Source organism: Oncorhynchus mykiss, chromosome 6 (genome assembly GCF_057628025.1).
Source record: "Oncorhynchus mykiss isolate SJ-2025 chromosome 6, ASM5762802v1, whole genome shotgun sequence".
Lineage (NCBI taxonomy): Eukaryota > Metazoa > Chordata > Actinopteri > Salmoniformes > Salmonidae > Oncorhynchus > Oncorhynchus mykiss.
Genome location: NC_143027.1, coordinates 44,386,419 through 44,523,552, shown reverse-complemented (window position 1 = coordinate 44,523,552; position 137,134 = coordinate 44,386,419). Strand labels below are relative to the sequence as shown.

At 42.7% G+C, this 137,134-nt stretch overlaps 1 protein-coding gene across 2 annotated transcripts; it reads left to right on the top strand.

Moving 5' to 3' along the window:
- Positions 1 to 15,502: 15,502 nt before the first annotated feature.
- Positions 15,503 to 94,626, top strand: nf2a (NF2, moesin-ezrin-radixin like (MERLIN) tumor suppressor a). Of its 2 annotated transcripts, XM_021606584.3 has the most exons (17): positions 15,577 to 16,540; positions 18,287 to 18,412; positions 18,615 to 18,737; positions 21,743 to 21,863; positions 25,031 to 25,114; positions 32,586 to 32,654; positions 33,363 to 33,445; positions 34,047 to 34,122; positions 45,296 to 45,430; positions 45,668 to 45,742; positions 46,779 to 46,892; positions 47,105 to 47,227; positions 49,340 to 49,557; positions 67,622 to 67,727; positions 86,486 to 86,604; positions 87,779 to 87,938; positions 91,565 to 94,626. In XM_021606584.3, the coding sequence occupies exons 3-17, from the start codon at positions 18,628 to 18,630 to the stop codon at positions 91,613 to 91,615; spliced, it is 1,644 nt and encodes a 547-aa protein (XP_021462259.2). In that variant the 5' UTR covers positions 15,577 to 16,540; positions 18,287 to 18,412; positions 18,615 to 18,627; the 3' UTR covers positions 91,616 to 94,626. The 2 variants fall into 2 exon arrangements, with proteins under 2 accessions (XP_021462258.3, XP_021462259.2); XM_021606583.3 differs by lacking the exon at positions 21,743 to 21,863 and having other exon boundaries at positions 15,503 to 16,540.
- The last annotated feature ends 42,508 nt before the right edge of the window (positions 94,627 to 137,134 follow it).

Sequence of the window (137,134 nt, the reverse complement as noted above, 5' to 3'; positions counted from 1 at the left end):
ACATACACAATCCATGTCTCAATTGTCTCAAGGCTTAAAAATCGTTCTTCAACCTGTCTCCTCCCCTTCGTCTACACTGATTGCTTCCTCCTGAATTCATCTGATCAGTGTATATCATGGAAAGAGCAGGTGTTCTGAATGTTTTGTGTATACAGTGCAGTCCTAAATTATTGATAAAGATTAGCAATAATGACTGTATAAAATAAATAATTCACATACTGTATGCTTAAAAAAAGTGGAAATAATAAAATTTTATACTAATACAAATATATTAGAAATAGATAGGCAAATAGATTTTTTTTTTTTTTTAACAAGTAATACTTTTTTTCTCTCGAGAAGGCATGGGTGTGCTTGTCCAATGAGATCTATTTTCATGTCATCCAACAAATCTAAACACCTGGAGTTTGCTAAATGGCATTGTCATTTGAATTGGAACTGGTACTTTGGTCAAATGACATGAAAATAGAGCTCTTTGGCCTCAAAAAAACAGTGGTGGGTTTGGTATCGAAATGAGAATAAAACCTTTTGGGGCGGGGCGCCACCTGGCGTCCTATCTGGGCGCATACCTGGTTGACCAGGGTGCCGGTGTTGGAACTCAGTGACGAGGCCTGGGTCCAGGATATCCCTAGTGGGGACCCAGCACCTCTTCTCTGGGCCATAACCCTCCCAGTCAACCAGGTACTGGAATCCCCGGTGGACAAACATCTGGGCAGAGGGTTTGCCGACCTCCTCCTCTTGCTCCGGGAAGAGTGGGGGCTGATAACCCAGGGAACACTCGAAAGGCGAGAGCCTAGTGGCAGAGTAGGGGAGGGTGTATTCAACCCACACGAGTTGCTGGCTCCAGGTGGTGGGGTTGGCGGAGATGAGGCAGCAAAGAGTCGTCTCCAGATCTTGATTGGCTCACTCCGAATGGCCGTTGTACTGATGGTCCAACCCATAGGACAGGCTGGCCAACAACCCGCCTTCCAGAACCTGGGCGAGAACTGAGGACCCCGAGCGGAGACCATGTCCACCGGGAGTCCATGGATCCGGAAGACGTACTGCACCATGCTCTGGGCCGTCTTTTTGGCAGAGGGTAGCTTGGGGAGAGGAATGTAGTGGGCGGCTTTGGAAAACCGGTCCACTACTGTCAGGATGGTGGTGTTGCCATCAGATGGGAGAAGACCCGTTACGAAGTCCAGGGACCAGGGACCGTGTGGGACAGGCAGTGGTTGAAAGAGAACACCCGGAGCTTGCCGAGGAGTCTTGTTCTGCACACAGACCATGCAGGCGGCGACGAACGCCGTGACGTATAGCCCATGATGGCACCAGCAGTCCAGTCTATGAGGGGATTGTATCGCTGGAGCCAAAATAATCCCAATACCACGGGAACCTTAGGAGACTGAATTAGCATAAATTGGATTGCCTCACTTTGGTTCCCTGACACTCGTAGGTTGATGGGAGTGGTATTGTGGGTAACCTGGCCTATAGAGCGCACGTCCAGCGCTCTAACGTCCATGGGAATGGAGAGGGGCTGAGCGGGGATGAACAGATTCCGACTGGTTCCCACACAGCAGGATGGCATGGAAAGGGATGCGAGTAAGGGGAGAGGAAAAGTTAACCGTATGGCCCACCAGAGTACTCGCCCCTACTGGTGAGCCTGGTCTTTTAGTGGACAGGAGGACACGAATTGACCAGTAGTGCCGCAATACAGACAACTCTTCGTGTGAAGCTGGTGTAGACGTTCGGCTGGGGACAGTCTAGCTCTGCCTAGTTGCATCGGCTCCGGAGGAGATGACTCATCAGACTTCGGAGACATGCGGTGGAACTCGGGTAACCTCGGGTCCTCTCGGTAACTGAGACGTCGGGGACTTCTGGGATGCCTCGGAGGCGAGATGGAATCCTTTGGCAGGCGAGTGGAATCGGACCTACTCTTCTTCCTATGTTCTCGTAGAGCCGCCCATCGATCCAGATGGTCAAGGTAATGAGTGAGTCAAGATCCGTTGGTAGTTCCCGGACTGCTAATTCATCCTTAACTTCCTCAGATAATCCGTGCAGGAATGTGTCAAACAGCGATTCCGGGTTTCAGTCACTCTCAGCTGCCAACGCGTTTAAATTCACCGCATAGTCTGCTACACTGCGCAGCTGTCATGCACTTTGCCGTTATAGGGCGCAGACTGTGAGAGCCGCTAATAAGCGTAGAACTAAGAGTCCTAGATATTGTCGCGGTCAGAGAGTTTGGCTCTCCACTCAGAACCTTCCCCTTAAGACAGCTTCTCGCAAGTTGACCCCGCGGTTCATTGGTCCGTTCCGTATTTCTCAGATCATTAATCCTGTCGCAGTGCGACTTCTTCTTCCGCGATATCTTCGTCGCGTCCACCCGGTCTTCCATGTCTCCTGTGTTAAGCCCGTTCTTCGCGCCCCCGCTCGTCTTCCCCCCCCCCCCCCATCCTTGTCGAGGGCGCACCTATCTACAGGGTCCGTAAGATTTTGGACATGCGTCCTCGGGGCCGTGGTCATCAGTACCTAGTGGATTGGGAGGGGTACGGTCCTGAGGAAAGGAGTTGGGTTCCCTCTCGGGACGTGCTGGACCGTTCGCTGATCGATGATTTCCTCCGTTGCCGCCAGGTTTCCTCCTCGAGTGCGCCAGGAGGCGCTCGGTGAGTGGGGGGGTACTGTCATGTATTGTCATGTTGTGTCTTGTTCCTGTTCTTTCTCTTCACCCTGTCTCCCTCTGCTGGTCGTATTGGGTTGCCTTCTCTTCCCCTCCTTCCCCCAGCTGTTCCTTGTCTTCTCTAACTACCTCGTTCACCCTTTTCCCACCTGTTCCCTTTTTCCCTCTGATTGGGTCTCTATTTCTCTCTCTGTTCCTGCTTCTGTCTTTGTCAGATTCTCGTTTGAGTTTCTCATGCCAGAACCAAACTATCGTCTTGTTTGCTTCAACCTTGTCCTGTCCTGTCGGAATCTGCCTGTTCATCTGAGGCTACGTGTGATCAGGTACCTCTGTCCTCTACAACCCAGCTAATCCCCTCTGCTGCTAGAAGGGGAACTCTTCTGTGATATTCAGAAGGACTTTATGTTTCATTTGTCGCCCTCTCTGCGGGTTGTTTATTTTGCCATCATATCCATTTGAAGAGGATCTATGTCTTACCTGTGTTTCGACATTAAAGAACTCTGTTTTTGTTAAACCGCTTTTGGGTCCTCAATCACGTGCATGACAGAAGAATCTGACCAAGAATGGACCCAGCGACTTTGGATCCTCTCCACTCAGCCGACGAGATCCAGGGAGCGATGCTAGGCAGACACGAGCAGGAATTGTCTGCTGCTCGACATACCGTTGAGACCCTGGCCGCCCAAGTCTCCAACCTCACAGAACAGATTCACCATCTCTGCCTCGATCCACCGGCCACTTCCAGGGCTTTCGAATCTACGGAGCCCAGAATCAATAACCCGCCGTGTTACTCTGGGGAGCCCACTGAATGCCGCTCGTTCCTCACCCAGTGTGATATTGTGTTTTCTCTCCAGCCCAACACTTACTCCAGGAGCACAGCTCGTATCGCCTACGTCATATCTCTCCTTACTGGACGGGCTCGTGAGTGGGGCACGGCAATCTGGGAGGCAAGGGCTGAGTGTACTAACCAGTATCAGGACTTTAAGGAGGAGATGATACGGGTTTTTGATCGTTCTGTTTTTGGGGAGGAAGCTTCCAGGGCCCTGTCTTCCCTATGTCAAGGTAATCGATCCATAACAGACTACTCTATTGAGTTTCGCACTCTTGCTGCCTCCAGTGACTGGAACGAGCCGGCTTTGCTCGCTCGTTTTCTGGAGGGTCTCCGCGCTGAGGTAAAGGATGAGATTCTCTCCCGGGAGGTTCCTTCCAGCGTGGATTCCTTGATTGAACTCGCTATTCGCATAGAGCGACGGGTTGATCTTCGTCACCGAGCTCGTGGAAAGGAGCTCGCGTTCTCCGTTGCCCCCCTCTCCGCATCACTACCATCTTCCTCTGCCGGCTCGGGTGCTGAGCCTATGCAGCTGGGAGGTATCCGCATCTCGACTAAGGAGAGGGAACGGAGAATCACCAACCGCCTCTGTCTCTATTGCGGTTCTGCTGGTCATTTTGTCACTTCATGTCCAGTAAAAGCCAGAGCTCATCAGTAAGCGGAGGGCTACTGGTGAGCGCTACTACTCCTGTCTCTCCTTCAAGATCCTGCACTACCTTGTCGGTCCATCTACGCTGGACCGGTTCGTCAGCTTCCTGCAGTGCCTTGATAGACTCTGGGGCGGAGGGCTGTTTTATGGACGAGACCTGGGCTCGGGAACATGACATTCCTCTCAGACAGTTAAGGGAGCCCACGGCCTTGTTCGCTTTGGATGGTAGTCCTCTCCCCAGGATTCAGCGTGAGACGCTACCTTTAACCCTCACTGTCTCTGGTAATCATAGTGAAACCCTTTCTTTTTTAATTTTTCGTTCACCTTTTACACCTGTTGTTTTGGGCCATCCCTGGCTAGTTTGTCATAATCCTTCTATTAATTGGTCTAGTAATTCTATCCTCTCCTGGAACGTCTCTTGTCATGTGAAATGTTTAATGTCTGCTATCCCTCCTGTTTCCTCTGTCTCTTCTTCACAGGAGGAGCCTGGTGATTTGACAGGGGTGCCGGAGGAATATCACGATCTGCGCACGGTGTTCAGTCGGTCCAGGGCCACCTCTCTTCCTCCACACCGGTCGTATGATTGTAGTATTGATCTCCTTCCGGGAACCACTCCCCCCCGGGGTAGACTATACTCTCTGTCGGCTCCCGAACGTAAGGCTCTCGAAGATTATTTGTCTGTAGCTCTTGACGCCGGTACCATAGTCCCCTCCTCCTCTCCCGCCGGAGCGGGGGTTTTTTTTGTCAAAAAGAAGGACGGGTCTCTGCGCCCCTGCATAGATTATCGAGGGCTGAATGACATAACAGTGAAGAATCGTTATCCGCTTCCTCTTATGTCTTCAGCCTTCGAGATCCTGCAGGGAGCCAGATTTTTCACTAAGTTGGACCTTCGTAACGCTTACCATCTCGTGCGCATCAGGGAAGGGGACGAGTGGAAGACGGCGTTTAACACTCCGTTAGGGCACTTTGAATACCGGGTTCTTCCTTTCGGCCTCGCTAACGCTCCAGCTGTCTTTCAGGCATTAGTCAATGACGTCCTGAGAGACATGCTGAACATCTTTGTTTTCGTTTACCTTGACGATATCCTGATTTTTTCACCGTCACTCCAGATTCATGTTCAGCACGTTCGACGTGTCCTCCAGCGCCTTTTAGAGAATTGTCTTTTTGTGAAGGCTGAGAAGTGCACTTTTCATGCCTCCTCCGTCACATTTCTCGGTTCTGTTATTTCCGCTGAAGGCATTAAGATGGATCCCGCTAAGGTCCAAGCTGTCATTGATTGGCCCGTCCCTAAGTCACGCGTCGAGCTGCAGCGCTTTCTCGGCTTCGCGAACTTCTATCGTCGTTTCATCCGTAATTTCGGTCAGGTGGCAGCTCCTCTCACAGCCCTTACTTCTGTCAAGACGTGCTTTAAGTGGTCCGTTTCCGCCCAGGGAGCTTTTGATCTCCTCAAGAATCGTTTTACATCCGCACCTATCCTTGTTACACCTGACGTCTCTAGACAGTTCGTTGTCGAGGTTGACGCGTCAGAGGTGGGCGTGGGAGCCATTCTTTCTCAGCGCTCCCTCTCTGACGACAAGGTCCACCCTTGCGCGTATTTTTCTCATCGCCTGTCGCCGTCGGAACGTAACTATGATGTGGGAAACTGCTCGCCATCCGCTTAGCCCTAGGCAAATGGCGACAGTGGTTGGAGGGGGCGACCGTTCCTTTTGTCGTTTGGACTGACCATAGGAACCTTGAGTACATCCGTTCTGCCAAACGACTTAATGCGCGTCAGGCTCGTTGGGCGCTGTTTTTCGCTCGTTTCGAGTTCGTGATTTCTTATCGTCCGGGCTCTAAGAACACCAAGCCTGATGCTTTATCTCGTCTCTTCAGTTCTTCAGTAGCCTCCACTGACCCCGAGGGGATTCTCCCTGAGGGGCGTGTTGTCGGGTTGACTGTCTGGGGAATTGAGAGGCAGGTAAAGCAAGCACTCACTCACACTCCGTCGCCGCGCGCTTGTCCTAGGAACCTTTTTTTCGTTCCCGTTCCTACTCGTCTGGCCGTTCTTCAGTGGGCTCACTCTGCCAAGTTAGCCGGCCACCCCGGCGTTCGGGGAACGCTTGCTTCCATTCGCCAGCGTTTTTGGTGGCCCACCCGGGAGCATGACACGCGTCGTTTCGTGGCTGCTTGTTCGGTCTGCGCGCAGACTAAGTCCGGTAACTCCCCTCCTGCCGGCCGTCTCAGGCCGCTTCCCATTCCCTCTCGACCGTGGTCTCACATCGCCTTAGATTTTATCACCGGACTGCCATCGTCAGCGGGGAAGACTGTTATTCTTACGGTTGTCGATAGGTTCTCTAAGGCGGCTCATTTTATTCCCCTTGCTAAGCTCCCTTCTGCTAAAGAAACGGCACAAATCATCATCGAGAATGTTTTCAGAATTCATGGCCTTCCGTCAGACGTCGTTTCGGACAGGGGTCCGCAATTCACGTCTCAATTTTGGAGGGAGTTTTGCCGTTTGATTGGGGCTTCCGTCAGTCTCTCTTCCGGCTTTCACCCCCAGTCTAACGGTCAAGCAGAACGGGCCAATCAGACTATTGGTCGCATCTTACGCAGTCTTTCTTTTCGTAACCCTGCGTCTTGGTCAGAACAGCTCCCCTGGGCAGAATACGCCCACAACTCGCTTCCTTCGTCTGCGACCGGGCTATCTCCTTTTCAGAGTAGCCTCGGGTACCAGCCTCCGCTGTTCTCGTCTCAGTTCGCCGAGTCCAGCGTCCCCTCCGCTCATGCTTTTGTCCAACGTTGCGATCGCACCTGGAAGAGGGTCAGGTCTGCACTTTGCCGTTATAGGGCGCAGACTGTGAGAGCCGCTAATAAGCGTAGAACTAAGAGTCCTAGATATTGTCGCGGTCAGAGAGTTTGGCTCTCCACTCAGAACCTTCCCCTTAAGACAGCTTCTCGCAAGTTGACCCCGCGGTTCATTGGTCCGTTCCGTATTTCTCAGATCATTAATCCTGTCGCAGTGCGACTTCTTCTTCCGCGATATCTTCGTCGCGTCCACCCGGTCTTCCATGTCTCCTGTGTTAAGCCCGTTCTTCGCGCCCCCGCTCGTCTTCCCCCCCCCCCCATCCTTGTCGAGGGCGCACCTATCTACAGGGTCCGTAAGATTTTGGACATGCGTCCTCGGGGCCGTGGTCATCAGTACCTAGTGGATTGGGAGGGGTATGGTCCTGAGGAAAGGAGTTGGGTTCCCTCTCGGGACGTGCTGGACCGTTCGCTGATCGATGATTTCCTCCGTTGCCGCCAGGTTTCCTCCTCGAGTGCGCCAGGAGGCGCTCGGTGAGTGGGGGGGTACTGTCATGTATTGTCATGTTGTGTCTTGTTCCTGTTCTTTCTCTTCACCCTGTCTCCCTCTGCTGGTCGTATTGGGTTGCCTTCTCTTCCCCTCCTTCCCCCAGCTGTTCCTTGTCTTCTCTAACTACCTCGTTCACCCTTTTCCCACCTGTTCCCTTTTTCCCTCTGATTGGGTCTCTATTTCTCTCTCTGTTCCTGCTTCTGTCTTTGTCAGATTCTCGTTTGAGTTTCTCATGCCAGAACCAAACTATCGTCTTGTTTGCTTCAACCTTGTCCTGTCCTGTCGGAATCTGCCTGTTCATCTGAGGCTACGTGTGATCAGGTACCTCTGTCCTCTACAACCCAGCTAATCCCCTCTGCTGCTAGAAGAGGACTCTAACCCAGCTATTCTCCTCTGCTGCTAGAAGGGGAACTCTTCTGTGATATTCAGAAGGACTTTATGTTTCATTTGTCGCCCTCTCTGCGGGTTGTTTATTTTGCCATCATATCCATTTGAAGAGGATCTATGTCTTACCTGTGTTTCGACATTAAAGAACTCTGTTTTTGTTAAACCGCTTTTGGGTCCTCAATCACGTGCATGACAGCAGCTGGATTTCCCGTTGTAGTCCGTAATAGTTTTCAATCCCTGTTACATCCGAAGAGCATCAGAGCCGCTGTAGTAGGATTCAATCTTAGTCCTGTATTGACGCTTTGCCTGTTTAATGGTTTGTCTGACGGCAACTATACAAGGGGTCAAGGTATGATGGTATGGTATCATTGTAAGAAATAATACACAAAAAAAACTAAATACTGCATAGTTTCCGAAGAACGCAAAGCTAGGCGACCATCTCTGTCGGCGCCATGTTGCATTTGGCCCAAAATAATAGAATATGTTTCCAGTTTGCATAAAGTCCAGTGAAGCTCCTTGATGGCCGTCTTGGTATCCGCTTGTGGGACGGCTGTGACGATAACCAAGGAGAGTTCTCTTGGGAGATAATACGGTCTATTTGATTGTGAGGAATTTTAGGTCAGGTGAACACAAGGACTTGAGTTCCAGTATGTTGTTACAATTACACCATGAGTTGTTAATCATGAAACATACACCCCCGCCCTTCTTTTTACCGGAGAGATGTTTATTCCTGTCGGCGCAATTCACTGAAAATCCCGTTGGCTGTACTGACTCTGACAGCATGTCCCAAGCTAGCCATGTTTCCGTGAAACAGAGTATCTTATAATCCCGGATATCACTTCGGAAAGCAACTCTTGCCCTGATTTTGTCAACTTTGTTAATAACTAGGGACTGGACATTTGCGTGTAATATACTCAGAAGCAGTGGGGGAGTGTGTGCGCATCCGATGCCTCACTAGAAGAAGTCTCCGGCACCCTCTCCTCCGGCAGCGTTGTTTTGGGACATCCTCTGGAATCAGTTCAAATGCCTTGGGAGGTGCAGGCAAATGATCTGCTTTGGGAAAGTCGTATTCCTGGTCGTAATGCTGGTTGTGCTGGTAAGTTAACGTCTCTCTGATTTCCAATAGTTCTTCCCGGCTGTATGTAATAACACATAACCTCTTACAGGTGCGGCAGGGTAGCCTAGTGGTTAGAGCGTTGGACTTGCAACCGGAACGTTGCAAGGTCAAACCCCTGAGCTGACAAGGTACAAATCTGACATTCTTCTCCTGAACAGGCAGTTGACCCACTGTTCCTAGGCCGTCATTGAAAATAAGAATTTGTTCTTAACTGACTTGCCTAGTTAAATAAAGGTAAAATAAATTACAACTACCCCCCTACTTTTTTCAATTTCCGCCTGAAGACACACCCAAATCTAACTGCCTGTAGCTCAGGCCCAGGACCAAGGATATTCATATTCTTGGATTCATTTGAAAGAAAACACTCGGAAGTTTTTGTAAATGTGAATTGAATGTAGGAGAATATAACACAATAGATCTGGTTTACAATGAAAAAAACATAATTTTTTTCATTTTATTGTTGTATCATCATCTTTAAAATGAGCAAGACAAAACAAACATTCAGATAGGATGATGGGGACAATTTCAGTGAAAAACATAAGAGGGCAACAGTACTTGTGCAAATTTTCAGAATGATAACTTCCAAAATGAGTGTGCTACATGACATTTATCATGAAGTCACCCAGGTGTCCCACACAAGTAGCCCAAATGTACCCAAGTGGCCAAATTGGTGAAGTTATACATTTTGAATGGAATAACTATATACAAAATACCAAAATGGTATTCTAACACAACCCCCCCCAAAACATTTAGAAGAAACATGAAAAAAATATATATACATTTACAAAATAACACTTTCAATATTTGGAAGAACCTCAGTCCTCTACACAATATTGTACTGCTGATGCCAGGTGCCATAGCAGTCTCTTTCTGCTGTAAAGCAGAGGGTCACCAAGCATGTGGTGCAGGTGATGGGGGACTTCATTTTGCAAAGAACACAGCAACGCCTCCATGCTGTGCCCTTTTGGCCCTGAGGCACATCCATGCCTGCAGAAATACATTTGTGCAGATGAACACCACTTGTGGCAGGAGCTAGATGAACCAGCTTCAGTGGGGGATGGACACCTTGGCACTGGGGGCTCCCATTCGGAGTCAGTGTCACTGTGAAAGAAAATGTTCAGTTAGAATAGTTTCACATATGAGCCCTGTATCAACAGGTATAATAAACATATATATATAGAGTACAGGGAACATAAGGTTGAATATATTATTTTAGACCTGCTAGATCTACTGTCTCTATTATATTTTGACAGACCAGCTAGATCTACTGTCTTTATTATATTACAACAGACCAGCTGTATCTATTGTCTCCATTTCACTTTGGCCATTGTTGTGGGCTTGCCCTCCCCTCAACAGCCTCAAATAGGCTATTTCATGTGGGGGTGGGGTGGAGCGGCAGACACACGCCATACACGGCCATACACCCTCTAATCTACAATATGTATATATACACACACAAACATAGGCTATGGGTCATAAACATATATGCAAACATACCCCCACCCACAATGTATAACCAACGTGTACTTTACACATTTCATTACATTTTTATATATTGCTACTAAATTTTTTTTTTAAATCACAAATAATATTTGACATTATTAATTTCAAACAACGGCATTAGCACGAGAAGAACTTACCAGTCCAAAACGGTGTCCTCTCCGTTCAAAAAATATTCCTCCATTTGGGAATCGCTAAATGAGTCGTCCTCCAACAATCTCTGTCTCACTTTCCTGATCAATTTCTTCTAAAATTGTGTGTACATCTGTATATCTAGACTTAGATTTAGCTTTCCCTGACTTAGTTGGCATACTGATTGATATATAAACAGCTGAAGATGCACTTTACCAAAACAATGCTGTGCGTAACATCCGTGACTCCTTCCGGAATGACCCTCTTTACGCCGGAGTTTACTACATGGGTTGGTCTTCCAACACATAAACATTACATATTGCCGTTTACCTCAGCTCATTGGCTATCTAACCAGCTAGATTTCAAGACGATCAGTGGTCATTGGGTGAAAATACAGTCAATTAACGAAACAGCGGTCATATCATTGGTGCACAATGATGTCAATACTTGTTGTCTTCAAATCGATTTCTTTCAGTCAATACATTCCGCAAAATGACCCATCAGGTTTGGTTGTGTTACAAACAACCCAGTTGATTGCAATGAAACCAAACAAGACTGGAAAAGTCACGTTTAGTGTGTGTATTTACATCGAATGTGTCGACTAAAATGGAATGAGACGGAATTCACGACACAAGCTGTTCACAAAATGTTTCGTGTTAGGCTATAAAAATTGATTTTATCAAACAAAAGACCATTCATTGTGTAACAATGAGCATTGGGATTGCAAACAGAGGAAGATCGTCAAAGGTAGACCATTTATTTTATTGCAATTTGTGATGTTGTTACTCCTGTGCTGTTTGAAATAGGTGTTTTTTATGGGACTTTGTTCTCAGATAATTGTATCGTGTTCTTTCGCTGTAAATCCTTTTTTAAATCTGACAACGCAGTTGGATTAGCAAGATTCTAGGCTTTCGTCCCATGTGAGACAATTGTATTTTCATGAATGTTTAATATGACTATTTATGTAGCGATCACCGTATGTTGTCGAATTTAATCCCGCTAACGGGTTTGGTGCGCAGAGAGGTTAAGGTTTTCTGGGCTAACAATGTAAGAAATAATACAGTTTTATGTTACAGTTTCCTAAGGACTAGAAGCGAAGCTGCCATCTCTATCGGCGCCATCTTTTCCAAATAGCCTACAGTTCTTTGAAATACATTTTATTTCATATTCTGTTACCTAAGACCTTCATAAACACAACCAAATTATTATTTTTGTGATAGAATATATTATAGGTATTTATGGTAAGAATGTTGACATTCAAAAGACCATCATTGGCCTGAAGGTGACTGCCCTCCCGAAGCATCTTAAAAGTCGGCGCCAACTGTAAGTTAACAATTCGGCGGTGCATGTAGCAACACTTCAGGCTGAGGAGTAAGTTTCACACACCCCATGAGCTCATGTGCTACATTAACAAGACAGAAAAATGGTCCAATTCACGCACTTACAGTGTTTTCATAAAGCATTCATACCACTTGACATATTCCGTATTTTGTTGTGATACTGCCTGAAATTCAAAATGGATTAAATCTATTTTTTTCTCATCCATCGACACACTATACCCAATTATGACAAAGTAAAAACATGTTTTTAGAAATGTTTACACATTTCTTGAAAATTAAATACAGAAATATCTAATTTACATAAGTATTCACACCCCTGAGAATCACCTTTGGCAGCGATTACAGTTTTGAGTCTTTCTGGATAAGGCTCTAAGATTGCACACCTGGATTGTACAATATTTGCCCATTATTCTTTTCAAAATTATTCTAGCTCTGTCAAATTGGTTGTTGATCATTGCTAGACAACCATTTTCAAGGATTGCCATAGATTTTCAAGCAGATTTAAGTTAAAACTGTAACTTGGCCACTCAGGAACATTCACTGTCTTCTTGGTAATCAACTCCAGTGTAGATTTGGCCTGCTGAAAGGTGAATTAATCTCCTAGTGTCTGTTGGAAAGCAGATTTAACCAAGTTTTCCTCTATGAGTTTGCCTGTGCTCCATTCTGTTTATTTCTTATTTTGAAAAACTCCCCAGCCACTACTATGCTTGAAAATATGAAGAGTGGTATGTGTTGTATTGGATTTGCCCCAAACGTAACACTTTGTTTTCAGGACAGTGAATTGCTTTGATTAAAATGTTTTGCAGTATTACTTTAGTGCCTTGTTACAAACAGGATACATTTTTTTGAATATTTTATTCTGTACAAACTTCCTTCTTTTCACTCTGTCAATTCGGTTAGTATTGTGGAGAAACTGCAATGTTGTTGATCTATCCTCAGATTTCTCCTATCACAGCCTTTAAACTCTGTAACTGTTTCAAAGTCACAATTGGCCTCATGGTGAAATCCCTGAGTGGTTTCCTTCCTCTCCGGCAACTGAGTTAGGAAGGATGCCTGTATCTTTGTATTGATAGACCATCCAAAGTGTCTTTATCAATCTACCAATAGGTGTGCCCTGGTCTTTGTGGTTGAATATGTGTTTGAAATGTAATGCTCAATTGAGGGACTTTATAGATAATTGTATGCTAAACGACTACCGCCCTGTAGCACTCACTTCCGTCATCATGAAGTGCTTTGAGAGACTAGTCAAGGACCATATCACCTCCACCCTACCTGACACCCTAGACCCACTCCAATTTGCTTACCGCCCAAATAGGTCCACAGACGATGCAATCTCAACCACACTGCCCTAACCCATCTGGACAAGAGGAATACCTATGTGAGAATGCTGTTCATCGACTACAGCTCGGCATTTAACACCATAGTGCCCTCCAAGCTCGTCATCAAGCTCGAGACCCTGGGTCTCGACCCCGCCCTGTGCAACTGGGTACTGGACTTCCTGACGGGCCGCCCCCAGGTGGTGAGGGTAGGCAACAACATCTCCACCCCGCTGATCCTCAACACTGGGGCCCCACAAGGGTGGGTTCTGAGCCCTCTCCTGTACTCCCTGTTCACTCACGACTGCGTGGCCACGCACGCCTCCAACTCAATCATCAAGTTTGCGGACGACACAACAGTGGTAGGCTTGATTACCAACAACGATGAGACGGCCTACAGGGAGGAGGTGAGGGCTCTCGGAGTGTGGTGTTGGGAAAATAACCTCACACTCAACGTCAACAAAACTAAGGAGATGATTGTGGACTTCAGAAAACAGCAGAGGGAACACCCCCCTATCCACATCGATGGAACAGTAGTGGAGAGGGTAGTACGTTTTAAGTTCCTCGGCGCACACATCACAGACAAACTGAATTGGTCCACCCACACAGACAGCATCGTGAAGAAGGCGCAGCAGCGCCTCTTCAACCTCAGGAGGCTGAAGAAATTCGGCTTGTCACCAAAAGCACTCACAAACTTCTACAGATGCACAATCGAGAGCATCCTGTCGGGCTGTATCACCGCCTGGTACGGCAACTGCTCCGCCCACAACCGTAAGGCTCTCCAGAGGGTAGTGAGGTCTGCACAACGCATCACCGGGGGCAAACTACCTGCCCTCCAGGACACCTACACCACCCGATGTCACAGGAAGGCCATAAAGATCATCAAGGACAACAACCACCCGAGCCACTGCCTGTTCACCCCGCTATCATCCAGAAGGCGAGGTCAGTACAGGTGCATCAAAGCTGGGACCGAGAGACTGAAAAACAGCTTCTATCTCAAGGCCATCAGACTGTTAAACAGCCACCACTAACATTGAGTGGCTGCTGCCAACACACTGACTCAACTCCAGCCACTTTAATAATGGGAATTGATGGGAAATGATGTAAAATATATCACTAGCCACTTTAAACAATGCTACCTAATATAATGTTTACATACCCTACATTATTCATCTCATATGTATATGTATATACTGTACTCTATATCATCTACTGCATCATTATGTAATACATGTATCACTAGCCACTTTAACTATGCCACTTTGTTTACATACTCATCTCATATGTATATACTGCACTCAATACCATCTACTGTATCTTGCCTATGCCGCTCTGTACCATCACTCATTCATATATCTTTATGTACATATTCTTTATCCCCTTAAGGTAGTAGTTTTGGAATTGTTAGCTAGATTACTTGTTGGTTATTACTGCATTGTCGGAACTAGAAGCACAAGCATTTCGCTACACTCGCATTAACATCTGCTAACCATGTGTATGTGACAAATAAAATTTGATTTGATTTGTATGTGTGGGGTATAGAGATGAGGTAGTCATTCAAACATCACGTTACACTATTATTGCACACAGTGAGTCCATGTAACTTATTATGTGAGTTCTTGAGCACATTATTACTTGAGAAGAGTCTGAAGCTTTCAGCATCGGTAATCCTCATCACTCTCCAGATACAATTACCAAGTAACGCACACACACACACACACACACACACACACACAGAGGAAGACAGGAAGTGTAAGCAGAGGAAAGACAGGAAGAGTAAGCAGAGGCTTGAAAATGAACGATCATTCCCCGTGACAGCAGACAGGCTGATTGGGAGAAACATTGTCATGTACATAAACATTTATGTTTTCGCTTTTATTAACTCATTTATTCAGCATATTCATTGGCATAACATAACGTTGCATATAGAAATTCGATTTTTAAGACAGATACATCTCCACTTCATGTAGAATTGGGTCCAGTGTACTGTACATTCAACATTTTGGGTTAAGTGCTTTTGTCTTTACCGTTGTACTTACACTTAAGTTACTACTAACACTTAAGTTACTACTAATAAAAATGTTTTGCAAACTGACTGAAGTGAACCCATGACTCTGTTACTGCCCATATATTGCCCACTGTTGGCCACAAAATATCAGTGTGATCAATGTCATTCTCATCTGTTGGCATTTTTTAACCAAAGGATGGCGCTGGATGCACAAGTTACAACCCAAAGAAGAATATTCACATTACAGTAAAGATGGTGAGTAAATGAAGATTGGTCACTCAGGCTCACCATTGAAAAAAAAATGTAAGTTCCGGTCTACTTAATTGGGTGTATCTCCAGTAGACACCAACGCAATAGCAGCTGGGTCTGGTCTACTTAGTTAATTGGCTTACATTGACCCCCTCCCCCCCCAAAAAAAACTATTGCGAGTGGGGTGTCTCACTTCCTCTTCTATCTCTGATTACAGCTAGCTAGATATGTTAGGACCGCCCTCAATGAATGAGGAAGTTAGTTAGCTGCTAGCATAGTATGCTAATGGGGTTCCGATTTTTTGTTATTGTAATTAAAAGGTTTCAGAAGACATACATCACCTTCCATTAGTGCGAGGATACTTTACTTTAGGACGAAATTACTGTTTCAACGGGGAACCCGGTTTCCGAGTATGAAACAACCGAATTTACGAGTTAGCGCGTGGGTATGTTTACAAAACAGGTGAAGCTCCCCATCCGAAAGTTCGCTAGGCGATCTAGCTCGCTATATCAAGCCAATTAGTTATCCAAATAGCACAACTGGAAGTAAAATGTGTTGGATAATGCCATAGTGAATATATTTTACCAATCTAGATTTACAAATCTGGCTACAGTAAATTGCTGAAGTTATAGCTAAAAAGCTAAATTAGCTAAGTTAGCTTGCGAATGTTTTGGCGCAACCCTAAGGTTCCCCACTCGCAGAACTGTGATTACACTGAATATAAAGTATGTAAATTAGTCTATTATTATTAGACTATTATAAATAGCCTCTAAAAAAGACTACGAATAGAATGGGAAAGCACATGATATTCTTGTTATGACGCCATTGTGTGCACCTGTTGTCGTCACATTATACCTGTACACTAGCTATAACTAACGTTATAGTCAGTCTAGCTAAACAAATTGAGGGTTTGTCAACATGGCAAGTGCCTTAGCAGCTAAAATGGGACTCAACTCATTGAGAAGAAAACAAGCCAAGAACTTCAATGTCAGGATCACCACAATGGATGCAGACATGGAATTCAGTTGTGAGGTGTGTGCTCCCTTTCTGTATGTGTCAATGTGTAGCCTAGTTGCTACGAACATGAATAATGTCGTTGCTTGCGGGCTCCCAAGTGGAGCAGCGGTCTAAGGCACCGTGTCTCAGTGTTTGAGGCATCACTACAGACACCCTGGATCGAATCAAGGCTGTATCACAACCGGCTGTGATTGGGAGTCCTATTGGGCAGTGCACAATTGGCCCAGTGTCGTCTGGGTTTGGCCGGTGTAGGCCGTCATTGTAAATAAGAATTTGTTCCTAACTGACTTTCCTAGTTAAATAAAATGGTTTTCTTCTATTCACTCAACAGCATGACATCACCCTGAACTTCTTGGCTATCCCTCAGACTATGTCCCAATGGCACTACTATTCCTTATGCAGTGCATTCTTTTTGATCAGATGGTCCTGATCAAAAGTAGCACACTACATAAGAAAAAGGGTGCCATTTGGGACACACTAGAATTTACAGGTGTCAGTCAGTTTAATCTGTTTCAAACACAGCTGACACTCCTGTTTTACTTTGACCCTATAGGCTACAGCATTGTTTCTCAATTCTGGACAAGCACACCTGATTCAACTTGTAAACTAATAATCAAGCCCTCATTGAGTTGAATCAGGTGAGTTGGGCTACAACAAAAATGTGTGCTGTTGTGGTTACTCAAGGACTGGAGTTGGGAAACACTGGGCTACAGTAACTACATCATTTGAAACTACCTGTGTAATAGCAATAACTTAGTAGGCTATGTAATTGAAAAACAATAACCATGTAATGCAATAATCATTCACAGTGTAACATCTGCAAGATATTTTCTTCATATTAGGCTCAAGAGGAAACAACAGTATGCAGATAGATAACCTCTGTGTTACTCTTTTTAAGATCACTTCAATACAATTCATTAACCAAAAGAGGGTAATGAAATGTAGATGTTGTTCTCGAATCCAACTAAAGAAGAAATTATAGGCTTTAGGATAATACCTATGCAGATGTACAGTATAGAATAGGCCTAGATTACTTTTAGTCCTTTGCCTTTCAGCCACTGTAGTGCAATTGACTAACATAACAGTCAACTTAACATTGCCTTAGTCTATGTTAAGAATGCACTTATGTTTATAATAACTTGGAAAGGCCATCAGTACTTAACAAGTGAGGGAGCCTGAACTGGAAATTGCTAATAACACAGACCTGCAGAACATCAATTGCAGGTTCGCTCAGATTACTGTCTGTGCCTGGATGATAATTTTATAAATGATGTGCTTGATAAATAGTAATTATTGAGTGTTTGCATTTTTGAAGTACATTATTAAATTGACCTTGACTGTATTTCAGTTGTCCTTAATTTCTTTCTCATATTGAGCTGATATCCTAGGCACTTTTCTCTCTTGCTCAGCCTGAATTGGCGTACTGTTAAAGTTCTATTGGTGCATTTTAAAGTTAAACAATCTGAGATGAAAGCATTTTTAATTGAGAATGAATGTGCATCTGATATGCCTCTTTGATCTGAATAGTTATAGAAATACTTTTAGCGGCTCCCTGCTTATGAAAGATGGACTGTCTATGTCCAGCCTGAGCAAAGGCATTTGTCGCCTCTCATGACTCTCATCATGACTATTATGACTTATCTTACCCTCTGCTTTATTTCATACTGCCCTCGGCAGATGCTATTTGCTCTGTCAATCATTCACTCCACCCACATCATGAGACTATTCCCATATTTATCACGCTGCTATCCTGTTTTTCAGGTCAAATGGAAGGGAAAAGATCTTTTTGATCTGGTGTGCCGGGCTCTGGGACTGAGAGAGACGTGGTTCTTCGGGTTCCAGTATGATGTCGAAGACACTGTAGCCTGGATCAAGATGGACAAGAAGGTAAATCTCAGCAACAGATGGACTTGCTGAAGTAGATTGATGTGCTGGTTGGTACTCACTGTCCCTTACATTGTTTGTGAACACTGTGAGTTGAATCGAGATGTAGTCTTCTTCACCAGCCATACATCTAGGGATGTCAGGAGCCTGGCAAGAAACTGTCTGACTAATTGAGTTGTCCATGTTGTTTTGGTCTCTGTTGCAGGTTTTGGACCACGATGTGTCCAAGGAGGAACCAATCACCCTTAATTTCCTGGCCAAGTTTTACCCTGAGAACGCAGAGGAGGAGTTGGTTCAGGACATCACTCAGCATCTCTTCTTCCTACAGGTGACTATGCATGGCACACTCATTCTTTCTCATCAACTCAATCCATATGTTTCACTGTAAAAACTCTAGGCTATTTTTTTAAATGGGAGTAGGCCACCAAGAGAGTAGCTCTTGTCAGTGTAATTTCCACTGATATTATCATTAATCGTTTTGGAGATACATTATGAAAGCCTCTCATTTTCAAAACTTTTCATCTAGGATCTTTGAACAAGCATGCATTTTTCCCTTTTGGACCGCCTCTTAAGAAAATCTGGTTTGGATTCTCAATTGACACCTATCAAGACACTGCTATAAAGTAGTGCACTAATTAAGGAATAGGGTGCCATTTGGGACAGACACTTCTTCTTCCAAGTCCTGCATGTACACTTCAAATCCAACTGACATGCCTCTCAGAACATGCTGAACATGCTGATGGATTACAGATGGATTTATGTGTTGGCAATCTTTCCAGTGGCTTGCCTCACCTCGCTAGCAGGTTTTAAAGAATGTTTTAAATTGTTTTTCATCATCTCAGAAATACCTAGGGGAATTTTGGTCAGTTAACTTATAGAAATCTCTCAAATGTTTCTGTGAGAATCATACAGGTATATTACAGATCTTGAAACACTATGCACATACATTTATCTCTTTAGGCACTTAGTACATCAATGTAATAATACTCCACGTGTGCGCTCATGTACTTACTTGACCAGTGATCCCATTGAAATGAGCAATATAATACACCTGCAGCTACATTACTGTTCTCTGAAGTTATATCACGGGTCTCTTCAGGCAGACTCCCAATAGAGGGCAAACTTTCACATCTAGTTCCTTTGACTGCTATGGTTGGTGAGCACCAGAGCCAAAGCCCTCTCAGTCCAGAGCACTCTCAGTAATACACTTTCCCATTGTCCCTCTCTGATTGTATTCAGCCATGTGGAATCAATGTACTGCATTTTAACAGTGCCCTTTCTCCCCTGCCCTAATACTTTGAAGGGAATTCCTTCCCAGTACTGACACACTGGCACCCTATTCCCTATGTAGTGCACTACTTTTGACCAGAGTACTATGGGCCCTGTCAAAAGTAGTGCACTACATAGGGAATCGGATGCCATTTGGGACATATCCCCAATTCCCTTATCCCTTCACGCGAGATGAGATTTGTTACAATGGTCTCCCTGCTATCCAATTCAACTAATCGCATTTATCAATTAGGTTTTAAAGGCCCAGTGCAGTCAAAAACATTGGTTTTCCTGTGTTTTATATATATTTCCACACTATGTGTTTGGAATAATAATGGTGAAAATGAGGATAATGCCCTGTTTGAAACATTCTGCCTGTTTTGGTGGAGTTGATGGAGTTTTGGTCGCCCCACTGAACCTTGGTGGAGTACATGGGAGAAATGAGAGATCGGATGGCAACCCTGTGGCCCCTGGTACTGGAACACATGCTGGAGGCCGAGGAGGCCCAAGAGAGGGTGTACAACAGATGGGCACAGTGAAGGGACTTTCAGCCAGGGGACAAAGTGTTGGTGTTGGTCCCCACCTCAGAATATATGTTTTTGGCCCGATGAAGTCAACTATAGGGTCAGGACAGCCGGGACGTAGGCATCTGACCCAGATTTACCATGTGAACCTGCTAAAGAAATGGAATGCACGTGATGTACTCTACTCTATTTCCCCGAAGAAGGCTACCACAGAGACCGAGCCGGCAGAGGTGACAATGGAGGAGCAGCTGAGCCAAGTCCAGAAGCAGGAGCTGAGGGAGTTGGTCGGCCGAAACCAGGATGTGTTCTCCAGTGAACCAGGACACACCGATCTGGCACAGCATCATCACCGAACCCAGGAAAAAATGTGAAGTTGAGACCCATACCGCATACCAAAAGCAAGGAGAGAGGCTGTCAGGACCAAGATAAAAACAATGTTGGAAGCTGATATAATCGAAGAGTCGAATAGTGTTGGTGCCAAAACCAGACGGCACCATTCGATTCTGTAATGATTTTAGAAAAGTAAATAAAATCTCAAAGTTTGACGCCTACCCCATGCCCCGAATTGATGAATTGATCGAACAGCTAGGGACAGCCCTATTTATCAGCACGCTCGACCTGACAAAGGATTATTGGCAAATGCCCTTAGCTCCCGAGGCATGGAAGAAAACTCCTTTCGCCACCCCGGATGGACTGTTCCATTATAAGAAGCAGCCCTTTGGGCTGCATGGGGCCCCGGCCACCTTCCAGAGGTTGATGGACCGGGTTCTCCTATCCCATTGGAAGTACGTGGCGGCATACATCGATGATATTGTGATCCATGGGAGTGAGTGGGAGACGCATCTAAACCAGGTGAGCGCGGTAGTGCAGGCCTTACGGAAGGCGGGGCTAACAACAAATCCAAAGAAATGTTGGCTCGGCCTGCAGGAGGCTGAGTATCTGGGGTACACAATCGGGAGGGGATGTGTCAAACCCCAGGTGAAGAAAGTGGAGGCGATTCAGGACTGGCCCCGCCCCCTCACCAAGAAGCAGGTACGCACGTTTTGTGGGGTTGACTAGTTACTACCGGAGATTTATTCCCCACTTTGCCTCCCTAGCCAGCCTGATCGATCTGACTAGGAGCCCGTCTGCCCGCCCAAGTGAAGTGGACCGAGGAGACAGAAAGCCTTTCAGGACCTAAAGGGAGCACTATGTTCTGAACCCGTGCTGGTGACACCGGACTTTTCCAAACCACTGGTGGTTCAGACCGATGCATCCAAAACGGGTGGGTGCCATCCTATCACAGCTCCAAGAAGGTGAGGAACACCCAGTCATGTACATTAGCCAGAAGCTGTTGCCACGGGAACAAAGATATTCCACAGTGGAGAAAGAATGTCTAGCGATCAAGTAGGCGCTAGAAACGCTGAAGTATTACTTATTGGGACGGCACTTCACCCTCATAATGAACCATGCACCACTGGTTTGGATGTCACAGAATAAGTAAATGGGTCACCCGCTGGTTCCTATCCTTACAGCCCTTTGCTTTCTCTGTCGTTCACAGATCAGGCGCAGCCCATGGAAATGCCGATGCCCTCTCCAGGAGGGATGCTCTAGGGAGCTGGACCGCCCCTCCCTCCCGGTCGGAGCTGAGGGGGGGGATGTGTGGCAGACGGCAGGGAGAGGTGAGGGGAGTGGTAATTGAGGGGAGATATCTTGCAGGTCGCTGGCTCCACCCCCGAACCTTATATGGACTTTTTGCCCCAACAAGGTGAGGCTGTAGGTCGTTAAGCCAGGGAGTGCTTGGGGATAAAGGAGGAAGCAGCCTGCACAAAGGGGCAGAGTAGGAGAGAGCCAAGCGCGTTATGAAGAGTGAGAGAACTATGTGTTGTGACCTGGACTGTCGGACCAACCCCCTTGTATACCGGACCGGATTGGCTTGAGGACCTGAGTGTGAGGATTACCCCTGGAAAACGGAACGGACACCGAGAACGGCTTGTGGACTGTGAGGTGATTGGTGAATTCCCCAGTGTACCAATATCTCTAATAAACTCCCCATTGTGCTGCTGATGCATGTTTTGTTATTGAACTTGGTGGCGTGGAACCCCACACCCTTGAGCGTGCTACAATATTTATAAAAGTCACCTTGTCCGAAACAGAACTTCACGCCAGGGTAAGCTAGACCTTATGTGTGTTTGTAAAATCCCCTATGGGAAAAATAAAAGGTGGAAAACGATTGGAACCATTTTCCTGTTTGACCGCTAGGTTTTATGACACCTCCACTGTGGGGCTGTATAAGGTCAATATTACCAGAATGCTAATAAAATATATTTTTGTCGATATTGAAAAACTATCCCATTGCTTTTTCCAAATACCCCGGTATATATGGTATGAAGTGGTGTTGGAGGGCCAGTAGGGGGCACTCTTTCCTCTGGTCTAAAAAAATATCCCAATGCCCCAGGGCAGTGATTGGGGACACTGCCCTGTGTAGGGTGCCGTCTTTCGGATGGGACGTTAAAAGGGTGTCCTGACTCTCTGAGGTCATTAAAGATCCCATGGCACTAATCGTAAGAGTAGGGGTGTTAACCCCGGTGTCCTGGCTAAATTCCCAATCTGGCCCTCAAACCATCACGGTCACCTAATAATCCCCAGTTTACAATTGGCTCATTCATCCCCCTCCTCTCCCCTGTAACTATTCCCCAGGTCATTGCTGCAAATGAGAACGTGTTCTCAGTCAACTTACCTGGTAAAATAACGAATAAATAAAATACCCCCCATGCCGATTTGAAAACAAATTCGACAGATCAATGTGATATTTGGAATTGAATGACAGCTTCTAAATTGCTTTCAACACCTCATGCGCATTGAATAGCGGTGGGGCAATGTAGCGATAGCAGCTTATATGGAGAGTTGGGGGCGTGGCTTTCAGTTTGTTTGTTTTGGCCACCCGGTGAGAGTGAGTGTCATTCCAGTTAATGTGGTCTATTGTATTCCTTAATGTACGGGATAAACGCAGACCTTCTACATTATCTTGGAAATAATTATACCACAGTTGCCAAAGAAAACAATATGAAAGCACACATTTACAGGTAGAAATACTTCCCCCCCGTTGATATTACATTTTTTTATAAGCAAATAAATACTTTCTCATCTTTTGGTTGCTGGAGATGCGACCCAGTCCTTCATTCGAATAGATTGATATTTACAGACCCACTCCTTCGTTATCTGCTTTTAATGTCCATTCTAGAATGGCCTTCTAGCCAATTAGAAATGAGTATTCAATAAGGCTGTGGTATAGTCAAACTTAAACTTGTTCACTGCCAGCATCTGTAGTGTTAAAAAAGAGCCTGATAAGCTTACTATGTTAAAGTAGCCAATCCTTGGTTATATATTGTGGCTTCTACATGCGAAAGTCTTGTATAAAGAAAATATTTTGAAACATTATCTCAAGTTATTGAACAAATTAAATGTCTTGGATAACAGTGAAGTTATTCAATTGCTTGTAACACGATTGAATACTGTATATTTACATAAGTATTTCTAAATTAAAAAGTGAGTTGGGTTGTACAGTGCATTCGGAAAGTATTCAGACCCCTTGACTTTTTCCACATTTTGTTATGTTACAGCCTTATTCTAAAATTGATTTAATGAAACATTTTCCTCATCAATCTACACACAATACCCTATAACGACAAAGTGAAAACAGGTTTTTAGAAATGTTTGCAAATGTATGAAAAATACTTCTGGATACTTATTTACATAAGTATCCAGAACCTTTGCGATGAGACTCGAAATTAAGCTCAGGTGCATCCTTTTTCCATTGATCATCCTTGATTGGAGTCCCACCTGTGGTAAATTCAATTGATTGAACATGATTTGGAAAGGCACACACTCGTCTATATAAGGTCCCACAGTTGACAGTGGATGTCAGAGCAAAAACCAAGCCATGAGGTTAAAGAAATTGTCCCTAGAGCTCCTTAGACAGGATTGTCAATTGTCAAAACAATTCTGCATAATTGAAGGTCCCCAAGAACACATTGGCCTCCATCATTCTTAAATGGAAGAAGTTTAGAACCATGGAAGAACCTTCCAGAAGGACAACCAACTCTGCAGCACTCCACCAATCAGGCCTTTATGGTAGAAACCTGGTACAATCCCTACGGTGAAGCATGGTGGTGGCAGCATCATGCTGTGGGGAGATTTTTCAGCGGCATGGAATGGGAGACTATTCAGGATTAAGGAAAAGAGGAACAAAGCAAATTACAGAGAGATCCAGGATGAAAACCTGCTCCAGAGCATTCAGGACCTCAGACTGGGGCGAAGGTTCACCTTCCAACAGGACAACAAACCTAAGCACACAGCCAGGACAACGCAGGAGTGGCTTCGGGACAAGTCTCGGAATATCCTTGAGTGGCCCATACAGAGCACGGACTTGAACCCGATCAAACATCTCTGGAGAGACTTGACAATAGCTGTGCAGCAACGCTCCCCCCCAGAAACTCCCCAAATACAGGTGTGTCAAGCTTGTAGTGTCATACCCAAGAAGACACGAGGCTGTAATTGCTGCCAAAAGTGCATCAAAGTACTGAATTAAAGGGTCTGACTACTTATATAAATGTGATATTTCATAAAAGTCATTTATTTTTATACATTTGCAAAAATGTCTAAAAAAAACTGTTTTTGCTTTATCGTTATGAGGTATTGTGTGTAGTAGATTGAGGAAATGTAATGTTTTTCAAATTCAACTAATTTACTGGTAATTAGTTGAAGTAGTTTTTTGGGTTGATCCGAAGAGTAAGAGAAGAGTTCTACACTCTAGGTCAGATTTTGTCACTCTTCTGTTTCCATTCAGGTGAAGAATAAGATCCTGGAAGAGGAGATCTACTGCCCTCCTGAAGCCTCGGTGCTGCTGGCCTCCTATGCCGTCCAGGCCAAGGTCTGTATCACTAACTCTGTTTTCTCCTCTTGCAATCAATAAACCTGTCTGTCCACACATCCATCTGTCAATTCCATGCACTTGTCTGTTTGTCAGTCTATCCATCCATTTATCCGTCTATAATTAATTGAAAGCCCTGCTGAACAATACAGTGCCAAGCTCAAAGACCCTCCTGACAGCAAGCCTTGGGAGTCATTTGCAAAGAAAGACTCTCCAAATGAACTTCCCCACACCATTCTGCTGAAGGATTGCATCCCCCCAAACCTGTCTGTCTCCAGATTCCCCCAAAAGGGATTCTCTTAAACAACAAGTTGCAGTTTTTGACAGAGGTCCTCCAGAGAAACTACTGATTCATCTCAAAGGGCTTGTTGGCTGAGTACCCACGCGTCACCACCTAATGCCAATTTAGAATCCTGGGGGTGAAAGAGGACGACTGTTGACCAAGCCTGTGTCCAAAATTTCACCAGATTTCCTTTATAGTGCAGTACTTTTGACCATGGCCATATGTTTGTGGTCAAAAGTAGTACACTATATATGGAATAGGGTGCCATTTGGGACACATCCCATCTCTAATCCACAAATCACATCAGGCCAGCTCTCTCCTGTCAGATCATTTGAACTGGACATGGCAGAAACGGTAACATGCTCTCAGTGTATCAGAAGTCCAAGTTGATGGTCTTTTAGTTTATCTGCTTAACTTTCTTGACTTCACATACATGTGTTGTGACACAAATTCAAATTTTAGAGTGTATTGTCCCAGGCACAAGGTGCAATGTGTAATGATCATGCTGTTTAATCAGTTTCTAGATCTGCCATGTAGTACAAGCTACCACTGAATGAAAAATACCTGGCTTTTGGCACAGGTATAGCTGACCAACGCTACCTAGCAAAAAACAAACATTGTTCAGGGATGCAAACTAGTCACTTTTTTTATATTGAATCTAAAATAGTTGACCTACGTGATTTGTTTAGTTCCGATGAGAAGTTTTTTTGTGGGGAGTTAAATCTCTACTGGCTGTAAGCAAACGAGTGACGCGCGTTTGGCGCAATACTGGCTGTATCCAGGGCTCAGCCAATCGTTTACTTAACATAATTCTGAGAAGCAGGCGACTGAGAATGAAGAGCCAACAAATGTACTAGTTGCAGCATCAGCGTGTGCTCTGTAAAGTCAGCTTGCCAGTTACAGTATCGATAACGAAGAGGCAACGTTAGGTGAGAAGCCTGACCACGGAGACGGGGGGGTGAGAAGATGATGAAGCGTACTTCATGAGCTGTAACCGAAAAACTACTGCCATTTGGAAATGTTGAGGTGGTGGAGAAAGTGTGGTGGAACAAGTATTAGCACAGTTTAAGTATCTTGCTAGCTGACTCGAATTCCCCGTTAGCTAGCCAGAGATCTGAAACTTATCTGATCAAATAATTGAGTTTATGGTGTGAAAATGAGCTTGCTAATAAAGTCAGACAGCTAACATTAACCTAACAAATTCGCTGTAGTATTAACTGGTATACGACAACGAGGTAAAGGCACTTTCAAGTTTGATATTCGCGATTTCAAACCACTTGAGCCACAGATTCCAAATAAGTGTCATGATGTTGGAAAAATTGCCCACAACATTGCACAGATCTTATTTTCACGGTTTGGACATGAATTCGCTTTCCAAAGCTAATAAACATGTGGGAAATGCATTTTCTATTCCTAGTTGAATTAGTTAGGGAGCGTAAACAAAGCAAACTTTTTTATACATTCGAATTTCAATAGCTCCTTGGTCATGTGACCTACTTAACTCAAACAATGTTCAGAATGTCCACTGACTACGCTCCTTGGTCATGTGACCTGACTTCAAACAAGGTTCAGAATGTACACTCAGCGGGCCTACACATTGCTCATCCTTTAGTTTGTCCAATTTCATCTCATGTTTTTACATTTTGCAATAGCTCCTTGGTCATGAGACCAAATTACTTCAAGGTTCAGAATGTACACTGACTACCCTTATATATTGCACACCCTTTAGTTTGTCCATTTTTGTCTCACTTGATTTTACACCAATTTTTTTTAAATTCAATAGCTCCTTGGTCATGTTTATTTTTTACTATTTATTTAACTAGGCAAGTCAGTTAAGAACAAATTCTTATTTTCAATGACGGCCTAGGAACAGTGGGTTAACTGCCTGTTCAGGGGCAGAACGACAGATTTGTACCTTGTCAGCTCGGGGACTTGAACATGCAACCTTTCGGTTACTAGCTTTAACCACCACGCTACCATGCCACCCCATGTGACTTGGACTCAAACAAACTTCAGAATGCCCACTGACTAGCCTTATATATTGTACTCCTGTTTGTGTACTGTAAAATCACACAGTGTAATGTACATTTTTCATAAGTTTTAAATTTCAATAGCTCCTTGGTCATGTCAATTACACACCTAAGAAGCATGCAGTGGATATACACCCATATTGCATAACCTCTAGTCATGTATCTTCTATATTGTTGTACAACTGTTAATATTAGTGTTATTGTTCATATTAGTTTGACAATTAGGGGGTTTAGTCCAGTGTTAACACTTTAATATTTATCTATAATAATCAGTTCTAATTACCTATTTTCCCAGTTTTTTTTTTTTGCCACAGTATTTAACAGCGGTACACAATAGGAGAGAGACATATCTCCTTTCATCGTTAAAATCAACCATAAAGGAAAAGGGCAAAGTACGAGAGTCATGTTAGAGTGAGCTAGTGAGGTAGGCTGCAGTGGGTTTGCTGGTCATTACATATACTGAACATGTAACCACAGTAATGGTGGCCAGAAAATCAATTAATAAAAATGGAATATTGACAAATTTAAACAGAAATTGTAGACCTTTTAATCTTTTCCAACATGTCAACAGACACATTACTTCAAATAAGTACAAAACATTTCAGTGTTAACTTTCTCTTTATCCCTGGTTGATGTACATTTCAGAGCCTCTTCAGTGTGGATAGGGTATAGCATACATTTTCACAGCACTTCCAGTTTGTGTTCTTCACTCTGAACTCTTTTGTCTCCATTCCTAGGCACAGCACATGGAACCACCGTTGGCATGCAAAATATTCTATCTAAAACAAAACAAAGCGTAAAACGTTATAAATAATATCAAATATCAATTCAGTATGACGAATTAGCCATCCACTGTGTTATATCATAAAATGCCTTACATGCCGTCACTGTTGTCAAAAGATTATAAACATGTTAAATTAAGTTACTAACCCAGTCAGTCCTTGGGCCACATCCAGATTCTTTCAGTGGCACACAAGAAGCAGTTGTTGGCTTTGTTGAACTCTGAAATCATAGGCATGAACTGAACATTTGGTTGTCCCACACAACTACATAAAAATAAAGAATTTACATTTACTTTGAATTAAATGTCATTACATACCAGACATTTTTAGTATATCCTCAGCCATTTCTTTTCGCAGTTGCTCCATGTGTTTTTGTGAAGGTTCTATACCAATTTGGGAGGGGATGTTGGGAAATCCTGTGCAACTTCCTTGGCCATCTACACCAAAAAATAAAATAAGAGTTTTGTCACGTAACCGCTAACCATTCATTATTGAAAATATAACTAATCAAACCTGCATTAAAGACCCCGTAGCTGATGGTGTGTGTTATTTCCCTTCCTTTCCACTTTATGTCCACCCAGTCGTCTTTTCCATGGCAGGATCTTCTCATTTTGAAAGTATTCTCTTTTTTTTATGGAAACATAATGGAGTTCTGATTAGTTATAGGCAAATGAATACACAGGCCAAAACACTATTCTGATTTCCTTATCACTATAATCTAGTAGAGGTAATTTCCTTTATGCCCCATTCTACACACAGCCTAAATTATAGGTACTGAACCATTTACAGGAGAATAATAAAAGTAGCATATAGGATCCAACCCTATTCAGCTATGATTTTACCACTCAGAATCCAGAATGGATATGACAATGGGGCCAGCACAGAACGTAATACACCCTTACTACAATCTACTTTCTGATCTTCTTGACTTTTTCTCCCCAATTTGGTGGTGTCCAATTGTTGTAGTAGCTACTATCTTGTCTCATCGCTACAACTCCCGTACGGGCTCGGGAGAGACGAAGGTTGAAAGTCATGCGTCTTCCGATACACAACCCAACCTAGCCGCACTGCTTCTTCTTGACTTCTTATCTGGTAAACTGCTACTGTGTGTCAAGAAAAGAGCCCCAATTAAGGGTTAGTGTACTCCAGTAAAATAAGGTCTGGTTTAGATTAAAAACTATTGCCCGTCAGTGGTAAAATTGGCACTTTATTGAGTTGGCACTTTATTGGCCCAAACACCCACAGATCCACAAGGTTAAGCTTACTCGTGGACAATAATTAGTAATTATTTTGTTTGTTGCATTGACGCATTGTGTCTTCTAACTGTCCAAGAATAGGATCCAAAGTGGTGACATGACCATGGATGTTTACAAATTTAATGTAAAAACGTGTGAGATGAAAATGGACAAACTTAAGGGTGTGCAATGTGTAGGCCTACTGAGTGTACATTCTGAACCTTGTTTGAAGTCACTAGTCACATGACCAAGGAGCTATTGAAATTAGAAAATGTAAATAAATAATTTAAAATAGTGCGAGATGTAATTAGACAAAAAAAAGTGTGTGCAATATGTGTCTATGCCATCGGGTTAGCTACAACCAGTTTTGAACGTTTTAGGAGTAATGGTTAAAGAGCTATTGAAATTTGAAAAATGTGATTTGTCACTATGTTGACGGTCCCTAACTGCTGTTGGTGGACGTAAGGAAAACTACAGGCGAATATTCGTTGAATATCCAACCTGAAACTGTCGTTACCTCGGTGTATACCTCGGTGTAGACTCCTTGCCGTTCCTCAAATTATAACGTGTTAGTTGCTTACTGGACCCTGGCAATCGGTGAAATGTTAATTAGCTAATGATCCAACCACTTTCTGTTAACTAATGTTTTCCCTCTACAGTATGTGGTTCATTTTGAGGATGAGATAATTAGGTGAAAATGAGGCATTGCATGTTAAACAAGTTGATTCAGGGATCAAGTGTAGCTGCCAGGAGCTGGGCCTGGCTTAAGCTATATGCCACTATTGAGATGAAAGTAACATCACACACTTTCCCTCTTTCTCACTTTTGTTGGCACATTGTAGAACCACAGGCAGAAAGTGTACAGTGTAATAATGTGCAGTGTAGCACAAATATATTGTTTTTGTTGTGTTGATCTTGACAGTAATGTGTGTGAGGAGGATTATACTTTTTTTTACTCAGTGAACGTTATGTTTGCACACATGTAGACTTGGGCACTTGATCAATGTCAACTATAGTGGCCACTATAATAGAGCAAAAATAGAATGCTTGTTTGTTTCATTTTATTTCTACTTTAAGATGTATTTTTTTTTTCTCAAGTGCAATATTTATGTGTGGTCACAAGCGTTCTATTATAAAGGCTGTCATGGCTAATTGCAAATTAGTGTATTGTTTTTTTTCTCAAGACCTAAGTGTCATTTGCAGTAGGTCTAGGCAACAAAGAACATTTGGATTGCTTTCTTTACATTTTTTTTTAGCTGTGAGTTAGGTTCACATTAACCACTTTTTATTTTACACACCGAGACTGATCATGTAGATCATATTCTTTGTTGTCTAATTAGTTTAAACATGCATTTCCCCCTAGCAGGGATTTATTTTTGCATGTTTCAGTGCAAAAAACAAAGTGTCACCTTTTTGGGCCCTCAGCATTTTGTGTCCCTGAAATTGTTTAATATTATAATTATTTACAAATCGATACTTGGGAGTCAAAATAATATTGCGATATGTAACTACATCGATTCCCCCACCCCCCACGTGTGTGTGTGTGGAATGAGATGTTCTCTATGAAGAAAATGAGGGCGAAGTGAGTGGGGGAAAGACAAGTGATTCTAACTGGCATGGTTTAACCTATAGGCAGGTTGCGTTAAGGGCAATCGTACAGACTTAGATGTAAGATCTGTAGTCTGATTTCAATGACAGCAGATACCACTGAACATCATAAGCAGTGGAAAGCGTAATTGACATGCAAGAGATGGAGAGCGATTGAAGGAGGGTAGACTGAAAAAGGGTTTATAGGAAGCAGAAAGGTTTATGTATTTGTTGGTGTGTATGTGCATGCGCGTATTTGTGTAGGCTAAAGTATCATCCTGCTAGGCAGTGCAGGATAGACTCGTGTTTGGTATTCAGCGGGGCACCTCGCTCCAGAGACATGTTGACAGGGAGTTTCAAGCAACTGCTGCTTAAAAACAAAACGCAGGAAGTTGCTTGGCCAGGCATCCACTCACTGGCTGTAGGTAGAGCAGGGGTAGCAGAAAAAGAATGGTAGCGAGTGGTGTGAGAGTGTGACACACCAGGCAGCCTGCAATGTAACCCCACTGTGTGAGTAGAATACAATACACAGAATTGGTCTGAGATACGATCGACCAGTTATTACTAGTCTGCTCTGGCAGCTGACATCGATGATTTGATAAATTGGCATATAAAAGGGATTCTTGTCAATTGAATGTCTTGATTAGATTAATGTAATTCAAGGTTTAGAATTGAAATACAGTAACAACACAACCTCCTATACAACTACAACAACCAACAGTATCCAACACACTTCCAAAACTACTACTGTGTCCTTTTTCTGAATGTTGATGAATTTGCCATTAACCATGATTCCCTAGTTACTAGGTAGAAACTCACATTCAGTTCCAACTGATGAAAGCTAAATGGTCAGTAGCTGTTATTTAAATTGAACCTTTATTTAACTAGGCAAGTCGGTTAAGAACAAATTCTTATTTACAATGATGGCCTACCGGGGAACTGTTCAGGGGCAGAACGACAGATTTTTACCTTGTCAGCTCGGGGATTCTATCCAGAAACCTTTCGGTTACTGGCCCAACGCTCTAACCACTAGGCTACCTGCCGTTATCATCAGGTCCCATCAGTTTCTGGTCCATACACACATTTTATACCTATTTCCTTTGGCCTTTTTGTACCAGTCCTGAAACTGTGTTCCTGACACACGCGCGCACACACATAAACAAACACTGCATTATAAAGGAACTACCACAGTTTTCTCTAGCCCGGGGGTGGTAATTTTTGTGTCACCACTGAAGGTATTTGACATTCCCTTCTCTAGTCCATTGTTATTCCTCTCTCATTTGTGAACCATATCTTAATGACATTATGTAATGTCACCATTTCCTGACGACCAGGAAGGGGTGTGTGTGTGTGCTGCAAGTAAATTAGTCTGTGTGTTGATGGAAGCCCTGACCCTGTTAATTTTGACCGATTCATCTCTCATCTTACGACTGTGACTTTATCACATCATAAACTTCATAAAAGGATAGAGATATACTATCATATTATCTCTATTGGCTGTTATCCTGGCCTGACCATTACCTTTTAACTGTTTTTGCTCTCTTGACTTTGCAGTATGGAGACTATGACCCCAATGTCCACAGACTAGGCTTTCTGGCTCAAGAGGAACTCTTACCAAAGAGGGTGAGTGACTGCCAATAGTCTTTTAGCTGCAATACATAAGCACCATCGTAGTAACCTTGTAGTTTTAATTTCTGTCAGAAATGGTAAGGACATTATCAATGACGGTAATAACGTTACCGTCATTGGCGCAGTGGCTTAACCACTGGCGCAGTGGTTAAGGGCGCTGTACTGCAGCGCCAGCTGTGCCATCAGAGACTTTGGGTTCGCGCCCAGGCTCTGTCGTAACCGGCCGCGACTGGGAGGTCCGTGGGGCGACGCACAATTGGCCTAGCGTCGTCCGGGTTAGGGAGGGCTTGGCCAGTAGGGATGTCCTTGTCTCATCGCGCACCAGCGACTCCTGTGGTGGGCCGGGCGCACTGTGTTTCCTCCGACACATTGGTGCGGCTGGCTTCCGGGTTGGATGTGCGCTGTGTTAAGAAGCAGTGCGGCTTGGGTGGGTTGTGTATCGGAGGACGCATGACTTTCAACCTTCGTCTCTCCCGAGCCCGTACGGGAGTTGTAGCGATGAGACAAGATAGTAGCTACTAAAACAATTGGATACCATGAAATTGGGGAGAAAAAGGGGTAAATTTATTTTTATTTTTTTAAATAACGTTTTCCTTGGATTTCCTGGAACACATGTACAAAACACGTTTCTGTTATTGTACTGCATATATTTTGCATAAACGTTTGAGTGATTGTTGTGACTACCTATCCTCTGTTTTTTAGGTGATCAACCTTTACCAAATGACAGCAGAGATGTGGGAGGAGAGAATCACTTCTTGTTATGCTGAGCATAGAGGGAGGACAAGGTAAGACTGCAATGTCATATACCTGTCTAGGAATAAAGGGTCTGTCTTCACTGATTCCCTATGACAGTTTCCAGTGCTTATGAGTTTTTTCCTCCCTTGCTTAGAAAGGCAGACATAAAAATGCACTTATGGATCTACCCTCTTGCCAGCCACATCAAAAGAACATCAGATAAAAGTGAAACGAGTGTCAACGTTGTGTTTTTTGTCAAAGTATGCAAATGTTGTTTCTTGCTGGAGATGACCCAGAAGAAGAGTCAGGTCTGACAACCTAGAAGGAGAAAAAAGCTAATTAATTAACTTTCATCACAACATTACAACGTAACTGGCTGTTTGAAGTTGCAGCAGAATATGTTAATCTGCCTAAACCACATAGTGTGACTTCAAGTGCATTCAGGGAATTACTCTCTACGTTAGTGTGAAACCCCCTGCTGATGTTGAATCAGGTGTGCTTGTGCGGGGCTACAGTAAAAATGTGTACTGTTAGGGGTACTGGAGTTGGGAACCACTGCTCTATTACACGTGATGATGCATGAGTTAGAAAGAGGTCTCTCTCTCATTGACACATGATGTTCTGATCTCGTCTTCTCTTCTCCTGACACAGGGAAGATGCTGAGATGGAGTACTTAAAAATAGCTCAGGACCTGGAGATGTACGGCATCAATTACTTTCCCATCAGGGTGAGCCTGAACCTTTTCTGCTTGTTTCCAATCAAAGAGAGGTGTTAAGCCCATACAATAAGCCCATAGAAACGTTAGAAGCGTTAAGCTCATGGAAAGTTATGATCAACATCATCCTGGATGATTCATCCATCAGTAAGCCAATAAAAAGCTATTATCCTCAAATGAAGAAATAAGATGAAAGTTGAATCCTATATAAATTTGTACTTCAGGAGGTTGTAGTATAAAATATCTGGATCCTAATATAGTGGGATTGATTTAAGCTTTATAAAAGTAATCTCAGCACCGAGAACCAAATCTAACAGTCTGTCATGAGTGACTAATATGAAAAGTAACCATGGTTTACTGCAGTATTACTACTTCATCATGATGTTCTTTAAAGGGATAATCCACCCCAAACAGTGTTAAATTACACTTTGGGGGAAAAAATGTGGGGATGTTTAATTTTGTCATTATAACAAGGTTGGTAGCAACATGTGGAAATCTGTTGTAGCTCAAGTCTACTACAAAACCCACAATGCAATGCTCTATTTGGGCTTGCTAGCTAGCTAGCAAATGTAGTTACACACAATAATACCAGTCAATATCAGTATATGAAGTACACTGAACAAAAATATAAATATAAATGTCATGAGTAAAAATAAGAGCCAGAAATTTTAAAATGTGTCTTACATTTTTGTTGTACAAATTTGTTTACATCCCAGTTAGTGAGCATTTCTCCTTTGCCAAGATAATCCATCCACCTGACAGGTGTGGCATATCAAGAAGCTGATTAAACATGATCTTTACACAGGTGCACCTTGTGCTGGGGACAATAAAACACCACTCTGAAATGTGCATTTTGTCACACACATGTTGCCACAGATGTCTCAAGTTCTGAGGGAACGTGCAATTGGCATGCTGACTGCTGGAATGTCCACCAGAGCCGTTGCCAGCGAATAATGTGAATTTCTCTACCGTAAGCCACCTCCAATGTCGTTTTTAGAGAATTACATCCAACCTGTCTTACAATCGCAGACCACATGTAACCATACCAGCCCAGGACCTCCATATCCGGTTTCTTCACCTGCCGGAATGTCTGAAAGCAGCCACTTGATTAAACTGTGGGTTTGCACAACTGAAGAATGTCTGCACAAACTGTCAGAAACCGTCTCAGGGAAGCTCATCTACGTGCTTGTAGTCACCAAGGTCTTGACCTGACAATAGAGATACCGTGATGAAATACTGAGGCCTATTGTCGTGCCATTCATCCACCGCCATCACCTCATGTTTAAGCATGATAACGCACGGATACCATGTTGTGAAGATCTGTACTCAATTCCTGGGAGCTGAAAATGTCTGTTCTTCCATGGCCTGCATACTCACCAGACATGTCACTCATTGAGCATGTTTGGATCGATGCGTACGACAGTGTGTTCCAGTTCCTGCCAATATCCAGCAACTTCGCAGCCATTGAAGAGGAATGGGACAACAATCCACAGGCCACAATCAACAGCCTGATCAACTCTGTGAAGGAGATGCATGAGGCAAATGGTAGTCACACCAGATTCTGATTAGTTTTCTGATCCATGCCCCTACTTATTTTTTTTAAGGTATGTGACCAACAGATAAATCAATCAAATGTATTTATAAAGTCCTTTTTACATCAGCCAATGTCAGAAAGTGCTATACAGAAACCCAGCCTGAAACCCCAAACAGTGAGCAATGCAGATGTTGAAGCACGCATATCTGTGTTCCCATTCATGTGAAATCCATAGATTAGGGCCTCATTAATTTATTTAAATTGACTGATTTCCTTATATGAACTGTAACTCAGTAAAATCTTTGAAATTGTTGTATTTTCAATTTTTTTGCAGTGTAGAAACGTAACATGCAAACAATTTCAAAGATTTTACTGAAACACGGGACCAGCAGTTTACATGTTGCATTTATATTTTTGTTCAGTGTTGCAAGCTAGCTATAAAATCGCTTAAACAAACTGCACTATCAATTTAGGAGTCTATCAGAGTTCTACTTGCAGTTTGCTCTGACCAGAGCGATTGCAGTATGTTGCTATGGCGAGAGGGGCCCTTTCCCATGTTTCCCACAGACACACAGGGTGCATTGCTAGATGGTGCATTGCTAGATGGTACTTGAAGGAGAAACTAAGTTGAATAAATGCATACACTGTTTAGATTGAGCACATCTAAGAAAAATATATACTTTGTCATGACGATAAACTGATGGATGTGTTCCAGACACCATTTAGTGGTTGATTTGGCGATCTTTTGTATTTTACCCACTAATAGTACATAGGCTTTCATCAAATTGACAGGAGTATCATCATTTTTATTTCTGGGGGTCGATTATCCCATTTAATATGGAATCAATTTCTCTCTTGAAGTGAGATAATATAGCCTACTGCAGTGATCAATGTCTACTCTAAAAGACCGAGGCATTCTAAGTACCACATCAAACTTTCTCAACATGAGTAATTCATGTAGGTTAAGATGAACGGTACCTTGTATTTATCAGAGTACTGAATTAGAGAGCTGGGAAGATAAACTGAAAATTATCGACACTTATCGCAGGCATTTTGCTGATATTGTTCATTATGATGAGTAGCCTTTGAAATTAAATAAGTTTGCTAATATGGGTGATTGTTAATGAGACAATTTGATGTCTACAACCGTCAAACTAGAAGTAGTAGTTTATAATTTAAAAAAATGATTATCCTTTAAACTTATTAGGGTTTTCCCCGACAAAAAAAAAATCTTGGTCGACTAAAAGTCGTCAGCTTAAAGTTTACAGTTTGATGAAATAAGATAAATGCCTTGAGGTTGCCAGAGATCTAGATAACCAGAAGGAAAAAACCTTAACTTGACTTAACTATTCTCCTGAAGTTGCCGGTAATAGGCTACTCATGTGGAATGCCAATTTATGTGGAATGCCAATTTATCTTACCATTTCTACCGATCTGCGTGCCAATTGTGGTTTTCATATACACATTTTCATGAAACAGTTTAATTTAAAGTAACGTCTTTATATCTATCATTGTCATGTGGTTAATTAAAATTATATCTAAATAAACGATACAAACGATACAAACGATACAAACCTACAAAGTAAATTCTATTGCCTTTGCCAACTATGTAAAAATAGCCTACATAAAGCCAACAAATAATAACTATTCAACATTGACAGGAGTGCTCCAAACAAAAAACAATGACTAAATTGAGAACTCATCAATCAAATGTATTTAAAGCCCTCCTTACATGAGCTGATGTCACAAAGTGCTGTACAGAAACCCAGCCTAAAACCCCAAACAATGCATGTTGAAGCACGGTGGCTAGGAAAAACTCCCTAGTAAGGCAGGAACCAGGCTCTGAGGGGAGTCCTCTTCTGGCTGTGCTGGGTGGAGATCAAATCATATTATTTAACTAGGCAAGTCCGTTAAGAACAAATTCTTATTTTCAATGACAGCCTAGGAACAGTGCCTGCCTTGTTCAGGGGTAGAACGACAGATTTGTCAGCTCGGGGATTCGATCTTGCAACCTTTTGGTTACAAGTCCTATATACGATGAGTAATATATGTATGTATGTATATATATATATATATATATGTGTATGTATGTATGTATGTATGTATGTATGTATGTATGTATGTATGTATGTATGTATGTATGTATGTATGTATGTATGTATGTATGTATGTATGTATGTGTAAACATTATATAAAGTGGCATTGTTTAAAGTGGCTAGTGATACATTTATTACATAAATTTTTCCATTATCAAAGTGGCTAGAGTTGAGTCAGTATGTTGGCAGCAGCCACTGAATGTTAGTGATGGCTGTTTAACAGTCTGATGGCCTTGAGATAGAAGCTGTTTTTCAGTCCCTCGGTCCCCGCTTTGATGCACCTGTACTGACCTCGCTTTCTGGATGATAGCAGGGTGAACAGGCAGTGGCTCGGGTGGTTGTTGTCCTTGATGATCTTTTTGGCCTTCCTGTGACATTGGGTGCTGTAGGTGTCCTGGAGGGCAGGTAGTTCGTTCCCAGGTGATGCGTTGCGCAGACCTCACTACCCTCTGGAGAGCCTTATGGTTGTGGGCAGAGAAGTTGCCGTACCAGTCGGTGATACAGCCCAACAGGATGCTCTCAATTGTGCATCTGTAAAAGTTTGTGAGTGTTTTTGGTGACTGAATTTCTTCAGCCTTGAAGAGGCGATGCTGCGCCTTCTTCACCACGCTGTCTGTGTGCGTGGACCATTTCAGTTTGTCTGTGATGTGTACGCCGAGGAACTTAAAGCTTTCCACCTTCTCCACTACTGTCCCGTCGATGTGGATAGGGGGCTGCTCTCTCTGCTGTTTCCTGAAGTCCACGATCATCTCCTTCGTTTTGTTGACATTGAGTGTGAGGTTATTTTCCTGACACCACACTCCGAGGGCCCTCACCTCCTCCTTGTAGGCCGTCTCTTCGTTGTTGGTAATCAAGCCTACCACTGTAGTGTCGTCTGCAAACTTGATGATTGAGTTGGAGGCGTGCATGGCCACGCAGTCGTGGGTGAACAGGGAGTACAGTAGAGGGCTGAGAACACACCCTTGTGGGGCCTGTGTTGAGGATCAACAGGGTGGAGATGTTGTTACCTACGCTCACCACCTGGGGGCGGCCCGTCCGGAAGTCCAGGATCGAGTTGCACAGGGCGGGGTTGAGACCCAGGGTCTCGAGCTTAATGACGAGTTTGGAGGGTACTATGGTGTTAAATGCTGAGCTGTAATCGATGAACAGCATTCTTATATAGGTATTCCTCTTGTCCAGATGGGTTAGGGCAGTGTGATTGTGATTGCGTCGTCTGTGGACCTATTGGGGCGGTAAGCAAATTGGAGTGGGTCTAGGGTGTCAGGTAGGGTGGAGGTGATATGGTCCTTGACTTGTCTCTCAAAGCACTTCATGATGATGGAAGTGAGTGCCACAGGGTGGTAGTCATTTAGCTCAGTTACCTTAGCTTTCTTGGGAACAGGAACAATGGTGGCCCTTTTGAAGCATGTGGGAACAGCAGACTGGGATAAGGATTGATTGAATATGTCCATAAACACACCAGCCAGCTGGTCTGCGCATGCTCTGAGGACGCGGCTGGGAATGCCGTCTGGGCCTGCATCCTTGCGAGGGTTAACACGTTTAAATGTTTCACTCACGTTGGCTGCAGTGAAGCAGAGCCCGCAACTTTTGGTAGCGGGCGGTGTCAGTGGCACTGTATTGTCCTCAAAGCGAGCAAAGATATTCTTTAGTCTGTCTGGGAGCAAGACATCGTGGTCCGCGACAGGGCTGGTTTTTCTTTTGTAGTCCGTGATTGACTGTAGACACTGCCACATACCTCTCGTGTCTGAGCCGTTGAATTGCGACTCTACTTTGTCTCTATACTGAAGCTATAGCTTGTTTGATTGCCTTGTGGAGGGATTAGCTACACTGTTTATATTCGGTCATGTTTCCGGTCACCTTGCCCTGATTAAAAGCAGTGGTTGGCCCTTTCAGTTTTACGTGAATGCTGCCATCAATCCACGGTTTCTGATTGGGGAAGGTTTTAATAGATGCTGTGGGTACAACATCACCGATGCACTTGCTAATATACTCGCTCACCGAATCAGCGTATTCAGCCATGTTGTTGTTCGACGCTATCCGGAAAATATCCCAGTTCACGTGATCGAAGTAATCTTGAAGCGTGGAATCCGATTGGTCAGACCAGCTTTGAACAGACCTGAGCGCGGGTGCTTCCTGTTTTAGTTTTTGTCTAAAGGCTGGGAGCAACAAAATGGAGTCGTGGTCAGCTTTTCCGAAAGGAGTGATCCATGATCCAGTGATCCATGGTTTTGTCAGCACGGGTAGAGCAATCGATATGCTGATAGAATTTAGGGAGCCTTGTTTTCAGATTGTCCTTGTTAAAATCCCCAGCTACAATACATGCAGCCTCAGGATATGTGGTTTCCAGTTTACATTGAGTCGAATTAAGTTCTTTCGGGGCCGTCTGTGTCTGCTTGGGGAGGAATATACACTACTGTGATTATGATCGAAGATAATTCCCTTGGCAGATAATGAGGTCGGCATTTGATTGTGAGGAATAACAGTACATGGCCAAGATGTTCAAACGTTCATATATGACCAGCATGGTTGGATAATAATAATCAGTGGTTGTAGAGGGTGCAACCTCAGGAGTGAATGTCAGTTGGCTTTTCATAGCCGATCATTCAGAGTTAGAGACAGCAGGTGCGGTAGAGAGAGAGACTGTCGAAAACAGCAGGTCCGGGACAAGGTAGCATGTCCGGTGAACAGGTCAGGGTTTCATAGCCGCAGGCAGAACAGTTGAAACACAACCAAGTGAACTGGGGACAACAAGGAGTCATCAGGCCAGGTAGTCCTGACGCATGGTCCTAGGGCTCAGGTCCTCTGAGAAAAAGAGAGAGGGAGCATACTTAAATTCACACAGGCCACCGGATAAGACAGGATAAATACTCCAGATATAACAGACTGACCCTAGCCCCCGACACAAATTATTGCAGCATAAATACTGGGGGCTGACCGGAGGGGTCAAGAAACTGTGGCCCCATCTGACAATACCCCCGGACAGGGCCAAACAGGCAGGATATAACCCCACCCACTTTGCCAAAGCACAACCCCACACCACTAAAGGGATATCTTCAACCACCACACTACAAATCGGAAGGATAGGTAGGAGAACTTCCATGTAATGCTTCTTAGGTTAGCAGTAAAACCTTAATCAGCCCTAGCCTTAACAGGAAGTCAGTGTAGAGGCTAGCACTGGAGTAATATGATCACATTTTTTGGTGCTAGTCAAGATTCTAGCAGCAGTGTTTAGCACCAACTGAAGTTTATTTAGTGCTTTATCTGGGTAGCCAGAAAGTAGAACATTGCAGTAGTCTAACCTAGAAGTGACAAAAGCATGGATAATTTTTTCTGCATAATTTTTGGACAATTTTTGGACAAAGTTCCTGATTTTTGCAATGTTACGTAGATGCGGAAAAGCTGTCCTTGAAACAGTCTTGATATGTTCATCAAAAGAGAGATTAGGGTCCAGAGTAACGCAGAGGTCCTTCAGTTTTATTTGAGACGAATGTACAACCATCAAGATTGTCAGATCCAACAGAAGATCTCTTTGTTTCTTAGCATCTCTGTTTTGTCCAAGTTTAAAAGTAAAACATTTACCGCCATCCACTTATGTATGAAACACAGGCTTCCAGGGAGGGGCAATTTTGGGGCTTCACCTTGTTTCATTGAAATGTACTGCTGTGTATCGTCCGCATGGCAGTGAAAGTTAACATTATGTTTCCGAATGACATCACCAAGAGGTAAAATATATAGTGAAAACACTAGTGGTCCTTAAACGGAACCTTGAGGAACACTTGACATTTACAGTTGATTTGTCAGAGGACAAACATATCTTTCCAATCGATAAGATCTAAACCAGGCCAGAATTTGTCCGTGTAGACCAGTTTGGGTTTCCAATCTCTACATAAGAATGTGGTGATCGATGGTATCAAAAGCAGCACTAAGGTCTAGGAGCATGAGGACAAATGCAGAGCCTTGGTCTGACGCCATTTAAAGGTAATTTACCACCTTCACGTGTGCAGTCTCACTGCTATGATGGGGTCTAAAACCAGACCGAAGCATTTCATATACATTGTTTGTCTTCAGGAAGGCAGTGAGTTGCCGTGCAACAGCTTTTTCAAAACTTTCAGAGGAATGGGAGATAGTTTTTTATATTTTCTGGGTTAAGGTTTGGCTTTTTCAAGAGACGCTTTATTACTGCCACTTTTAGTGAGTTTGGTACACATCCGGTGTATATGGAGCCATTTATTATGTTTGACATAGGAGGGCCAAGCACAGGAAGCAGCTCGTTCAGTAGTTTCGTTGGAATAGGGTCCAGTATGCAGCTTGAAGGTTTAGAGGCCATGATTATTTTCATCAATGTGTCAAGGGATATAGTACTAAAAAACTTGAGTGTCTCCCTTGATTCTAGGTCCTGGCAATGTTGTGCAGGCTCAGGACAACTGAGCTTTGGAGAAATACGAGGATTTAAGAGGAGTCTGTAATTTGCTTTCTAATGATCATGATCTTTTCGTCAAAGTTCACAAATTTATCACAGCTAAAGTGAAAGCCATCCTCTCTCCGGGAATGCTGCTTTTTTGCTAGCTTTGCGACAGTATCAAAAATACATTTAGGTTCTTATTCTCCTCAATTAAGTTGGAAAAATAGGATGATCGAGCAGCATAAATGGGATGAAATAAGCTTGTTTCTCAGAAGTTTAGCATAGGTTGTGCACTCTGCAAACAATGTGTCCACTCTGACAATGATAACGGGAAGTCTGGAATAATATTGAATGCATTAACAGAAATGACTGTAACCATAGTAACAAACATTGTAGATTAGGAATTAACGGTAAATGTACTACTGGGAATTGATATACACTAACAATCAAACACAATTAACACAATGAAGTTATGAAACAATTTATGTGCACAAATTGGCGGGAGAGAGAGCATTCTGGAGTAAGAAGGGCATTGTGCATCTGAGTGCATGGTCAATCCGACGTCTGCATTGGCCATGGAGCTTTTATGGTGATATGGCCTTAGCAGAAGTCAGGGCATTCGTACTTCTTGCGCTTCGTTGAGCAGTGCAGAGCTGTGGTCAAGGAAGTGAGTTTGTGTTTCTACCGTCAACCAATCATGTCAATGTGGAGCTATACAGAGTTGTTACAAAATTTGGGAGTCTCGTGGCGATGCGGTACGGAGTTCGATTTGGCTTCTCGAGACTCTGCAATTGAGCCGAATTTTCGGATCAAGCATAAATCGGCTTTTAGTCTAGGCCTCCACAATGGATTAGTTCACTGAGATGAGCACAAATAAATACACACATATAGTGTGTTGAGCAGTAATACAATCTCGGTCGACTAACAGACTAACGATCAAACAATCGACCAGTCGACTAATTGGGGTCAGCCCTAAACACATCATTCTATTTATCGTTATTGCATCAATTTATTGCAATCTGGATTTTTTTCCATATTGCCCAGCTCTATAATTAATTGAGTTGCCAGCAGTGGAGTCTCCTGAGGGGAGGACAGCTCATAATAATAGCTGGAACGGAGCGATTGGAATGGCATCAAACACATGGTAGAGCAGGCAACAAAGAGCACTACTTTGTAACGCCGCTGGTATTTATTAGCGTAAAGGAGAGTAATGAATTGTCTGTCAGAAAGACAAACACAATAGAGAAGTCTGGTAATCTCACAGCTACAGTGCCTTGCGAAAGTATTCGGCCCCCTTGAACTTTGCGACCTTTTGCCACATTTCAGGCTTCAAACACAAAGATATAAAACTGTATTTTTTTGTGAAGAATCAACAACAAGTGGGACACAATCATGAAGTGGAACGACATTTATTGGATATTTCAAACTTTTTTAACAAATCAAAAACTGAAAAATTGGGCGTGCAAAATTATTCAGCCCCTTTACTTTCAGTGCAGCAAACTCTCTCCAGAAGTTTAGTGGGGATCTCTGAATGATCCAATGTTGACCTAAATGACTAATGATGATAAATACAATCCACCTGTGTGTAATCAAGTCTCCGTATAAATGCACCTGCACTGTGATAGTCTCAGAGGTCCGTTAAAAGCGCAGAGAGCATCATGAAGAACAAGGAACACACCAGGCAAGTCCGAGATACTGTTGTGAAGAAGTTTAAAGCCGGATTTGGATACAAAAAGATTTCCCAAGCTTTAAACATCCCAAGGAGCACTGTGCAAGCAATAATATTGAAATGGAAGGAGTATCAGACCACTGCAAATCTACCAAGACCTGGCCGTCCCTCTAAACTTTCAGCTCATACAAGGAGAAGACTGATCAGAGATGCAGCCAAGAGGCCCATGATCACTCTGGATGAACTGCAGAGATCTACAGCTGAGGTGGGAGACTCTGTCCATAGGACAACAATCAGTCGTATATTGCACAAATCTGGCCTTTATGGAAGAGTGGCAAGAAGAAAGCCATTTCTTAAAGATATCCATAAAAAGTGTTGTTTAAAGTTTGCCACAAGCCACCTGGGAGACACACCAAACATGTGGAAGAAGGTGCTCTGGTCAGATGAAACCAAAATTGAACTTTTTGGCAACAATGCAAAACGTTATGTTTGGCGTAAAAGCAACACAGCTGAACACACCATCCCCACTGTCAAACATGGTGGTGGCAGCATCATGGTTTGGGCCTGCTTTTCTTCAGCAGGGACAGGGAAGATGGTTCAAATTGATGGGAAGATGGATGGAGCCAAATACAGGACCATTCTGGAAGAAAACCTGATGGAGTCTGCAAAAGACCTGAGACTGGGACGGAGATTTGTCTTCCAACAAGACAATGATCCAAACCATAAAGCAAAATCTACAATGGAATGGTTCAAAAATAAACATATCAAGGTGTTAGAATGGCCAAGTCAAAGTCCAGACCTGAATCCAATCGAGAATCTGTGGAAAGAACTGAAAACTGCTGTTCACAAATGCTCTCCATCCAACCTCACTGAGCTCGAGCTGTTTTGCAAGGAGGAATGGGAAAAAAAGTATCTCGTTGTGCAAAACTGATAGAGACATACCCCAAGCGACTTACAGCTGTAATCGCAGCAAAAGGTGGCGCTACAAAGTATTAACTTAAGGGGGCTGAATAATTTTGCATGCCCAATTTTTCAGTTTTTGATTTGTTAAAAAAGTTTGAAATATCCAATAAATGTCGTTCCACTTCATGATTGTGTCCCACTTGTTGTTGATTCTTCACAAAAAAATACAGTTTTATATCTTTATGTTTGAAGCCTGAAATGTGGCAAAAGGTCGCAAAGTTCAAGGGGGCCGAATACTTTCGCAAGTCACTGTACTGAGGGCTTTGTTTCCTCTTCTCATTCACCACCCAAAACTTCCAGGAAAATACTGGAAAGTGTTACTAAGTCACTGATTTGGACTATCCTGGTTAAATAAATTACATGGAATTAAATGTTCTTTATTAGGGTCATTGTAAGTCATTTGTTCTTAACTGACTTGCCTAGTTAAATAAAAGGATACATAAAAATAGGGTGTGTGGGTAACTTTCTTTGCTTCATCCTCGCTTTCTTCATTCGTCCCTCTGTTCTTTTATTTCCCCCAGAACAAGAAGGGAACAGATCTCCTGCTCGGAGTGGATGCCTTGGGTCTACATATCTACGATCCAGACAACAAGTTAACCCCCAAATGTTCCTTCCCCTGGAATGAGATTCGCAACATCTCCTACAGCGACAGAGAGGTACTGGATCGTTACTCCTACAGCCTCTGAAATTGGAGCAGGATTGGGATCAGTTCCATTTCAATCCAGTCAACTCAGGAATTAAACAGAAATTCAAATTTTAATGTAGTTTACTTTCTGAGTTGACTGAATTCAAACGGAATTGACCCCAACCCTGAATCGAACAAGTCTGTTTTTAAAGTTTGTGTAACTTCTTACTTTGAGGTTTTAATGTGTCTTGACGTCTTTCTGATTAAGTTTGCCATAAAGCCTCTGGACAAGAAAACAGACGTGTTCAAGTTCAACTCCTCCAAGTTGAAGGTTAACAAGTTGGTGAGTACAGTGATGACAACGAAACATGCTTTTTTGTTGTTGTTGACTGTATTATGTGAGAGCTAGATTCTTGCTTTTAAAGGCCCAGTGCTTGATTTTGAAACTTGATTTCCTGTCTTTTCTACACTGAATGTACAAAACTCTTTCCATGACATAGCTTTCACCTGTATTCACCTGGTCAGTCTATCCCTTATTGATGTCACATGTTAAATACACTTCAATCAGTGTAGATGAAGGGTAGTATTTTTAAGCCTTGAGACATGGATTGTGTATTTGTGCCATTGAGGGTGATTTGGCAAGCCAAAATATTTAAGTGCCTTTTAACAGGGTATGGTAGTAGGTGTGAGGTGCACTAGTTCGTGTCAAGAACTGCAACGCTGCTGAGTTTCACGCTCAACAGTTTCTTGTGTGTATCAAGAATGATCCACCACCCAAAGGATATCCAGCCAACTTGATATCCAGCCAACTTGTGGGAGGCGTTGGAGTCAATATGGGCCAGCATCCCTGTTAAACGCTTATGACACCTTGTAGAGTCCATGCCCTGATGAATTGAGGCTGTTCTGAGGGCAAAAGGCAGGGTGCAACTCAATATTAGGAAGGTGTTCATAATGCTTTGTACACTCAGTTTATATTTCCACACTATAAGGGTTGGAATAATACTATGACATTCTGAAAATTTTGATACTGCCCTTTTAGTGTAAGAGCTGACGGCCTGAAATATCAGCCTGTTTTGTTGGGATTTAGCTTTGGCCTGCCTGGTGACCTCAAATTAGTTAATAGACCAATACGAAAGAGTTCCCAACCTCTCTGCCAATAACAGACAGTTTTCAGTTTCCCCATCCCCACCCATGCCACTCTCTTGCTTGAGAAATGTATTTTTGCTAAGAAGCATTTAAAACATTTATTTTTATTTTTTTATTCAAAACGATCACAGTAAGGTACTTTGTTGTTACCCAGAAATTATTTGATATTGAGATGAAAATGGCTGCATTGGACCTTGAAGTGTACTTAAACTCACCTAATTGTTCCTCTCTAGATCCTGCAGCTGTGCATGGGGAACCATAACCTGTTCTTGCGGAGGAGGAGGGTGGACTCTCTAGAGGTGCAACAGATGAAGGCCCAGGCTCGAGAGGAGAGGGCCAGGAAACGGGTATGAGCAATGGAGGCTGAGTCGTTGGAAGAGACATGGTGGTTTACCACCCCTAGAGTCTCTGTGCTCCTCTTTCTGCCCTTACAGCTGCAGCTTTTGTCCCCATTGTTCCTCATTACCTTTGTCCTCTGTTTCTTTGTGATCCTGACTATGTCCCTCTCGGTCAAACCTGTAACCTGCTCACGCCCCCGCCTCTCTCTGTCTGTGTCTAGGTGGAGAGGCAGCGGTTAGAGAGGGAGAAGCACCTGAGAGAGGTGGCAGAGAGAGCCAGGGACGATCTGGAAAGGAGACTGATACAGCTACAGGATGAAGCCCACATGGCCAATGACGCTCTGGTAAGAACAGTGGGGTGTTTCTTTTTTTAAACCTAGTGGGGTGTTCCTAGACCCAGACACATCTCATATATAAATAGATGTTTTACTTGGAAAGGGGATGGTTTACCCAGGAATTTTGGGTCCTGATGCTTAAAGATTGTTAATCAAAATAATGTAGTTTTTGTAATCGTTCTGCTATGGCACAACATCAAATCAAATCAAATTTATTTATATAGCCCTTCGTACATCAGCTGATATCTCAAAGTGCTGTACAGAAACCCAGCCTAAATCCCCAAACAGCAAGCAATGCAGGTGTAGATGCACGGTGGCTAGGAAAAACTCCCTAGAAAGGCCAAAACCTAGGAAGAAACCTAGAGAGGAACCAGGCTATGTGGGGTGGCCAGTCCTCTTCTGGCTGTGCCGGGTGGAGATTATAACAGAACATGGCCAAGATGTTCAAATGTTCATAAATGACCAGCATGGTCGAATAATAATAAGGCAGAACAGTTGAAACTGGAGCAGCAGCACGGTCAGGTGGACTGGGGACAGCAAGGAGTCATCATGTCAGGTAGTCCTGGGGCATGGTCCTAGGGCTCCGGTCCTCCGAGAGAGAGAAAGAAAGAGAGAAGGAGAGAATTAGAGAACGCACACTTAGATTCACACAGGACACCGAATAGGACAGGAGAAGTACTCCAGATATAACAAACTGACCCTAGCCCCCCTGACACATAAACTACTGCAGCATAAATACTGGAGGCTGAGATAGGAGGGGTCAGGAGACACTGTGGCCCCATCCGAGGACACCCCCGGACAGGGCCAAACAGGAAGGATATAACCCCACCCACTTTCCCAAAGCACAGCCCCCACACCACTAGAGGGATGTCTTCAACCACCAACTTACCATTCTGAGACAAGGCTGAGTATAGCCCACAAAGACCTCCGCCACGGCACAATCCAAGGGGGGGGGGGGGGGGGCGCCAACCCAGACAGGATGACCACATCAGTGAATCAACCCACTCAGGTGACGCACCCCTTCCAGGGACGGCATGAGAGAGCCCCAGTAAGCCAGTGACTCAGCCCCTGTAATAGGGTTAGAGGCAGAGAATCCCAGTGGAAAGAGGGGAACCGGCCAGGCAGAGACAGCAAGGGCGGTTCGTTGCTCCAGAGCCTTTCCGTTCACCTTCCCACTCCTGGGCCAGAGTACACTCAATCATATGACCCACTGAAGAGATGAGTCTTCAGTAAACACTTAAAGGTTGAGACCGAGTTTGCGTCTCTGACATGGGTAGGCAGACCGTTCCATAAAAATGGAGCTCTATAGGAGAAAGCCCTGCCTCCAGCTGTTTGCTTAGAAATTCTAGGGACAATTAGGAGGCCTGCGTCTTGTGATCGTAGCGTACGTGTAGGTATGTACGGCAGGACCAAATCAGAGAGATAGGTAGGAGCAAGCCCATGTAATGCTTTGTAGGTTAGCAGTAAAACCTTGAAATCAGCCCTTGCTTTGACAGGAAGCCAGTGTAGAGAGGCTAGCACTGGAGTAATTTGATACATTTTTTGGGTTCTAGTCAGATTCTAGCAGCCGTATTTAGCACTAACTGAAGTTTATTTTGTGCTTTATCCGGGTAGCCGGAAAGTCGAGCATTGCAGTAGTCTAACCTAGAAGTGACAAAAGCATGGATTAATTTTTCTGCATCATTTTTGGACAGAAAGTTTCTGATTTTTGCAATGTTACGTAGATGGAAAAAAGCTGTTCTTGATATGTTCTTGAAAAGAGAGATCAGGGTCCAGAGTAACGCCGAGGTCCTTCACAGTTTTATTTGAGACGACTGTACAACCATTAAGATTAATTGTCAGATTCAACAGAAGGTTAATGATTTGTGTGTCTTACTCTCTTACCCTCCCTCCCTCCCTCCCTCTTACTGCTTTCAGATGAGACAGCAGGCCAACGTAGCTGCTTTATGAATGTTTGTGAACTGTATATGAAATGCTTATGAAGGCCTTGTCTCTTTCCATCCCTCTATGTAGCTGCATAGTGGGGAGACAGCAGACCAGCTGAGGAGGAGGCTAAACTGCTTTACAAATGTTTATTAACTTCTATGAACATGTTATGTCTGTTTCTGTCCCCCTCTCTAGCTTCGTTCTGAGGAGACAGCAGATCTCCTGGCTGAGAAGGCCCAGATAGCTGAGGAGGAAGCGACGCTGCTGTCCCAGAAGGCTAGTGAGGCCGAGGCCGAAATGCAGCGTATCAAGATGACAGCCATCCGCTCAGAGGAGGAGAGGAGAATGATGGAGCAGAAGATGCTGGAGGCGGAGATGATGGCCCTCAAGATGGCTGATGAGTCAGAGAGGAGGTGAGTCAAATGGATGTGTGTGCCTCAGTTGGTAGAGAATGGCCCTTGCAATGCCGGAGTTGTGGGTTCAATTCCCATGGGGAACCAGTATGAAAATGTATGCACTCACTACTCTGGATAAGAGCGTCTGCTATAAATTACAAAATTGTAAAGTAAAATAAAATGTTTCTCAACTTGAATTTATTTTCTTTGGGTGAAAAATAGCACAAGATGTGCATTGGATGTAGAGAACAACCAATATGGGTTTTTAACCTCTAGTGACACCCCATCCCGGATCTGGGAGCGTAATCATCGACTGACACTAATTAGCATAACGCAACGGACATAAATATTACTAGAAAATATTCCTATTCATGAAAATCACAAGTGAAATATATTGAGAGACACAGCTTAGCCTTTTGTTAAATCACCCTGTCATCTCAGATTTTCAAAATATGCTTTACAGCCAAAGCAAGACAAGCATTTGTGTAAGTTTATCGATAGCCTAGCATAGCATTATGTCCAGCTAGCAGCAGGTAACTTGGTCACGAAAATCAGAAAAGCAATCAAATTAAATCGTTTACCTTTGATGAGCTTCGGATGTTTTCACTCACGAGACTCCCAGTTAGATAGCCAATGTTCCTTTTTTCCAAAAATATTATTTTTGTAGGCGAAATAGGTCCGTTTGTTCTTCAAATTTGGCTGAGAAATCGTCCGGAAATTGCGGTCACGAAAACGCCGAAAAATATTCCAAATTAGCTGCATAATATCGACAGAAACATGGCAAACGTTGTTTAATATCAATCCTCAAGGTGTTTTTCAAATATCTATTCGATAATATATCCACCGGGACAATTGTTTTTTCAGTAGGACCGATTGAAAAAATGGCTACCTCTGTATTTTACGCGAGAATCACTCTGAGAGCCATCAGGTGACCACTTACACAATGTAGCCGCTTACGGGTATTCTTCAACACAAATGCGTAAACTACGTCACAATGCTGTAGACACCTTGGGGAATACGTAGAAAAAGTAATCTGGTTAATAGCCCATTCACTGCTCAATAGGGACGCATTGGAATGCAGAGCTTTCAAAACAGGAGGCACTTCCGGATTGGATTTTTCTCAGGCTTTCGCCTGCAATATCAGTTCTGTTATTCTCACAGACAATATTTTTACAGTTTTGGAAACTTTAGAGTGTTTTCTATCCTAAGCTGTCAATTATATGCATATTCTAGCATCTTGTCCTGACAAAATATCCTGTTTACTTTGGGTACGTTATTTTTCCAAAAATGAAAATACTGCCCCCTAGTCACAACAGGTTTTAATGACAGGTACTGATTTTTGGGGACAAGGGGGCCAATGGCAGATATTTTATGATGATAATAAATATAATTATATTGAAACATTTTGATGGTACATTTTTCCAGAGACAGACATGTATGCATTAACAAATCAATAATACAACCAATTTTGGTTGCAATAATAAATCAATAATACAACCCATTTTGACTTTTTTTTAAACAATGTAACAACATATTGGTAAATCTCATGATAAACTGGGTAAATCAAGGTGGCATAGGCCTACTCACAATACAGGTGAATTCATATTCAATGCAGTGAGTTATTGAGGTCGTTTTGGCTTATTTCAGTCTATGGGGCTACAGATAACAAATAATCGGTGTTCCTTTTAATTTGGGACCATGTTAGGCCTACTGATCAACACTTTAGAGGAAAACTAAGTCACTTCTGTGAAAGAGAAAAGACACCACTTGTTAATCTTGTAGCCAGGCATTTTGGCTCAGCAAGGGAAAGTTGTGGATAATCAGCTTTGAAATTAGTATATTTAGCATTATTAGCTATCAGTTTTAGGGTAGTGAACTGATGTTAGCGTCATAACAATCAAAGTTAGCTTTATGAATGCTGAATTTTGTTAACCTAGCAAGCAAGCTACCAGTATGTTGCTTTGTGAAGTGCTGCAGCCTGTATGGACATTGTTTTGCCTAACAGCAGTGTTGTGTTCGAGATCACCTAAATCGAGTCTGAGTGAAGACCGGAGGGGGACAAGGGGTCCGTGACCAGAAAAATGCGTCCAATTCAAGACTGCGCTTGCAATTTAGTCAAATCACCATAAGAGTTCAAAATGTATAGTATTTCTGTGTTAGTATTTCAGAAATGTTTTTTGGAATGGTTGTTTTTGCATTACAATTGGGAGCTACTGGCTTATTATGTCAGAGTTTATGGACTGCTTGTCCTTTATCATCATGTTGTGTGTGACTGCTATCTTTCCATCGCCCATATGTAGTGGTGCCTGGAGAAGTGGGTATACTCAAATTAACAAAAAGTTCCCAAGCGGCCCGCCCAGCGAAGGATTTCAGTGTTTTCCTTTTTTTTGAAAACCCCTATAGATTTTCCAGATTTTCATTCAAAACAAAACCAATGAAAAAAAAAAAGTGGGTATATACGGTTTATACAGTGCCTTGCGAAAGTATTCGGCCCCCTTGAACTTTGCGACCTTTTGCCACATTTCAGGCTTCAAACAGAAAGATATAAAACTGTATTTTTTTGTGAAGAATCAACAACAAGTGGGACACAATCATGAAGTGGAACGACATTTATTGGATATTTCAAACTTTTTTAACAAATCAAAAACTGAAATATTGGCCGTGCAAAATTATTCAGCCCCTTTACTTTCAGTGCAGCAAACTCTCTCCAGAAGTTCAGTGAGGATCTCTGAATGATCCAATGTTGACATAAATGACTAATGATGATAAATACAATCCACCTGTGTGTAATCAAGTCTCCGTATCAATGCACCTGCACTGTGATAGTCTCAGAGGTCCGTTAAAAGCGCAGAGAGCATCATGAAGAACAAGGAACACACCAGGCAGGTCCGAGATACTGTTGTGAAGAAGTTTAAAGCCGGATTTGGATACAAAAAGATTTCCCAAGCTTTAAACATCCCAAGGAGCACTGTGCAAGCGATAATATTGAAATGGAAGGAGTATCAGACCACTGCAAATCTACCAAGACCTGGCCGTCCCTCTAAACTTTCAGCTCATACAAGGAGAAGACTGATCAGAGATGCAACCAAGAGGCCCATGATCACTCTGGATGAACTGCAGAGATCTACAGCTGAGGTGGGAGACTCTGTCCATAGGACAACAATCAGTCGTATATTGCACAAATCTGGCCTTTATGGAAGAGTGGCAAGAAGAAAGCCATTTCTTAAAGATATCCATAAAAAGTGTCGTTTAAAGTTTGCCACAAGCCTCCTGGGAGACACACCAAACATGTGGAAGAAGGTGCTCTGGTCAGATGAAACCAAAATTGAACTTTTTGGCAACAATGCAAAACGTTATGTTTGGCGTAAAAGCAACACAGCTGAACACACCATCCCCACTGTCAAACATGGTGGTGGCAGCATCATGGTTTGGGCCTGCTTTTCTTCAGCAGGGACAGGGAAGATGGTTCAAATTGATGGGAAGATGGATGGAGACAAATACAGGACCATTCTGGAAGAAAACCTGATGGAGTCTGCAAAAGACCTGAGACTGGGACGGAGATTTGTCTTCCAACAAGACAATGATCCAAAACATAAAGCAAAATCTACAATGGAATGGTTCAAAAATAAACATATCCAGGTGTTAGAATGGGCAAGTCAAAGTCCAGACCTGAATCCAATCGAGAATCTGTGGAAAGAACTGAAAACTGCTGTTCACAAATGCTCTCCATCCAACCTCACTGAGCTCGAGCTGTTTTGCAAGGAGGAATGGGAAAAAATTTCAGTCTCTCGATGTGCAAAACTGATAGAGACATACCCCAAGCGACTTACAGCTGTAATCGCAGCAAAAGGTGGCGCTACAAAGTATTAACTTAAGGGGGCTGAATAATTTTGCACGCCCAATTTTTCAGTTTTTGATTTGTTAAAAAAGTTTGAAATATCCAATAAATGTCGTTCCACTTCATGATTGTGTCCCACTTGTTGTTGATTCTTCACAAAAAAATACAGTTTTATATCTTTCTGTTTGAAGCCTGAAATGTGGCAAAAGGTCGCAAAGTTCAAGGGGGCCGAATACTTTCGCAAGGCACTGTACCTGCGTATAGCCTCAACTACACCACTGGCCCTTTGCGTTTTATAAAAAGCACTCCTACATGAGTTCGCTGGTATTAGTTGCTGTCTTCAGAATCAAGAACATGAAGGCCTGTAGGTTCGCCACTGCGCTAACGTGTATAATAGATATAAAGGCTGTTAAGATAATGTTTCAAGAAAGGAGAGTATATATTTGGCCTGGTAAGTGGTTTTATGCGCTGATTAAATGGAAGCTGATTGAGATTTTTACTCACTGTCCGAGACAGAGTCAAGATTGAGTACAAATGTATCCGACACAGACAAGACCGAGACACTCAATATGTTGTCTCGAGACTGGACTCGAGTACAACACTGCCAAACAGTAAATTAATTAATACTTTCTACATTCTATGGGGCATTATTAAAGTGTGCTACATTTATATTCATCATGAGTGGGTAGCTGGGCAAGCAGCCCAGAGGTTCCTCGAGGACAGGCTAACTAGCAATGAGTTGCTCCGGAGGAGTTCTGCAGGAGTTTCACACGAGGCAAGTGCGCTGGCACTATAAAGGGGAGATCAGCTGCGCCAATACTCAAGGGCCGATAGGCTAATACGGCCATAAATATCGTCCCGACCGATTATTGGTCATCTAATTGGATCCCCAAAAAATGAAAAGAAAAACTAAGTTGAACACATGCTTTCAATGTGGTGCTCAATGGTAAAACAGTTTAAAGTTTAGCCAGACTTTTGTTGTGAAGTTAGATTAAGTTTAAATTTGATTGTTTTGTTGTGATACGAGCAGGGCTTTCACACTCATGGGTGCAAGGCATAGCCAGGCCCCCCCCCCCCCCCCTGTGTAAAATCTTATTCAGTATGGGCAATCGCTACCTGATTTACAGAGTATTGCTTTTTTTGTTGTAATACCGCACCCTCTATTCTTGTGACCATTTTTTAAAAGTGATATGACATGTTTTTTGGGGGCCCTTTGCATTGGCTGCCATAGGTGCGGCGCACCCATTTAAGTTCCGCCCCTGGACACATGCACGATATTGGTGCGTGGGCCAGATGTTTGTTCACCCACACCCTCCCACAATTGCTAATAACCCATCCGTAACCTCCTGACTGCTGTATGCAATGAAGTTGTTTAATTTTTTTTTTTAAATGTGTTGCCTAATTTAGATATGTTCCTGCTTATCATTTTGGTAGACTGTTAGTTGTAACTTGTCTATAATTCGATAAATGCAGCTTCTCTTCTGTCATTGTACACCTAGTCTACAAAACATTAAGAACACCTGCTCTTTCCATGAGACTGACCAGGTGAAAGCTATGGTCTCTTATTGATTTCACTTGTTAAATCCACTTCAAACAGTGTAGATGGATTTTTAAGCTTTGAGACAATTGAGAAATGGATTGTGTGCCATTCAGAGTGTGAGTGGGCAAGACAAAAGATTTAAGTGACTTTGAACGTGTAGGTGCCAGGCGCAGCGGTTTGTGTGAAGAACCGCAACGCTGACGGGTATTCACACAACAGCTTCCCATGTGTATTTATTTATTTTTATTTATTTTATTTTACCTTTATTTAACCAGGTAGGCAAGTTGAGAACAAGTTCTCATTTACAATTGCGACCTGGCCAAGATAAAGCAAAGCAGTTCGACAGATACAACAACACAGAGTTACACATGGAGTAAAACAAACATACAGTCAATAATAAAGTATAAACAAGTCTATATACAATGTGAGCAAATGAGGTGAGAAGGGAGGTAAAGGCAAAAAAAGGCCTTGGTGGCAAGGTAAATACAATATAGCAAGTAAAACACTGGAATGGTAGTTTTGCAATGGAAGAATGTGCAAAGTAGAAATAAAAATAATGGGGTGCAAAGGAGCAAAATAAATAAATAAATTAAATACAGTTGGGAAAGAGGTAGTTGATAGGGCTAAATTATATGTGGGCTATGTACAGGTGCAGTAATCTGTGAGCTGCTCTGACAGTTGGTGCTTAAAGCTAGTGAGGGAGATAAGTGTTTCCAGTTTCAGAGATTTTTGTAGTTCGTTCCAGTCATTGGCAGCAGAGAACTGGAAAGAGAGGCGGCCAAAGAAAGAATTGGTTTTGGGGGTGACTAGAGAGATATACCTGCTGGAGCGTGTGCTACAGGTGGGAGATGCTATGGTGACCAGCGAGCTGAGATAAGGGGGGACTTTACCTAGCAGGGTCTTGTAGATGACATGGAGCCAGTGGGTTTGGCGACGAGTATGAAGCGAGGGCCAGCCAACGAGAGCGTACAGGTCGCAATGGTGGGTAGTGTATGGGGCTTTGGTGACAAAACGGATTGCACTGTGATAGACTGCATCCAGTTTGTTGAGTAGGGTATTGGAGGCTATTTTGTAAATTACATCGCCAAAGTCGAGGATTGGTAGGATGGTCAGTTTTACAAGGGTATGTTTGGCAGCATGAGTGAAGGATGCTTTGTTGCGAAATAGGAAGCCAATTCTAGATTTAACTTTGGATTGGAGATGTTTGATATGGGTCTGGAAGGAGAGTTTACAGTCTAACCAGACACCTAAGTATTTGTAGTTGTCCACGTATTCTAAGTCAGAGCCGTCCAGAGTAGTGATGTTGGACAGGCGGGTAGGTGCAGGTAGTGATCGGTTGAAGAGCATGCATTTAGTTTTACTTGTATTTAAGAGCAGTTGGAGGCCACGGAAGGAGAGTTGTATGGCATTGAAGCTTGCCTGGAGGGTTGTTAACAGTGTCCAAAGAAGGGCCAGAAGTATACAGAATGGTGTCGTCTGCGTAGAGGTGGATCAGAGACTCACCAGCAGCAAGAGCGACATCATTGATGTATACAGAGAAGAGAGTCGGTCCAAGAATTGAACCCTGTGGCACCCCCATAGAGACTGCCAGAGGTCCGGACAACAGACCCTCCGATTTGACATACAGAACTCTATCAGAGAAGTAGTTGGTGAACAAGGCGAGGCAATCATTTTGAGAAACCAAGGCTGTCGAGTCTGCCGATGAGGATGTGGTGATTGACAGAGTCGAAAGCCTCGGCCAGATCAATGAATATGGCTGCACAGTAATGTTTCTTATCGATGGCGGTTAAGATATCATTTAGGACCTTGAGCGTGGCTGAGGTGCACCCATGACCAGCTCTGAAACCAGATTGCATAGCAGAGAGGGTATGGTGAGATTCGAAATGGTCGGTAATCTGTTTGTTGACTTGGCTTTTGTTAGTGTTCAAATACTGGAGAGTTGAGACCAAATCACGGACGCTGGACAGAGTGGATTTCAGTTGTAACGAAAGACAGTTTTAATGAGTCAGAGATATCTTGTCCCGCAGTTTTACGTGCACGGACCTAGTTCACATAACTCGGCAAGGAGCCAGGTGAAAAAGAGGCCTATACAATGGTTACATACATTTTTATACATAGAATAAAGTAGGTGGAGTCTTGTCGTTTCGGTCTTCTTGACTGGTCGGAGGGTTGGAGGCGGGCCTTGCTCTAGCCAGAGCGGGCCCCATTGGTGCACAGCAAAAGTTCTTTGCTCTTGGGACAGGCCAGTTAGAGGGAGATGAGATGTGTGTTTATATAAGGAAGAGGGGGTCAGTCTTATGGCTGGGTGTATGTGTTCTTACTACGGAATGTCTTTGTTTATATGAGCTATGTGTATGAATATTTATATAACAAATCCCCCTCTTCACGTCTATTAGACGTGAAAACTATAGCAGAAAGGTGGCGGTTGCAATCGTGGGTATACATAAGGTGGTGCTCCTAACCTTGTCTGATTTGCATGGTGGGTCTGTAGGTGTAGTGCTACGTTTGGGACGGGAGTGATTGGAGGGAGTGATATCAGGAAAGGAGTTAGGGACATGTGTAGGGGTTGGTGTATGTGATGTGGCAGGGTGAAATAGTTGTTCAATTAACCATGTGAAAGTCCTAGGGTTACTCCAAATATCAGTATGAATATCACAAATAAGGGACCAGATATCCCCAGCCTCACCCAGAGAGGGAGAAATTTCCCTCTAACTGGGCGAGGTTCCCTTCTCAGGGGAGGCGGAGTTTGATGCCGCATCACCTGAGGAAGGAGTGTCTTCATTTGGAATCGAATTTAGGCCGCTCAAATCAGCTCTGACTTCAGTCAGTGTTCTAGAAGGAATTGGAGCTGGGGTGCAATGTGTAAGGCGGTGTCAAGGTGTGCCTGATTTACCTTTGACCTGGACTGAGTGTGAAGTAACCTCCTTCACTTCGTACGGTCCAGTCCACCTGGGTTCCAGCCACTTTCTCTTGTGGACTGTAACCCTCACCCCGTCACCAACCTTTACCTTCAGTAGTGTCGTGTCCCCCGGCAGCTCCCCCTCCTGGACCTTGTGAACCTGGGTAGAGAGTGCTGCAGAGAGAACCGTCAGTTTTTTCACATAATTAGACATTACAATTTGTTGTACATCAAGGGCGGGCATATGACCTCCCTCCCTTGGTGGACCATGCATGACTCTACCAGTCATTATCCCATGAGGCACATACTTTAGCTATCTTAGCTTTTGCTTTTGGTTTGACGTTCCACCAGATTTTGGGATTGGGGCCTGTACACAGATCCAAAACTGTGGGTTATGCCAAATCTTTCTTCCACCTGTCTCAGGTGTTTGTTAAATGTAAGCCATTTGTCAAATTTGATTTGTCTTGGGATGCCATACCTGGGTATTAGTTTGGTTTGGTTTGTAGCCACTCAAAGACTGACCTAGCATCCTCCCCTTTTGTTAGTATTGCCTCTACCCATTTGGAGAACCTATCTACTATGACTAGGAGATAGAGTTTGCCTTTAGATACATTTTCGGGGCCCATGTCGGTGTAGTCTATACTAATATCCTGAAAACATGCATTAGGTATTACGTATGAGCCCATTGGTGTTTGATATGGTTTCTTTGGGTTGTGTCTGTCACAACCATTGCATTCGTCACAAAATAAATCATCGTCATAAAATAAGACAGTCATATTTTTGATGAGGACCTGCGTCAATCCGATGATTTCAGCTAATTTGGCCGATGCTGGTTGAGGGTTGATGGCTGATTGAAGGGTGACATGTGAACCGTCTGGGAGTTGCTGTTTCCTTCTTCTGCCGTGGGTGGTGGGCATTTTTATGACCAGGGGATGGTGCTCCCAGTCATTCCCTGGAACTGCGGTTGGTTGTATGCGGGTTGCTGATGCATGGGTGTGGGTCCTGGTAGCTGATGTTGCAGAGGTGGGTTTCCCCCACTTCCTCTTGCTCTCCATTGCTGTTGCTGCGGGGAGAGTGGTTTCATGCAATCTCTGGCAAAATGACCGGTAATTCCGCAGTTAAAACACTGGTAGTTTCCCCCTCTGTGTTGTCCAGTGTAGGGACCCCGTCGAGCCCATACTGGGTGTTGTTGTTGCAGGATATACTGCTGTGGGGGAGGGTATTGGGGTGGTGGGGCTGCCTGCTGTTGGATCATCTGAGAGACAGTCTGTGCCACGATTTGGGAGATGTCTGTTTTGGTTCCCGGCTCCTTCGTTTCTTCCGCCACCATCTGTTTCTTAGGTTTTTCTCCTTGTTGTGCTTCCTTCAATTGGAGTTTCAGGAGTTGTACCTGGAGGGACTGCACCTGGCTCTCAGCACCCCCTCTTTCCTTGTTGTGCTGGGTCACATGGTGGTGCACATGAGTGTTGAATTGGGTCAGAGGAAGTGCAAACAACCCTACCGTTCCTCTGAGTTTGGTTTTAACATCTCCGGGACACCCGTTGACCACCATTTCCTTCCACATGCTGAGTGTGGTATCAGTGTGATCGAATGGTTCTTCGTGGACCGATCTCCATGTGGTCTTAGCCCTGTCCAGGTATGCTGCAGGTTGCTCACCTGGGTTGATTGTAAAGGAGGATAAGGTGGCATGGTTTCTTTCTGTAGGGTATGCTCTCCGTAGAACTTCCCATAATCTGGTACGGAAGTGGTCTATGGGCAGTGTTGGGGCCCGCCATCCAAGGTCAGCTGCTGTCATGAGGACCTCCATGGTTCCGTGGTCGGTGGCTCTTGCTAGAAGTGCTTTCATGTCTCCTAGGCAGAGTTGCAAGCCTGACGTAAGTGTCTGCAGTTGAAGTAGCCACGCTGAAGCTCCTCCATGTAGGCTAGGCATCTGTCCCATCAGTGTTGTTAAATCAGTCATTTTCCAGGGCTGGTACTCCACAGTGTGTGCATCACCTGGTGTCGGTCGCAGGGGGTACTGTCCTGCCATCTCCTGCTCTCGCTCTCTTCTATCAGCAATTCTGGAGGACCGACGGAGTGTTTCGGACCCCATTGATTCGGTAACTTTGGTTACTGTTCCTCTCATTATGCTTTCCACACGGTAGGCTCCCTCTCTGTTGTTATCTTGGTTAGCTATTAGCTCCCTGAGTTCCTTAGCTCGAGCTATTGATGATTTCAGCAGCTCCTGCATCTTAGTCACGTTTGGAGCTCCCATCGGAGCTGGGGTGAGCACCATGTCAATTTCTTCTTCGTTTTCGATATCCATGTTCTGATGACAGTCCTCCCTATCCGTCTGATAGCAGTGGTTTGAATCTAATCTTGTTTGTAAGTGTCCTCTGGTTTCAGAGGTGAGAGAGTTCACTGAGGAGCATTGCGGCCTCCGTTCCTGGGGGAGGTCTCCTGCTCCTGGAATCCCAGTTTCGAACTGTTCACATACCATATGGCCAGCCGTTATCCCCAGGGTAATTTCCCCTTTTAACTCCCCTTGGTCTATTCTCAGAACTGGAGCCTGTATTGTGGGAGGTGCCCTGGGCAGGAATGGGTTGTGTGACGGCTCCGGTGATTTTGTCCCTTTGAGTATGGCGGGGGCTGAACTGCCTCCATTGTCAATTGTGGATATAGTGAGGGAGAAACGGCCACAGGGGGAGCCGTGGGCAAGTTCTCAGGCGGAGCTTTAACATCCCCCGACGCCACAATAGCCACGCCCATCATGTCTGGTGTGTTTTTGGGCAGCACCCTCCTACTCTCCTGTATGGCCCATGTACCTATCTTGAGCTCCCCCTCTGCTCTCTCTCTCTCTCTTGTACCTACTTTTTTGAACCTGTGTATGTTGTTTCTCTCCGCCTCACTCGCTTTTGCATGCTCTACTGCGTCCTCTAATTCTGTCTGCATATCTTGGAGTTTCCCCCCTGTAGGTGGTCCTCCGCTAAAATAACCTGCTTGTGTCCATCTTATCCGTAATCCTTTCCACACTTTCTCCACTTTCCCATACTGTTTTTTACCTCCCGCTCTATCAATCATACTCTGATCTAAATAATCATTGAATTTTAGTTTGGGCGTGGTAGCTGCAGACATTTTATCTAGTTCGTCTGATAATGTGTATAATGCGTTATTTAGGTATATTCAATCCTTACTATGTGGTGTTTATTTCTATCGTTGTATGCTTAGCCTGTCCCTGGTCGAGACAAAGGGGGTTATCAATATGTGACGCCCGCCACGTGTGTATTTCACCGGTATTTTATTTGAATTTGTTCAGCGATTCGTTTAGGTATGTTCTATAAATGATTCTGCGATTTCCTTTTGGAACAATATATCAGTGAATATATGCGGTTCTATAACAATTTTCAGAGTAATTCTAGCTCTTTAGGAAATATCGATAGAATTTCTAGACAACTAAGAGTTGTTCAGTGAATTATTTAAATACTTTCTGTAAACAATTCAGTAAATTCCTTTATGAACTTATATCAGTAAATTCGAGCGATTCTATAGCAATTGTCAGAATAATTCTATATATTTAGGAAATATGGATAGAATAGAAAAACCCCAAAATCAGTGTGTAGCTTTTAGCGTCTGTAAAACAAAGTCTGTATTAAGCTCGGCGGCTTATTTAAATACTTTCTAGAAACAATTCAGTAAGTTCCTTTATGAACTTATATCAGTAAATTCCAGCGATTCTATAGCAATTGTCAGAATAATTTTAAACTTTAGGCAATATCAACAGGAATGAAAAAAAAAAAAGAAAATCAGTATTTCGGCCCGGCTGCTGTCAATCAAAATTGCACGGCCATTCGATACTAAGGTGGCTTTGTCTACCAGCACGTGTGCATAATAGCCCAGTTACGTATCCCAACCTACTCCGCGACAAACGTTTCTTTCAATTTAATTTCCCCCATCTCCAAATCATGGAATGTCAACTCTGGTTCATCTTATGTTTATTGTTTGATGTGCAATAGCCACATCATTCCCGATCTCTGTCTAGTGGAAGGCCAAACTTACATATCCTGTATCTACTCGACTACACCTCTTACAAAACCTATTAAATAATACACAGCTTTTTTAATAGGGCATTTTTCATGCAGATTCATTCAATCCAACCACACCTCCACAAGACCTATTCGATGTTATATGTATCAACAGGAGATTTTACTTGCAGATCCGGTTCATCTATCATTCAACTATAACCACACCTCCACAAGACCTTATTCGATAGTACAGAACGTATCAAAATAGGAAATTTTTACTTGCAGATTCGGTTCATCTATCATTAAACTATAACCACACCTCCACAAGACCTTACTTGCAGATTCGGTTCATCTATAACCACACCTCCACAAGACCTTACTTGCAGATTCGGTTCATCTATAACCACACCTCCACAAGACCTTACTTGCAGATTCGGTTCATCTATAACCACACCTCCACAAGACCTTACTTGCAGATTCGGTTCATCTATAATTCATTCATTCGTATGAAATTCTCATTGAATTTCCAACATCCATAATTGTGTCCATTACGTGTTAAAACACAGCCACTATTTAAAGTCACCTCTATACACAACCCAATACATATATAATTAGGACAGTTTTCTATGCAGATTTCAGAACAAATAGGGTCCCTGGAGGAATTGAACACATTGGTCAATCACAATTCACACATTCCTATTAAAATAACTGAGTATAGGCCCATTAATAAGAATATGTATATATATTTTTTTTTTTACAAAACAAGATATCTTTAATCAATGTCTTAGGTTCTTATGTAAAAAATTTGGGCACCGATTCATACTCACGCCCAGTACTTTCTGATCAAAATTTGGTTTAGACTATAATACAATATGCAGATTTCGATATAACGGGCTCTGCTCACCTTTATATAGAGCGCTCCGATCAGATTTCCTGAGGCAAGATGAATGGCTGGGGAAGTCACTCTTCCGTCTGATTTTTTTAGCCGTGATCAGTCTCGTCCTCTCACACTAACTTATAATAGATCGAATTCAAGAACAACCAAACTCTGCTACCAATTTTGTTAGTGTTCAAATACTGGAGAGTTGAGACCAAATCACGGACGCTGGACAGAGTGGATTTCAGTTGTAACGAAAGACAGTTTTAATGAGTCAGAGATATCTTGTCCCGCAGTTTTACGTGCACGGACCTAGTTCACATAACTCGGCAAGGAGCCAGGTGAAAAAGAGGCCTATACAATGGTTACATACATTTTTATACATAGAATAAAGTAGGTGGAGTCTTGTCGTTTCGGTCTTCTTGACTGGTCGGAGGGTTGGAGGCGGGCCTTGCTCTAGCCAGAGCGGGCCCCATTGGTGCACAGCAAAAGTTCTTTGCTCTTGGGACAGGCCAGTTAGAGGGAGATGAGATGTGTGTTTATATAAGGAAGAGGGGGTCAGTCTTATGGCTGGGTGTATGTGTTCTTACTACGGAATGTCTTTGTTTATATGAGCTATGTGTATGAATATTTATATAACACTTTCGAACACCTTAGAAAGGGTGGCGCAGTGGTTAAGGGCGCTGTACTGCAGCGCCAGCTGTGCCATCAGAGTCCCTGTGTTCGCGCCCAGGCTCTGTCGTAACCGGCCGCGACCGGGAGGTCCGTGGGGCGACGCACAATTGGCCTAGCGTCGTCCGGGTTAGGGAGGGCTTGGTCGGTAGGGATGTCCTTGTCTCATCGCGCACCAGCGACTCCTGTGGCAGGCCGGGCGCAGTGCGCGCTAACCAAGGTTGCCAGGTGCACGGTGTATCCTCCGACACATTGGTGCGGCTGGCTTCTGGGTTGGAGGCGCGCTGTGTAAAGAAGCAGTGCGGCTGGTTGGGTTGTGTATCGGAGGACGCATGACTTTCAACCTTCGTCTCTCCCGAGCCCGTACGGGAGTTGTAGCGATGAGACAAGATAGTAGCTACTACAACAATTGGATACCACGAAATTGGGGAGAAAAAGGGGTAAAAATTCAAAAAAGAAAAAGTGTCCCCCTTTGAAGAGGGGGGATGACCGCAGCTGCTTTCCATTCTTTGGGAATCTCAGACGACACGAAAGAGAGGTTGAACAGTAATAGGGGTGGCAACAATTTCGGCAGATAATTTTAGAAAGAAAGGGTCCAGATTGTCTAGCCCGGCTGATTTGTAGGGGTCCAGATTTTGCAGCTCTTTCAGAACATCAGCTGACGGGATTTGGGAGAAGGAGAAATGGGGAAGGCTTGGGCCAGTTTCTGTGGGGGGTGCAGTGCTGTTGACCGGGGTAGGGGTAGCCAGGTGGAAAGCATGGCCAGCCGTAGAAAAATGCTTGTTGAAATTCTCAATTACAGTGGATTTATCAGTGGTGACAGTGTTTCCTATCTTCAGTGCAGTGGGCAGCTGGGAGGAGGTGTTCTTATTCTCCATGGACTTTACAGTGTCCCAGAACCTTTTTGAGTTAGTGTTGCAGGAAGCTAGCCTTTGCTTGAAAAAGCTAGCCTTGGCTTTTCAAACTGCCTGTGTATATTGGTTTCTAGCTTCCCTGAAAAGCTGCATATCATGGGGGCTGTTCGATGCTAATGTAGAATGCCATAGGATGTTTTTGTGTTGGTTAAGGGCAGTCAGGTCTGGGGTGAACCAAGGGCTATATCTCTTCCTGGTTCTACATTTCTTGAATGGGGCATGCTTATTTAAGATGGTTAGGAAGGCATTTAACAAATAAAAATAACCAGGCATCCTCTACTGACGGGATGAGATCAATATCCTTCCAGGATACCCCGGCCATGTCGATTAGAAGGGACTGCTCGCTGAAGTGTTTCAGAGAGTGTTTGACAGTGATGAGTGGAGGTCGTTTGACCGCTGACCCATTACGGATGCAGGCAATGAGGCAGTGATCGCTGAGATCTTGGTTGAAGCAGAGGTGTATTTAGAGGGCAAGTTGGTTAGGATGATATATATGAGGGTGCCCGTGTTTACGGCTTTGGGGAGGTACCTGGTAGGTTCATTGATAATTTGTGTGAGATTGAGGGCATCAAGCTTAGATTGTAGGATGGCTGGGGTGTTAAGCATGTTCCAGTTTAGGTCGCCTAGCAGCACGAGCTCTGAAGATAGATGGGGGGCAATCAGTTCACATATGGTGTCCAGAGCACAGCTGGGGGCAGAGGGTGCTCTATAGTAGGCGGCAACAGTGAGAGACTTGTTTTTAGAGAGGTGGGTTTTTTAAAAGTAGAAGTTCAAATTGTTTGGGTACAGACCTGGATAGTAGGACAGAACTCTGCAGGCTATCTTTGCAGTAGTTTGCAACACCGCCCTCTTTGGCAGTTCTATCTTGTCTGAAAATGTTGTAGTTAGGGATGAACATTTCAGAATTTTTGGTGATCTTCCTATGCCAGGATTCAGACACAGCTAGAACATCCGGGTTGGCAGAGTGTGCAGTGAATAAAACACACTTAGGGAGGAGGCTTCTAATGTTAACATGCATGAAACCAAGGCTATTACGGTTACAGAAGTCATCAAAAGAGAGCGCCTGGGGAATAGGAGTGGAGCTAGGCACTGCAAGGCCTGTATTCACCTCTACATCACCAGAAGAAAAGAGGAGGAGTAGTAAAAGGGTACGGCTAAAAGCAATGAGAATTGGTCGTCTAGAACGTCTGGAACAGAGCGTAAAAGGAGGTTTCTGTTTCAATTGGCCCAGCGTCGTCCGGGTTAGGGTTTGGCCGGGGTAGGCCGTCATTGTAAATAATAATTTGTTCTTAACTGACTTGCCTGTTTAAATAAAGGTAAAAAAAAACAGTTATTTTGTGCTTTAACGATGGCACCTCTTCAGACGGTACTTAACTCCACATTCTCGCAAGATGCCGAAATAATAAATCATATTTCTCCGCTCCTGTTCCTGAGTCAATTCACATTGTGTATAATTTTACTGCAAGAAATGCTTAATTCTGCAGGAGTTAATATTAAGAGTGTGACAGAAAAGTCCGTCACTGGCCGCAGCCAGCGTTTGGTACACTAACACACACACACACACACTCATCGCCCCCTCCCTGCTCAGTTATCAGCTACGTTATAGCAATGTGGGTCGACACAGCGAAGTTAACTTCTATCTTAGTACATACATTACACACTTTATTCTTACCGCCAGTAACAGTTTGTTATAGTATAAACAATATACAGACAAGCGTTCATGTTTTATTTAAGCAATGTTTATTGTACTTATCAATGTTATGATGAGCACGCTGTTTGTTTCTGTTCCTCTCTCTCCGTCTCTGTAGCTTCCGGGTATGCTGAGATAAGGACCAGAGCTATGGCAATCGGGTTGGCTTTGTAGTGCCTGTCCCGAATGGCTCGTTTATGGGAATGGGCGTATTGGAAGACACCGTGTCAGTAGTGATGGGATTTTGTAAATGTGTTATATTGGATCATGATAAACAGATTTCAAAGGTGCAATGTATATAGTTCATGATATGTTTAGCTGAGTGAAAAAAATGTAGGCTTTGATGTTGGTAATTGCTTAATTAATTAAAGTGTTTGGTATGTTCTGATGGGAGGAGTTTCCCCTACAAAAGTAGCCTCAGTTCAAAGGGAGGGCCATTTTGATTGAGCTGTTGTTGGGTCAGTATTGTTTTTAAGCAGTCCCATAATGTATATCTTCGGTGGCAGTACTGTTTTTCTCTTATGGAATCACTATGTAAATAAACACCCTTGCGGCTCTGCAGTCGTTTTAATTTGATAGCGGTTCTATTTTTCAGTTTAGCCTTCTGGCCTACTCTACACGACAAAGACGGAGTTTATCGACCTACAGTTTGGTTTCCAGATTTCAGTTTCCATTTAACCCGTCTGAACAGTATGCTACTGTTCCCTTGACGTATAATAGGTGTCACGCCTACTCCTGCTCCCTCCTGGGCTTGATGTTGCCAGTCTACTACTAGTCCTGGCAACTAGTCCTGGCAACCCACATTGCATACCTGGCAATCATTGCTCACACCTGCTCCCCATCGTTAAGCACACCTGGGCTTCATCACCACCCTGATTACTCTCCATTCATATAGCCCTCACCAACCTCAGTCATCAGGCAGTATTAGTTCTGTTTTCATGTAACTCTCTATGTTCGTTATTATTAAACTCACCATCTGCTTCCTTACTCCCTGCGTCGTCATTACAAATAGGCCTATTTTGAAGTCCCCGTCTTGTGACTGTCAAATGTGTATAGCGTCTCACAAATTACACAACTCTGCTATCATCCTCCTTTTCCACTTCACCAAATTTTCCTGAACTTTTCTCTCTCCATTCTCTTTATTTTTAACTCTCCATTTCGCAGCTTTTCTCTCATTAAATTAAACTCTGACGTTGTCCTTTTTGTCTCAGTGGATCGACTTAAACTTTCTGCCTGTTCTCAAAAGTGATTGTGTAGGCTATTTGGTGCAGGTAAAGTTAGGCTCTGAAGCATAGACTTAAGCACTAATGCCAGATAGCCTTAAAATAATGAAAGAACCTCAATGTAGCCTATAGATATAAATTGCACAAGAATGATTTATGGATTTAAAAAAATAGATTATCTTTATTCAACCCACCCGCCCTTCACCCACACAGTATTTCATGACCCTAAACCCATCCGCCCCACGGGTACTGCGGGTTATGATTCAACCCGTGCATTACTATCATAAATACAGAGTAAATAGAATGTGTGTAATGAAGAAATGGTAATTGCATGGTAAAAAAAAGTGTACATGCAATGCCTCTATATAAATCGTCTATTTATTTCAGCCTCTTGCTGACCCCCTCTCTCCCTCCCTGCCTCCTTTCAGGGCAATGGAGGCTGACCAGCTGAAGCAGGACTTGCAGGAAGCCAGGGACTCTGAAAGGAGGGCCAAACACAAGCTGCTAGAGATCACCAGCAAGTCTACCTACTCGGTAACAGCCTGGATACACACAGGCACACATGTTTGTGCGCTCGCGCGCACACACACACACATTCACAAAAATGTGATTGCATAAGGGCAGGCAACACACATATCCTCCTACACAAGAACAGCTCTTACACTCAGAAATCCATCCACGGAAGGATGCAACCCACACACACCCGCTTACACAACAGCCAACATACACTTACAAACCCGCCTACACATCAACCCAGCTACACAAGTCTACTCTCTCCCACACACACACACACACATATATATATATATATATATATATATATATATATATATACATATATACAGTGCCTTGCAAAAGTATTCGGCCCCCTTGAACTTTGCGACCTTTTGCCACATTTCAGGCTTCAAACAAAGATATAAAACTGTATTTTTTTGTGAAGAATCAACAACAAGTGGGACACAATCATGAAGTGGAACGACATTTATTGGATATTTCAAACTTTTTTAACAAAGCAAAAACTGAAAAATTGGGCGTGCAAAATTATTCAGCCCCCTTAAGTTAATACTTTGTAGGGCCACCTTTTGCTGCGATTACAGCTGTAAGTCGCTTGGGGTATGTCTCTATCAGTTTTGCACATTGAGAGACTGACATTTTTTCCCATTCCTCCTTGCAAAACAGCTCGAGCTCAGTGAGGTTGGATGGAGAGCATTTGTGAACAGCAGTTTTCAGTTCTTTCCACAGATTCTCGATTGGATTCAGGTCTGGACTTTGACTTGGCCATTCTAACACCTGGATATGTTTATTTTTGAACCATTCCATTGTAGATTTTGCTTTATGTTTTGGATCATTGTCTTGTTGGAAGACAAATCTCCGTCCCAGTCTCAGGTCTTTTGCAGACTCCATCAGGTTTTCTTCCAGAATGGTCCTGTATTTGGCTCCATCCATCTTCCCATCAATTTGAACCATCTTCCCTGTCCCTGCTGACGAAAAGCAGGCCCAAACCATGATGCTGCCACCACCATGTTTGACAGTGGGGATGGTGTGTTCAGCTGTGTTGCTTTTACGCCAAACATAACGTTTTGCATTGTTGCCAAAAAGTTCAATTTTGGTTTCATCTGACCAGAGCACCTTCTTCCACATGTTTGGTGTGTCTCCCAGGTGGCTTGTGGCAAACTTTAAACGACACTTTTTATGGATATCTTTAAGAAATGGCTTTCTTCTTGCCACTCTTCCATAAAGGCCAGATTTGTGCAATATACGACTGATTGATGTCCTATGGACAGAGTCTCCCACCTCAGCTGTAGATCTCTGCAGTTCATCCCGAGTGATCATGGGCCTCTTGGCTGCATCTCTGATCAGTCTTCTCCTTGTATGAGCTGAAAGTTTAGAGGGACGGACAGGTCTTGGTAGATTTGCAGTGGTCTGATACTCCTTCCATTTCAATATTATCGCTTGCACAGTGCTCCTTGGGATGTTTAAAGCTTGGGAAATCTTTTTGTATCCAAATCCGGCTTTAAACTTCTTCACAACAGTATCTCGGACCTGCCTGGTGTGTTCCTTGTTCTTCATGATGCTCTCTGCGCTTTTGACGGACCTCTGAGACTATCACAGTGCAGGTGCATTTATACGGAGACTTGATTACACACAGGTGGATTGTATTTATCATCATTAGTCATTTAGGTCAACATTGGATCATTCAGAGATCCTCACTGAACTTCTGGAGAGTTTGCTGCACTGAAAGTAAAGGGGCTGAATAATTTTGCACGCCCAATTTTTCAGTTTTTGATTTGTTAAAAAAGTTTGAAATATCCAATAAATGTCGTTCCACTTCATGATTGTGTCCCACTTGTTGTTGATTCTTCACAAAAAAATACAGTTTTATATCTTTATGTTTGAAGCCTGAAATGTGGCAAAAGGTCGCAAAGTTCAAGGGGGCCGAATACTTTCGCAAGGCACTGTATAGATACATGTATATGTATGTATATATATATATATATTATATATATATATATATGTGTATATACAGTGGGGCAAAAAAGTATTTAGTCAGCCACTAATTTTGCAAGTTCTCCCACTTAAAAAGATGATATAGGCCTGTAATTTTCATCATAGGTACACTTCAACTATGACAGACAAAATGAGAAGACAAAAATCCAGAAAATCACATTGTAGGATTTTTAATGAATTTATTTGCAAATTATGGTGGTAAATAAGTATTGATTAAATACTTTTTTGCCCCACTGTATATTATACACACACATGTACGCATTAGAATAAGATGGACATGTACAATATCCTTGACACATGCTCCAGTTTTTATCTTAATGTTAGCCTACATGTAAAAGAATAAAACAATTGTTGTGTATTGATATTCTAGTTTGTCCCTTTAGGGCACCTGTAACGCTCCCCTGCTTACGTACTTAGGAATGTGTGGAATGTTTTGTCCTATGAAATGCATTAAACAATGCCCACTATAGTTTCTACTGTAGTGACCTGTCCTTATGTTCGCTATATAAGTAATACAGTGTGCTATACAACAAAACTGGCGACAAGGAAGAAATGTTTTCACATTTGCATTCATTATTTTTGGCAAAAAGTCAGTTTAATTAGTTTTCTTGCTGTAGAAATATGCAAAGAAAATGTGGAGCTAGCCAGTCGAGTGACGCTACCTAGCTTCCGATGTCACAGCAACGAGAGCCTCGAGAGGGAGAAAGTGGAGTTACTGTGAGTGGAAAAAAAGGGGTCTGGGAGTACGGGAACGTCTAAAAAGTGTGAAAGAAAAATAATAAACTGAAATGTCAGCACTGGTTGGATATATTGGAACATTTAATGAATCTGTGGAACAATGGAGTTCTTACAAAGTTTTGAGTACTTTGTGTTAGCAAATTGAATTAAAGCAGAAGTAATTGTGCCAACATTTGACTATTATGGGAGGAAAAACATTAAGCCTACTTACGCCTAAAAAACCTGGTGATAAATCATATGATGGGCCTCCCGGGTGGCGCAATGGTTAAGGGCGCTGTACTGCAGCGCCAGCTGTGCCATCAGTCCCTGGGTTCGCGCACAGGCTCTGTCGTAACCGGCCGCGACCGGGAGGTCCGTGGGGCGACTCACAATTGGCCTAGCGTCGTCCGGGTTAGGGAGGGCTTGGTCGGTAGGGATGTCCTTGTCTCATCGCGCACCAGCGACTCCTGTGGCGGGCCGGGCGCAGTGCGCGCTAACCAAGGTTGCCAGGTGCACGGTGTAGCCATCCGGGTTGGATGTGCGCTGTGTTAAGAAGCAGTGCGGCTGGTTGGGTTGTGTATCGGAGGACGCATGACATTCAACCTTCGTCTCTCCCGAGCCCGTACGGGAGTTGTAGCGATGAGACAAGATAGTAGCTACTACAACAATTGGATACCACGAAATTGGGGAGAAAAAGGGGTAAAAAATAAAAATAAAAAAATCATATGATGAAATTGTGTCTACCTTATTGCAGAGATATTCAGATTTCATAAGAGAAATCAAGAGGAAGGGGAGTCAATCTCAGTTTGTGGCTATATTGAAACAGTTATCTGAACACTGTGAATTTGGGCACTGAGTGACACTACGTGATAGGTTAGTGTGTTACATGCGCAGCGAAGCAATTCAGAATAAAGCTAATTCCGTGGCTGACGTGAGTAAAATATTTAAACGTGTTAACCCTCGCAAGGCTGCTGGCCCAGACGGCATCCTTAGCCGCGCCCTCAGAGCATGCACAGACCAGCTGGCTGGTGTGTTTACGGACATATTCAATCGCTGCCTATCCCAGTCTGTTGTCCCCACATGCTTCAAGATGGCCACCATTGTTCCTGTATCCAAGAAGGCAAAGATAACTGAACTAAATGACTACACTCACCGTAGCACTCACTTCTATCATCATGAAGTGCCTTGAGAGACTAGTCAAGGGTCATATCAACTCCACCTTACCGGCCACCCTAGACACTTCAGTTTGCATACTGCCCCAATAGGTCCACAGACAATGCAATCGCCATCACAGTGCCCTATCCCATCTAGACAAGAGGAATACCTATGTAAGAATGCTGTTTATTGACTACAGCTCAGCATTCAACACCATAGTACCCTCCAAGCTCATCAAGCTGGAGGCCCTGGGTCTCAACCCTGGCCTGTGAAATTGGGTCCTGGATTTTGACGGGCCGCCCCCAGGTGGGAAAGGTAAGAATTAACACCTTCGCTGACCCTCAACACTGGGGCCCCACAAGGGTGCGTTCTCAGCCCTCTCCTGTACTCCCTGTTCACCCACGTCTGCGTGGCCACGCACACCTCAACTCAATCATCAAATTTTCAGACGACACAACAGTAATGGGCTTGATTACCAACAACAACAAGACAGCCTACAGGGAGATGGTGAGGGAACTCGGGGTGTGGTGTTAGGAAAACAACCTCAACAAAACAAAAATGATCGTGGACTTCAGCAAAGGGAGCGCCCCCTATTCACATCGCAGGGACAGCAGTGAACAAGGTTGAAAGTTCCTCGGCGTACACATCACAGACATACTGAAATGGTCCATCCACACAGTGTGATGAAGAAGGCGCAACAGCACTTCTTCAACCTTAGGAGGCTGAAGAAATTTAGTTTGTCACCCAAAACCCTGACAAACTTTTACAGATGCACTATCGAGAGCATCCTGTCGGGCTGGTACTACAACTGCACCACCATCAACCGCAAGGCTCTCCAGAAGGTGGTGCGGTCTTCACAATGCATCACCGGGGGCAAACTACCTGCCCTCCATGACACCTACAGCACCCGATATCACAGGAAGGCCATAAAGATCAAGGACATCATCCACCCGAGCCACTCCCTGTTCACACCGCTACCATCCAGAAGGCGAGGTCAGTACAGCTTCTATGTCAAGGCCATCAGACTGCTAAACAGCAATCACTAACTCCGATGCTGCTGCTTACATAGAGACACAATCACTGGCCACCAGTCACTGTATACAATGCCACTCTAAATAATGGCACTTTACATATCTTACATTACTCATATGATGTGTATATACTGTATTTTATACCATCTATTGCACCTTGCCTAGGCCATTGCTCGTCCATATACTTACATGTACATATTCTCATTCACCCTCAGATGTGTGTATTATGTAGTTGTTGGGGATTGTTAGATATTACTGCACTGTCGGAACTGGAAGCACAAGCATTTAGCTACACTCGCATTAACATCTGCTAACCATGTGTATGTGACAAATAAGATTTGATTTGAAACACCTTTTGACTGAAAGTAACTTAACATTGCAGAGAGCAATATAATTGAGTACATATGATATAGGATATGTTCAATGGAGAACTTGGCAGTATGAAGGCATTAATTAAACTGACCATGTAACCAGACAGCAAGCCAAAATGCTTCAAAGCGCGTACACCATAAAACCAAAAGTTGAAACTTAGCTAAAAAGACTAGTCGAGAGTGGAGTATTGGATCTAGTGAATGGGCTATACCTGTTGTTCCAGTCATAAAAGATGGATCACTGAGACATTGTGGCGATTTCAAAGTCACCGTTAACCCCGTCTTCAGCAAATTTGACCATGACTCCATTTTGTTGCTCCCACCCTATAGACAGAAACTAAAACAGGAAACGCCCGTGCTCAGGTCTGTTCAATGCTGGTCCGACCAATCTGATTCCACGCTTCAAGATTGCTTCGATCACGTGGACTGGGATATTTTCCGGATAGTGTCGAACAACATTGATGTATACGCTGATCCGGTGAGTGAGTTTATTAGCAAGTGTGTCGGTGATGTTGTACCCACTGCGACTATTAAAACCTTCCCCAACCAGAGACTGTGGATTGATGGCAGCATTCGTGCAGAACTGAAAGCGCGAACCACTGATTTTAATCAGGGCAGGCGACCGGAGATATGACCGAATACAAACAGTGTAGTTATTCCCTCCGCAAGTCAATCAAACAAGCTAAGCGTCAGTATAGAGACAAAGTAGAGTCGCAATTCAACGGCTCAGACACGAGAAGTATGTGGCAGGGTCTACAGTCAATCACGGACTACAAAAGAAAACCAGCCCCGTCGCAGACCCTGAAGTCTTGCTCTCAGACAAACTAAACCGCTTCTTTGCTCGCTTTGAGGACAATACAGTGCCACCGACACAGCCCGCTACCAAAACCTGCGGGCTCTCCTTCACCGCAGCCAACGAGAGTAAAACATTTAAATGTGTTAACCCTTGCAGGGCTGCCGGCCCAGACGGCATCCCTAGCCGCATCCTCAGAGCATGCGCAGACCAGCTGGCTGGTGTGTTTACGGATATATTCAATCCATTCCTATCCCAGTCTACTGTTCCCACATGCTTCAAGCGGGCCACCATTGTTCCTGTTCCCAAGAAGGCGAAGGTAACTGATCTAAACAACTATCGCCCCGTAGCACTCCGTCATCATGAAGTGCTTTGAGTGTCTAGTCAAGGATCATATCACCTCCACCCTACCTAACACCCTAGACCCACTCCAATTTGCTTACCGCCCAAATAGATCCAAACACGACGCAATCACACTGCACACTGCCCTAACCCATCTGGATAAGAGGAATACCTATGTAAGAATGCTGATCGACTACAGCTCAGCATTTAACACCATAGTACCTTCCAAACTCGTCATTAAGCTCGAGACCCTGGGTCTCAACCCCGCCCTGTGCAACTGGGTCCTGGACTTTCTGACTGGACGCCCACCAGGTGGTGAGGGTAGGAAACATCTCCACCCCGCTGATCCTCAACACTGGGGCCCCACAAGGGTGCGTTCTCAGCCCTCTTCTGTACTCCCTGTTCACCCATGACTGCGTGGCCATGCACTCCTCCAACTCAATCATCAAGTTTGCAGACGACACTACAGTGGTAGGCTTAATTACCAACAATGACGAGACGGCCTACAGGGAGGAGGTGAGGGCCCTCGGAGTGTGGTGTCAGGAAAATAACCTCACACTCAGCGTCAACAAAACAAAGGAGATGATTGTGGACATCAGGAAACAGCAGATCCACATCGACAGGACAGTAGTGGAGAAGGTGGAAAGTTTTAAGTTCCTCGGCGTACACATCACGGACAAACTGAAATGGTCCACCCACACAGACAGCGTGGTGAAGAAACCGCAGCAGTGCCTCTTCAACTTCAGGAGGCTGAAGAAATTTGTCTTGTCACCAAAAACACTCAAACTTTCACAGATGCACAATCGAGAGCATCCTGTCGGGCTGTATCACCGCCTGGTACGGCAACTGCTCTGCCCACAACCATAGGGTAGTGAGGTCTGCACAACACGTCACCGGGGGCAAACTACCTGCCCTCGTGGACACCTACACCACCCGATGTCACAGGAAGGCCAAAAATCAGACTGTTAAACAGCCATCACTAACATTGAGTGGCTGCTGCCAACATACTGATTCAAATCTCTAGCCATTTAATAATAAAACATTGGATGTAATAAATGTATGACTAGTCACTTTAAACAATGCCACTTTATATAATGTTTACATTCCCTACATTACTCATCTCAAATGTATATACTGTACTCTATACCATCTACAGAATCTTGCCTATGCCGTTCAGCCATCGCTCATCCATATATTTATATGTACATATTCTTATTCATTCCTTTACACTTGTGTGTATAAGGTAGTTGTTGTGAAATTGTTAGATTACTTTTTAGATATTACTGCATGGTTGGAACTAGAAGCACAAGCATTTCGCTACATTCACATTATCGTCTGCTAACCATGTGCATGTGACCAATATGATTTGATTTGACTGCTGAAAAATAACCACTACCCCTCATTGATTACCTCTTTTCTGGTTTACCTGGAGGACAGAAATTCAGTAAGAATGGTCTGTCTACAGATGCATGTGGATTAAGATTTACAAGAACTGTAGACCATAGTGACTCACAAAGGACTGTACAGGACAGGTACCGGAGGCTTCCTTTTGGAATCACCTCAGCTCTGGCCTTGTTTCAGAGAACTAAGGACCAGATACTGAGCGGGCTCACCGGGGTCCAATGTTACCTTGATCTATTCATCACCAGGCAAAGACGAGCATGAGCACCTGAGAAACCTGGACGCTACACCACAGAGACTGGAGGAGTATGGTCTGAGAGTCCAGAAGGACAAATTCACGTTTTTCCGGCCTTCTGTTGAGTACCTGGGCCACGTCAGACAGTTCAGCGCTCCACAAAGTGACATCAAAGGTGAAGGCCGTTGCAGAAACTCCATCCCCACAGAATGGGAGCCTTCGCATCATGGACCTTAAATAAAGCCAATAGCAATTATGCATAGATGGAGCGTGAAACAAATCAGTTTCTGTTTAGCCGACGGTTCACACTGCTGACGGACCATAGACCCCTCATCTCCATCTTTGGTCCCCACACCGGTATTCCGTTGCTCGCAGCCAGCCGCATGCAGCGATGGGCATTACTGTTATCTGCTCACCAGTACGATATCAGCAGACGGCTCTCAAGGCGTCCCTTACCTGTCACACACACTGAGCAGTCCCAGGCTGATATCTTCTACTTCAAGGAAGTGACGCACACCCCAGTTACATCTGTCCAAGTGAAAAAGTTCACCCACACTGATCCAGTGATGTCTGAGGTTGTGTACATTGTCACTCGTGGGAAAGGAGGAGAGCTGTCGGAAAGCCTAAAGCCTTACCTGGTGAGGAGAAACCAGCTCACAGTTCAGTCTGGATGCTTGCTATGGGGCTTTCGAGTCATCATACCGCTACTCTGAGAAGGCAGGTGCTTGAACATCATTCAGGGCACTGTGGCATGGTGCGAATGAAGGAGATTGCACACAGCTACTTTTGGTGGCCAGGTTTGGACGCTGCTATCAAAGACAAGGCCAAGTGACGTTCTGCATGTCAAAAGATGAGCAACATGCCTCAGCTATGGGACTTCTCAGAGGAGCCTTGGCAGCGAGTCCACATAGACTATGCAGGCCCACTGGGGGATAATATGTTCTTAGTTGTAGTCGACGCACACAGCAAATCGCCTGACGCTGCAGTGATGAAGAGATTAAAGTTTTGTCCAGACAAAAGGAGCAAGCTTTAAAAACATCACAAGAGAACAGGGCCCTCAATAGACGCCTAAACACCTTCCTGTTGACCTACAGAAAACACATGCTACAAAAAATGGGTACCTGTGTCATTTTTCCATATAGACACACCCTATGTGTTTTTTAATAAAATCAACAATATACATTGTGCTTGTCTGATGCTTTAAGCTTACGGTTTTATGAAATAAGACAAATCCCTCGAGTGTGCCAGAGATCTAGATAAACTTAACCTGACCCAACTATTCTCCTCCTGCTCCTGCTGGCTTTCGCAGATTCTGCCATTGCTCTCCTGAAGTTGTGCCGGTAATAGGCTACACGAATGTGGAATGCCCATTTATCTTACCATTTCTACCTATCTGGGTGCCAGTTTTGGTTTTCGTGAATCAGTTTGTTTTACTTTATAATAACTTCATATCTAAATCATTGGCATGTGGTTAATCTAAATTATATCTAAATGAAAATGATACAAACCTAAAAAGTAACTCCCATTGCCAACTATGTAAAAATAGCCTACATAAAGCCAACAAATAAAAACATTGCAGGCTGCAGGTAGAAAATATCCTGAATTTAAAAAGAAATATCCTATAAATCACATAGGCCGTGTGTAGTGTAGCCAATCTGCAAGGAACTTGAAACATTGTAACTATTAACTTGGGTCCTGTTTGAAGCTTGCCTATAAAATATTCTGGGCCCTCAGAGTTTCCCGTGCCAGTGAGCTTGGGACAGACACAGCTGTAGGCTATTTGCGCAAGGGATAAGAAGCATTGCTTGACTTGGCAGGAGCTCACCGGGGCTAAGTACCAGCACCTAAAATGTTCTGCTGCTTGAGTTCCAGTTCCTTTTTATAGAATATTAGATCACATATTGTGGAGCTCCTGCACCTAAATATAAACAGTACCAGCACTCCAAATGAGTACCAGAATTTATTTCAGTCCAAGCACTGATAAGTAATCAGGTAGGCTTATTTTATGACGTTTCTACTTGAACAGAGCATGGCATTTTTCCCTTTCACACTGTGATTATCGAAACAGAGAGAGCTAGAAAGGTTTTTCAAATACATTGAGAAACTATTGTAATTCTCAATGGGTGTAAAAACAGACTTTGTTTGCTTGCTATTTGAGGTGAAGAAAACATTACTTTGAGAAGCTCCACAGGTTTGGTAGTGTGTTAAGCCAATCAGAAATACTATCAGATCCCCAAATGGGCACATTTATATGCCTACATTTGCACGCAGGCCAGGAAGCCTATCGCCCTACTTAAATGCGTGTGTGTCTCAACATTGACTCAACATTGACAGGAGCTTTCCAAACAAAAAGACAATGACTAAATTGACACCTCGTAAATGGAATGAAATTAACCAAAACGTGTTTCTCACAAGTGTTGTGTTCTCTGCAAATAATGTGTCCACTCCGACAATGATAACGGGAATAATAATATTGTATGCATTAACAGAAATGACAGAGATTAGAAATTACTGGTGAAATATGTAAAAAAAAAAAATAATCTAGCACAAACAATTAACAGAATTAAGCTTTGATACAATAAATGTGCACAAATTGGCAGGAGAGTGCGCATTCTGGAGTAAGAAGGGCATTGTGCATCTGGGTGCATGGTCAATCCGACATCTGCATTGCCCATGCAGCATTTACGATGAAATGGCCTCAGCAGAAGTCAGGGCATTCGTACTTCTTGCGCTTCGCGGTGCAGTGCAGAGCTGTTGTCAAGGATGTGAGTTTGTGTTTTTTTTTACAGGATATAGAAAACCGTCAACCAATCATGTCAATATGGAGCTATACAAGAGCCCTACAACATTTGGGAGGAGCATGGTGATGTTGTATGGAGCTCGATTTGGCCTCTGGAGGCTCCGCAATTGCGTTACACCATCCATATGGAGCCTCAGACCACATTTTGGGATCAAGCATAAATTGACTTTTAGTCTAGGCCCCCAATGGACTAGTTCACTGAGATGAGCGCAAATATATATACTACCGTTCAAAAGTTTGGGGTCACTTCGAAATGTCCTTGTTTTCCATGAAAACATACATGAAATGAGTTGCAAAATTGTTATTTTATTTTTTATTTTGACCTTTATTTAACTAGGCAAGTCAGTTAAGAACAAATTCTTATTTTCAATGACGGCCTAGGAACAATGGGTTAACTGCCTGTTCAGGGGCAGAACGACAGATTTGAATAGGAAATATTGTCAAGACGTCTAAGGTTATAAAGGTTTTTTAATTTAAATAATAATTGTATGTCAAAGAATCCTCCATTTGCAGCAATTACAGCCTTGCAGACCTTTGACATTCTAGTTGTCAATTTGATGAGATAATCAAGAGAGATTTCACCCCATGCTTCCTGAAGCACCTACCACAAGTTGGATTGGCTTGATGGACACTTTTTACGTACCATATGGTCAAGCTGCTCCCACAACAGCTCAATAGGGTTGAGATCCAGTGACTGTGCTGGCCACTCCATTATAGACAGAATACCTGCTGACTACTTCTTCCCTAAATAGTTCTTGCATAGTTTGGTGCTGTGGGTCATTGTCCTGTTGTAGGAGGAAATTGGCTCCAATTAAGAGCCGTCCACAGGGCATGGAGTGATAGCCTTCCTCCTTCAGGATCCCTTTTACCCTGTACAAATCTCCCACTTTACCACCACCAAAGCAAACCCATGCCATCACATTGCCTCCACCATGCTTGACAGATGGCATCAAGCACACCTTAAGCATCTTTTCATTTTTATGCGTCTCACAAATGTCCGAACACCTCAAACTTATATTCGTCTGTTCGTAACACCTTTTTTCCAATCTTCCTCTGTCCAGTGTCTGTGTTCTTCTGCCCATCTTAATATTTTATTTTTATTGGCCAGTCTGAGATATTGCTTTTTCTTTGCAACTCTGCCTAGAAGGCCAGCATCCTGGAGTCGCCTCTTCACTTTGACGTTAAGACTGGTGTTTTGCGAGTACTATTTAATGAAGCTGCCAGTTGAGGACATGTGAGGCGTCTGTTTCTCAAACTAGACACACTAATGTACTTGTCCTCTTGCTCAGTTGTGCACCGGGGCCTCCCACTCTATTCTGGTTAGAGACCGTTTGTGCTGTCCTGTGAAGGGAGTAGTACACAGCGTTGTATGAGATCTTACATTTCTTGGCAATGTGTTGTTTCTGGCCATTTTGAGCCTGTAATCAAACCCACAAATACTGATACTCCAGATACTCAACCAGTCTAAAGAAGGCCAGTTTTAGTGCTTCTTTAATCAGAAAAACAGTTTTCAGCTGTGCTAACATAATTGCAAAAGGGTTTTCTAATGATCAATTAGCCTTTTAAAATTCTAAACTTGGATTAGCTAACACAACGTGCCATTGGAACACAGGAGTGATGGTAATAATAATGGGCCAAAAAAACAAGGACATTTCAAAAACAAGGACATTTCGATGTGACCCCAAACTTTTGAACGGTAGTGTATATGTGTTACTGCTTGACTAAAACATTCTCGGGTCGACCAGTCGACTAATAACGAGAGAGAAAGACGACTTCCTTAAAAGATTGAACATTTAGTTCTGACTAACCTCCGACATTGGGGCAGAATACACCCAGGGTTAAGTCTGGGAACTGAGGCCATCTACCTTCTTTGCCTAGTTCAGAAAAGGTTATTATGAAAAGTTCCTTTATTTACATTAAGAGAACTGTTATGTTAAAAAGAAAATAATATGCAAAACAGTGAATATTAACTTTTTTCTTATGAGGCATCAAAAGTAAAGGGAGAGGAATATGTTGTGCATTGATATTCTAGTATGTTCCTTTATTCCACCTGTAACGCCCACCTGATTAAATACATTGGAATGCTTGGGATGTTTTGTCTTGTGAAACGCATTAAACAATGCCCACTTTAGTTTTACTCGTCCTGTACTTACAGTATATTAGTTGTATAAGTAATACAGTGTGCTATACAGCAAATTTTGTCATTGATGCAGCGGCATTCACATCCAAATCTCTTTACATTAAATGACTGACTTGTGTAGATGAACTCATCACCCTTCCACCACTTAGATGTACAGTAGCTAGTCCACCTCCAGCACAGTAGTCTTTACACTCTGCCTGCCTGCCCGCCCACAAGAGAATTGTGTTCATATATTACATCACTTCTCAGTGTTACAGAGTACAGTACATACAGTACAGTGCCTGTATTCAAAGAGTGTATCAGAGTAGGAGTGCTGATCTAGGTTCAGGTTTTCCCTCTTATTAATTATAATCTAAAGGTTAAACTTATCCTAGATCATCACTCTTACTCTGAGACACTTTATACAGTGGCTTTCGAAAGTATTCACCCCCTTTGGCATTTTTCCAATTTTTTTGCCTTACAACCTGGAATTAAAATATATTATTTAGGGGTTTGTTTCATTTGATTTATGTGACATTGCCTATATGTTTTATTGTGAAACAAACAAGAAGACAAAAACAACTGGAGTGTGCATAACTATTCACCCCCCCCCCCCTTTGCAGCAATTACAGCTGCAGGTCTCTTGGTACAGTATATCTCTATGAGCTTGGCACATATAGCCACTGCGATCTTTTCCCATTCTTCAAGGCAAAACTGCTCTAGCTCCTTCAAGTTGGATGGGTTCCTCTGGTGTTCAGCAATCTTTAAGTCATACCACAGATTCTCAATTGGATTGAGGTCTGGGCTTTGACGGGCGACGAGTGTTGCTTTAGCAGCATGCTTAGGGTCATTGTCCTGCTGGAAGGTGAACCTCTGTCCCAGTCTCAAATCTCTGGAAGACTGAAACAGGTTTCCCTCAAGAATTTCCCTGTATTTAGGGCCATCCATCATTCCTTCAATTCTGACCAGTTTCACCATCCCGGGGGGATTAGAGGTGTTGGGTTTGTGCCAGACTTAGCGTTTTCCTTGATGGCCAAAAAGCTCCATATTAGTCTCATCTGACCAGAGTACCTTCCATATGTTTGGGGAGTCTCACGCAATGCCTTTTGGCAAACACCAAATGTGTTTACTTATTTTTTTCTTTAAGCAATGGCTTTTGTCTGGCCTCTCGTCTGTAAAGCCCAGCTCTGTGGAGTGTACGGCTTCAAGTGGTTCTATGGACAGATACTCCAATCTCCGCTGTGGAGCTTTGCAGCTTTTTCAGGGTTATCTTTGGTCTTTTTGTTGCCTCTCTGAATAATGCCCTTGTCTGGTCTGTGAGTTTTGGCAGGTTTGTTGTGGTGCCATATTCTTTCAAATAAAAATCTATTTAAATTACAGTTTGTAATGCAACAAAATAGGAAAAACGCCAAGGGGGATGAATACTTTTGCAAGGCACCGTAAATGGGTCTTTCTATAAATAAAGCGACCAATGTGACATCAGGGTCAAATTTTCAAAATGGATAGATATACATTTAAATATGATTTTGTTGCTGAGAAGCTCTGGCGTTATACATTTTTTCCCGCTGCTGTAGCTTTTTTGCCTTCTCACAGTCACCTTGAAACGTTCCTCTTTTAGTATACTACAAGCAAGGGACATCTCATGTCTGTTTTATTGTAGTTTTGTCCTTTGTTTAATATGTCCTCAATTTTTCTCCCCGTTCTGCTGAGTATTTTTCTCCGCTCATACAGGAGTATAAATATACATTTTTATTTTAATACTGATTTATCAGGAGGTGCTGCATCACCCCTACTTCCTGCGACTATGCTTATGCCATTATGTAACTTTGAACTTGTAACATTTTATTGTAAATACGGCACACAAAATCCAATCAAATGCATTAAAGTGTATTTTAAAACTGTCTAACAATGTATTCTGGAAGGCTATGTACAATTATAATAATATCATATACTGTATATTAATCATAAATAAAGGACAACAAATCGGCCTATGGAATACTAGGAAATGTTCCCCCAAAAATCAGATTTTCCCTCTAAAAATCACATAAAAAAAAAAAATGCTTAAACCATATCAGTAGACCCACTGAGTAAAACAAATGTATATAATTGGTGTAGTTCCCCTTTAATTCAATTATGCGCCTTGCAAAAAATGCTGTTGTTCCCCTTTAATTCAACTGTACACCTTGCAATTGACTGTTTCGCTAGGGTGTTTGTTGGCTACTAGACATGTGATGGGAGAGTTTGCAAAATGAACGCCCACCCAATTGATACCATTCTGCCAGTTCTTTTTTAATTGCAGTCTACGTTCAATTGGGAATGTTTTTTGGGAAAGCCTTTAGAAGTGTATGTTTTGTATGCACATTGCACTCATGTTGTGCATGACGATGGCTCTACCACACAGACTCACTGTCCCATCACAAGTCAGCTAGCGTTCCATCGCCCATCACTTTTTCTCATGAACTTTACACTATCTGCTCAATGTAACAAATCTGCCATAAGTCAAACAGACAACTAGACTACAGCTGTCATTGAAATCTTACCTCAAGAATCCTCAGGAATAGACAGGCTATTTATCTTGACCCCGTAACAACACACACACAAACGTTGTCAATCCTTGAGATCAACATTAATTCCAACACTTTGGCTGTTGTTCAATCGCCTGCCATATCACACAAGCTCTTTATCACTTGATTGTCATTCAGAAAAATCTTTCCTGAATCAGCGGATGTAGTGTGAGAATGTTCTCTCGTAACTTAACAGCTAGACCTCAAATGCGCATCAAACAACTATTATGGATAATTATTGAAGAACCCTGTTAATGACAGAATGTATTTGAGTTTTGTTAATCATCTTTTAAGTTGCTCTTTCGGTTAGAAGCATTAGAATTTGCAATCTCCAGCATTATTTTGGATATGTGTGCCCATGAAAACTGTTTTTACACCGTAACATAGAAAGATATGAAATGTTACGAGGTTACAGTGCACTTCCCAGATCTCCATACAAAAAGTGTCCGACAGCAAAATCCAGTTCTTTTACAGGATCAAGTTCAATGTGTAATTACATTTTTAAATGCTTGGAATATGATATAACGACAAACAGTATCATAAATGCAAGGAAAGATAGGTAGTGTTTTATGTAACACGATTAATTAACATCCAATCACATTAACCGTTAATCTCTCACGGGAAACCTTCACTCTTGCGCAGTCATTTAGAAACCAAACATGACCATTTGAAAAATAAGCCACGGGAGTTGTTTGAGCGAGAAAAAAGACGACTGTTGAGTCGTAAAAGCTAAAATTATAAAAGCAACAGACACCATTAATAAGAAGGGGCTTGAAGCATCTTATATGGTGAGCTATCGACTGGCTAGGACAGGCAATCCCCATACTATTGTGGAGTACTTAATTCTTCCTGCTGCCGCGGATATGGCTTGGACAATTCTGGGGGAAAAGGCCCAAAAAACTATACAGACAATTACTTCATCAAACAACACTGTTTCACGACGCATCAATGACATGGCAGGAGATGTTTTGAAACAATTACTGCTTTGCGTACAAGCCAGTGAATTCTACAGCTGGATGAGTCAACAGACGTGGCTGGCCTGGCACAGCTCCTGGTATATGGCTGGCCTGGCACAGCTCCTGGTATATGTCCGTTACGTTTATGGGGAGTCAGTTAAGGAAGACATGCTCTTCTGCAAACCACTGGAAACCAGAACAACATGAGAGGATATTTTTAAAGTACTGGACAGCTTTGTGACATCAAATGGACTTTGGTGGTCAAGATGTGTTGGTATCTGTGGTGCAAAAGCCATGACAGGGAGACCTAGTGGAGTGGTAACACACGTGCAAGCAGTTGCTCCCGATGACCACTTGGATATGCTGCAGTATTCACCGAGAGGCTCTTGCTCCCAAGGGAATGCCTGACAGCATGAAATACGTTTTGGACACTACAGGGAAAATGTATAACTTTGTTAAAGCAAAGCCCCTGAACTCTTATGTATTTTCTGCACTATGCACTGATATGGGCAGTGACCATGTAAGGCTTTTACAACATACAGAAGTGCGCTGGTTGTCAAGGGGCAAAGTATTGACACGTTTTTTAAAATTGAGAGATGAGCTTAAAGTTTTCTTTACAGACCATCCATTTTCACTTGTCTGACCGCTTGCATGATGACGAGTTTATCACACGACTGGCCAATGAGTGGTGTTTTTTCTCACCCGAATGACCTGAATCTAGGATTACAGGAACTATCCGCAACTATATTCGATGTGCGGGACAAAATTGAGGCTATGATTAAGAAGTTGGAGCTCTTTTCTGTCTGCATTAACAAGGACAACTCACAGGTCTTTTCATCATTGAATGTTTTTTTGTGTGCAAATGAACTCATGCTTACAGACCATGTCAAATGTGATATAGCAAAGCACCTGGGTGAGCTGGGTACGCAATTACGCAGGTCCTTTCCCGAAATGGGCGACACAAACAACTGGATAAACGAATCCTTTCATGCCATGCCTCCAGTCCACTTATCAATATCTAAACAAGAGCGCCTCATCGAAATTGCAACGAGTAGTTCTGTGAAAATGTAATTTAATCAGAAGCCACTGCCAGATTTCTGGATAGGGCTGCGCTCAAAGTTTCTTGCCTTGGCAAATGCAAATGCGCTGTTAAGTCACTGATGCCCTTTGCAACCATGTACCTATGTGAGAGTGGATTTTCGGCCCAGTAGTAGAGTTAGGAGACGAGAAAACAGCCCTTGCTTTAATTGCCTATTGAAAAGTGATTATAAACTTTATTAGATTTATAATCAATAGCATAACTGTTATGTGCCTGGCTTTATAAATCATCCATATATATCTAAAAAAAAAAAAAAAAGACAGATTCTGTTGCCTGTTTGAGTGTATGTTTAATATCTTACTGACTCCGTGAGCACCAAGCCTCACGCAACCACATGTCGGATTAACAAATTCTGCTGTTTTTATTCTTTGCTATGCTGTAATAAAGGCTTTACACTTTTGTTAGATTAGCCTCTCTTTTATTATTTATAATTTAGTTATTGCTATTTACACTTCCAAATTGTCAGAAATTATATTCATTATAATAATAACCCTATTTTTTTCCCTTGATATCCTTCTTATTGTTATTATTATGATCATTATTAGGCTAAGTATAGCAGCCTGGTATCACCACCGTCGGAATGCAGGCCTAAGAGCACATCCTGTTTAGTCTTAATACCGTATTTCAATACTTACAGTAACTTTTCAGAAATGGCTGTAATTATGTTGCAGCTTCAGCAACACGGACAGCGTGATACACACTGTTGATGTTCTGTGGCACTGCAGCAGGGAGTAGAGAGCGACAACGGGTGCTAGTCCCTCACTGTCTTTTTTTTTAACACAGCGCAGCAAGTCTGAGCCAGGCCCGGCACAATCAAATCAATTGCTGTCGGACCCGCTCTCGTAATTTATGTTATTTCATCAAACATTTTGCTTAAAGCATCAGACAAGCTCAGGGCATATAGTTGATTTGACTAATGCATTCTAGGGTATTTTGCCACCGTCACCATTCCGAAGTGTGTTACGTGTGTCTGTGCTCATATCAAAGTATTCATCCGAATCTGTCACTCCATCCCTCTCTCTGTCATCCTGTTCTTCCATCTATCTTCTCCCGTCTACTTCTCTCTCTCTGTCACTCTCTTCTGCTGCTACTCACTATCCCCCTCTCTCATTTTATATTTTCTTTCTCTTCTCCTGTCTCCTCACTCACTAATTTCCCTCCCCAACCCACCCCTCTACCTCTCTTTCTCTCCTCCTCCCAGCCCTCGGCCGTCCCAGGTGATGCGATGCCTCCAGACCTGAGCTTCAGCAGAGAGAACCTGAGCTTCGACTTCAAAGACACAGACATGAAGCGCCTCTCCATGGAGATCGAGAAGGAGAAGTGCGTGACTGACCATTTCGCTCTCTCTGTCTGTCTTCTCATCCTTCTCTTTCTCTCTCTATTGCTCTCTCTCTCTTCTCTCCTCTTTCGAGAAGGATAAGTGAGTGACTGACCACCACGCTCCATCCTGCAGCATTAACAATCAGATGTACACCACTATTACAGACTTGTCCCTCTTTCCGTCTCTGTTCTATTCGTCCCCGTCTCTCTTTCTCTCTTGCTCTCTATCTCGAGGAGCTGGCTCTCTTTCATTGCCTGACTTCATCCAATCAGATGTACTTACTCTACAGTAACCTTCCCTCTCTGTCCTGTATTCACCTGTCACTTTCTTCTCTCTGTCGCTCATCTTTCTCCATAGCTCTCTTTCTCTCACTCTTTCTCCCCCTTCCCCTTCTCGGACTGCCTGTCTTCGTCTTTGTCAACCGCATCTCCTGCTCTTGCTCTGTCGCTCTATCCGACTCCCTGTCTAATTCTCTCCATCTTTTAATCCCTCTTCTCCCATCTCTCAAGACGGAAAAGTGAGTCACTCACTGGCCACTCTCTCTGTCCTGCCACCTGACTTCATCCAATTAGATACTGATTGATTGTACACATGTACAGTACACCACAGAATGAGACATGTCCCGTGTGCTCTATCAGGCGTTGAGCACGGAAATGTCATGGACCGTGACTCATGGGGGTACAATGTTGACGCATTCCAGTCAGAAGCACTCATTTTATAATTAATGGATATTATAGTGTACGAAAATGTCACAATACATTTATATTTGTTTGTAAAGATGTGGCACAGATTGTACTAGTTCATGATGTTTAAGTTCTGAAAATAATGATGTAGACATGTTGTTTTATCACTCGTCTTGTTTGTATATCTATAACTTCATGTTAATCAATGAAATTCAAGCAGCTATTCAAGATTTTACAACCGTTTTTTTGTCATATTCATGAATCAAAATGACAGATTGTCACATGGGAAGACTAATAACTCAACAATTTTTATCTGTGGAGGTCTTGGTCAGGATTCTATTCATTAGGGCAGAACTAATTCAAAACATTGTGGAACAGAGAACGGGAAAGAAAAAAAAAATCGTATTCTTAAGTTTGGATAATACTTTCTTTTTTCGGCCTGTATGACCCAGGTGGAGGATTGTCATTCTTATTTCTGTGGTCCTCTCAGGGTGGAGTATATGGAGAAGAGTAAGCACCTTCAAGAGCAGCTGAATGAGCTGAAGACAGAGATCGAGTCTCTGAAGCTGAAGGAGCGAGAAACGCCCCTGGATATACTCCACAACGAGAACACTGAGAAGGGCACCAGCAAGCACAGCAACTTCAAAAAGGTAAGCCCTATAACTCCTCAGACAGACACACACGCGCACACACATACATAGGATTACGTTCTACACAATCGTCATAAACACCTAACACTAAGAGAGGCACCAGCTAGCACAGCTACAGTGATGTCTGTCGCGAACTTATCCAGTGTCAATGACACATGCATTGGTGTATCTCACACAAACAATTGTCATACAGACTTCTCACATCACTCGTTACAGACTGCTCCCACACACCTCATATAGCCTACCACTCAAACACCACACACTTGCATATCAAACATAACCGTTAGATAACCGTCTAACTACTTTCACATAGAGATTTATTCTGCTATCATCAAGAGGAATTAACAAATTAAGCTCACAACCTGAACCGTTATCTGCAACCCTCAGATTCTTCGCTAAATCTGTAAAACCATTGAGGTGAGATGTGAGCTTTGGCACATCCATACAAAATGCCTCTCCCTCCCCCTGCCACCCCTTCTGTCTCCGTGTGTAAAATAAACTTGTTTGAGTAGCACTAATTGATTTTAGCACTGCGATCAGTCATTGGAATGGATGGGAACACCTTGGGTGTTCTGAGCTTTAGCTGGGCTTAGTCACTGCTTGTTTAATTGAACTGGGGCCAGTGAGCAATACTCTTTGTGTTGGGGACTGAGACTGCACTGCCATTGCAGTGTGGCTCTCTGGTATGTCTATCTGTGTGTTTACCCTGAGAAAAATAAGGGGAGGCTGCGAAGGGGTGAGGAGAAGAGAGGAAAGGGTGCAGACAGGTTGAGAGAAGGTGGGAGGAGATAGGGAAGGAGGCAGAGAAGGTAATGGAGTAAAGGGAGGGAGGCCCGGAGTCGACAGGGACCACTGATTTAGGGGCCCTATAAAATCAATTATTTTTTGCCTGATTAAGTTTTTTCTCAAATTCTGTTTTCTCCGTTTTGTTTTTCCACGTTTCAATTTCCCCCTGTTTTTTTAAATGATTTTTGCTCTCACAATCACACTTATTTAATAGAAAAGCAACTCAATTGGATGTTCTAAGTCCACAATAATGCTTAAACCACATCAAGAGACCACTTTTTAGGTCTGGGAATAATTTTGGACAATGTTATTTTTGGATGTAGTTACCATTTAACTCCAGTGCAGCACCTAGCAAGAGGCTGTTGTTTAGCAGTGTTTTGGTGATGGTAGAAAACAAAAACAAATACCCACTGGATTAATGCAAATAATCCTGATATCATTCTGCCAGGTACGCATCGTCTATTTTGTAGTTAACATTTAACTGAGAGTTTTTTGCGAAAGCCTTTCCATCTACCAGAAGAAATGTCATTAGCATCATCGCTAACGGCTACACAAAGTACTGCACATTCACAGACCAAGGGAATTTTCACTGCCTCTTCAGAAAGTTGCAGGAACTATCACTAACCAAGTAACAGCATACTGTATGAAAAAAATCTTGACAGCTGTGATGGAAACAATTTTATAAATGCCGCCATACAATTTTTTCCATTCGACACGGTGGGATCTTTTTGTGTCGGTAAAATGAATCATGCGAGAAATGGTGGTGGAAACACCTTTATGCGCAAATATTCATATAATAACACATATTGAAGTAAACTTGGAGTCACGCAATGATATTGTGTGTGTTCCTCCCACTACGACTCTGTAAACCATGCAGTTTATTTGGCTACAAATGAAATAAGTTACGATGAACTTCACACGGTGGGTTTGGGAAGAGTAGCTAGGAGGTAAAGATTAGGTGGATTTTCTTAGGCTGGCACACAGCTATGGACTATGTCGTGATTGAATAGATAAAAGGTCTTTATTGAATAACCTTTAGAGAATATTAACTGGCTCGACAAGGCTTACTTACTCTTCAACACTCTTAAAACTAATATTATATTTTTGCGAAATGGCTCATTGTAAGTATCTGTATTAATATCAGCATGATGACTAAACAGAGGAAATGGAAAATACAATATGGTGACACACACACACACACACACACACACACACACACACACACACACACACACACGCGCGTTATGTTCTTCTATCCTTGTGGGGACCTAAAATTAATGTCCATACAAAATTATGGTTTCCCTAACCCCTAACCTTACCATAACCTAAACCCTAACCTAAGCATAAAATAGCATTTGTCCTCATGGGGACGTCTCCACGAGGGATCATTTTCCTTGTTTTGCTATCCTTGAGGGGACATTTGGGGATTTTAGGTCCGCGCAAGGATAGAAGATGATAAACAGAGACTGTGCACATCCATTTTTCTCCCTTATATTGTATATTTTGGTGAGCTTGAACACCCGTGTCTACAGATTTAGCTAACAGTTTAGCACCAATAATGTTTTCCAACCCCCCCGACTCTAGTATTTAAGCTGGCAGTCCCCCTGATAAGCTGGAAACATCCAGTTTTCAGGGGAAAAAGAAGAGTCTGTGATGCGACTTCCACTTTTGGACGTGTGCCTCTCTATTTACAGTCCCCAGAAACTCCCCCGACAATTTCTCTCTCTCGCCATGACCAGAATGCGGGGCATCCTTTCAAGTGTTTATTTTACGCCTGTTACATTAGGTTAATGGGGGACAGGAGGAAAAAACATTTTCTGTTTTACCTGACTGAATTAGGTTTCAGTTTGTAGAGGTTTTAGGGGGGGGGGGGGGTTGTTAAAATTTAGATAAGATAAGGTGATATAACTCATAATCACGCATTGATATCAATGGGATATTTGTTTGGAGAATTGAGTTAAAGTACATGCACAAATCTCAACTTTGCATTCATCCCGTAGTGCTTCAAACCTCCACCACTTGCTGCTCCCTCTGATATTTTTTATTAGCCGACTGCAATGGCGACAGCTCGTCTTACTGGGGTCCGACACACAACGATAAAGACATTACAGACAAAATACTTTACAATTTACAGTACATACACACAAAAAGTAGGTCACATGGGGGAGAGGCGTTGTGCCGTGTGGTACTCTCCCAAATTTCTGAGACAGTTTCAAAGTATATAGCAGAGGTAGACTAGAAAGACATGTCAGTCATCGTGACTCCCTTAGATCACAGTCAGAACTGTGTATTTGACAGGACAAGAAAATCATGCCCATTAAGTGTCCGGCAAGACGACAGCGCTCTCTATTCGATTTGTTCTCCCCATAATGCCTTTAAACGTTGAAACTTGTGTTCAACTAAAGGAACCAGGAGTAAACAAGTGTCTAGATTAAGTCAGGATTCTAAACGTGTCAGCGTTCCATAAGGATATGGTCGGGGTTCAATCAAAATAACAAACAAACAATGACTTCAACATCAACGTGTTCTGTCAGAATGCTGAATGTAAACACAGACTGTCAAGAAGGTGAGGTGGTACATGCAAAAGCATTATCCTAGGTGGATAATGTCACCTCACAAACAGCCACATTGCCAGCTAACAAGTCACTTCTAGTATCGAAAAACCTGTCCAAGTCTGTTTTTGTCAATGGATATGGCACCTTTACAGTCTTTGCCACTTTGAAACTAACTCCAGCTGCTATTTCATGTGTGACATAGCACTGTTGTACAGCAGTAGAACTGATCCTGGTAAGATGTTTATGGTGTTTTGGAGATCTAATGAATGTATTTTTCTCTTACAGCTAACTCTACAGAGCACCAAGACCAGAGTGGCTTACTTTGAAGAACTATAGATGTCACCAGGGATGTGTGTGTGCGTGCTTGACTGTGTGTGTGCTTGCTTAACTGTGTATGCGTGCTTAACTGTGCGTGCGTGCTTGACTGTGTTCGTGCGTGCTTGACTGTGTTCGTGCATGCTTGACTGTGTGCGTGCTTGACTGTGTGCGTGCGTGCTTGACTGCGTGCGTGCGTGCTTGACTGTGTGCGTGCGTGCTTGACTGTGTGCGTGCGTGCTTGACTGTGTGCGTGCGTGCTTGACTGTGTGCGTGCGTGCTTGACTGTGTGCGTGCGAGCTTGACTGTGTGCGTGCGTGCTTGACTGTGTGCGTGCATGACTGTGTGCGTGCATGCTTGACTGTGTGCGTGCGAGCTTGACTGTGTGCGTGCGTGCTTGACTGTGTGCGTGCATGACTGTGTGCGTGCATGCTTGACTGTGTGTGCGCGCGCGTGTGTCTGTTTGCGTGCGAGCGCGTCTTTTTGCGCCCACGTCCGTGTGCGTGCACGCGTGTCTGTGTGGACATGTCTCTGGAGAAACTTTATCACTACAGTACATTCCATACTACGTGGCCTTTGGCTCCATTTGCTGGGAGATACTCACCACAACTGCGGTCAAACGATGGACCACTGCCTAGGTCAAAACTAATTTCAGAACTGGAGTTTAAATACTGTATAGGCCAAGAGAGACAAATCATGAGTTACACTTTAATTTACATTCCACTACTTCTTACCTGATATTTACCTTAAAATAACCAAACAATACTTACAATAACTACAGTTTGTGTTATTTGTGTAACATTGAAACGAACATACTGTTCACCATTCACTAGCAGGTAGGTAAAGTATGTTTAATTATGTATCAGTATCCTTAACACTCAAATAAGTTATAAGGTAAATACCACTGAAAGGTAAATACCACTGAAAAATTACAGTAAAATATTATCAACTCGTATCACGTCACCTCAAGCCTCTGACTGCCGTAAGTGAATTTCTGTATAGGTGTTCTCTACTACGAAGGTACCAAGTGCACTATATTCTGTTCTACCCTTTAAAAGCAGAGTGGAATAGCCTTTGAACTCAGACTGGGTGAAGATGAAGGAATGGTAAGAGTATTACAGTACAATAATCCGGTGTACTTCTAGCACAGTTTTCCTGAATCTTGATACTGGGGACCCACAGCGATGCACATTTTTGTTGTTTTGCCCTAGCATTAACACGCTTCATTCAACTAATCAGCTCCTCATCAGTGCTTAGATTAGTTTATTCAGTTGGGATGGGGCAAAAACGAAAATGTGTGGGGTGAACATTTTGAATCCCCATGACCAGGATTGGGAAACACTGATCTAGGACATCGTTGGTACTTTTGGGAAAAATGTTAGGGTTATGTTTATTGTTTTGCTCTTTGAACAAACTTGAGTTTGCATTCCATTGTATTGATCTAATACAGTGCACTCTGAAACGGTTTGCATATTTTGTTACATTAGACTTATTCTAAAATATATTAAATATTTTTTTTGCCTGATCAGTCTACACACAATACCCAATAATGACAGAGAAAACAGGTTTGTATAAATGTTTGCTAATGTAAATAAGGTATTTCTGTGTTTTTATTTGTAAAAGTATTCAGCCAGTTTGCTATGAGACTTGAAATTGAGCTGAGGTGCATCCTGTTTCCGTTGATCATCCTTGAGATGTTTCTACAACTTGATTGGAGTCCACCTGTAGTAAATTCAATTGACTGGACATGATTTGGAAAGGCACACACCTGTCTATATAAGGTCCCTCAGTTGATAATGCATGTCGGAGCAAAAATCAAGCCATGAGGTTGAAGGAATTGTCCGTAGAGCTCAGACACGATTTTGTCGAGGCACCGATCTGGGGAAGGGTACCAAAAAATGTCTGCAGCATTTAAAGTCCCACAGAACACAGTGCCCTCCATCATTCTTAAATGGAAGAAGTTTGGAACCACCAAGACTTCCTAGAGCTGGCCACCCGGCCAAACTGTGCAATCAGGAGAGAAGGGCCTTGGTCAGGGAGGTGACCAAGAACCTGATGGTCACTCTGACAGGGCTCTAGAGTTCCTCAGTGGAGATGGTAAAACCTTCCAGAAGGACAACCATCTCTGGTGAAACTAAGATTAAACTCTTTGGCCCGAATGCCAAGCGTCACGTCTGCAGGAAACCTGGTAGGTTCCCTACGGTGAAGCATGGTGGTGGCAGCATCATGCTATGGGGATGCTTTTCAGGGACTGGGAGACTAGTCAGGATCGAGGAGAAACATGAACGGAGCAAAGTACAGAGGTCCTTGATGAGAACCTACTCCAGAGCGCTCAGGAACTCAGACTGGGGTGGCGGTTCACCTTCCAACAGGACAATGACCCTAAGAACACAACCCAGACTACGCAGGAGTGGATTCGGGACAAGTCTCTGAATGTCCTTGAGTGGCCCAGCCACAGCCCGGAATTGAACCTGATCTAACATCTCTGGAGAGACCTGAAAATAGCTGTGCAGTGACGTTCCCCATCCAACCTGACCGAGCTTGAGAGAGAATGGGAGAAACTCCCCAAATACAGCTGTGCCAAGCTTGTAGCGTCATACCCAAGAATACTTGAGGCTGTAAACAATGCCAAAGGTGCTTCAACAAAGTAAATGGTCTGAATACGTAGTTCAGTTTTCAAAATGAAATTAATAAAAAATAAACATTTGTCAGCATGGGGTATTGTGAGTCGATAGTTTTTTTTCCCCCATTTTAGAATAAGGCTGTAACATAACAAAATGTGGAAAAGTCAAGGGGTCTGAATACTTTCTGAATGCATTGTTGTGTCTTATCTGTGAAAACAGTTTATTTTCTTGTTGGCATTAAACGAGGACAGTGAAGTGTTTTGATTTTTGAAATACAATTATTTTGCGTGTGTTGTAAGTTGCCTTTTTAAACACTATACTATTTTATAGAAAAACTGTATGTTTGAACTGATCATTTGTGAAAAATAATTAAAATGTAAGCAAACGTTTTTTTCAAGAATGACCAAGGTTGTATGAAGCCTTATTTTGTCAATGACTAACAACCGTAACCTGCTAAAACTGTCTTCTTCCCCTCTGCACACAATGGAGAAAATGTTATCCACGCCACTCTGAAAATAACATTATACTTTTGGAATGAATAAAATGTTATGTAACAACCTCCCACACACCCAGTTAGACATATTTAAAAAAGAAACAGATTCTCCAAATATGTAGTTAGTAGCAGTCAGCTCAGATCACATAATGAGGACATGGTCTGAAGTGTGTGTGTGTTTGCACCAGTGGTGGAAGAACTACTAATTTGTCATACCTTAGTAGAAATGACTCAAGTAAAAGTTACCCAGTAAAATACTACTTGAGTAAAAGTATCAGGTTTTAAGTACAGTGGTGGAAAAAAAGTACTCTGTAAAAGTGAAAAGTTCAAGTAATTGCTATACATCAAATGGCTTGTATTAAGCAAACAAGACAACATCTTTTTGCCAGGGGCACACTCCGGTATAATTAACAAACGCAGTGTTTGTCTTTAGTGACTCCGCCAGATCATTGGCTGATATATTGATAGACCCATGAATCGTACCATACTGCTGTCCTGCCTGAGCATTCAACATTTAACCAGTGCTTTTGGGTCTCATGAAAAATGTATGGGTGTAAAAAAGTATATTTTTTATTTTGAAATGTAGTGGAGTAAAAGTTGTACAAAATAATTATGTTAAAGTAAAGATGTATTTTTACTTAGTTACTTTACACCACTGGTGTGCACGTGCCTGTGGGATGTAGGTTTTTGTGTGTGTACGCATGTGTTTGTGCATCTCCGTGTGTGTGAGTGTCTCCACGCACGTGTGCGAGCTGAATGCACACTGAGGGTGAGTGTGATGTCCTGTAACTGTTCCATAATTCCATCCTACTGTCACAAACTATGTCTTCAGCCAGCCTGTGTTCAAGCCTGCTGACTGCAGGGTGTGCAAAGTTGGGCCACCTGGTTGAGGTGCAGGAGGGTAGGGGCTGCTGTTGTCATACAAGACCCCAGAATTTAAGGAGTTCAAGGCAGTTCAAAAGAAGGCGATGTGCACAACGGGTGTGAAATTGTCAGATGTGCGTTCTCTGGAGGGTGTGAAGTCGTCATGGTGTAGAGTTGTTTTATATCACTCACTTATACAGTTCAAGTCGGAAGTTTACATACACCTAATCCAAATACATTTAAACTCCGTTTTTCACAATTCCTGACATTTAACCCCCCCAAAAAAATTCCTGTCTTAGGTCAGTTAGGATCACCACTTTATTTTAAGAAAGTGAAATGCCAGAATAATAGTAAAGAGAATGATTTATTTCAGCTTTTATTGCTTTCATCACATTTCCAGTGGGTCAGAAGTTTACATACACTCAATTAGTATTTGGTAGCATTGCCTTTAAATTGTTTAACTTGGGTCGAACGTTTCAGGTAGCCTTCCACAAGCTTCCCACAATAAGTTGGGTGAATTTTGGCCCCATTGCTCCTGACAGCTGGTGTAATTGAGTCAGGTTTGTAGGCCTCCTTGCTCGCACACGCTTTTTCAGTTCTGCCCACAAATGTTCTATACGATTGAGGTCAGGGCTTTGTGATGGCCATTCCAATACCTTGACTTTGTTGTCCTAGATGATGCCATCTATTTTGTGAAGGGCACCAGTCCTTCCTGCAGCAAAGCACCCCCACAACATGATGCGGCCAACCCCGTGCTTCATGGTTGGGATGGTGTTCTTCGGCTTGCAAACCCCTTTTTCCTCCAAACATAACGATGGTCAGTATGGCCAAAGAGTTCTATTTTTGTTTCATCAGGCCAGAGGACATTTCTCCAAAAAGTACAATCTTTGTCCCCATGTGCAGTTGCAAACCGTAGTCTGGCTTTTTTATTTAGGTTTTGGAGCAGTGGCTTCAGTGTCGATATAGGACTCGTTTTACTGTGGATATAGATACTTTTGTACCTGTTCCCTCCAGCATCTTCACAAGGTCCTTTGCTGTTGTTCTGGGATTGATTTGCACTTTTCGCACCAAAGTATGTTCATCTCTAGGAGACAAAACGCGTCTCCTTCCTAAGCGGTATGACGGCTGCATGGTCCTATGGTGTTTATACTTGTGTACTATTGTTTGTACATATGAACGTGGTACATTCAGGCGTTTGGAAATTGCTCCCAAAGATGAACAAGACTTGTGGAGGTCTACAGTTGTTTTTCTGGGGTCTTGGCTGATTTATTTTTATTTTCCCATGATGTCAAGCAAAGAGGCACTGAGTTTGAAGGTAGACCTTGAAATACATCCACATGTACACCTCCAATTGACTCAAATGATGTCAGTTAGCCTGTCAGAAGCTTCTAAAACCATGACATAATTTTCTGGAATTTTCCAAGCTGTTTAAAGGCACAGTCAACTCAGTGTATGTAAACTTCTGACCCACTGGAATTGTGATACAGTGAATGATAAGTGAAATAATCGTTGGGAAAATTACTTGTGTCATGCACAAAGTAGATGTCCTAACCGACTAACTTCAAACGTTTGGACACACCAATTAATTCAAGGGTTTTTCTTTCTTTTTTTTTACTATTTTCTACTTTGTAGAATAATTTTGAAGACATCAAAACTATGAAATAACATAAATCGGATCATGTAGTAACCAAAAAGTGTTAAACAATTCAAAATATATTTTATATATATTCAAAGTAGCCACTCTGCCTTGATGACAGCTTTGTGTACTGTTGGCATTCTCTCAACCAGATTCTTGAGATAGTCTCCTGGAATGCATAACAATTTGTGGATTTTCATTCCTTAATGCGTTTGAGCCAATCAGTTGTTTGACAAGGTAGGGGTGGTATACAGAAGATAGCCCTATTTGGTAGAAGACCAAGTCCATATAATGGCAAGAACAGCTCAAATAAGCAAAGTAATGATGAACTGTCGTTTCTCTTTAAGATATGAAGGTCCGTCAATACAGAAAAGTTCAAGAACTTTGAAAGTTTCTTCAAGCGCTATGATGAAACTGGCTCTCATGAGGACTGCCACAGGAAAGGAAAACCTAGAGTTACTTCTGCTGCAGAGAATAAGTTCGTTAGAGTTACCAGCCTCAGAAATTGCAGCCCAAATAAACGCTTCACAGATTTAAAGTAAGAGACACATCAACATCAACTGTTCAGAGGAGACTGCGTTAATCAGGCCTTCATGGTTGAATTGCTGCAAAGAAACCACCACTAAAGGATAGCAATAATAAGAAGAGACTTGCTTGGGCCAAGGAACATGAGCAATGGAAATTAGACCCGTGGAAATCTGGCCTTTGGTCTGATTTTGGGTTCCAGCTGCCGTGTCTTTGTGAGACGCAGAGTAAATGAACGAATGATCTCTGCATGTGTGGTTCCCACTGTGAAGCATGGAGGAGGAGGTGTGATGGTGTGGGGTTGCTTTGCTGGTGACACTATCAATGATTTATTTAGAATTCAAGGCAAACTTAACCAGCATGGCTACCACAGAATTCTGCAGCGATATGGTTATCCTATCCTATCTGGTTTGCGCTTAGTAGCACTATAATATGTTTTTCAACAGGACAATGACCAAACACCTCCAGGCTGTGTAATGGCTATTTGACCAAGAAGGAGAGTGATGGAGTTCTACATCAGATGACCTGGCCTCCAAAATCACCCGACCTCAACCCAATTGAGATGGTTTGGGATAAGTTGGACCGCAGAGTGAGCGAAAAGCAGCCAACAAGTGCTCCGCATATGTGGGAACTCCTTCAAGACTGTTAGAAAAGCTGGTTGAGAAAATTCCAAGAGTGTGCATAGCTGACATCAAGGAAAAGGGTGGCTGCTTTGAAGAATCTGAAATATTTGTTTGACACTTTTTTGGTTACTACATGATTCCATATGTGTTATTTCATAGTTTTGATGGCTTCACTGTTATTCTACAACGTAGAAAATAGTTTTAAAAAATTGTAAAAAATGTGCTTTGTCATTATGGGGTGTGTAGATAGCTGAGGAAAAAAAATTTTGAATACATTTTTGAATAAGCCTGTAATGTAACAACATTTGGAAAAAGTCAAGGGGTCTGAATACTTTCCGAAGGCACTGTATCTATTTAATGCCTCTCTTTCTCTGTCTTACTTTCTGTTCCTCTTTCTCTTCTCTCTCTCTCTGTTTGCAATTACAGACGGCTGTTGCAGCTGTGCTGTGTAGTGAGCAAACTCATCATTATCATTATCTATCAGCCATCATCTCCCTCTCTATCCCTGTCATCTTCTCTCCCCCCAGCCCCATAAAATGTGCAGCTGTTGCCAGAAAGCTGTTTATGGGTTTCCACTGTGTTAGAATGCTAATGAGTGCTCAACGTTGAGAGTCACTAACGAGAAGCCAATAGTAAATTATTAACGATGAGATTATTATTTGGGACAGGGTGGGTGAGGGAGGCTGGACATAATGATGTTCTTACAATTCTTTATCCCATCATAATAAATCATTATCTATACAGATCTTTGGGCTCTGCCCGTGTACTGATGCATTTCTTGTTTGTTACCTGCAAATTAGTTCCTTTTCTTTACACATCCTCCTCTCTCTCTCTGCAGTAATCTCCTCCATCTCAGAGTGTCGTGACAGATTGCTGTTGCCTGAATGTCGTCTATTAGTCAGACTAACGAAAACGTCCAGTGGGCCCCAGGGGGATTTCCGTCTTTTTTTTAAACCCAAATAATAGTAGGATAAAAAAGTACCTCAGAACGAACTGCATGTCCGGAGGGCATTAATTAGATGGCAAGACAAATCTTTTTATTTTCTACTCTTGCCCTGTTTTACTGACCCAGTTTTAGGCTTACTAGTCTGTTGTGTTGAGGCGCAATTGAGAGACTGTGAAGGGACATGGAGGAGGAGGGAGATTTGCATAGTTTATCTGCCAGAAGCCGCCTCCTCTCCTGGGGTGCATCTAAATAGTATCAGGGTCTTCCTCTTCTCGTCTTCTCTCCTCCATCTGATTCTGCACTGACTGGACAGGTAAAATACATGTCCTGGTACACCAATGCCATGGTTACTGTATACAGTGGGGCAAAAAAGTATTTAGTCAGCCACCACTTGTGCAAGTTCTCCCACTTAAAAATATGAGAGAGGCCTGCAATTTTCATCATAGGTACACTTCAACTATGACAGACAAAATGAGGGAAAAACATCCAGAAAATCACATTGTAGGATTTTTAATGAATTTATTGGCAAATTATGGTGGAAAATAAGTATTTGGTCAACAAGCAAGATTTCTGGCTCTCACAGACCTGTAACAACTTCTTTAAGAGGCTCCTGAATCTGCAATAGGTAAGCAGCTTGGTTTGAAGAAATCAACTGTGGGAGCAATTATTAGGAAATGGAAGACATACAAGACCACTGATAATCTCCCTCGATCTGGGGCTCCACGCAAGATCTCACCCCGTGGGGTCAAAATGATCACAAGAACGGTGAGCAAAAATCCCAGAACCACACGGGGGGACTTAGTGAATGACCTGCAGAGAGCTGGGACCGAAGTAACAAAGCTTACCATCAGTAACACACTACGCCGCCAGGGACTCAAATCCTGCAGTGCCAGACGTGTCCCCCTGCTTAAGCCAGTACATGTCCAGGCCCGTCTGAAGTTTGCTAGAGAGCATTTGGATGATTCAGAAGAAGATTGGGAGAATGTCATATGGTCAGATGAAACCAAAATAGAACTTTTGGTAAAAACTCAACTCGTCGTGTTTGGAGGACAAAGAATGCTGAGTTGCATCCAAAGAACACCATACCTACTGTGAAGCATGGGGGTGGAAACATCATGCTCTGGGGCTGTTTTTCTGCAAAGGGACCAGGACGACTGATCCGTGTAAAGGAAAGAATGAATGGGGCCATGTATCGTGAGACATCAGCAGGGGTATTGAAGATGAAATGTGGCTGGGTCTTTCAGCATGACAATGATCCCAAACACACCGCCCGGGCAACGAACGCATTTCAAGGTCCTGGAGTGGCCTAGCCAGTCTCCAGATCTCAACTCCATAGAAAATCTTTGGAAAGAGTTAAAAGTCCGTGTTGCCCAGCAACAACCCCAAAACATCACTGCTCTAGAGGAGATCTGCATGGAGGAATGGGCCAAAATACCAGCAACAGTGTGTGAAAACCTTGTGAAAACTTACAGAAAATGTTTGACCTCTGACATTGACAACAAAGGGAATATAACAAAGTATCGAGATAAGTATTTGGTCAATAACAAAAGTTTATCTTTCACCATAATTTGCAAATAAATTCATTAAAAATCCTACAATGTGATTTTCTGGATTTTTTTTCTCATTTTGTCTGTCATGTGTGTACCTATGATGAAAATTACAGGCCTCTCTCGTCTTTTTAAGTGGGAGAACTTGCACAATTGGTACCTTTTTGCCCAACTGTATATGTGATAACAATTCTATGCTTGCAATGTGCAATGATGGAAAAGTACTGGGTAATGGAGATGTACTGCTTTAGTTCTCAGGCTGAGAACTGCCTGCACCTGCTGATAGTCACGCAGCCTCAAGGCCGAGATAGTAGTGAGAAACCACAGTCTAGACAAATGTTTTTAATTTTTTTTGTATTTGCCCCTTTTACATGGTATCCAATTGGTAGTAGTTACAGTCTTGTTTCATCGTTGCAACTCCCGTATGGACATGGGAGAGGCGAAGGTCGAGAGCCATGCGTCCTCTGAAACACAAGCCGACCAAGCTGCACTGCTTCTTGACACAATGGCCATCCAACCCGGAAGCCAGCCTTAACAATGTGCCGGAGGAAACACCGTACACCTGGCGACCGTGTCATCATGCAGTGCTCCTGGCCTGCCACAGGAGTTGCTAGTGCGCGATGAGACAAGGATATCCCTGCCGGCCAAACCCTCCCCTAACCTGGAATGGCGGTGGGCCAATTGTGTGCCGCCCCATGGGTCTCCCGGTCGTGGCCATCAGCGACAGAGCCTGGACTCAAACCCAGAATCTCTAGTGGCACAGCTAGCACTGCGATGCAGTGCCTTAGACCACTGTTCCACTCCAGAGGCCCACTCTTAGATCATTTGTATCTAATCCAATGCAACAATGTTAAGCTATGATTGACGGTAGGTTGTCTACACTAACTAGTAGAAAGTGTTGTCTCCTGTTTCGCCACACAGATCTTTACTATAGACCACTGAGGTATTCTGTATGTGAATCTCTGTTTGCAATTGTGATTTATTACTAAAGAGTTTTATACCAAAGTTCCTGTGTCTGTGTCATCTATCTAGAAGACTGATTGTTGAAGGAAACTTACATCACCCCATGCAAAGGACCACCCAACAACTTACACAGTAGGATGCCCTCCAGCCTATCCGAGCTCTTGCAGCATGAACTGACATGTCCACACAATCAAAGGATCAGAGAATTAATCTAGTACTGAAAGCATAAGCTACAGCTAGCTAGCACTGCAGGTTATAACATGTGGTGAGTAGTTGACTCAAAGAGAAAGACAATAGTTTAACAGTTTTCAACAAATTAATTTATTCCGAAGTGAAGGAGAAGCAAGAGAGAAATAAAGAGTGTCTTTTTTTCAGTTTCATTTACTTAGTTAACAAATGCAGCTAGCTAGATTAGCCTATTGAAACATCCTGCTCAAACAGAGGTATGCTATGCTATGCTAGCTAGCTGACTATGATTATCCAACACAACACTGGATCTCTTCCAAGTCAAGGTAAGCTTTTGGTATTACAAATGTATTTCCACCGGGGCCCGCCTGTGTAACTGCCTACTGACTGTACACTAACATTACTGCATGATTGTATAGGGTTTACTAACATGTTAGTTATATTAGCTATGCTGACTATGACGTTACTTTAGCTACTATGGTGACAACGATGTAGGCTGTGTGTTGCGGTTTGGCTTAGAACGGTTTTTTGTTGCCTGGACACATACAGCTGATGTGTCGTTCATTGAAGTTCACAAGCGAAGGGACAAGGTGAGATGAGTAGAGTGCATAGAAGGAATACAACGTGGCGGCTAGGAAAGTGAACTGTGTTTACGTGTGATCAGGGGTGTATTCATTCCGCCGATTCTGTTGAAAAACATTTCTTAAACGGAAGCAAACGGAACAAAATTGGGATAAACATACATGAATTTGTCCAATAGAAACTCTTGTTTGCAACTGTTGGACTAATGAATACACCCACTATCAGCTAGATGCAGGCAAGAGTGTGCAAGGCTGTATTGAATGTCCTTGTCTATCCTTGTGTCACTGTCTGTCGCCTCAAATTTGTCTCTTGACCTGTGTGCACCTACGTTGTAAAATTTCATTCATAGGCTAGGTTGTTTTGACTGATTTCATTCAACTCAACAAAATATTTGATATTGTTACATGTTGTGTATATGTTTTTTTATACTCAGTATACAATAAAAAAAAACATGTTGAGATACACCCAAAAGAGGGGAGGCCCATAGTTGAGCCCTCTGGACCATGGCTCTGTTGGCGAGTCAGGACCGGGACCCAGCAGCTGTAAAGTGGTACACAAGGGAGCAGAGGTAGTACCGGAGAGGTAGGAGGAGCAGGACAGGGAAGTAATTGGTACCTCTGTTGTTTGTATTCTGTACACCAGAGCTGTGAGACACGCCAAATGCTCTCTTTGCTCTGCTTTCCTTTCTATTGATTGTATCCCAAAAGACATGGCTTTGTTTGTTTGGATACGGTGACAGACATGGTCAATCCTCAAGAAACAGGGAACCACATCCTCAAGTTCTGTGCGACACACACATCCCGGCAATTTGGCTTCAGTCTCTGATGCAGAGAGTTCATTTAAAGTGCTATGATGGAAATCTTTAGAGATGATTTGTTTGATACATTTTGGAATTATGACAGGAAACATGGAACATCCGAAGAAGTTCTCGTCCAAGTGAACCAGCTTGTTGTATTTGTAGTGTTTGTGATTTGGGTACAGTGTAGTACTATCTACATAACTGCCGGATATAGTGGCAGAATGCACTACAGAAGGCAGTGCTGGTCCGGTAATATAATTTTACTGTTCAGTGTTCATTCACTGGCCCATGCTTCCTTCCATACGGCTCTCCCTATAACAATAAAATGATGGCACGCTTCCTGTTTAACATTAATAACACAAACACACACACACATACATATAGAGAAGGGGTTCTTCCTCACAGGCGCTTTTAACAGCTGAGGAAACAGAACTCAAATTCAGCTAAAAGCTCCATGTTGCTTCTTTTCCATGCAGTTTCCTGTCCAAAAATCCATATTTTCAAGCCTGGACTATTTAACTACTCTTTCTTTCTTTCTTTTTTTTCTCTCTCTCTCTCTCTCTCTCTCACTCACTCTTAACATTTCACTGCCTCTCTCTCATTCCCCCTCTTGAATCTCCTTCCACCTCTCCATTTTTTTGCTCTTGTTCCCTCTCTATTCTTCTCTCTCCCCCAGTCTGTTGTGGATTAGTGACCTATTTATCATTCAACTTTCTCTGCCTCGTCACACTGCTTTCTTCTTCTTTCTTTTCTCTGCTGATGCCATTCGCTGGCTCGTCCCCGCTGCTGAGTCAATGTAGCCACTTCATTATCCACTGTCTCTCTTCCTGTGTGAGTGTCAGTCTTTCTGCCTTGCAGAGTCCCGTCTTTTACTGTGCTTAGGCAGAGTTGAATAGCTAGAGGTAGAGAGTGTTATGCAAGTGTCTGGGACAGTGCTGGGTTTATTTTATTAATCACACACCCTGTCATCATGGAGTATTACATACACACATGAAAGACCAATGAGACTAAATAACCCAGCTAGGTATGGAGGGGTGTAGCATCGTGCAGTGAAACAAACTATGAAAGTAACCATGGACTACATGTTTGGCTGTTTATACAATTCACACTTAGTTGGTAGTGTGGTTGTTTGGTTGGTTTTAGTTTGTTGGTTGAGGACAGTTTGTTAGTCTAGTTTGTGCATGGACTATATATCTGATGTTGTTTGTGTGTTTGCATTGAGTGTGTTTATTTATTGTGTGTGTGTATCTGCAGCCCTGTCAAAGCATCACAAAACACAACAACACACTCTGGAGTAAAATACTGAATTCCAGTACACAGTCATCTCCACTGCTTTGATGTGTGTGTGTATCAGTGTATGATGTGTATATTGAGGACATGACTCTGTTACTATGCATTAGGGTGATTATGGACATTCTGATTTTTGTATCTACCAGACCTGGGTTCAAACAGTATTAGATCAAATCGTATTATTTCATTTAGTTGTGCTATAGTTCAGTTCACTTTTTACTAACAACCGTTTTGCTGTTAGGGAAGATTTATCTGTTTTTGTGCGGCAGCCGATAATCATAATTGTCATTTGACATCAGATGTGTTAGGTGAAAGCAGAACAAATCTCAAGGTTAAAGAATGGTCAGAATGCCATCTCCCTTTTGTGACACCTTTGATTTCCTGTGGGAGCAACCAGCACTTTTTAAAAAGAGACAGGCTTCACCCTATCTGTAAGGGATCAAGGATTGTGTCCAGCAACATCGTGAACTATTTTAGAAACTGACAGATAGGGACTGGTAGTGCTCCAGTTCTCCCTGCCAGAATAAGCAACAGAGGACTTGGGAAGCATATCAACTCCTGTAGAAATGACACTATGGTTATTGTGAGTAACCTAATTTATTTTCCTCTAACTCCGCCTTCAAGTGAGTTTATTCAAACTGTCATACCCTACCATTCTGATGGATTAGAGAATGTGAGAAAATGAGGTTGTAACGTTAATAACTTGGTTGTTATTCCATTGTTTACCTGAAGGCAGATGCCCCAGGGGCAGAGTGGCCCACACTCATTGAATATGGCGCTTTTAAATGACCTCATTACTCAGTGCAAAGTTGATTGCATGTTTCTCATTGAAACATGGCTGTCTTCAGTCTGTAGTGTCGCTCTTATGGAAGCCACCCTCCCTGACTACAGCTTTTCATACTCTATAAGCAAAGGGGAAAAGGGTGTGGGGACAGCCTCTATTTTTACTAATGCTCTCAGCTGTAAGGACATTTCTTTTGACAACTTTGGGTCTTTTGAGCATCATGCTATACTGTTTAAATGTCAGACACCAGTGTTGGCTATAACCATTGTATAGTGGTTTCATGGTGGGTTGTATGGTGGATGGACAGTATGTGCCTGCAAGGTTTCTTTGTTTTCTGGCTGCCAGCACCACAGACAACAATGTGACGTATTCTCCAGAGGCAAGACCATGGACAGCTCAGGGAAAAATGTCTAGACTGCAGCAGAACAGCCACACCTGTCTCCAGTTGTAATCAGAGCCAAACTGCAGAAACCAATCAGGGCCTCTTCTTAACCCAGGAGCAGGTTTTCTTTTTTTGTCTTTTCTTTGACCCCGGCAGGTGAAGAAGTATGAGGTTATTGGGGAGACTGAGCATATGGTGGAGAAGGAGTTTTAACGTAAGAAAGGATTGAAGGATTGAACCTTCAAAGACCAAGATTGGAGGACCTTCCACTGGTGATGAAGTATTTGATTTGAGTTTTGTATATCAGGAACGCTGATGAAACCTGATAGTAATAAACCGGTTTAACCCTTCACATGGACTAGTCATGGGTGTTTTGTATGTGTAAATGCTGCCTTACAAAGATCTTGGGCCCGAAACCACCACATAGGTAGAGAATGTGGGCAAGGCAGTGAGGATACACAATTTTGGGGGGGAGGTTGTTTTATGGACAGACAACCATGGAAGATCTGTTGAAGCAATTAGTGACTTCCAATAACATGCAACAAGAAGCCAATCGTCAGCAAGTGTCACGATCGTCACAAGGAGTGGACCAAAATGCAGCGTGGTATGTTTCCATCCTTTTTATTTGGAAGAGAACTCAAATAACAAAAACAATAAAGCGAACAAACAAACCATGAAGCTCAGAGTAGTGCTCACAGGCAACTATGCCTAGACATAGTCAAGATCCCACAAAGCACAATGGGGAAATGGCTACCTAAATATGATCCCCAATCAGAGACAACGATAAACAGCTGCCTCTGATTGGGAACCATACCAGGCCAACATAGACATATAATTCCCCTAGATAACCCACCCTTAATCACACCCTGACCTAACCAACATAGAAAATAAACAGCTCTCTATGGTCATGGCGTGACAGTAAGCAGAAACCAATTACTTGTTAGTAGAGGAACAAAGGAAGTGTCAACTGCAGGTGAATATGGACGTGCAAAAGTTTACTGCTGAAATCACTGCAGTGAAAATTGCTCAACAGACCGCTGGTCTACCTATCGTGGCCACTCGGTATCTGCAGAAAATGACGCCGAATGATGATGTTGAGGCTTTCCTAAAGACATTTTGGCGCACGGCAGAACGTGAGGGAAAGGCCACAGATAATATGGGCAGAAATACTGGCTCCATTTCTTTGTGGGGATGCACAACAGGTGTGGTCTGATCTGGAGGCAACAGAAGCCAATGACTATGACACACTGAAGAAGGAAATATTAGCATGGTTGGGAGTCATTGTCTCTTTGAGGGTCCAGCGGTTCCATACTTGGATGTATCAACACGAGAAGGCACCCAGGTCACAGATGTTTGACCTGGTTCCCCTAGCAAAAAAAATGGCTAGAGCCCAAGCCTCAGTACTGGGGACATTGTGGAAAGAATATTGATTGACCACTACATCCGGGCCTTACGTTATGAGCTAAAGAAGGTTGTCAGCCAGGGCAGTCCCAAAACAGCGGATGGAGTGGTGGACGTTGTTCAGAGATGTCGAGCAACTGACAAACTGCTCAAATCCAGTCGTCTGGACAGAACCACACAGGAAAAGGGAGGCCTCAAAGAAGGAGGACGCAAGACATCTCAACTGCAGACTCCCCGGGTTTGGAAAGGAAGAATCCAAAGAGTGGATGGGGAACATGGGCGCCAGGATCAGGGTTTCCAACCTGAAGCAAAGACGAGGCATAGAGGGGTTGATACTGACACCCGGGTGTGCTACCGCTGTGGCGAACTAGGACACATCGCATGGCACTGTCACAAGAAGAAGGAACCCATGCAGGTCGACATTTCCAATCTACACCACTGCCATATCATTTCGGTCCAAGCCCCCCGCCACCCACCGCACCTCAGTCTGGTACAGGTGTCGAGGGAAAGAAGTATATACTCTGCTAGACTCCGGGAGCATGGTCTCCCTCATCAGGCCATCACTATTAACCCAGCAGCAGAGGACTGCCGCTGCAACCAGGGACATCGCCTGTGTACACGGGGACATCAAAACTTACCCAACCGCAGATGTAGAGGTTAACACCACCAGAGGGCGGTTCAGAGGTAACCTAGGGTTGATTGAGAACCTACCATATCCCGTGCTACTGGGTTGGGACTGCCCATATTTTTAAGAATTGTGGAAAGAATTACAGTACAAAGGAGATGGCTGTGCCAGTAATAGGGCAAGCCAGGTATCATTTACATTTTCCAGTGAAAAGAATACTAAGATACTACAGTTTCCATCCAATCCAGGCCACTAGAAGTAGTTTTGTGCGATTTCCTTCATGTGAACTATTCCACAACGACAACAAGGAAATCCACCTAAGATCTGGTCCATCGCCGTCTACAACAGCGCTGGCACACTTGTGATTCCAGACAGACAACAATACTTAAAGAGCCCTTTGTGCATCACGACAGATCAGCAGCTCCTTTGACTGTTTATCCACGTGCATGTGCAAGTAGGCTAGGTTGAGGTCGATTTTGCTGAACCCGCAAAAAGGTTGTCGATGACACAGGGTTAATTGTAACTTTAAAGTTTCCACATATCCTGATTCCACCATCCTTCTTAAGGACTTGTACGATGTGTGTTGCCCATTAACTCATGCTGACCAGCTCCATTACTTTGTTCTTGACTAAAGTGTCAGCTTCGATTTGGTCCGATAGCATAAGTGCTTTCAGAAATGTTGGTTTACTGTCTGGCATAATGCTAAGCTTCATTGTAATGTTTTTCATGCTACCCAGCTCTCTATTAACCCCATAAGGTCAATGTCCTTACCCTGCGGAAATCTAATTAGCATAGAATAAAAAAAATCCCCATAAAAATGTATCCGTTTAAGCTAGAGATATCTATTTATTTATATTGGATGCGTCTCAATTCACCCCATCCGCCTATGTAACTCTTCCGCATTTGCGGTGAAAGGTGACAGCACCAGAGCAGAGCTTGTCAGACCATGAGACATCCCAAAAGTTGGTCTTCTCAATAAATCGTCTGTAGCATCCGAATGGTTTGGCCTGCAAAGTATTATGACCCCTTTAATGGAAAGATGAGACTCTCACGAGCATGATGGTGTTCTCCATTTAGACATAAAAGACTGTAAAAACACTAGATCATTTTGGAAATCTGTACACAAGTATTCCCACACATAACAGAGATATACAAAACATTAAGAACACCTGCTCTTTCCATGACATAGACTGACCGGGTGAAACCAGATGAAAGCTTTGATCCCTTATTGATGTCAGCTGTTATTAAATCCACTTCAGTCAGTCTAGATCAGCCAAACTCAACTGGTGGTCCGGGTCTGGACCCAGAGAAGGGTGAATCCGGACCGGACAACATCGCATTGTGTTATATTAAAGTCCAAGCATTATTTTTAGACAGCTTTAAAAAATCTCCCGGGCGTAGCGGCTTCTTTAACTCTGCATCCTCTCTTTCCCGCTCTCGAAGCAACGCCCACTTCTACTAATGCCCTGTCTAATCCAATCGTGTGGTTATTTGCAAATACAAGAGGCCGAGGTCTTACCCAATCACATTAATCCAAATATCCTCCACAGAATTATAAATTATATGAAGAGTGCCTTGATCCTCCTTTCTTTCTGATAACCAGTTTACCACTTTTACCAAAGAGCATCTGTCTACCAAAATCTACTATTGTGTACCTTAGCAGCGCTTCCTTTCCTCCTCCTTTTTTTTTCTTCTTTTTTCTACATGTTAATCATAGCACTTGGGTAATGCTTAGAGGTGCCTTTCTGTGTTTTGGGGCCATTTTACAACTCATACTATGGATATTACCCAATAGGCTACAATATTTTCCTATTCCCATGAAGAGGGTCAAAGGATTATTACCACTACCTCATTGCTAGATAAGATGACAGCCACAGAGAATACTGGAATGGACTTAACCTCTCTGCGCACAGAACCCGTTAGCGGGATGAAATTTGACAACATACGGTGATCGCTACATAAATAGTCATATTAAACATTCATGAATCTTGAATCTTGCTAATCCAACTGCGTTGTCAGATTTTAAAAACGATTTACTGCGAAAGAATACAATGCGATTATCTGAGGATAGAGCCCCATAAAAAACAACTATTTCAACCAGCACAGGCGTAACAAAATCACAAACTGCAATAAAATAAATTGTTTACCTTTGACAATCTTCCTCTGTTTGCAATCCCAATGCTCATTGTTACACAATGAATGGTCTTTTGTTTGATAAAATCCATTTTTATAGCCTAACACGAAACATTTTGTGAACCGCTTGTGTCGTGAATTCCGTCTCATTCCATTTTCACCGACACATTCGATGTTAATAAACACACGAAACGTGACTTTTCCAGTCATGTTTGGTTTCATTGCAATCAACTGGTTTGTTTGTAACACAACCAAACCTGATGGGTCGTTTCGCGGGACATATTGACTGAAAGAAACCGATTTGAAGACAACAAGTAATGACATCATTGTGCACCAATGATATGACCGCTGTCTTGTTGATTGACTGCATTTTAACCAAATGACCACTGATCGTCTTGAAATCTAGCTGGGTAGATAGCCAATGAGCTGAGGTAAACGGCAATATGTAATGTTTATGTGTTGGAAGACCAACCCATGTAGTAAACTCCGGCGTAAAGAGGGTCATTCGCCATTGAAGTTTCATACTGGAAGGAGCAACACTTTACGCACAGCGTTGTTTTGCGAAAGCGTGTCTTCAGCTGTTTATATATCAATCAGTATGGCGACTAAGTCAGGGAAAGCTAAATCTAAGTCTAGATATACAGATGTACACACAATTTTAGGAGAAATTGATCGGGAAAATGAGACAGAGATTGTTGGAGGACGATTCATTTAGCGATTCCCAAATGGAGGAATATTTTTTGAACGGAGAGGACATCGTTTTGGACTGGTAAGTTTTTCTCATGCCAATGCCGTTGTTTGAAATTAATAATATAAAATATTATTTGTGAAATGAAATAGCCTCTTTGAGGCTGTTGATGGGAGGGCAAGCCCACAACAATGGCCAAAGTGAAATGGAGACAGTAGATACAGCTGGTCTGTCATAATAAAATAGAGCCAGTAGATCTAGCTGAAATGTCATAATATAAAATAGACAGTAGATCTAGCTGGTCTGTCATAATATAAATGAGACGGTAGATCTAGCAGGTCTATAATAATATATTCAACCTTATGTTCCCTGTACTCTATATATATCTGTTTATTATACCTGTTGATACAGGGCTCATATGTGAAACTATTCTAACTGAACATTTTCTTCGCACTGACTCCGAATGGGAGCCCTCAGTGCCAAGGTGTCCATCCCCCACTGTAGCTGGTTCATCCAGCAAAATGAAGTCCCCCATCACCTGCACCACATGGTTGGTGACCCTCTGCTTCACAGCAGAAAGAGACTGCTATGGCACCTGGCATCAGCAGCACAATATTGTGTAGAGGACTGAGGGTCTTCCAAATATTGAAAGTGTTATTTTGTAAATGTATATATATATTTTTCATGTTTTTTTCTCCATTTTTCGGGGAGTGTGTTAGAGATCCATTTTGGTATTTTGTATATAGTTATTCCATTCAAAATGTATAACTTCACCAATTTGGTCACTTAGGATATTTGGGCTACTTGTGTGGGACACCTGGGTGACTTCATGATAAATGTCATGTAGCACACTCATTTTGGAAGTTATCATTCTGAAACTTTGCACAAGTACTGTTGCCCTCTTATGTTTTTCACTGGAATTCCCCATCATCCTATCTGAATGTTTGTTTTGTCTTGTTGATTTTAAAGATGATGATACAACAATAAAAATGAAAAAACATGTGTTTTTTCCATTTTATTATCTAAACCAGATCTATTTTGTTATATTCTCCTACATTCAATTCACATTTACACAAACTTCAGAGTGTTTTGTTTCAAATTAAATTAAGAATATGCATATCCTTGGTTCTGAGCCTGAGCTACAGGCAGTTAGATTTGGGTATGTCTTCAGGCTGAAATTGAAAAAAGTAGGGGGGTAGCTGTGAGAGGTTATTAAACAAGGCGTACAGAGACTTGCAACACCTTATGAAGAAAGACACCCAACTTGACCTCAATTAGATCACCTTGTCTGACTATTGGAGGAAAGGCCTAATCCTCCATATTATGAAGTTTCCAGCTAACGGAGCACAAGGTAAAACTGAATTTAGAGATAAATGCGAAGCTATTCTCTTCTCAACTGTTCTTTTGACCTAATGCTACTTCTAATAGAATAATCTAAAAAGGACAGATAAGTAGTCCAAACAGAAATTGAAGAAGTAGAAAGGAAAATCACAGAACACAGTGACAATTCTAACAAAACACAATGTGATGAGATCTTGAAAGAGAAAGTAGACACGTTCACTCTGACATTAAAGCAAGACAAGCTAAGAACATTTAGAAGAGATGAAGTAGACTATAGAGGTGGCAAGGTCTTTGCCTGGAGAAAAACAACCTGCAAGAATTCAGAATCACATCCGCAGAGGAGGAAGCCTAGATCTGTTTCTTTCAACTTAATGAGCAGTGATGATGAGGATAATCGCAGACACTCGGAGGCCAGCTCCTCCCAAGATTTTTTAGACCAGGAAGAGGAGTCACACAGGTTCCTCAACAAGAGAGGGAGAGGACGCGGAAGAGGCCAACACAGAGGGGGAAGAAGAAATCAAGACTATCCAACCACATGGAGCAGGACCAGAACAAAACCCCTTTCTGAATATTGTTTACGGGTCTTATCTAAAGCACTGTCCTTTGCCCCCACATACTCAACTAATGAATTCAATACAAATGTTGACCTATTTCGTTTCTACAGGAATCTACATCTGAAGGCCTGGTACAAGCAAAACATCTCTCCAACTACAGACACCGGTGTCTCGGGTCAGGCAGTTTCTGTACCCTCAAAAAACACCTTTTAAGCCCAAGTCTACCTTTGTCCCATCGTCCAGAATGCCACACTAAATTAATTTACCAAGTAGGTGAATGTTGATGTGGAGAATCTGTTTAAGGGTAAAATTGACTCTAACCAAGACAGAGAGGGATGCTGTTCAATCATTGTCCAAAAATGTACGGGTTGTGGTTAAAAAAGCAGACAAAGAGGGCGCTAAAGTAGTGGAGTAAAGACAAATATGTGACAGAAGCCTACCATCAATTAGACAATGATGAATTCTACATCTTACCTATCTCTTACCTTCAACCCTACAGAGGACCTAAACATTTAATTGAAAGGGATCCTCACAGAAGCTAAGGAGAATGGCTACATTTTAGACAATGAGTAAAATTTTATTTTCAATGGCAGTATGGCTTATTTTTACCGTCTTCCAAAAGTCCACAAGAATCTTGAAAACACCCCAGGCAGACCAGTCATTAGTGGTAATGAAAGCCTGACAGAACCCATCTCTAAGTACATTGATTACTTTATTCAGCCTTTTCTGACGTCACTCCCAGCCTATCGTCAAGATACCACAGATGTGTTGAACAAAATGAAGGAATTTATCCATATAGGTACAGCTTCCTTTTTAGTCACCGTGGATGTGGAGTCTCTATACACCACCATTGAACATGAACAAGGATGGGCAGCTATGTACCATTTCTTGAGTACCCGACCTGAGGCTGAGATGCCTCCTACAGAATTCATTGTCTCACTGACTGAATGGACTCTTAATAATAACAACATCTTTGTCTTTCAGGACCGTAAATTTACATGGGAGCTTGCTACAGCCCTTCCTACGCTGGTTTGTACTTGAGTAAATGGGAAAATGACTTCATTTTGGATCCTTCTAATAACCAGTTCTTTGACCAGATTATGTGGTGGGGACGCTATATTGATGATGTTTGCCTGTTCTGGTCTTGCTCAGAAGGTGAACTTACTTCCTTCCACCAATACCTTAACAGCATTAACCCTAACATCAAACTAACTATGGAGTACAGCAAGGATAACATTCATTTTTTGGACCTTGACGTCAGTAAAAATGATAATGGTTGTTTGCACACATCAATCTTTAGGAAACATACAGATGGGAAAACCATTCTGAGGGCAGACAGCTTTCACCCCAAAAGGCTAAAAGAGAACATTCCATATGGCCAATTCCAAAGAGTCTGCAGAGTTTGCTATCGAGAAACTACAGTGTTAAATCTGCTGAATTGGAGAATCGCATCTTGAACTGGGGCTACAGCGCTCAGGTCCTGAAAGATGCAGGTACAAGGGCCGGATGACTTGACAGAGAGAACTTGTTTGCGAAGGGGAGTGCCTTGTGATACATCAGAGAGAGTTTACTTTGTTACAAAATACAGCACTGTAGCAGAGAACATTAAAAGAATCATAAAAAATAATTGGGGAATCATCAAAGCGATACGCTAGTACGTAAAGTCTCCAGTCATAAGCTTTAAGAGATGTCCTACCCTAAATTACAAATTAGTCCACAGCTATATTCCTGGTGACTCTCAAAGAACTTGGCCAGACCACAAACCCAAGGGCTCTTTCAAATGCAACCAGTGCAACCATTGCAGAGATATTGCACAGAAAAAATATTTTATAGACACAGCTTCTAAAATGGAGTATCAAGTCAAGCATTCAATTAACTGCAAAATCTACAGATTGGAATGTCCACAGTGCAAGGTGTTCTACATTGGACGGACAAAGTGACTCCGTCAAGACCGCTTAGCGGAATACAAGTACGCCTTACGGGTAGGCAATGAAGACTACCCCATGGCAAGGCACTACAAGTCCTTACACCATGGCAACCCTGCCTCCCTACAAGCTATGGGTATTGATCATGTTCCAGCCTCAATTAGAAAAGGGGGCCGTCTTAAACAGCTAAACCAATGAGAAAGTTTTTGGATTTACAAACTACAGGCAACTAAGTACCCTGGTTTAAATTAAGATATGGATTTCTCACCTTTCGTGATAGGTCCATTTGCTGTCATCTAGTGGACATTTTTCTCTATTTCCCTCAGCTATGTTTAGACTGTTGTTGTCCATGTTCGCTGTGTTCTTATGTACTATGGAATAGATTGGTTTCCTACTCTTGGCACTTTGCCCAGTCATATTTAAGGTTAGAACTACCTTTCTAGGCATTCTGATGCTTCTAGCTTGGAGTTGAATTTTTTGATAACATATCTACAGTATTTCACTTTTTAATGTGTATAGTTTTGCTTACTAGGTGTTGTCCAATCAATTTTGCAACCACTCCCTCTTCAAATTAGGGATGATTGGAAAAAACTGTTCAAAAGAGGACATTGTATTATCATTTCTTTGTACTCTCTGACAAAGACCATGCAGCCAAAACGTGTCAGATTTTTAAAACTTTGTTTCCTTTGAACATGCCATACAAATAAAGGCATTTTTATTAATTATGTCCTCCTTTCTTTTTGATAGCCAATGTATCCCTTTACCAAAGAGCACCTTCTGTCTACCAAAATCTACTATTGTGTACCTTAGCAGCTCTTCCCTTCCTTTGTTTCTTCTTCTTCTACAAATCCTCCACGGAAAATTGGGACAAGCAGGCAGAAAGAAACGGTGAGATTTGTCCACGGTTCACTGTAAATACCACAGATATAAGGAGCTTACTTACCAGTATCTTTGTTAATATGGCTTGTTAAAAAAAACAAAAGTTTACTCTGGCACTTTTCACGAGAGCTACGGACTCACTGCATATCAGGCACATTGGTTTTGTGCTAGTTGCAGGGAGAATGAATAAATCCTGTTTTGTCCACTCGTCTTTGAATGTAATGTTTTCAATGTTAAGCGCCATTATGACACCAGGCATAATAAATTAGATCATCCCCTGAACACGGAGGTGAGAACAAATAAGATTAACCAACTCAAATCCCAATATGAGAGGTCCATTAAAGTACATGTCAATTCCCTGGCAGGCCAACAACGTGCAATGGAGTGTTCACTGAGGATAGCTTGGGTTTTGGGAAAACACAAAAATACATTTGCAGATGCTGAAATGGTAAAAGAATGCATGTCTGATGTTTCTGACACCTTGCTTGAAGATGAACTCAGGGTTGAAAATGTGGCTTTGAAGGAGCAGGCTGGTGATTGTGACCCTGTCACTTTCTGGGGAAAGATGCACATGATGCAGGTGATGTCCCTGTTCTCTACTGGCACTAAACATCCTGACCATGTTTGGCTCCACATACTGCTGTGAATCAGCCTTCTCAACAATGAACTTAATTCAACACAAATACTGCACCAGGCTCACCAATGAACACCTGCACCAGTATATCAGAGTTGCTCTCACACCATTTGTGTCAAAGTTCAAAGCATTGGCAGGAGACAGAAAGTGTAATTTCTCTCATTAATGCAGGGCAACACCCAGAGTGACTTATAAATTAATATTACATGGTCAACAGTGACGTTCTGTGGATTCAAATTATTATTTTTGTTCAACTCTCCTATTCTCCAGAAAACATGTACTTTTATTTTATTTAAATATATATTTTTTAATTCAAGGCCCATATACAATGGTTCACAGTGCACTTTTTCCATAGACAATTATGCAACCCCTTTTGTTATTCAGCAATGTTGATGCAATGTTGCACATGTTAACATTTGAAAGAAGTTGTAATTAATTCTAATTTTTAGTCTCGTTTAATGTATTTAGTGTACATTTTATATAAAAAAACATTGTAGACGACTATGTTTGTTACTACGTTGTACCACAGCGCCGATAAAGGACGATTTCCATCCGGACCTTAGACACCTAGGAAATTTGTGTCACTGGACCTTCTCAAATAGTTGAATATCCCTGGTCTAGATGAACGGGAGGAGACAGTTTAAAGAAGGATTTTTAAGCCTTGAGACAATTGAGACGTTTACATTTTAGTCAGCAGATGCTCTTATCCAGAGTGATCATTTTCCACATGGATTGTGCCACGCAGAGGGTGAATGGGCAAGACAAAATATTTAAGTGCCTTTTGAACGATGTATGGTAGTAGGCGCCGGTTTGAGTCTGTCAAGAACTGTAACGCTGCTGGGTTTTTCATCCTCAACAGTTTCCCATGTGTACCAAGAATGGTCCACCACCCAAAGGACATCCAACCAACTTGACACAACTGTGGGAAGCATTGGAGTCAACATGGGCCAGCATCCCTCAGGAATGCTTTTGACACCTTGTAGATTCCATGCTCCGCAAAAGGGGGTGCAACTCAATAGTAGGAAGGTGTTCCTAATGTTTTGTACACTCAATGATTCCACGTGTTACATACAGCCTGAATTTAAAATGGATGAAATATATATTTGTTTTACCCCATAATGACAAAGTAAAAACGTGTTTGTAGAATTTTTTGCACATTTATTGAAAATGTACATAAGTATTTACACCCCTGATTCAATACATAGTACAATCACCTTAGTCAGTGATGCTATTTTAACCCATTTTAAATTCAGGCTGTAACACAACAAAATGTGGTGTGAATACTTTCTGAAGGCACTGTAATCAAGGTTTGAAATTATTTTTAGTCTACAAATGATTTGTAATTATCTTCCGGCACCCTGACGATCTGCTCAAGAAAAAATCTGCCCACGGCTGAATCTAGTTGATGATCCCTGGCCTAGACTGTACCACCCAAAAATAACAGTTTTAAACTTGTAAAAACTGACTTCTTCCGGACAGAATAGTCACTGTAGGTTTAGACTTACTATGTGATGTGGGGTTTCATAACCACATCTGTATAACGAGTCATTGATGAAGAGACGGAAGACAGGAATCAGGTTCAACCATTTATCTGGAATGTGCTCGGTCTCAACACATACAATTCCCATGATGCTCTGCGGCACAACCCCAATACACAACAATAATCTTTACAGTAAAGTTCTGTGTCAGACATCTGACAGAAATTGCTGCTACATGCACAAAGTAATAGTTCCAGAATGATTGACAGCTCAGACTTTCTTGTCTTGTTTAAACAGGAGCAGGCGGTTGCAGCAAGGACTTCAACACTTTTGAGGAGGCACATTTGTTTAGTAAGAAACACGTGTTTCTGAGCATAGGTCGAAGATCCTAAAGGGACTCATCATGTCTGTTTTGACTGTTTTAGCAACCTCAACCATGAAAATATACTGTTATATTTGACTAACATAAATGTTATTTACTGTTTACACAGAAGCAACAAACCCTTTGCCTGTAAGACAGGTTCTGCCCTTCCTCTACTTTGGTAGGCTACTGCAAAGACACAAATTATTATGGATGGCTCTGCCAACTCGTCAGGGGCAAGGCAGAAGCCTCAGAAAAGTCAATTATCCCTACTTGCCTTTTGGGTAGAAATCGAGGAAAAATGGGTGACATTTCCCTTTGCAGCCTCCCCTTGCTGGTGTGGGTGACTAAAGGGAAGGCATTAGTGCACATTTGTTTTTAACACATGAGTGAGTTTAATTGGTCAGCTGTTTCATTGGAGCCTATCAATACCAGGACTAGTCAGCCTGAGAGAGAGCCGGATCCCAGAGTCCAGAAGTGCTTCCCAAATGGCACCCTATTGCCTTTAGAGTGCACTACTTTTGAGTAGAGCCCTATGTTCCCTGGTCAAACGTTATGCACTATTTAGGGGATAGGATTATATTTGGGATGCAAACTAGCTTGTTCTGCTGGGTAAATTGCATTGGGATGGTCTGCTCTGCAATTGCATCCTCTGCCTATTTCAATTAGAATCAATAAGACCTGTGGAGAATAAACCAGAAAAGATTGATAAAAAGAAAAAGGGGGTAAAAAAAAAGACCATTAAAAAAAGAACAGTGAATTGGTGTTAGGGACATTTCCTGGGTTCGAATACGACTAACTATGTTAAGAGACAGTAATAAGTTTGTTGTAGATCAGGATCAAGGCAAATAGAGTTTGTGTGTATGTATGTTGTGTGTAAGTGTGTGCATGCTCTGACCTCAGTGTAAGGAATAAATAAAACTGTGGATTCTCAAATGCTACAAACTTAAAGCGATACAATATAAAATAGACAAATCAAACACTTGAATATAGTGCTGTATATCCACTTCTAAAATCCACAATACATATTTTTCTTTGACATTCAAATGACATTCAAATCAGCATTGTCAAAAAGCACAAGTTTCAGTTTTTTCTGCCTGAGCGAGTCTGACCACAAGTCAGCGATCACAATGATGACACACTAAATACGTTTGATGGATCGCGGGAAAATATCAGGAATATGCCTTTGTAGTCCATCATATGTCATTCAATGGTGTGACTCCTGTCGGCATCCAAATATTATGCAACTTGAATAAAAGCCTGTAAGAACACATGCTCAAACTAGCACACTTTTTATAGACTTCAACAGCTGCAATTTATCGAGATATCAAAGCGTCACCAACATACACGTAAACAATAGGCCTATAGCAAATGCAGCATATGTCATACATTTTTTCACATGAAAATAGCACTTTTTGGTAGAACTCAAAGCATGCCATTCCATGAGAGAAGCATTTCCAAAACCATATGCAATAAAGTAGGCTAACAAGTACTTTGTTTTTGGGTTATGCTGAGTTAAAATATTTTGGCTAATATATATTTCCAAGTCTTATTCTTGAAGATTAAATTAATTGGAATGACTGGAAATCTGACAGACTTTGGTTGTTAATGTAAAGATATAGGCTAATGGTATGTAGTAGAAAGCAATGAGTTAATAGAAGATAACCAACCCATAAAGTAAAATGCAACATCCACTTATGGCCAGCTATATAAACACTAATATTGATTTATCCTGCAATAGATGTCTTTTAATTGGTAATATTCCTTGTTGTCTTCTTCTAGTGCCTATTAAGGGGAAATTAATCTAAAAGTAACTGAAAGTAATCAGATTACGTTACTGAGTATGGGTTACTGTAACAGATTACATTTAGAAGGTAACCTACCCAACCCTGCTCATGACAATGGGAGCCAGCCATTAAAGCCTCAGCGAAATATCCGTCCTATTCCCTATAGTGCACTACTTTTGACTAGGGCCCAATGCACGGAATAGTGTAAAAAAAAAAAAAAAAAACGGGAATCGAATATAGTATATTTTGAGGCTCTGAGAAATTGAGCTTACTCTTTTTAGGTACTGTGTGTGAGTGTAGGTACTTTCACAAAAACGTATTGTATAGGATTAGAATAGTGTAGTGGGAAAGGGAGAGAGAAACTCTACAGCTAGAACACAGGTAATTCATGAATCTATGTGTCTATTACACACTACATCAGTCTGTCCTTGTAGAGAGCTGAATATAATTACTTTAGCACAATTAATGAGGCTTTATTATCGTAATTTTCATGCAACACTCATCAATATTTTCCCTCTGTTGTTGTGTTCAACTTGACAACATGCTGGTTATGTTTTCCTCATAGCAAGGGTATATACTCATACTCCCTATCGTATACAACTCAGATGCTTTGTGGCAAAAAGGAATATATCACGGAAAGTTTTACAAACACAAAATCCAAAGTAACTGAGGTTGACGGTCTAATAGTACTTAGTGGATTTAAATGTCTCAAATGTTTTTATTGTTATTGGTAAAAGGTTCACATGGACAAAGAAACAAGTGACAAGACCGAGCAATGGTGAACATGGTATATTTCTACAAATTATATCAGAGACAGGAAAAAATATACCTCCATTCCCAAACCATATAAAAAATGTGCCAGGAGTCCCCTGAGGGCACAGTAATGTCCGAGATAACATAAATCCCTCTTCAGACCATTGAGGAAAAGAGATGGGACATCCACCCAGGTGGAGAGCATGGTTCTGAAATAAGGGAAGGTGAAGATGGTATTTGAGATTGGTTTTGGTATGTTTTTCAACCTGGCACCACACTGAAATTAAGTTTACAATGTTTGAGTTTACAGTTTTTTACTAGTCCAGGTCCAAAACCTGTGCCATGCTATATTTGAAAATACAAAATGTCACTAGTCAGCGGGCTAGTTGGGCATATGTTCTACTAACCCTGACATAAAAGTACTAGTCGCGGGCTAACTTAATTTCCATCCCTAAAAAATATCAGATGGGAGGGGCACTTTTTATATACAACACAGCATGGATGATCTAATTGGAACGATACAGGGGTAACTTTAAAAAAAAAATGTAATTGATTTATTTAACCTTTATCTAACTAGGCAAGTCAGTTAAGAACAAATTCTTATTTACAATGACAGCCTACCCCAGCCAAACCCGGATGACGCTGGGCCAATTGTGCTCCGCCCTATGGGACACCCAATCACGGCCGGATGTGGTACAGCCTGGTTCTAACCAGGGACTGTGGTGATGCCTCTTGCACTGAGATGCAATAACTTAGACCGCTACACCACTTTAACCAGCTAGATGTGGCCTTGGGGGTGTGTTCGCCTATTAATTCAGAGTCAACAACAGAAGGAATATCTAAGTGGTAGCAGATTGGCCCATTTACTGATGCTGTTGTGATGTATAAATGTGCATCTCGCTAGAAATCTAATCTGCTGTTTCTATCTCTTACTCTCTCTCTGTCTCACGCACGCACGCACGCACGCACGCACACACACACACACACACACACACACACACACACACACACACACACACACACAGACACACACACAGACACACACACAGACACACACACACACACACACACACACACACACACACACACACACACACACACACACACACACAAACAGTTGGTCTCCCCTTAGCCTCAGCCTCATGCTCTTTAGATTGGGAGAAATGAATTGAGAGCCTGTGTTTTCTCTACAAAGGTTAGCCTGAGTGAAACGAACAGCCTTCATAACAATAATGTTATCTCTCTTTAGTGGCTCAGTTTGTAAGGTATCTCTAGTGGATAACTGGCTTATAGAGTCATAGAGACAGTACTAACAGTGCTAAGCAGTTGAGGATACCAAGGGGCAACTTATTAAAGTCTCAAATACTTTTCAGCCCGTAGAGATATTACACTACACACCTCCAAATATTATATAACATATTAATCTGTGTCTGTTAACCAACTAGATCAGTGGTTCCAAAACGTTTTATAATCCTGTACCCTTTCAAACATTCAACCTCCAGCTGTGTACCCCCTCAAGCACCAGGGTCAGCGCACTCTTAAATGTTGTTTTTTGCCATCATTGTATTCCTGCCACACGCACACTATACGATACATTTATTAAACATAAGAATGAGTGTGAGTTTTTGTCACAACCCGGTTTGTGGGAAGTGACAAAGAGCTCTTATAGGATCAGGGCACAAGTAATAATATCATAAAAATCAATACTTTTGCTCTTTATTTAGCCATCTTACATATAAAACCTTATTTGTTCATCGAAAATTGTGAATAACTCACCACAGGTTAATGAGAAGTGTGTGCTTGAAAGGATGCACATGTTGGGTTGTATTGGAGAAAGTCTCAGTCTTAAATCAATTTCCACACAGTCTATGCCTGTATTTAGTTTTCATGCTAGTGAGGGCCAAGAATCCACTCTCACGTAGGTACGTGGTTGCAAAGGTTATCAGTGTCTTAACAGCGCGATTTGCCAAGGCAAGAAACTCTGAGCGCAGGCCTATCCAGAAATCTGGCAGTGGCTTCTGATTAAATTACATCTTCACAGTACCGCTTGTTGCAATTTCGATGAGGCTCTCTTGTTCAGATATTGGTAAGTGGACTGGAGGCAGGGCATGAAAGGGATAACAAATCCAGTAGCTTGTGTTGTCCGTTTCGGGAAAGTACCTGCGTAATTGCGCACTCAGCTGCTTCGCTATATCACATTTGACATTTTCTGTAAGCTTGAGTTAATTTGCACACAAAACAATCATAAAATTATGGAAAGACCTGTGTGTTGTCCTTGTTAATGCAGACAGAAAAGAGCTCCAACTTCTTAATCATAGCTTCAAGTTTGTCCCGCACATTGAATATAGTTGCGGAGAGTCCCTGTAATCCAAGATTCAGATCATTCAGGCAAAAAAAACATCACCCAGATTGGCCAGTTGTGTGAGAAACTCGTCATCATGCAAGCGGTCAGACAAGTGACAATTATGGTCAGTAAAGAAAACTTTAAGCTCGTCTCTCAATTTAAAAAAACTTGTCAATACTTTGCCCCTTGACAACCAGCGCACTTCTGTATGTTGTAAAAGCCTTACATGGTCACTGCCCATATCATTGCATAATGCAGAAAATACACAAGAGTTTAGGGGCCTTGCTTTAATAAAGTTAACCATTTTCATTGTAGTGTCCAAAACGTCTTTCAAGCTATCAGGCATTCCCTTGGCAGCAAGAGCATCTCGGTGGATGCTGCAGCGTACGCAAGTGGCGTCGGGTGCAACTGCTTGCACCTGTGTTACCACTCCACTAGGTCTCCCTGTCATGGTTTTTGCGCCACAGATATCAACACATCTTGACCACCAAAGTCCATTTGATATCACAAAGCTGTCCAGTACTTTAAAATCATATCATCTCATGTTGTCCTGGTTTCCAGTGGTTTGCAGAAGATGATGTCTTCCTTAATTGAGCCCCCCTAAATGTAACAGACATATACCAGGAGCTGTACCAGGCCCGCCACATCTGTTGACTCATCCAGCTTTAACGCATAGAATTCATTGGCTTGTATGCGAAGCAGTAATTGTTTCAAAACATCTCCTGCCATGTCAATGATGCGTCGTGAAACAGTGTTGTTTGATGAAGACATTGTCTGTATAGTTTTTGGGGCCTTTTCCCCCAGCGTTGTCCCAGTCTTATCTGTGGCAGCAGGAAGTCCTACAGAATAGTATGGGGATTGCTTGTCCTAGCCACTTGGTAGCTCACCATATTAGATGCTTCTAAACAGGTCAAGGTAGGCAGGGGTCGATAACCAGAGTCGTGGGGGAAAGGTACAGGATGGCAGGCAGGCTCAGGGTCGGGTCAGGCAGAGGTTGGTAATCAAGAGGTGGGGCAAAGGTACAGGGCAGCAGGCAGGCTTAGGGTCAGGGGCAGGCAGAGTGGTTCGGCAGGCGGGCTCAGAGACAAGACAGGCAAGGCTCAAAAATAGAATACTGAGAAAAGGAGAGACTGGGGAAAAGCAAGAGCTGAGACAAAAACGCCCTTTGACTTGACAAACAAGACAAACTGACAACAGACAAACAGAGAACACAGGTATAAATACACAGGGGATAATGGGGAAGAGGGGTGACACCCGAAGGGGGCTGGAGACAATCATAAAGACAGGTGAAACAGATCAGGGTGCGACAGTACCCCCCCCCCCCCCCCCCCCTCTATAGGTGGCACATACCTAGGGTTTCGGCGTTGAAAATCCACGATGAGGCCTGGGTCCAGGATGTCCCTGGCAGGGACCCAGCACCTCTCCTCAGTTCCTTGTGTCTCCTGATGATGGCTCCTTGGGAGGAGATGGCGTCACACAGATGGCCCGGATCTGCTGGATCAGTCATGGCCAGTTCGTACTATCAGGTTTGAAGGTAAGACCCAGATGGAGACTGTGTCAGAGTAACAATGTTTATTACAGCAACAGGGCAGGCAAACAACAGGTCAAGGCAGGCAGGGGTCGATAACCAGTAGTGGGGTAAAGGTACAGGATGGCAGGCAGGCTCAGGGTCGGGTCAGGCAGAGGTTGGTAATCCAGAGGTGCGGCAAAGGTACAGGACAGCAGGCAGGTTGGTCATCCAGAGGTGGGGAAAAAGTACAGGATGGCAGGCAGGCGGGCTTAGAGACAGGACAGGCAAGGGTCAAAACCAGGAGGGCGAGAAAAAGAAAGACAGGGAAAAAGCAGGAGCTGAGACAAAAACGCTAGTTGACTTGACAAACAAGATGACTGGCAACAGACAAATGGAGAACACAGGTATAAATACACAAGGGATAATGGGGAAGATGGGGAAGATGGGCGACACCTGGACAATCACAAAGACAGGCGAAACAATCAGGGTGTGATAAAAGGAAGACCCAGAATTACCTCTGCTGCAGAGGATAAATTACCATTGTGGCTTCAGAAATTGCAACCCAAATAAATGCTTCACAGAGTTCAAGTAACAGACACATCTCAACATCAACTGTTCAGGGGAGACTGGGTGAATCAGGCATTCATGATCGAATTGCTGCAAAGGAACCACTACTAAAGGACACCAATGAGAAGAAGAGACTTGCTTGGGCCAAGAAACACGAACAACAGACATTAGACATTCTACAACGTAGAAAATAGTAAAAAAAAAAAGAAAAACTCTTGAATGAGTAGGTGTGTCCAAACTTTTGACTGGTACTTTATATATATTACTACAATTACCCCATAATGACAAAGCGAAAACATGTTTTTATACATTTTTGCAAATGTATATCTGATGTTGCCACCACCTTAGGGATGTATTGGCCAGGTGATGAGCGGTGCCTGGTTTCCTCCAGATGTGACGCTGGCATTCAGGCCAAAGAGTTTGCATTTTGGCAAACTCCAAGCTGGCTGCCTAGTACCTTTTTACTGAGGAGTGGCTTCCATCTGGCCACTCTACCTTGGCTTGATTGGTGGAGTGTTGCAAGGATGGTTGTCCTTCTGAAAGTTTCTCCTGTCTCCACCAAGGAACTCTGAAGCTCTGTCAAAGTGAACATCAGGTTCTTGGTCACCTCCCTTACCAAGGCCCTTCTCCCACAATTGCTCAGTTTGGCCAGGTGGCCAGCTGTAGGAAGAGTCTTGGTGGTTACAAACTTCTTCCATATAAGAATGATGGAGGCCACTGTGTTCTTGTGGACCTTCAATGCTCCAGACATTTTTTGGTACCCTTTCCCAGATCTGTGCCTCAACACAATCCTGTCTCGGAGCTCTGCGGACTATTCCTTTGACCTCATGGCTTGGTATTTGCTTTGACATGCAGTGTCAACTGTGGGACCTTATATAGACAGGTGTGTGTCTTTTGAAATCATGTCCAGTCAATTGAATTTACCACAGGTGGACTCCAATCAAGTTGTAGAAACAGCTCAAGGATGATCAATGGAAACAGGATGTACCTGAGCTCTATTTCGAGTCGCATAGCAAACAGTCTGAATACTGTAAATAAGGTATTTCTGTTTTTTTATTTTTAATAAATGTGTCAATCTCTAAAAACCTGTTTTGCTTTGTCGTTATGGTGTATTGTGTGTAGATTGATGAGGAGTTGTTTTATTTAATTCCTTTTATTAAAAGGCTGAAATGTAACAAAATGTGGAAAAAGTGAAGGGGTCTGAATACATTCCGAATGCACTGTACTTGTAAGGGTTTCTCTTGAAATGCCTGTGCTGGTAAAACGCAAGCAAATTATTGATTAGCATTTTTATTTTGATAATCTGCATGTGTCACACATGCAGCAATAAGCAAGATAGAGTGTTTGATATAGTAGTCTTTGAAGAAGTAAAGCACATGGGGCATATTTCTTTTAACGAATTCAGACATTAAAGTAAATATGGACTTTATAAACACTTTGAGAAACTTCACCACATGAAAAGGGCAGATGTTGTGTTTTCACTGTGAACTTATTGCTCACCCTTTACAGGTAGATTACAGTCATGACTTTACTTTAATCTGAAGACTTATTTATCTAATTAACTATGTTTAATTGTTACCCGATTAAATTAATAATGTAACAATTAACTCATTAGGATCTGGGTGTCACGACTCCCACCGAAGGTGGCTCCCCTGCCTGTTCGGGCGGCGCTCTGCGGTCGTCGTCGCAGGTCTTCTAGCCGCCACCGATCCCTTTTCCCTTTTCTGTTGGTTAAGTCTTATTAGTTGCACCTGTTTCTTTTGTGTTTCTTGATTTCTGGTCTATTTAAGCCTGTTAGGCCCGCTTAGGTTTGTGCGGGATTATTTTGTGTTCGCTGTCGGTTGTGGATGTATTTTGTTCTCTGGATTGTTTTGCCCTGTGTGTTTGGGCTGGTCAGTGTTTCTGCGCCCTGTGTTTGGCGTTTTTGTGCCGGAGAAATAAATAATCTATTATTGAACCCTCTGCTCTCTGCGCCTGACTCCTACCTTCCACTCTTAGTAACTTGTGACACCGGGGCACCACTAGAGCAGTTCTTTACCATCTCCTGAATTAAACTCTAACAGTTCTTTACCTATCACATCTATAAAGAGTCAATTTATTAATCACAACCTCGTATCATATCACCATTCTGAACAGTAGTAACTTCCTTGCATCTGCAAAAACCCAAGCCGTACTTACGATTCAGTACTACACAAATTGGTTTAATTATTTATTTACAAGCTAATTAAATGGGAACATAAGATAAACACACACACTCTGCACCTGTTATTGATTGGAGACGTAATATGCTGAATACAACAACATGGATGCTTGTTAAAGAGGAGAGGCAGAGAGAGAGAAGGACAGAAACACTTAACATTGCCACATTCAGAAACTACTCTCATCTACAATAACCATAAAATTTGTACACGAACTGCTGCCCCTCTTTGTGTAAGAAATCATGAATGTATTTACCTGAAATGCCTGGGTTCACCGGGGATCTCTTGGTGAACGTGGAAGCCTTGGAAAAGGGGTTGGGCCTTTTCGCAGCACGCTTGTGCTGATGGCTGATGGTTTGAAATGGTTCCAACAACTCTTGTTCTGTTGTCCTTCTTTGTAGTTGTCTGGTATCTGGTGACTTGTCGTGTAAGTCCTGAACTTACTGAATCAACTACAGTTGATTTTCATTTCATTCGGTCTGGAAAATACTTATTTGAAGATAGGCAAGCCAGCAGTATCGATGGTTCCCCAGTGGGGTGATGAGAGTAGCGTAATATGATGGTTTGAGCAGAGTAACAGGATGGTCCTACTTAAATTCGCTTTTGAAGATACTTTACTTAGGACAGCCAATCAGCAGTACCAGTGATTGTCCGGGAAGTGAGTTTATCGTCTCCACCTCGTGTTGAGATTCAAAGTTCAAACCATTATTTTTTAATGTAATTTGTATTATTTTTTTCACACCTTTTTTCTCCCCAATTGGTAGTATTTACAGTCTTGTCTCATCGCTGCAACTCCCGCACGGACTCGGGAGAGGCAAAAGTCGAGAGCCATGCCTCCCCCCGAAACACAACCCAACCAAGCCGCACTGCTTCTTGACACAATGCCCATCCAACCCGGAAGCCAGCCGCACCAATGTGTCGGAGGAAACACAGTACACCTGGCGACCGTGTCAGCATGCACTGCACCCGGCCCGCCGCATGAGTCGCTAGTGTGCGATGAGACAAGGATATCCCTGCCGGCCAAACCTTCCCATAATCTGGACAATGCTGTGCCAATTGTGCGCTGCCCCATGGGCCTCCTGGTTGTGGCCGGTTGCGACAGAGCCTGGACTTGAACCCAGAATCTCTAGTTGCACAGCTAGCACTGAGATGCAGTGCCTTAGAACACTGCACCACTCGGGAGGCCCTTTAAACCATTTTAAACACGTGGCTGAAGCTTCACACTTTTCTGGTCTAATGTGTTAATTTCTTAATACCTTTTGCTCGAAAGGGGCGGCCTCACTTTGGGGTGGTGACTACTCACTGTGCAAAGTTATGGAAAACAGTTATATCATATAACTTCTCAAATCACATCCCTCTCTTAACAGAAACACTTTCCTACTTTTTCAGATTACATGCACAACCCATAGTATGGAAACTTCACCTATGTAGTGGGTATATTTTCCAAGTTACAGTTTCCTTTCTAACATTTTTAATGACATCACATCGATCTATAGTGTTCTATAGATCACCTCTGACCATTCCCCACGTTCTACGTTATAAATACTGTTCCAGTATTCACTTTTGAACATGTTGGAGGTTTAGCGGGAAAAGGTCTGTTGGTGAATTTGGAGAGAACAGGTCTGAATCTTCTCCCTTGATTTACAACAGGATGTGAGTGTAGTTAGTTCTTTCCTCCTCCCTCTACAGGTAAAAGGGGGTCTGATTGAAGTTATTAATTGAAAACTTGATCTGACCTATTTGGATTCTCATGGTCAGTCATGACATTACTTATCGTGCAGTCTTATAAAAAAGGGTTCCAAAAGGGTTCTTCGACTCTCCCCATAGAACACTTAGGTTTGAGGTAGAACCCTTTTTTGGTTCCAGGTAGAACCCTTTTGGTTAAAACCCTCAGTGGAAAGGGTTCTACATGGAACCCAAAATATTTCTACCGAGAACAGAAAGGGTTCTACTTGTAACCCAAAAGGGTTCTTCATGGGGTTTTTCTTTTGTGACAACCGAAGAACCCTTTTAGTTTCTAGATTACACCTTTTTTAAAGAATGTGCCTCGACATCACAGAGAGACAGGAGCTGATAATACCTAAAGTGTGACTGCTGCTGCTTTACGACTGCAGTAACTCCCACCAGAGCCTCAGTAAAGTGCAGAGAAAGAGAGGGAAAGAAAGAGACAGAAGGAAAGTGAGTGAGAAAGGGAAGTAAGGGGGGGGGGGGGGGCAGAAAAAGTGAGAAAGGGATAGAAAGAATGACCTACAGGCAACAAAGAGACAGAGCGAGAAGGGAGCGAGAGAGTGATTTCTCAGCTGAGGTGGTGTTCAGAATCTTAATGACTCAGCAGTCAGATATGGGGATTTTCCACAGAACTCCCCAGAGAGAGAGAGAGAGAGAGAGAGAGAGAGAGAGAGAGAGAGAGAGAGAGAGAGAGAGAGAGAGAGAGATCTGCACTCCTGTTTACCCGTGATTTGAGTGGATATTCAGAGTCAGCTGAAGGAAGAAAATATGATGACTAGAGCCATTTTATCAATAGATGGCATATTATCTTTTTATCATATTTGTGCCACAACTTCTGTAGACAACAATATCAGTTAGTACCAGAAATATTTTTAATTACAGAGTGTATTATACAGTAGCCCACTCAGTGTACTATTTGTGAATGAGTCACCATGTATGCATATATGGACACCCACGCCTCTTGTAGACACAATCCAAACAGTCGTTTTCAGATGCACAATTCAAATATTTGCTGACAGAAAGTGGTACAAGTGGGTGTACACAGACTTACTGGCTGACAAACACACACACACAAATGCACAAACGCAAAAGATGTATGTGTATGTGTGTGTTTGTGTGCGTGGGTGTGTGTGTCTATGTGACAGGTAGGCTATAGGCAAAACAAACAGGGAGTGAGTGGCGTTTCTGCGCCTTCACTGTTTATGGCAATTAAAGCAAGAGATTGGGGACAAGGCTGAGGTGTTGTATATCTGCAGGCGGAACTCATATGAGAGGGAGGTGCCCTAAAACACCTGTCTCCAAAAGCCACACATTTAGCAGGCAGGGCTGATACATTGGCTTTTTTCCAATGCTACTTACCTTGATTCCTCGCAGCCTCTCTCCTTGCCTCCTTCTCAGAAAACACATTGAAGAATAAGGTAGAAGAAAGTGACTTTCGATCTTCTACTCTGGTTTGAGAAGGACGTGTGGAAAGAGGATGCAGGGAAATAATAATTGAGATGGAGCCAGGGACATCTTATGTGAAAGATGCTTCATTATTTGGGGTCTTTGAGACATTTTGTCAACCTTCCCTTACTGTAGGTTGTAGTGGCTCTAGTTTACCCTCCATGTTGATCTTTTAATTACCCCTTATACATAATCACAATATAAATAATCCTGATTTTGACCAAAATCATTATAATACCTGATGTTATAATGAGGATGAAATGAATAAACTGATGTGCATTTGGTGGTGCATGTTCAAGGTTAATGAAGGTCTTTCATGTTGTCTGTGTTCCATTCAGTTGCAAATTACCCTTGGAGAGGTGATTAACTCTGTTTGAATGATATTATGTCTTTCATGTAATCCATTTATGCCCAGATATAATTTTAATTTGGGTTTTCCCTTATCAAAGGGGCTGAAACTGAAGTTGATCATTGGAGTGTGTGTGGGTGTGTATGCATATATGCATATGCACATGCATTCGTGTGTGTATGCCATACAGCTGAAAAACATTAAAATGAGATCTATCATCTTGGCCTGCTTGGTACAAGGGGTGAAACAAAGAGATAAATCAAGTTTAATCCCTAGGGGGTGAAATACTGTCATACCCTAATCACACCGATGGGAAATGTCAAATGTTGACATTGACAGTTCTGCTGCATCTTGTGAAATAGCTTTAGCATCCTAGCACTTATAAATACATGATAATGAATCTCCTGACATTTTCTCGTTGACAGTGTTGATTTGTGAGCTTGTGACACACAGTGTTGTAGGACAAACACATCCATAAGTAGACATTAGCAAATGACAGGTTAGGTTGTTTACCTGATGGAAAGGGCAATTAGTGACTGACTGGGATGAATGAGATGTGTCAGCCATGGCGATGGATGGGAGGAGGGGGGTGGGGGATGACACCTGTTGAGCTGTAAGACTCTCTAAGTGAGTTTCTGCTCTGAAGGGGATGACACACACACACACAGAGACAGCTGTGCATGCTCTCTCTCTCTCTCTCTCACACACACACACACACACACACACACACACACACACACACACCCACACCTTCTCTTTCCACTTCCACACTTTACTCTCTTCATCATCACCACTTCAGAGACACCAGACATGGCTGTCTGTCTGCCTCAATAGCCAGCCCCCTTTCACCCTTCAATGTCTACTAGCCAGGATGTGACATCTGCACCATAAGTCTAGGCTGGTCTGAGCTGGGCTGTGCTGGTTTGATGCTGGGCTGGTCAAAGCAAGGCCTGGTGAAGTTTGGGCAGGGGCCAGTCAGAGGTAGTGAACAGCTGCTTGGCAGAAACTCCAGCAGCTCTCCCTCTTGTCTTTCTCATCCCTCTGCTGCCTGTTAGTGAGCTCACAGACCAGAAACAGACAAAGCAGACTCTATCAGGATTCCTTAATGAACAGGAAGAAACTAGGGAGTCAGGTAATAGATGAGTCAGTCAGGGCTCAGTATACCAATACTACTATTATAAACAGTTTGCCCACGGGATACCAACACTACTATGCGAAAGTAAAGATGGAAGATAAGGCAAGCTAACCTGAGCCAAAAATTAATTAGCATAGTGGGCCATCCACGCATTGTAATCGGTTAAACAATGTGTTCCAGCGATGCATAATTCACAATAAAACAGTAATAGGCAGAACTTGGCTATAAAATCAAAAACGTATTTAAACTCTAATTAGCTAAATATATACGTAGCTTGAAGTATATTCTGTAATTGCAACTGAAACAGTCTAGTTAACTACATGCAGTGTTGGAATAATACTATTAATCTATGGCAGAAGATGACTCACTCCAAGTTCACTATCCTGCAACATCTGTCAGTGAGTGTCCAAGGCAAGCAGTGATTGTTGATTCTGGGGCGGTTCCATGACAACAGCTGTCAAATCATATGGTGTCTGTTTGTGTGCATGTGTGTGCATGTGTACAGTGCCTTGCGAAAGTATTCGGCCCCCTTGAACTTTGCGACCTTTTGCCACATTTCAGGCTTCAAACATAAAGATATACAACTGTATTTTTTTGTGAAGAATCAACAACAAGTGGGACACAATCATGAAGTGGAACGACATTTATTGGATATTTCAAACTTTTTTAACAAATCAAAAACTGAAAAATTGGGCGTGCAAAATTATTCAGCCCCTTTACTTTCAGTGCAGCAAACTCTCTCCAGAAGTTCAGTGAGGATCTCTGAATGATCCAATGTTGACCTAAATGACTAATGATGATAAATACAATCCACCTGTGTGTAATCAAGTCTCCGTATAAATGCACCTGCACTGTGATAGTCTCAGAGGTCCGTTATAAGCGCAGAGAGCATCATGAAGAACAAGGAACACACCAGGCAGGTCCGAGATACTGTTGTGAAGAAGTTTAAAGCCGGATTTGGATACAAAAAGATTTCCCAAGCTTTAAACATCCCAAGTAGCACTGTGCAAGCGATAATATTGAAATGGAAGGAGTATCAGACCACTGCAAATCTACCAAGACCTGGCCGTCCCTCTAAACTTTCAGCTCATACAAGGAGAAGACTGATCAGAGATGCAGCCAAGAGGCCCATGATCACTCTGGATGAACTGCAGAGATCTACAGCTGAGGTGGGAGACTCTGTCCATAGGACAACAATCTGTTGTATATTGCACAAATCTGGCCTTTATGGAAGAGTGGCAAGAAGAAAGACATTTCTTAAAGATATCCATAAAAAGTGTTGTTTAAAGTTTGCCACAAGCCACCTGGGAGACACACCAAACATGTGGAAGAAGGTGCTCTGGTCAGATTAAACCAAAATTGAACTTTTTGGCAACAATGCAAGACGTTATGTTTGGCGTAAAAGCAACACAGCTCATCACACTGAACACACCATCCCCACTGTCAAACATGGTGGTGGCAGCATCATGGTTTGGGCCTGCTTTTCTTCAGCAGGGACAGGGAAGATGGTTAAAATTGATGGGAAGATGGATGGAGCCAAATACAGGACCATTCTGGAAGAAAACCTGATGGAGTCTGCAAAAGACCTGAGACTGGGACGGAGATTTGTCTTCCAACAAGACAATGATCCAAAACATAAAGCAAAATCCACAATGGAGTGGTTCAAAAATAAACATATCAAGGTGTTAGAATGGCCAAGTCAAAGTCCAGACCTGAATCCAATCGAGAATCTGTGGAAAGAACTGAAAACTGCTGTTCACAAATGCTCTCCATCCAACCTCACTGAGCTCGAGCTGTTTTGCAAGGAGGAATGGGAATGTGCAAAACTGATGTGCAAAACTGATAGAGACATACCCCAAGCGACTTACAGCTGTAATCGCAGCAAAAGGTGGCGCTACAAAGTATTAACTTAAGGGGGCTGAATAATTTTGCACGCCCAATTTTTCAGTTTTTGATTTGTTAAAAAAGTTTGAAATATCCAATAAATGTCGTTCCACTTCATGATTGTGTCCCACTTGTTGTTGATTCTTCACAAAAAAATAAAGTTTTATATCTTTATGTTTGAAGCCTGAAATGTGGCAAAAGGTCGCAAAGTTCAAGGGGGCCGAATACTTTCGCAAGGTACTGTATTTGAGTGTCTCACTCATTCACCTCACTGCATTCTGAAATCTACTAGCGCTCACAGACTCACGTCAGAATTAGACATTCATCCATGTTTCTCAAGCGTCAAATTTGGAAGTTGTTCCAAACATCAAATTTCAAAGTGTTTAAAGGATAAATTTAGGCATTAACTCCGAATTGTTAAGGTTAGGGTTGAGCTCAGACATGAACTCCAAATTCTTAAGGTTAGGCATTAACTGAATGGTTAAGGTAAGGGTTAAGGTTTGGGATAGTCTTAAAATAAAAATATGAAAAAACAACTTTATATTGCTGGATTCAAACTTGCAATCATCTCCCGACGTCCTCAGACATGGATGGACGTCAAATACTGACTTGTATCACGGGTGACCTGGCTGCTGAAATGATCAATTTGAGATTGTTCGAAATAGCCACCCTTTGCACACTCTTGGCATTCTCTCAACCAGCTTCATGAGGTAGTCACCTGGAATGCATTTAAATTAACAGGTGTGGCTTGTTAAAAGTTCATTTGTGAAATGTCTTTCCTTATTAATGTTTTTGAGCTAATCAGTTGTGCTGTGACAAGGTAGGGGTGTGATGGGTTCAGATTTCTAAACTTTGAATAATAATTAGGTATATCAGAGACATGAGGGGTGCCATAGTCTAGGGTATTGTCTAGTCTAAGCTTGGAATGTACTGAGTGAAGGAAAGACGATCATATATTGGCAGGCACTGATGAGGGTGGAGAGCTGTGGATTAGTGAGGAATGGGGCCGAGGTCAGGTCAGGTCAGGTCACGTTAAGGGAGAAGGAACAGTTTATTTCCTGTGTCACTTAACTTCCTGCCTAGCAACAGAGATGTAATGTTTAGAGTGAAGGTGGAGATTCCACCCCAAAGCGGGGTATATATACTACCACTGGTGAAACCTTTGTCTGTTCAGCTGTTCAATCCTTTGGGGTGAATAAACTTGGTTGAAGCTTTTATAGTGTCCGTCGATTTCTTACTCTGATATTTAGATCCTAACAAGTGGTATACAGACTGCTGGCATTACGCATCTGGCTAAAAGACTACTGTATCTCTGCTGGAGTCATTTTTATTGATACCTTTGACTGCTTCTGGAAACAGAAGATACTCTACAGGAATGACGGGGTCCATCCAAATCATCTTAGCTCCTGGACTTTCAAGGCTGCGTTGACACAATGACGGGTAAATGATCCAAGACCAGCTCAGTTAATCCCTACCATTGTGACAATGAGTCATTATAATGCTGCATCAAATGTACATGATTTTAGGGTCATTGGCAAACATGTAATGTACGTAATTTAACTTAGGTACCCCTAATTGCACTGAATACATCTGTTTATCCTACAGTTATTGTAAGCAGTATTCATGAGCCTATTAACCAGAGTTACACTGTTAGCACTGAGGCGGTGTGCAATAGTAGGAAGACCACTTTATGCAGCTCACCCTGCACTATCATCTTTAATGTAAATAACATGAGTAAGTCTACCTCTGATACGCTTCCCAGTAAAGCATTAAAAACAATCAAGCATCCCAGAAAAGTGCTAAAAAATTACCCATATTAACATATGTAGCCTAAGAAACAAGGTCCATGAAGTCAACAACTTTCTTGTAACAGATGACATTCATATTCTGACTATCTCTGAAACTCACTTAGATAACACCTTTGATGATACAGTGGTAGCAATACATGGTTATAACATCTACCGAAAAGACAGAAATGCCAAAGGAGGCGGTGTTGCAGTCTATATTCAGAACAACATTCCTGTAAAGATTAGATACAATCTAATGTTAAATACTGTTGAAGTAATATGGCTACAGGTTCAACTGCCTCACCGAAAGCCCATTATTGTGGGAAGCTGCTATAGTCCATCAAGTGCCAACAGTCAGGATCTGAAATGCTTGATAATGTACAGTTGAAATGAGAAGTTTACATACACCTTAGACAAATACATTTAAACTCAGTTCTTCACAATTCCTGACATTTAATCCTAAAAAGTCACTGTATTAGGTCAGTTAGGATCACCACTTTATTTTAAGAATGTGAAATGTCAGAATAATAGTAGAGAGAATGATTTCCTTCAGCTATAATTTCTTTCATTACTTTCCCAGTGGGTCAGAAGTTTACATACACTCAATTAGTATTTGGTAGCATTGCCTTTAAATTGCTTAACTTAGGTGAAACATTTCAGGTAGCCTTCCACAAGCGTCCCACAATAAATTGGGTGAATATTGGCCCATTCCTCCTGACAGAGCTGATGTAACTGAGTCAGGTTTGTCGGCATCTTTGCTCGCACATGCCTTTTCAGTTCTGCCCACAAATGTTCTATACGATTGAGGTCAGGGCTTTGTGATGGCCACTCATTGAGGTCAGGGCTTTGTTGTCCTTAAGCCATTTTGCCACAACTTTGGATGTATGCTTGGGGTCATTGTTCATTTGGAAGACCCATTTGCGACCAAGCTTTAACTTCCTGACTGATGTCTTGAGATGTTGCTTCAATATATCAACATACTTTTCCTGCCTCATGATGTCATCTATTTTGCGAAGTACACCAGTCCCTCCTGCAGCAAAGCATCCCCACAACATGATGCTGCCACCCCCGTGCTTCACGGTTGGGATGGTGTTCTTCGGCTTGCAAGCCTCCCCTTTTTCCTCCAAACATAACAACGGTCATTATGGCCAAACAGTTCTATTTTTGTTTCATCAGACCAGAGGACATTTCTCCAAAAAGTACAATACTTTCCCCCATGTGCAGTTGCAAACCGTAATCTGGCTTTTTTATGGTGGTTTTAGAGCAGTGGCTTCTTCCTTGCTTAGCGGCCTTTCAGGTTGTCGATATAGGACTCGTTTTACTGTGGATATAGATACTTTTGTACCTGTTTCCTCCAGCATCTTCACAAGGTCCTTTGCTGTTGTTCTGAGATTGATTTGCACTTTTTGCACCAGAGCACATTCATCTCTAGGAGACAGAACTCATCTCCTCCCTTAGTGGTATGATGGCTGCGTGGTCCCATGGTGTTTATACTTGCGTACTATTGTTTGTACAGATGAACGTGGTACCTTCAGGCATATGGAAATTGCTCCCAAGGATGAACAAGACTTGTGGAGGTCTACAATTTTCTTTCTGAGGTCTTGTCTGATGTCTTTTGATTTTCCGACTGTTGTCAAGCAAAGAGGCACTGAGTTTGAAGGTAAGCCTTGAAATACATCCACAGGTACACCTCCAATTGACTCAAATGATGCCAATTAGCCTATCAGAAGCTTCTAAAGCCATGATGTCATTTTCTGGAATTTTCCAAGCTGTTAAAGGCACAGTCAAC

What these genes read in the sequence shown, in the direction of transcription:
- nf2a (XM_021606583.3), top strand. Translation starts at nt 16,427, where the DNA reads ATGGCAAGTGCCTTAGCAGCTAAAATGGGACTCAACTCATTGAGAAGA. An exon ending in AGGAGAGGGCCAGGAAACGG is followed by an intron (nt 46,893 to 47,104) that starts GTATGAGCAATG and finishes GTCTGTGTCTAG; the next exon opens with GTGGAGAGGCAGCGGTTAGA. An exon ending in GCTGATGAGTCAGAGAGGAG is followed by an intron (nt 49,558 to 67,621) that starts GTGAGTCAAATG and finishes GCCTCCTTTCAG; the next exon opens with GGCAATGGAGGCTGACCAGC.